This window comes from Cyrtonyx montezumae, unplaced genomic scaffold (assembly GCF_038088225.1).
Source record: "Cyrtonyx montezumae isolate F1298 unplaced genomic scaffold, pur_monq_1.0 scaffold_45, whole genome shotgun sequence".
NCBI classification, from domain to species: domain Eukaryota; kingdom Metazoa; phylum Chordata; class Aves; order Galliformes; family Odontophoridae; genus Cyrtonyx; species Cyrtonyx montezumae.
Window position 1 is genome coordinate 888,172 of NW_027072051.1, and position 133,784 is coordinate 1,021,955.

Below are 133,784 nucleotides of genomic sequence, written 5' to 3' on the forward strand. Positions count from 1 at the left end.
TAGGGACGGACACGGCCAGCAAACGCGGCTTTGGCCGGAGCTCCTGGTGGGGAACGGCTGCTGCCTTCCTGCATTCAACCTGCGGGGATCCGACCACCGTCTGTAAGGAGAGGAGGGTGTAACCCCGCTCGTGGTCCCGATTTGCACCCCCAGACGTGGAGGAAATATAGGCTTGTACTCACAGATGCCTTCAAAATGCATCCGAGGTCTCTGCTCTGCAATCTGGTGCCTCCCACCCCACCCCATCCCACCCCATCCCACCCCATCCCACCCCATCCCATCCCATCCCATCCCATCCCATCCCATCCCATCCCATCCCATCCCATCCCACCCCACCCCATCCTATCCCATCCCATCCCATCCCATCCCATCCCATCCCATCCCATCCCATCTCGCCCCCAAATCCCATCCCACATCGGCAGTGCGTTCTGGGTAACACTACAGCCATTCACCACCACCCGGGGCACAAATTCAGCCCCCCAAACCTCCCAGCCCTCAGCGGGGAAAGGCAGGAGAAACCCCAGGGACTTCTTAGGGGAATGTCGCCGCCCAACAGCGCGGTGTTGTTCCGTGCAATGCAAAAATCCCATGTCCCACTGCAGCAGCCCCGAGCTGCCCCCAGGGACGGGGGCTTGGACGCTGCTTTCTCCGCTGCTCAGACGCTTTGGGTAATGTTTGTGCTGCTCTGGGGCCGAGGGATCCCGGCTGGAGGAGCAGGGCTGGAGGTGCTTCCCCTGCTCTGATCAGGAATTTTCCAATAGGGATGTGTAGGTTTAGGCACACGGGAGGGGTTTGAGCCTCCTTTCCTACAGCACGGGGGAGCTGGCCGATGAACTGCTGTCCCGATTTCGTTTCTGGAAATAGCACAGAGACAAGAAACCTCTCAGCCTGAGGAGGGGGAAAGAAGGCGGTGGCAGCAGCTCTGGCTCAGTGCTCACGGATGTCAGCGTCACCTCCTGAGCTCCGGGCAGAGGAGAGCTCCTGAGCTGGGGGTGGCAATGGGGCGATGATGTGAGCAGGAGAAAATCCCTCGCTGCCAAAACCCAGAGCTGCCCAGCTGGGAAAGACATAAGGGACAGCTGGAAGCGAAATCAGGGGAATATTAAAATAGAAATACATATTTCTTAAGTGAGAAATGCAAACTTTGGGAGCAGCAGCCGTAAGGACATGGTCTTCCTGTCCCACTGGAGGTGGGACACCCACGCCAGGATGCCCCGACGCAAAGGGTCACCTCCGTGCGGCACCTCCTCTTTCCTCCTTCACCCCCTTTTATTTTTCCTCTCTGTCTCTGGGAATCTGTGGTTTCACCCCAATCTTTGCCCCAGAAGGATGTGTCATCGCTGCCCTGTGCCTCCGAGCACTCACACCCCTCGCTCCTCCCCTGGCAAGCACCGTCCTGCCCCGACATGGGCGGCTTCCCATGAAACGAGGGGCCCTTCCCATAGCTCCGGGTGTGTTTGAGGGGTGGCCGCAGAAGGCATAGGGTTTTTGCAGTCCTCTGACGGATGGCAGTGGAAATATTTAACCCGCTCCCGTGCTGCTGAGGCTGCTGGAAGGGGTGGGCAGGAATAGCTCTTGGACGGCAGCCGGGCTCGATAACACTCGCCGGGCTCCCGAGGGATTAAAATAGGTCCCACACGCGGAAGGGAGATAACAGTGAGAGGAGGGGAAGGGCCCGGGTTGGGGGTGGGGCAGAGCCGTCGAGCAACCGGACCTCTGCTCTACCCCAGTGCTGTGCCAAGGAGAGCGCCATGGGTTCGGGCACTTCGGGATTTGTTTTCCCTTCGACCGCGTGATGTCTCAGCACTTTCTCCTGCCAGCGTCAGGAAGAGCAAAAAAACCCAACACCCCACAAACGTCCTCTCAGCACCCAGTGATGGGGACCTGTGCACCTCAGCACAGGGAGGGATTTGGATGCCAGTTTGGGGGGGTTCAAATGGGGCTGGGCTGGCCCCAGCTGCCCACAGACTATTGCTGGCAGGGACGGGCTCCTTGTGTGCATCCCATGAACGTGGCACACTGAGGGCAAAGGGGAGAAGAAAAATAAACAAAAAACAAAAAGCCTCTGCAGTGTGAAAAAAAAGAAGAAGAAAAAAAGCTTGAAAATGTGGCCAACACATGACCTGCCCCCTCAAGATCCCAAACAAAAATGAAGAGACTTCATACTTGGAATCGTCTCCCAGGAATTCTCTCTAAGCTGTGTCACAGCTGCTGAGCATCTGCTGCACAGCCCCAAGTGCAGCCAGGGGCTGTGCAGAGCAGCGGGGGGCAAAGCAGGGAGCACCCCCAGCAGTGCCCGGCAGGGCTGTGTGTGTCACCCAGCGCACGGGGGCAGCGGTGCCCCCAGGGCAGGAGTTGCAGTGCTGCATCCTTGGAGGAGCTCCAGCCCTCCCCTTTGTTGTGTTGCACGTTTCTGCTTGGGCCATGTTGTCTCAGACCACCGGACCGTGCTGCTCGGGGCGTCACTCATCCTAATTAATGCCCCACAGAGATGTCAGCCCACCCAGCGTTGGCACCAGCCACGCTTCCAATTAACTTTCCTAATTAAGAGGCCTCTTTCCTTAAGCAGAAGTATTCCCTTGTGATTGAAGAGGCAGAGAAACGCTCTCCATCTCAGCAGTGGCAGCACGGAGCTGCTCTTCCTGGAGGGAAACTGAGGCAGGGACAGGAGCTCCCACACCCTGACTCACCTTGGAAGCACATTTCTTGGCTGGAGCTGAGCTCTGGGTGCAGCCCCGTTCCCCGGGGCTGGCTCCAACATGCCACTGCATCACACAAACCCTCCCTGCCAGCCCAGGTTTGGTCCTGTCCCATAAACCTCACCGTGCCACCTCCCAGCCCTCCATCTCCCTCCTGTGCACCCACAGTGAGTGTCCTCCCCCGGCCCTTCTGCAGCTCAGCCCATTTTCTCCTTCCAAACCCCACAGCAAGAACCTGGAAGACCTTGAGCATCCTGCTGGGAGCCCGGTGTTCACCACAAAATTCCACTTGGTGCCTTTTTAAGGCCTGGCCTGGTTTCTGCAGGGCAGCTCACACCACGTCCACCAGCAGCGATCTCTGCACGCCCTGCAGCAGCCAGCAGCCACATTTCCTCGGTCAATATTTGCAGCCTTTGCCAAAGCCCTGAGAAATTTGGCTTGTGCTGAAGGGAGAGCTCATCCCCGTTGGCGGACTCCCAGACTCGCAGCTCAGTTTTGGCACAATTTGGGTGGTTTGGGTTGGTTTTTTTTTTAGGGGTGCTGCTAAGATTAGGTATGCTGGGGCGTGAGGCTGGGGAGGGGAGAGCAAACTGCGGATTCGCTTAGGAAAAGGAGTGGTTTTAATCGCAGTGTCTGAGGGATTTGCATGCAGTTCAGCCTGGACCTGCCCGCCTTCGCTTCCGCGTTTCAGTCCCGTGATGAACCCGGCAGCTTTCCCGTCCTGCTCCCTGCCAGATGCTGCCTGCAGGGACCTCTGCCGTGGGACACCACTCGGTGAGGGGTGGGGATGCTTTTCCCACTCCACCACCGTGCAGAGCCAGTGCCAGTCGGGATAACTGGAGGAACCCGGGCTGCAGGTTGGCACCACTATCCGCGTGCACGGGGACCCAAACGGAGCTCGGTGTGCCCGGCCCCACATCGCCTCCGGCTTCGGGCTGAGCCCTATAGCGGGATAACAGCTCCCTGCAGAGGATGTGCGCGGAGTGATGCGCAGTGAGACGCAGCCGCAAACACCTCCCATAAATAGCGCAGTGTTTACGTGAACTCTCCATCCCTGATTTGTTTTTCTCCCTGCACAGGGAACGGATCTTTTAAACCCGTGTAAGCTCTCTTTGCCCTTCTGTTGGCACAGCCAAAGTGGCCGCGGCTGGCACGTCACCACGGCCCCCACACGGCCCCTGGATGCTTGACCCCAACCCCGTGCCCACTGCTCAGCTGTGGGGGTGAGGGAGAAGCCCACAGGCCGCTGCTGATGGTGATGCTGGGTTTGGGATGTCACCACTGATGTCCCCATCCCTGCTTGATGGCGTGCAGGTTTGGATGGAGAAGGTGCCGAGGGGGCAGATTCAGACTGTAGGACACCTCTCATTGCGTAGGGCAGAGCAGGAGGGGACAAATCCAGCCCCACTCCTACCAGAATTGGGAGAAAGGATGCAGAGGGGGTCAGGCAGGGCTGGAGGAGTCCCTTTGTCCCAACCCTGATGTCACAGCTGCTCCCGGATCTGTAGAGCTCGGATAAACCCATCCCACTCCTGGGGAGATGATGTGCAGGGTGAGTATTGTGGGTGACTGGCTCCCACCTGGGGGTGCAAAGAGCACCCATGGGTGCTACACAGTGGCCAGGGCTGAGGGCTGAGCTGCAGTGCTTTGATCTTGGTTGGTTCACTCTATCAGAGCACGACCCACTTCCCAGCCCAGGACAGAAACATGGGGTTTGAACATTTTACCCCAGACTTCTCCCTCTCTTAACCAGCCCCTGAGCCAGCCCCAGCCCCAGCATGGGGAGACCACTCCTCCACACACTTTGTTGGGGATAGGAACGATCCCCCCCCCGTTTCCCAAACCCCCCTAACCACTGCTCAGCATGGGGTGCAGCCCCGGCACCCACGATGCTGCTCCGAGGGGTCAGCCCCGTCCAACCCGGCGCTGATTTAGGGGAAGCCGCCCCATCCCGGGGGTGGTTTGAGCATCACCGCTTCCACTCCGCCGGCGGAGCCCGATCCGGGGCTGAGCACCGGCTGCTCCGTGTCCGCTCCTCCTTTCCCCTCTGCTCCTGTCCCTACAAATCTGAAGCCGGTTTGGGTGCTAAAAGCGAAACGCGAGGCTTTTAGAGCCCGGGACTGGCTGCGGAACGAGCAACCCAACCGACCCCGCCCGCCTCGCCCCCGCCCGGCTGCGCAGCCCCAAATCGGGTCGGTCGCTCTTTAAAGGGCCGCGGGAGCGCCGCACCATGTGATGCTCCGGCCCCGGCTGCGGGCTGCCTGCGGGAGCAGCGCGGTACCGGGGCCGAGCGGAACCGAGCCGGGCCGGGCAGTTCCCCCGCAGCCCTCCCGCAGCATGTCCCCCGCTCTGCCCGCCGGCTGAACGCTTCGGGCTCGGGGACGGCACAACCCCCTGGAGCAGGACAAGGTGAGGCGTCCTTCGGAGCTAAGGACAGCAGAACGGCGGCTCACCCTCCCCCCCGCTCCCCCCCACCCCGGCGCGGTGGGACACGGAGCCCCGCTCCCCGCGGTGCGTTGCGATGGACGGGCGTGCTGCGGGGGGACGGGGCAGGACGAGCCCCGGGGGGGGCCGGCACAAGCAGTGGGATTCTTTTTCCAGCCCCCCCTCCACCCCATTTCCCCTCCCAGGATCCGTCCCGGCTCGCAGTGCAGTTGGTGACCGCCTCCCTCTGCGTTTGCAGGTGACCGAGGGAGCGCGGAGGGGAGAGCAGCATCATGGCACAGCCCGTGTCGGCTTTCCAGGCTGCCTACATCTCCATCGAGGTGCTGATCGCCTTGGTGTCGGTGCCGGGGAACATCCTGGTCATCTGGGCTGTGAAGATGAACCAGGCGCTGCGGGATGCCACTTTCTGCTTCATCGTCTCGCTGGCGGTGGCCGATGTGGCTGTGGGGGCTCTGGTTATCCCTTTGGCCATCATCATCAATATCGGACCGCAAACGGAGTTCTACAGCTGCCTCATGGTGGCGTGTCCCGTCCTCATTCTCACCGAGAGCTCCATCCTGGCGCTCCTGGCCATCGCCGTGGATCGGTACCTGCGAGTGAAGATCCCGGTCAGGTAGGGCAACGTGTTGGGAGTGGGTCTGGAGTGGCCACTGGTGGGGGGGAGGGGGAGCAGAGATGCCCCGAACTCTTTCTAATGAGCAGCAGCACCAGCAGGAAGGTCTGACTGCAGCAGGAATCGGGCTGGGCTGGGCCAGGGGGGTCCCACAGCCTCTGGTTGCTTTGCTTGGGGGGAGTCACTGTGCTACGCTGTATTTGGAAGGAGACAACAGCTCAGACCTCAGCCCAGGGTCCCCGTGGTGGAGATGGGGGTACTGACATCCTCAGGGACCTGTGGGTAGAGGCACAGCACCTGGACTTGAGGGCACACGACAGAGTGCAGCTCCTGTGTCACATCTCAGCCCCACACTGCCCGTGGAGGTGCCCGGGTTGCAGGGACACCGAGCTCACACCCGGCTCCTGGCACCACGAGGATCTCTCTGTCAGACACGGGCTCCTCCCTGCTTACTGCGGGGGTCCATGACCCTTCCACATCACAGAGATCCCCCAGAAGGTACCAAACCCTCCTGTGCTGAGTGCTGCCCCGACTCCTGGGAGCAGAACCCTCCTTGGGGCTCTGTGTGCAGGGACGTGGGGTGGGAGGCACCAGGAGCACGTGGCTGCTCGGGAGTGCTCGGATCCTTTGGATCAGTCCTGGGCTCTGCTGCTTTGGATTTGATCACCCATCTTTGGCTGACTCAGGAAAGGAGTGGAAAGCAAAAGGAGGGCACAGGGTAAAAACAGTCCCTCCCCACCACGCATGGCTTTGCAGGCAGTTCCTCATTTCCTCCCAAGTGTGATTTATATTATTATTATTATATCTTTTTTCCAAGCCTGAGAAATCCCCATCCAACAGCCCTCCAGAGCCATTTGTGCTCTGTTGCTGCTCTCAGTGCTTTTTTGGTTCTTCTGCATCCTCTGTGTGCAGGGGACAGGTTCAGCTGTGGGAGGACTGCGGGTCTATACTTAGCAGCACTGCTGAGCTCGTGTCTCTGCTTCTCCCAACAAAGGCAGCCTCTCTCCTCCCTCGCTCCCTCTGAGCATCAGTTGGGCCTTTTGGGGTGATTTCTGCTCTGACCTGGGAGCTTTCCTGAGAGCAGAGCCCTCTGTGCTGTGCGTAGTTTGGGAGGGTTTTTCTCATGCAGTATTAACTTGGTCCATCCTGCTCTGTGCACAGTGAGATTTCGCTCTGGCTGTTCAGATCTCCTTTACCATTAACTTTGCACTCAGCAGTGCCAGCGTTCCCACTCTGTCATCCACCCCATCCCAAATTCCCAGCAGTTGGTGATGACTGTGTGTGATTTTGTGCCCCAGGCACATCAGAGACTGAAAATGGGAGAAAATGCCACTGAAGAATAATTTCTGAATCTAAAATACTCTGAATTTCCCCCAGCTTATTACTGGATGCTAGTAATAATAAGAAGAAAATGGTACTGGAACATTTTTCTGGTGCTGACATCTCCTCTCAGCCCATCACCTTTGCATCTGGGGCTCTGTGGTCGTGTCCCATGGATGGGACTGATGGGGAAAGCCGGACCAAGGGGACTCTGCAGTGGCAGCAGCAAAGAGGAGGTTGTGTGCACCCCCAACAGTGCTGTCAGTGCCCCGGGATGCCCTGCAGGTCCTGTGTTTGGGATCTCTGAAGGGACCACGAGGATTTCCATGTCCATGCCGTGTGCTGGCTACTGGGGGCTGAAGGCAATGGGACTGCTGGCTGGGAGTGGCTGCCTGAAGGAGAGGCAAAGCCAGAGCACCATTCAGATGGAGCAGAAGGTACCACACCCCCCAGTTCCCCAAGAGAGCTGCTCCATACAGCTGGAAGCCACCTAAAATAGGCTCAGTGCCTTTGTGCTGGTGGAAAAGCTCCCATCTCCCCCTCGCATCCTTCCTCCCCACCCGACAGCACCCCTGTGTGCAGTCTCCCCTCGCTGGGCACAGCAGGGTCCCCTCAGCCCAGACCCCACTTCCCCCTCCCTGATGTGCTTAGGGAAGATGAAACGAGTTCAAAGGGAGGGGAAGGAGCCAGGCAGGAGCGTCCGGCAGGAACCGGCCCCCAGCATCCCCGCGGCAGGATGCAGGAGGGACGGTGCTGGAGGGATGTTTTCATGGGGATGTGGTTCCTATAGCTCCCATCTCTGCTCCAAGCATGATTCGGGGACCATGGCTCTGCTCTGCAATGCTGGGTGGGATTTTGTGTTGTTTTTTTTTCCTGTTTTTGGAGGGGGTTTTGACAGAAACCTTGCCAGGGATGCTGGGACATAGCCTGGCCCTGTCCTGGGGCTTCCTTAGGATTTCTCCCCCATTTGTCTGCTTTGAAATGCAAACTAGGAGAAGAAAACCATGGGTGAAGCAGGGTCTGTGGGTGGCTCTGGGGACAGCGTTGGTGCTCTGTGCTGTTTCAGCAGTGCCCTGAGCCTGAGGAGATCCAACAGTGCAGGAGCATCCCTCAGCCCTGGACCACAGATCCCACTAGCGAGGAGGATTGCAGGTAACATCCTGGATGAAGGCAGCAGTGCGACGCTTCCTCAGCTTGCCTCTATGTTTTCAGGGCTCCAGTTGGGATTGCAGTGCTCTTTCCCCTTCTCTCTGAGTCTGCCAAGAGACACAGGCCTCGATCCAGCTGGGGTTGGGTCATGGGAAGGCTCATCGCCCTCGGGCAGCTGGGGTGCAGGGCTGAGGCTTCCTCCACTGAGGTTTCAGGGGATGACTTGGCAGGATGTTGGGGGCACCTCACTGCTGAGGGGGTCACTGGGGCAGGACCCTGCTTTGGACTGAATTCCCAGGAATAGCAGAATTGGAGCACCTGAGGAGTGTGGAATGTATTTCCACTGCTGCCAGCAGCAAATGCTGGGAATCTTCCATGGATATTTGGACCCTGAGAGGCAGCAGCACGGGCAGGATGGAGAAGGAGAGGTGTGGGATGTGGTTGGGATGTGCCCCAATCCCTGTGGTTCTTGGTCCCCTGGAGATGATCCCCACAGAAAGGGGGAAGCACCAAACCTCAGAAGCAATATTTCAGGCTGTCCTAAGGATTTCAATCCAGAACAAAAGATTGAAAGGAAAAAAATGAAATGCACGCTTCATCTGAGGGCAATTTGTCACTGGGATGATGTGACCCAAAGGGAAATTTCCCCAGGGAGGCAAGGGTGACCAGAGATGGCTCCCAGCAGCCTGGACTATGCAACAGACGATGCATAAGGACAATGGTGAGTGATCCTGTCCAGCCAAGCAAGTGCACAAGAGCTCATTGAGGCATCTTTCACCTCTGTGAGCTGATAAAAAGATGACATCCAGTCCAGGCTGCATTGCTAAGGAAGACAATCCCATTTCCGTAAACCAGAGGAGTTTTTGGGGACGGCCAGCTCTTTGCAGCCACCTCTTGCTCAGAGGGTTTTGTTCTGCTCTGGCTGCTTTCCACTGGGTTGGATGAGAGTGACCTGCAGGTAGATCAGAACTGAGAGCAAAGAGGAACAGCCAGCAATCACAGCCTGGGAGCGTTTGCTGGAGAACTGAGGCTGTTTCCAAGCTGTATGTTCCAGCACTCCCTGATCAGCTCAGCACGTGGATGCTAAATCTTGGTACTCACATCAAGCTGTGTTCAGAACCAGATAGGCTGCGTGGGTCCTGGACTAGGAGCCTGATCCTGATGCCACTGAAATGATCAGAGCCCTGGAACCAGGCAGTGATTTGCCAGTGGGTTATATCAGGCTTAGGTCCTGCAAATACCCGATGGAGCCACTTTTCAGCATGCCTCTGTGACCCACAGAGTAACAGTCAGCCGAGTGCATGCTAAGTCACAGTTTGGGGCTCTTCCCTTGGTGATAGGACGTCTGGATTAGGCTCTCCAGGAGTGCACAGCTGCAGCAGCAGTGCCATGAGACATCTGCTGGCAGCCAGAAAATCAGGTCACTTGAAAACACCACAGCCACTGCAGTGCTGGCTGGAGGGGAGTGAGCTGGGCTGGGAGCAGTGTTCCCAGATCCCTGGCTTTTGGGTTTGTGGGCCTCCCCTCCTTGGGAGGTGGTAAGGGTCCAACTGTGGGATGCTCTGTAATTGGCAGGGCAGAGGGAAAGGGGAGGGGGGGGGCGATGCTCTAGATTTTCTGAATTTAGGGGTTACTCCCAACATTTTTGGACTAAGAAGGCAAGAGGAGATGCATGGCTGCCCTGTGCACATGCACACAGGGTCTCCGTCTCATCCCAACCTCCCAGCAGGGCCAGATGCAATCCATGTGCTGGGTCAGCTGCCGGGGGATTGCTCTGCCCTGACCCCGTTTGCTGGAGTCAACATCTGTCCCCAGGCAGAGCCTCCATCTGCCTGCTGGGAGATGAATGATAACCAGCTCCTTGCTGGTGTTTTCCTCTTACGCTCCAAAATCATGCTCTGGGAAGATTTTCATTGGGATTTTTTATGAGTTCTAGTAACTTTGTGGTAGAGACACTGACACTTAAGAGTGCCTCGACATTAAATGTGAGGGCAGGTTCCCTGGAAGGGCAACAGTACTCTTGCAGCTAGAGAAGATGGTTTTCCCTTTCCTGGAGTGATTCAGTTGTTTCCAAAGGTGCTGGTTTGGTGGAGGTGATGCTGATGCACACTGGGGTCTGATACTTACCAAGGACCCCATAGAGGCAGTGAAAATAAGTTCAACACGGTACAGGAGGTTCTGCCAAAGCTGCTGATTCAGACTGCCCGGTCCCTGCCAGCCCAGCCCGGCCCTGCAGGCAGCATGTCAGGAGTGATTCAGGAGCAGCTCACCCTGGTGTGTGCCATCACTGCAGCCAGTTGGAACTGGAGATGCCTCCGGCCACAGAGGAAACCTTTGATGGGTTGTCCTGGGTCTTCCTTCACCCCTGAGCTGAAAGTTCATTGCAGCAGTGAGAGGTGTCGTTGTCACCTGGTCTTTATAGAAAGGCCAGCTTGACTGCGATGACCAGAAAGGGGATTTTGGCTGTGAGTTTGATGGAGATGAGTGAGGTAAAGCCACCAGATCCTGTTTTCAAGGCCTGATTGGCAGGGACCCTCAGACCAATGGCCACAGTTTGCAACCAGTGAGGTCAGAGCCAACCATCCCTCCTGTTCAGAACACCCCAAAGCATTCTGCCCTCAAATAGAAGGGGCTACTGGGCATGGGGAAGTGTACACAGCAGCCAGTGTGACCTACTTTCATGCTGAAATCTGCTTGGCAGTGTGAGAACGACTCACCCCAAGAAGTCACAGCCTTGGCATGGGTACGGGACCTGGGGAGACTGATTGGAGATGGAGGGAGTAGAGAAAGTTGGGGTTGTAGTGGGTCTGACGTTCTGGTGTGGAGGAGGCAGTGGGAAGGCCTTCAGCACACAGCAAAGAGTGGGACAAAGAGGAGGAGGATGCGTGGAGGAGGCAACCTGGTGAAGTGACCTGGGAGATGAGTTTCTTTGTGATGCACACAGGAGTCACTGCAGACTGGAACAAAACCAATGGGCTGAAAGAAAAGCTGAGATTGGAGGAAGGTCAAGGAAGAACCTGCAGGATCCTGCCCAAGGGGTGCAAGGGAGAGAGAGAGCAGAATGTCACAGGCCCAGCATAAAGCAGAATACGGAGTGTGGAGAAGACCATGAGAGGGAGAAACATCAGCCAGGTGGGACGGAGATGGCTTGAGTGGCTTGACCCCTTGGGGACAACACCATTCCCAGTGCCTGATTGAAGAATTTCCTGCCCCAAATCAGAAACTCCCTGAGTTCCTGGCAGGGAGATGCCGTTGCTGGCAGCATGGATGCCCAGCTGCTGGGACAGGCACGCGGCTCTCACGTGGCATGCCCAGCCACAAGAAAGAGCAATTGATGATCTCCAAGATGTGCACAAAACAGCCCCAGAGCCAGCAGGGAACCCTGCAGAATAGCAATAAGCTAATCATCTCTTGCTGTGCCAGGGCTCAGCCCCTCTCAGCCTGCCTGGGCACATAGATCACTGCCTTCCTGACACGCAGGTCTGGGGTTAAGGAGACAGCGTTGGTGATGCCATCAGCAGGTGTGAAATAATCCCACAGTGGTTCCTTCCAAAACACGGAGGCATCAGACACCTGTGGGCTAAGAACCATATTGGTGATGGAGTGAGATCTGAGGAGGAAGGGATGCAGAGCAGGATCAGGTGCTGGCAAGTTTGGTGGTGTCTGGGTTTGTCCTTCACTGCACAGAGCCCAGTGGGACCCAACAGCAATTCTTTGCACCCTTGTCCTGTCCCTCGCTGCATTTTCCATCCCTCCCCACCTCATCCCATCCATGCCTCTTTCATGGGCTCTGTGCCTGGCACCGAGCTGGGCATTGCTTCCAGCACTTGGTTGGTTTGGCTGGAATTTTGTTCTTACAATTAAAAACTGCTCCCAAAAAGGAAGGGCATTTGCCCCCAAGCCTCACCCTCTTGTCTTCCTCACCTGGAATGCATGAGGTACCCATGGGCACAGCACCTGGTCAGCTGTGATGCCTGGGCAGGCACATGGGGCAGGGAGGTGACATCTCCTTGTCCACCATCCTGGTGACAGTCACCAAAGGAGAGCTGTGCTGAGCACAGTGGGGCATCGCCTTCCCTGTGCCATTCCCATCCCCACAGCCAGAGTATGGGATGTTTTTTCTCAGCCTCTTTCAGACGAGGGAAGTGCCACCTCCTGGCACTGGGGATGTGTTCTCGTTCAGCTCAGTTCATCCTGCTTCACTTGGCACAGCAGAGCCCCCCTCTGCAACTCGGTTTCCCCATCTGCTCACAGAGGGAACAGTGCTCCAAACTCTCTGGAAGCACTGAGAAACGCTGCCTCAGACACAGCCATAATTAGCACAGGCTTTCAGACCGTATTATTCCTCTTTCTTTTTTGCCTTGCTATCAACGCTCCGTGAGTTAAACCCTACAACACACAGCTACAACATGTTTATTTCAGCATGAGTGGCTCCGTTTGCCTGTGACACGGAGCAGCCGAGGGCTGATGGCACAGCATGCATCCAGATGGAGGAGAACTGCCATACAGAACCAGGATTAACTGAGTGGAGATCAGCACCCACTCCCGTGATGCTCTCAGCCTGGGCGGTGCAGATGCTCCATGCCCACAGGGGCACCTCCAGTTTTGGTTGCAGCCACAGCAAAGCACCTCCAGCATCATGAGGACCCTCTCCTATGTCCCTTGTGCCCCAGGAAAGGGGACAGTGGGGCCCTCTGGGGCTCCATGGGAATCAATGCAGTTCTTGTGCATGGCCGGACTGGCTGCTGCCTGCCCAATGAGTCCTCCTTGCCCGTGCCCTACTGCAACCAGGCTGCATCTGCCCATTGCTCCCTGCCTGGATTTAATTGCCAGGGTAATTAAGAAGATGCACAGGGTGTAATTAATTGCTGCAGTTCCTGCTCTCAGGTCTCAGCTCTTTCCCTGCCATCCTGGTGGAAACCCTGAGCAGGTTCCTTCCAGGCTGCAAGGTCAGTCAGTTGTCTTCCAAGGGAATAAATCATCATTTAAACCTGAGGGAGGAAGCGGGAAATAAATAATAAACTTCAGGTTTGCTTTGCACTTGCACTTATTTGTTTTCTTGGTGAAAGATCAATTCTCTGCGGCGAGGGAACATTTGATTGCGGTGCTAACAGGAGCCTTCACTTCCAATTTGGCGCTGCATTTGGCTGATCAAGATATATAGATCTGCACTGGACAGATTCATCTGTACGTAAATAACTTTATGACTAAACACATACGTACTCCGTTCCTCACTTCTGTTCCCCTGATGTTGCAGAGAGGTGAGTAACACAGGTTTCACCCATGATCTGTGGCAAGTTGAGATTGGGCTGAGGTTGGAGGTGCGAAATGGCATCTCCGAGACAGTTCTCATTAATTGGAAGTACATATAGACAACTCATTAGCAGAAAGAGAAATTAATCTGCCTGCTTTCTGCATTTGAAATTGAGCTTTTAAGCAGGGAAAGGCAGCCCTGTGCAGAAGATGCTGGACGGGTTGTTTTGGGTTATCGTGTCCTCTGAGGCTGAGGAGCGGTAGATCTCATCAGCTCTCCTAATTCTCATTTAGAGGTTGGGTGGGGAAAACAACCTCCCCTGTCTGCTGAACCTCCAGCCAATGTTTCAGCCTTGGAGGTTTCAGTCTTGGAACTGGATGAAGTGTGTGAAGGGAAATGTTCCCTCTGCAGCGACAAATTGTGCCGCGAAGATCCCGGACAGCAATAACAAGTGGTAGCCTAAGAAACCGGAGTGGGGTTGTTGACTACAAAGCAGGAGTCAGGTCAGCAAGCAGAAGTGCAAAACCAAGAAATTAAAAGTGAGCTGATAGCAATCTCTTGTTCCATCTGTAATTTGGGATATCTCATCTTCTGAAGTGTCCTTCTGCAGCTGAGAGATAAAGACCCACCTCAGTTGTGCCTTGCTGCTGGACTAATGCCTCTCCCTGGGAGATGCTATCTCAGCTTTCTTGCCTCCCTGCCTTGAGCAGATGAACCAGCAGATCATCTTGAGACCCCTCTTATATCCACTCCTGCTGCTTCCTTTTAATAGCTCTTGGTGTTTTGCAGCCTCACCCCGTTGGATGTCAGTGCAGTGTTGGCAGCGGGTGATGCTGTGGGTTGGGGTATGAGCTGCAGAAGTTCTCGGAGCCCAATCGCACCAGGCTCACACACATTTTGTATGTCCCATCTAAAGCTCACATTTGTCAGAATTGCCACTTTTAGTGGCTTCTGGAGCTGCCTTATTTCTTTTCCCCCCTTCCTCCCTCTCCCTCTTCCAGAGTCCTCGTTTCAAAGGAGCTCTTTAGGATCAAGAAAAATATTATGCATGCAAAGAAAAACGGAAGTGCAGTGCAAACCTTCAATTGAAAAACCACTGCTTTTATCTTTGATTTACACTGAAAAGAGCCAGAGCTGCCTCTTATCCCTTCTCTCTTGTATTACATGAATGCCCCGACTCCTCTATGAATCATAGAATCATTAAGGTCAGAAAAGACCACTAAGATCACCAAGTCCAACCACCAACCCATGCCCACCATGTCTGCAAAGCACAGAGGTGCAGAGATCAGCTCCGTGCCCAGGCTGGGTAACGAGCACCCAGATAATTGCCACAGCAGGGACAGGGCTTGTGCATGAGATCCATGGGGGGGCCTGGGGTGCTGTCCCCAGGTGAAGAGCTGGCTGCATGCTGCGGGTTTGGGACAACTCCTGAAACCTTCTTGCTCTGCAGAAATCATTTTCTGCTGGAGACGGACATTTCTTCACATGTGACAAGGTCCCAGACCTCTTCCCCTCTCCAAAAAGACTTCTGCACATAAAATAACTCTTTTTGACAACAAAACTATTCAGATGCTAAAAGCATTTACTTTACTGCATGTGGGTAATGCTGAAAGCAAATCCATCATGCCCAACACAGCATGCCTTGTCTGATGGAACCATCCCTTCTAATTCAACCACTTCTCTTAGGGATTGGGCTGTTTCTCTGTGCCCTGATACCCAAAGCCTCGATGAAACAGAAGATTTTCAACTTCTTCTTCCCTTTTTAAAATAGCACTTCTCATGCTTTGCATTGCAGAGGAGCACTAAAATAATACTGCTGCCTGGGACTAAGAGCCAAAAGACAAGAATGTCACTTTTTTTTTTCCCCCCAGTTCTGGGATCCTGCAGCTCATTTCGTGGTTTTGGAGCAGTTGCCAGCAGTGTTAAATCATTTCCCTCCCACCTACCTCTGGGTCCTGGAAGGAAAAACCAGTGATCCAGGAAAACCCTGAGAGGGCTGCGACCACACATGGTGGAGCTGGGAGGGTGCTGGCCATGGCATTGGGTGGTCTCATGCCTCCTCCTGGGGCAGGGTTTAAATCATTTCCATCAGGCATCCCCGGGCCCCTCCTGAACCTCACATTTAGGATGAGAGGTTGAGCACCAGGTGAGCAGTCCTCACTGAGAATTGCAGCTTATACAGCCAGAATACTTGTACACATCAGGATCCAACCACAGGCTATAAACCAAGCCCAGTTTGACAGCCAGATGCAGCAGCATCTCCCCAGACTTACTCTGGGTCCCAGGGGCTGCGTGGTCCAGGTCCCACACAGCCTGCTTGCACAAAGCTTTCTTTCTGTCATCTCCTTTTCATTTACCAGAGCTCCAGCTTCATCTTCACCCGCCACCAAGCGAAGCACTCACCAAAGCCCTGGGGACGTCACATCTGCATGTGCAGGGACCCATCAATTTTGGATGGATTCGTTCTCGTAAACCTCATAATCACCCTCGCCTGTATCCATTAGAAGAATTACTGCTCCCTGCTTCGCTACGAGGCCATAACATCCTGTGCTTTGCAGGCACTCACTGCAGAGTAATTCCTCCAGAGAGAGCTGCCATTTTATGGTGGCAAAATCCAACTTTCTGCCTTCCTCGTGGCTTTAGGCCAGATTTGCATAAATAAACCTCACGACGAGGTGCCATCTCTTGCTGCAGAGGAGACCCAAAGTGTTTTGGGAGCAGTGTTTCTCAAAAATGAAGGTTGTTTGGATGATCTTAGTGGTCTTTTCCAGCCACAACGATTATCTGATCCTGTAGGGATAGAAAGGTGCCAGTAGAGCTGGTCCTAGGTGGGAAGGACACCATACAGTGACACGTCCCCCTGTGTTCTCTCTTGTCCTTCTGGCACTGTTCAGGTTTCCTCCCTCTGCTCCCATTTCTCATGGGGAAAACAACCAGAGGTGCTGGGAGGAGACAGTGCACAGGGCTCCTTGGGTCTTCCTGGTCATTTCTGGAGCACTAGGAAGTGTCTCTGTGGTAGGACGTCAGAAATCCTGTGCTTGTGGAGGCTGCTGGGCCATGTTGGTGCAGGACAGGGGCTCCATCACCAGCAAGCACCCGTGTCCTTTCTGCAGGACACACTTCTCTGGCTCACTTGAAAGAGTGCATGGGCTCTGTGGGCTGCATGTCTTCAGATGACATCAGACAAATAACAGATCTGGGATTTTAGTACTGGGACAATCTCCTGGGAGATGCTGGCTATCAATCTCCTCCCTTTGAAGTATTCGTAGGAACACGCTGTCACTAAGAGCCCTATCTAGCCACCAGCTTTGGCTAATGTCAGTTGGCACTGATCCCTTCCAAGGCCACCATCCACCCACCAGCTGTCACCAGCCCTCACTTCTTCTCAAGTGGAAAACCAGAGCTGATGTGATCAGGAGAGCAATAGTCTGAAATGGCGTCAATACCCCTCTGCCCACGAGGTGCTTTCTCACATCACCTCTATGGCTGTGTCATTGCCACCTGTCACCTCCATCCCAACTGTGAGAATTGCAAGGATGACTCAGGAGAGTGTGAAAGACCTTTGTGGTGGGAAGGAGAGCTGTCACCCAGCAGTTCCAGCCATGTCTGCAGACAACATGGGCTCTGCTGTTGGTTTACTGCAGTCTTTGGATGGGTTTGGGGAGTATGAAGGGCTGAGAGGTGGGTGTTTGACCCCAAGGAGCTACTGAACGCCCAGCCATCACAAAGCAGGGATGTGAACAGATGGGAAGCATATTAAGTTGAGGTGTTGGTCCAAAGTGACCTTTTCTTAGTTATTTTAATACACATTTAAGTACTTGCTAAGCTTGGACTTCAGGATTTTAATGTAATTGAGGCCCAGGAGAGTGCTTCCCAAAAGGAAATGGTCATGTCAAGATGTGGTAGGAGCTGAATCTAGACTGGAAATTACAAGTATATGGAAGAAAGGGCAGATAACACCCTCAGGGTGAGGGCCAGGGTGGTACTTCACAATTTCCTGAGGAAGGGGGACCCAGCTTCTCTCCCAGTACTTCATCCTTGGCCTAAGGAACCCCACTCCTTTCTCCAGGCCTTGGCAGAGGGTTTGGGGCGATGCCCATCTCCATGGGGAAGGGGCAGCACAGAGCCCTCCTGGGAGGGAAGAGAGGTTGAAACCTTGCAATTATGGTCAGGCTCAAAACCCCACAGATAAAGGACACAAACCCAAATGATGGGATGACAGAGGTGACAATTATCTTGGATGGTTTCATCGCAGCTGTTAATAAAAATAATAGCAGCAATATATTTGTAATGATGGTAGCAATCATTCCAGTGACAATGATCACAATATAATTATTTATTAATAGTGAGCCATTATCAGCACTTCCTAGTGCTTCTGCCTCCCAGACCCATCCCAAATTCTAGCTCTATCTCATTAATACAAAATGAGATGAGAAAGATGTTTGCTTGATGGCATAATCAAAGCAGAAACATGGGAGCAGCAAAGACTCTGCACCTCCTCCTCCCCCCCACCAAATACTCCTTGCCAGGGGGTCAAGCAATAGACAGGATCTTGTATTTCTCCTCAGTAGGGTTTGCAGCCTTCAGAGCAGCAGAGCCCCATGGCCAGACCCTGTGGGGTGTAAAAAGGAGGAGCTTGGAGTCCCTTGGTGGTTTTATCATTCCTCGTGTGGGGCTGATTGGGTGTGTGGGCACCTCAAGCCCCAGGGATGGATGTCACTGCCCTGGGCTTGTGGCTTGAAGGAACCAAGTCAACAAAAGCCTCAGTTCCCAATGGTTGCAGAGAGGTTTTGCTTTCAGTGGCCAGAGTTGTGCAGTGAGGAGCAATGGACATGCAGTGTGGCACAGAGATGAGTGTGCAGCAATGAGAAGGAAGGGATGAGCATTAATGAGGGCAAGGAGGTACAGCAAGGGTGGGTGTGCAGCGAGAAAGACGGATGGGTGTGCGTAGAGGAGGGATGGATGCTCATTAAGGAGGAACGGATGTGAGCTGAGAACGGATGAATAAGTGCACTGAGGAGGGATTGGGTGTGTGTTAAGCAGGGATGGATGTACAGCGAGGTTGCATGGATGTGCAGTGAGAAGGAGGGAGGGCTGTGCTCTGGCATGGGAAGTGGACAAGCAGCCGTCAGCATGCAGGGTGCTTGCTCTGCTGACTGTGTGTTACACCCTCTGCACCAAACAGACTTGTTCACGACCTCTGCAGCTGTCCTGATAGCCATCTGCAGCAGCACGCTCTGTTCTGGAGCAGTGTGGGGCTGTGACTGTTGGTGCTGGCCCCCAGCAGCCGTTCTCCATCCCCTCCAGTCTAGCTACAGGCATGAAACCTGTGTCCTCTGCTCCAGCTCATGGATAAAAACAGGGTCTCAGTGCTCTCTCTGTCCCCTGTGCTTCCCAAATCCAGGCAATGGAAGGGAAGAAGGGCTCTGTGCTCCATACTCGGGTGCCTGGGGACCATGGGACACCACTTGTATGACAACTGCCTGAACCACTGGTTGAGAAAAGACCCAGTCAGCCCTGGGAGCACAGGTGAAGGTAATTCACCTGTGCAACCAGAAGGGGTGGAGCCATGCTGCACCCCTCCTAGACCTCATTTAAGGGCTGACTGCCACTGAGGAAGGAGCTCTTGTTAGAGATCCTTTCTTTGTGGAGTTTTTCCCTGTGAGCCTTGATCCTTGGAGATGGGTGAGCCTTCGTTTTTCTTCTTTGTAACATCTTCTCATTGCTCTGGTCCTGTTGCCATTATGCCACTGCTTCAGGGTGGGGAACACCTCAAACTGTAGGAAAAGATAGCAGGAAGCCCTCAAAGTCATCTAGATTTGGGGTTTCCGTGGGGCTCTGTCACCCACCGCTCCCATCCCACAGAGCTGACTTTCTCCCACTATCCCTTGGCTCCCTGGTGCCCCAGATCTCCCTGCCCCATGGCTTTCTCAGGGTCTCCTGCCCTTTCTCCTCCTGACAAGGGATAAATCACTCTCTGGCTCTCAGAGGAAACAACAGCTTGCCTTGCCTCCACCTTCCCACGGTATCTGCCTGGGAATGGTTTCCCAAATTAGCGGGGTCTCATTCAGAAAAGCCATCAGGGTGAGTGGCTGTGGGTCCTCTGGGCTTCTGGGGATGGATGTTCCCCCTCTGTCCTGCACCTCTCCGTGCTTCCACCCTGCTCGTGGCAGGGGTCTGGAGAAGGGACCTTTGGAGGAGAAGGAGCGGGTTTGAGTTCCCAGCAAATTTACTAAGACAATCAGCAGGGAATTCTGAGCAGTAGGATGGGAATCCATGTTTCACAGCCACCTCCACGTGGTCTCCATGACCAGGTTAACACTGGGATCACTGCAAAACCCAGCAGGCACACAGAAAAATGTTCCTTGTTCAATCCTCTCTGGTTATAGGCGATAACACTTGGGCTGTGAACCTGTCTGGCCTCTAAGGAGATGCTTTTGTCTGAGAGCCAGGGGGAAAAATCAACCTGGCAGACTTTGTTCCTGCTTGGAGAGCACTGGGGAGCCAGGACTGTGTTGATTGGGAGGATGCAGAGCCCTGTCAGCATCCTCCTTCCATCCCTTGGCACCAGCCCATTAGGAAAAAGGGTTTTGTCAGTGGGGAGGGCACATTAGGAACTGTAACAAGCTGTGCCCAGGGGACCATTAGCACTGCTGGATGCTTCCTCCACCCAGCAGTCTCTGGGGAAGTTTTGTCAGTGATTTCCTCCCTGGCACAGGGGGAATTGGCAGAGGTGGGGTCCCAGCAGGGCTGGAGCAGAGAGACAGTATGTGGTTACTAATGCACTTCCTGGCTTCTCACCAATGCCAAGAGCTCCAGGATCACCTTCAGGAGGTGTCTGGGTTGGGGAAGGTGATGGGAGTCACTGACCCTGAAGGTGTCCAGAGAAGTGGAGATGTGGCACTGAGGGAGATGATCAGTGGAGATGGGCTGGGGTTTGTGTGGTTCTGGAGGCCTTTTTCAATCTTAATGATGCCATAGTGAGAGCAGCACCATGGGTATCTCAGAATGGGCCATCCCATGTGCAGAAATCTGAACCTTGAGGCGAATTCTCCCACTTGAGTTTCATTTTCCCTGTGGTCATTGTCTCTTGCACAGATACAAGAGCATGGTGACGCCCCGGCGGGCAGCAGTGGCCATTGCTTGCTGTTGGATCGTCTCCTTTCTGGTGGGGCTCACCCCAATGTTCGGTTGGAATAACCTGAACAAGATGAGGAGGACTCAGGATCTGAACACCAGCCACGCAGAGTTTGTCATCAAGTGCCAATTCGAGACGGTCATCAGCATGGAGTACATGGTGTACTTCAACTTCTTCGTCTGGGTCCTGCCGCCACTGCTGCTGATGCTGCTCATCTACCTGGAAGTCTTCAACCTCATCCGCAAGCAGCTCAACAAGAAGGTCTCCTCCAGCTCCAACGACCCCCAGAAGTATTATGGGAAGGAGCTGAAGATCGCCAAGTCCCTCGCGCTGGTTCTCTTTCTCTTTGCGCTCAGCTGGCTCCCTCTGCACATCCTCAACTGCATCACCTTGTTCTGCCCGTCCTGCGAGACCCCGCACATCCTCACCTACATCGCCATCTTCCTCACCCATGGCAACTCGGCCATGAACCCCATCGTTTATGCCTTCAGGATCAAGAAGTTCCGGACAGCCTTCCTGCAGATCTGGAACCAGTACTTCTGCTGCAAAACCAACAAAAACGGCAGCAGCACCGCAGCTGAGACAGTCAACTAGAAGCTGGGGGATCGCTGCTGGTCCTGATGCCAGGGAAGGGGGCTGAGGACCCAGGAGGGCTGGGTTTGCCATTCCCTGTGCAATCTGAACAGCCCAACCCCTGGGCTGCCCCAGGGGGTTATTTATTCACAAGCATCGTACTGTTTTGATATTGTAGCCCGCACTGTTCCTTTCTTTTTGACTTTTTTTTTTTTAATTTGGTTGTTAATATTGTTGTTCCGTTTTTATTTTTAAGTGTTGCCAAGTATTTAAGGAGATGTTGTACAGATAAAGACGTGGTTTATCTTAATGCAAATAAAGTAAAATAGTAAAAGCCATCCAGGAGGTCCTCCAGCACTGATGGGTTCCGATGGCTCCTTGGAGCTGTTCACGGTGCTGGGCACCCCATGCTCTGCTCACCACATCCTTCCCTCTGTGCAAGGCAGAATCCCATCTCTTCCACAATATGGGATCATTAAGATCACACCAGCTCCTGTTGCCTCATCTCTCTCCCACGTTGCTCCCTATTCCCTCTCCACACAATCAGACTCTTTTAACCCAAGATGTGTAGAGAAGGGATATTGCGTTGGGGCTGACACTGCCATGTGTCCAGCTCAGGTTTGGTCATGGGCAGGGTGGATGGGGATGAGTTCTGCAGTCACTACAGCAGCACTGCCAGCCCCAGCTCTGTGGCAGGATTTCTTCTAGTGATGGGAAGAGTTAATTAGAGCTAAATTGGAATTCCTCCCTTATCAGCATCCCTTATTCATCAAACTCCCTTTGGAAGCACATTTCCTATGGCCCTTCCCTGCCCTGGGAGGGTTGTGCCCCTCAGACGTCACCGATGGCAGTGAGTTCCCATGGGGCAGGGAGGAAAAGGTCCTGGACGGGTGAGATTTATGGGTGGCTCTTTAGCTGGCTATGGAGCACAACCCCGTGCTCATGGGTCCAGCATTGGCCCACCCCTGCACTGATAGGGAGCTCTGGTAACATGGATTGCTCTGAGAGGAAGAGGAGGACAGCAAAGGAGTTTGGGAGAAAGGATGAGAAGGGATGAAGGCTCCATCCCACATGTTTTGCAGAGGTCTCAATACGTTCAGGCTGGCTGGGAGCACTGTGGGCTCAGACCACAGTAAGCAAAATGGGTGAGGAGCAAAGGAGAGAGCCAGATCCTTGCCTTGGGTATCAGCTCTGTGGAGGGGCCCTGACTGCACCCCAATCCCCCTCCCCCATCCTCCTCCAATATGCAGAACCCCAAATCCTTTATCAATAGTGCCCAGGGATGCTGCAGCCCTGGGGCAGCACAGAGAGGACCCCCTGCCCATAGCTCCTTTGCACAGCAGCAGATTGGCTGCAGATTAGGGCTGCTGCTTACTCAGTACAGGTCAGATTCCCACTTGTGTCATATTTCTGCAAGAGATTGCTTTCCTGGAAATGATGCCTTTGCCTGAACCCTGCTAAGGTGCCCAGAAACCTAACAACTGGGATGTTCATAAATTAAAAGGCATTTGGATGATTGCTTTCAGTAAAAATTATATCCAGCAGATTTTTTTCCACTTGTGTGCCCTCTGAACCTTTCCCAGGAGAGTTGGGATGCTGTTACCCTCCCTGGTCCCCAGGGAAGGGTTGGGGGGGGTTACAAACACACTCCTTGACCTGCAGGGCCATATTACTAGTCAGAAAAGGGGCTCAGTATGCAGCACTGCACCAGCTTGGTGATGCCTCTTCTCTTCATCAGGGCTGTGCATACCCACTGATAACACTTTCCAGCACCTGTCTTTCACCTCTCAACACCACACGCTGAGATGATGACACTGTCTGAGGGCAGAACATCAGTGTCAGTGCCCACTGGGACTGCCTGGACCACAACCTGCACCCCGATGGCACCACTAGCCACCTCCATGAGCCGGCCTGACCCTTGGCTGGGATAAAAATTAAGCCGACGATGCCCTCTGATGGTGGAAAGTGTGGTCTGGTGTGAGCAGGGCCATGATGAGCACCTGGGCTTCAAACTGGGCCAGAGGAGGAGCCCTGCTGCAGGGCTGATGGAGCAGAGCTGGCTGCTTCTGGCCCACCTCGATGTCAGTTCATGGTTCTGGCCCCACGTGCCCGCTCCCTGTGCCCCAGTGGGCTGTGCTGATGGCAGAGTGCCCTGTGCTGCTGACCCCTGCTTAGTGGTGCATTCGCTCACCCTGATGGATCTGTCTGGGTTCTCTCTTAATTACCAACATCTGACCCGAGCTGTCTCACAAATGGAAGTAATGAGGCTGCTGTCCTGCACATGAGCTATGTGTAGCTAACAGGGCTGATTCCTCCTCTACATAATGCATGGGCACATCCTGCCCCTGTCCTGGTGAGAGAATGCTGCTGGCAAGGTAACAGCACATGGCTGAATCATGGCAGCCCTGGTGAGGATGAAGAAATCACACTTGGAGGAAGATACATGGACACAATTGTGTTTTGATGTCACTATTTCTCTTTTTCAGCTCCCTCCCCTCCACCTCAAGCCCCTGCCTCCCCAAGTTCATTGCAGGACACAGTGATCGCTGAGAACTGAAGCTCAGATGAGCTTGTTTTATTGCCACAGATAAAAACACACCCAGAGAGGGCCATGCCATGGCCAGGACAACACGCAGGACCCCAGGGGCACTGCTGGGGAGGGGACAGGCCTACAGGGAGCGGAGGCTGTGGCTGGGAGCATCACCATGTGCTGTGCTGCTGCAACATCCACCTGGGTGAAGAAACAGGATCCGAGTCCTGCAAGCTGCTGGTCAAGGGTGAGATGGGACACCACTGCCCAGCTGTGGCTCCAAGGGAAGAGAAGCCCAAACGCATTCCTCCACCCTCTTCTGCCCCACAGAGTTCAGCTGCAGACCCCTGCTCCTCTTCTCTGTCTCACACACCTTTATACCTGCCCCCAGCCCCAGTTTCTGTCCCCTATATGTGTATTCAACCCCATTTCTCCAGGCCCTGCCTGCTGTTCATCTGTCTCCCCATGCATGTCCTATTTTCTCCTGGCCCACCCTCCCTCCCCCTTGCAAAGGGGCAGATTTCTCATCTCACCCTGCTAGCACATCTCCAGGCCTTGGAAGAGGCAGTGCCCAAGCAGGGATCCATCAGCAGCTGACCAGGGTCAGTCTAGGACACCTACCTTGCTCCATCCCCAAAGGATCTACCCCTCCTCCCCCTCCCTCAACTCCAACCCAGACCTACCTTGCTCTTCATCTCAGCCTCCAACCCATTTTCACTTGGGCACTGTGGAAGAACATGGGAGAGGTGAAGCTCCTGCAATCCCCTCACCTCACTCCCCTATGACATCTAAACGTGCACCAGGGCATGACAAATCCTCTCAGTGTGCTCACACCTATGCACAGCATCCCTGCGCACTCACGCTCCAAGAGCTGACACACTGCCTTCTTCCAGACAGTTTGTCCCCATGACCCCATGTTCCAACCTTGGTGATGATCAGGTGTTTTGTGTCCCCAGCACGAGGACAAGCTCGTCACCAAGGGCTGGGCGCTCTGCTGAGGCAGGGAAATGGGAGCTGGAAAGCCTGAGCAGGGCCCTGAGACATAAATCATGGCACCCCCAGGTGCAAGTGAAGTGGTTTTGGCACATGTGACTTGGGGGTGACTTAGGACACAAGTGGTGGTGGACACAGTGAGGAGCAAGCGGCCGTTACTGCCTCTACCAGCACCTCTGCTCCTTTGCATCTACAGACTCTGGTTTCCTGCCCACTTTTTGGCCACAAATGTGATGCTGCAAGACTGTAAACCCAAAGAACCCAAAGCTCCAGCTCCACAGGATAACCCATTACCCTTCAGCTCCTCCTCCACCAAAACCCAACAGAAAAAAGGTACAAACTGCACCACTGAGACAGCAGAGACAGAGAAAGGCAGGCAGGAAGACCTGCTTCTCCCTCTCCTCAGTTAAACTTACTTTTCACATCAAGTTTGCAGTCTACTGAGGCTTCCCCCAAAGGGTTCACAGCTTTGCAGGTGTAGACCCCTGCATCAAAGGGGCTGGGCTTGCGGATTTCCAGGGAGCAGACACCCTGCTCAATCATCGCTATGTATTTCGGATCTTCCCGTATCTCCATCTTATTTTTCATCCAGATGATCTTGGGCTAAAAGGCAGAAGGATTTCATTTAGCTTTAAAGCAGGGAGAGACATTAGAAATCGAACTGTTCCCAAAATGTATCCACCTCCTCCTGCTTCGCCCTGATGCTGATGGCCACAATGGGATCCACTGTCAGATGTCATTTGTACCTAAAACACCCATTCTGGAGCCATAACCACCACCCACAGTTCCTCTCTCAGTGTGGAAGTAAACAGGACACAGCTTGAACTGAGACCCACCTCTCCGCCCCACGCAGAAACACCCTGACTTGCCCTGGTTTGTTTCAGAGGGCAGCTGCAGACCCTAACTCCATTCAGCCCCAACCCAACATGACCAGCCATCTCCCAACTCTTCCAGCCTTGCAGAGCCCAGCTGATGGCTGCCTGCACGCAGAGGTGATGCTGCCCTGGGAGGAGCACTGACCTGGGGGAAGCCCCGGACGGAGCAGAAGAGGTGTGTGCTGTAGCCCCGGGTGGTGGCTCGGTCTGTCAGGGGCTGGGTGAATTTGGGAGGCTCCATCATGTCCCGTTCAGGGATCTTCTGTGGTTGGTAAACAGTTTCTAGGAAATTAATGAAATTCAGGTCAGGCAGAGTTTGGGATCCTTGGTTGACCATCACACGGCCACAGAAATCCAGCTCCAAGCCTCCCAGAATACTTGTGCTCTCTCACATAAGCTAGAGAGCATCTAGAGTGACCTGAGGGCCCGGCTTCAGCTCACACCATCCCTGTCTATAAATCCCATATCATCCAACCATGCCCTGGGGCTGAAGCAGACAGCAGTCTGCAAGTTAACACCACGATGCTCATCTTGCTCTGCGCAGCAGGTCAGACCAGGTCCAGACAGCTCTCAGAACCTTCTACTCCATCCCCCCCCAAGGACTGACAGCCTCACCCTGCAGGGCTCACCCTGGGGACCAGCCCAGAGGCATCACCACCGACCCAACGCCAATGAAGCCCGAGTAGGGACAGGACCTCTTCTTTCCCACCCCCACCACCCCAAAACCATGTCCCCATCCCCACTTGTCTTCTTGATGTGGGCCACCCCAGAAGCAAGAGCTGCTGTCTCGCTCATCCCACAGGCATTCTCCGAAAACACACGGAAGGAGTAGGTATTGCCCATGATGAGGTCAGAGATGGTGCAGCTGGTGCGGGTGCAGCGCTCCAGCACTGTGAACCATTTCTGATGGGGGGAAAAAAATGAAAGAGCGGTTGGAGGTCATCCAAAGGAAGGGGAACCCATGGGTGCAGCCCCGGCACCGGGGTACATGAGGCACAGGAGTGGTAGGACTCACCCCACTCTTCTTGTCTGACTTCTGCACCGTGTAGCCCTTTATCTCGGAGTTCCCATTGTCTGCTGGGGGACTCCACTCCAGTGCCACGTTAAAGCCCCACACATCCACCAGCTTCAGGTTCTGGGGGGGACCAGGTCGCTCTGCAATCATAAACATGCACATGGCTGTGCCCTCATTTGCTCCCCCCAGATTCTACGCTCCGTCCATCCTTCTCATTTCATTTTTTAATGTATTTTCACCTCATTGCAGCACACGAGAGGTGACAATCTGCAATGGGCATGGGCTGGTACACATCCTACAGACCCCCCTGCGAATCCTTCACATAACAAAAGGAGGACCCCAGAGCCCTGTCCTTGCTTTGCTGCTGTCCCTGTCCCATACCACCCACCCAGACCAGGAGCTACACCCAAACAAAGGGCAGAAATGAGCCCTGGAGCCATCTCTCCCAACACAACCCCACGGGCCCCATCCGCAGCCATACCTATCACTTGAATGTCCAGGATGGCCTTGTCCTCTGCTCCATTTATCCTCACTGCAAGCTGGTACTTGCCCGAGTCGCTGCGCTGCGCCGTGCGGATGAAGAAGATTGTGTCCTTGTCTGTGTTGCGGATGTTGACTCGGCTGGTGTCCAGGGGCTGGTTGTCCTTGGTCCAGGTCACCTGGGGCTGTGGCTTTCCCTGGAGGAACCCATGTAGGTTGGTTAGAGCAATAGGAGGGGTGGGTTTAATCCACTGCAGATGCTAAACCCCAAATCACCCACGTACCTGGAAAGGGATCAGCAGGTTCACAGCCTCCCCAACGTGCCTGACGTACACCTGCCGCAGCTGACGAGGTAAGCGGATCCTCGGGAGATCTGGGAACCAGAAAGTTGAACAGGAAATCACAGCTCACAGCCTGACCACGTCTATGACAAACCCATCTCGTGCCTCCTGCTCTTGGCCATCAGGATATCTTCCCCAGAAACAACTCTTCCCTCTCATCTGGTGGTTTAAGTGGACATGGTGGTGATGGGTTGACAGTTGGACTGGATGATCTTAAGAATAGTTTAGAAAAGATCACATGATCTCCTGGACCATGCTTCCCATTGCCAGCACTCCAAAACGACTTCCTTGTCCAGCTGCTAGGTGACCAACCCAATGGCACCACCATGATGAGCCATCCATCCTTACATGGTGAGCAGTGTGGGTTAACCAGCAAAGCCCACGTGGCAGCAAACAATGGGCAGCAACTCCTGGCTGGAAACCATTTCTCTCCCAGCTCAGACTGCAGGCTTTCTGGGAACACACAACCCAACTTCAAGCAACAGCAAGGCTTGGGGAACCTCCCCCTTCACTATGGGCTCAGGGCTGTCAAAAGGACAAGATGGTGCACAGTTTCTCACAGCAGAGCTACAAAAGCTCAGGCTAGAAAATGAAGGCTGATGTCCCCAAGGGAACATAACAAAGATAAGCAAAAAAACCACTGGAGAATGCCTATGGAGTGCATGCCTCCTTCCTGGGGTGAAAATAGCAGCTGTGTAACCCAACCAGCACGGTGCCAGAGATCCTTCTGGGGAGGCTTTGGGTTGACGTGAGCCCCTCATAAAAGAGCTGTGTGTCTCTGCCTGGATTAAACATGCCAGAGCTCAGCTCTGGGGAGGGGGCTCGTGGAGGGCGACAGCCAGAATTAAACCAGGAGCAAGCGAAGCCTCAACAGCTGTGAGCAGAGAGGGCTGGGAGGTGCCCGACGGTCCCACGTGGCCCCACTGACAGCTGGGGAGGTCTCTGCTTCGTGCACACAGCTGTTCAATGCAGGAATCCATGTGCTGATGCTCTGCGTGGGCTCATTCATCCCAGCAGGGCAGAGAAACTGGATTTTCATGGGGAAGCATTAACTCATGGGTGTTTTCCTCAGCTCAGCCACACAGGGCTGGCTGGGGTAGTGGTCCAGGTGAAGTGTGTACGTGGCTGGGAAGGCATTTCCTTGCCCTAATTCCCTGCAACATGCTGAATCTTTGCCTGGTTTCTCTCTGCCTCCCAAACCCACTCATCCCACCTGTTCTTAAAATCCCTGCCACATGTTACACTGCTATTTAAAATCCCATGTGACGCTATAAATGTACCAAGAGGGGTACAAAATGCAATCCTGAATAAAATGAGAAGGCCAGAACATAACGGACAGGATGGGGATGAGTGAACTCAGGCATCCAATGCACACCAGCACCATTGGGATGGATTCAGGATGTCGGTGATGCACACAGAGGGCTCATTTGTTTCTCAGCAAATCCAAAGCACATGGAAGGCTCTGTCTCAGATGAAACACAAAAGTTAGCAAGTGCCATATGCCAATGAAGAGTTTCCGTGAACAAAAGAAAGGAAAAAAAGGAAAAGATATCATAGAGGAAGAGCAAATTGCACACGGATCTTCCAGCCCTTTGAGTTGAATTTTCAGCTGGCACGTATGGTTGGGAAAAGCTTGCAGCGATGACAGCAGAACAGGCGGCTTGGCCTGGAGCAGCTTGGTGCAGAGTGGGACTGCCAGTGAGAAACCTGAGCTGTGTGCCTGGCATCTCATCCCCATCCCCTGTGCCTCAGTTTCCCCAGTTCTGCAAGGAAAATGGGATCTGGAGGTGAACACGGCACCACTGGCAAACGCCTCTGTGATATCTCTGCTTCAGTCCCCAGAGGATTCAGGCAGAGCTGGTGTCTGGACACAACACACATTGAGCACATCTTCAGCCCTGTCCAGATGCTGCTAGCCTTCTCCAAGTCCTTTCCTATGAGAAGCTGACAGTTTCTGAAATAGCTCATTATTATTAATACTATTTTTAAGCTGATGGAAAAGATCTCTCTTCTTTGAGTCACGGGAAAACTTGTGCATTAATAATTCCTCAGAAAGATAAATAAGTATATTTCCTGTCAGCTAAATGAAAACCAGCCTTGCAATCATACATCAACCTCAGCACATTTGCTGCACCCCAGTAGGAATGCAAATCTTGCTAAGCATGGGAGCAAGCCATTCATTAGCGCATTCAGCATGATTAGAGTTCCCATGCTCCAGACAACCATCTCTCGACTTTCCTCAGCTAAATAAACAGAGCTGAATCCGGCCCTGCTGCCCAGCAGGTGTGTGGTGGCACAGTAGGGATGCAAGGAGAGGAGGTGTGAGGCTGTTGTCTACAAGATCAGTGCATAGGGATAGTGCATGGTACAAGCTCTTACCGGTGATCTCCCTGATGAGGATTGGCTGCTCCAAGGTAGCTGGGTCACTGGTGCCGCTGGCACTGATGGCCTTCACCCTCACGTGGACCTTCTCTCCCGAGGCAAGGTCCTTGATCTTGTAGCGGGTGGAGAGAAAAGGCTCCTTGTTCACAGCTGTCCAGTCCGTACCTGGAACAAACCCAGCAAAGCCCTACAGATGCAGCATGGGCAGATGAACGCACACCCCTGAGACAGAAGGATCAAACCGCAAGGGGTGAAACCCAGAGGCAGCAGATCGCTTCCTTGGAAAGGCACAAGCAGAAAGATTCATCTCATCAGAGTTGGGGCACCTGGCCTCCCCACCCTGCCAAGGAGTGTGGGTTACCAACTGGCAGGTGGTCAACCGTTGAGCAGGAGGCAGTTTGCAAGGCTTTAGGCCAACAAACATGGTCTTTGCTGACATTCCAGGTGCATTTCTGGAAGTAGCTAAGATCCTCTGACCACCCTGCCAGTCTATCTTCTCCTCTTGAATCCCTAGGATCCCTTGCTGTGGCTCACCGTGCTTCCCAGCACACCCTCAACATCGCGCAAGGCCTGCCCATCACCTGCCTCTGACATTACTGCACCTTCACTCCAATCTGACCATATTTTGGCCAACCAGGGTCTTGTATCAGCCCAAATACTGCAGTCTCAGAGCCCATGTGGCCATCACTGAGTGACTACGGCTCTTCTGCCACTCAGCCAAGCCCAAATTGAGCTAGGAGAGTATCCAAAAACGTGACCTTTGGTGGGCTGTTAGCCAGCTCCCCCCAGGAACACCTGCATCTTTCCTTCTCCCATGCAAGGACCTCCTCACATGTCCTGTCCAGTCATGATTACCTCCCCAGCCCCCAGCAAAATGGAAAGCTTCCCATGGCCAAACTTGTGGCTTTGCTTGTGCAGATCTACTACAAGCTGAAGAGCCAAAGACCACAGGTCAAATTCCCATGAACCATCTGGGTCTCCCAAACCACTCCAGCCTCACACAGCACCCAGCCCACCAGCCCCAGCCTCCCCTCGCTGTTCCCACACACACCTCATTCACTCTCACCCCAAGGCCAAGCAGGGCTTCACGAGAGTGCCCAAACCATGTCTCACCCACCTACTTCATTCCGCCAACAAGAAATGCAACTGGAGAACCGCAGCTAATTGCTGCCACCCACCAACCCATCTCCATCCTCTGCACTCATCCTCCTGGGATGCTTTTGCCTGGGCTTGGCGTGCCTGCTGATACATGCCAGCCTCTCACACTGCTCAGCAGGACCCTTTCCTTCCTCATCCACCCATCTTATTCCCATTCCCCTTTGAGCAGACACGGGAGAATTATGTCTTTCTCCTCCCGTGGTCTCGCATGCCCATCCCAGTCCCAGGTCCATGTAGAGCTGGTGGTCATCAGAGACCATTCTGTATGGGCATCTGCTCCCTCCTCCACCCTATAGCTGGGGGTAATGTTAAACCCCTGCAGTCCACCCCATTGCTGAAGAGACCCCAAATACCTGAAGCCAATGGGATGATCCTCTCCTTAATAGGAAAAAAAACACCTTATATGCCATTTAAATACAAGTATTCAGGGCAAAGAAAGGGAAACGAGGTACACAGAAACATGCTGCCAGATTCCACCCAGCTCCATCCCACGCTTCTGCAGCAACACACCCTCTTCCCACGCTTACGAGGCAGGAAAGCCCAAGCCTACTTCCATCTTTGCAGATCTCCACCACGTATCCATCCAGGCTCGATTTGCCCGTGTGCTCCGGCGCTTTCCAGATCAACGTAACAGAGTTTTCAGTCACTTCTTCCACAGCCAAGGACAAGGGGATGCTGGGCGGCTCTGCAACAAAGCCACAGGGTGAGGGCAGGCTGCGGGCTCTTGGGGAGCGACCACCCCACATCTGGGCTGCCCTCCAGCCCACGCACCCCCTATTCCCCCAGCCCTACTCCCCTTCCAAAATATCACCGTTGATTTCATCCCCCCGTCATCCTTGAAATGTTCCCCTCCCCACTTCACTACCCAGTCCCCTCCTCACCTTCCTTGGGTTTCTCAGGCTCAGGCTCGGGGGCTGGGGCTTCAGCTGGGGGGGATCCTCCCTCATGGGCTGGAGTTGCTTCATCTGTGGGGGCAGGAGGGTGCTCATCTGTGGGGGCTGCAGGCTGCTCTGCATCAGGGGGATGCTCAGGGGCTGGGGGTGTTTCAGCAGCTGGGGCATGCTCCTCCTTCGGGGCTGGGGCATGCTCCTCCTTCGGGGCTGGTTCTGGTGCTTTCTTTGCAGCTGGTGCTTTCTTTGTGGCTGGTGCTTTCTTTGCAGCAGCTGGAGCCGTCTTGCCGGTCATTGCTGCAAAGCTGAGGGGATGTTCTGGGGTCTCTGCTCCGGGATCTCTGCTCTCAGTGGGGGTCCCTGCTCCAAACCAAAGGTCTCTTGTCCAGACTTGAGATCTCTGCTCCGAAGCTGGGGCCCCTGCTCTGGACCAAGAGTCTCCACTCTGGATCTGGCGTCTTCACTCCAAAGGGACAGGCTGTGCTGGGAGGGGGGAACCAGGTCACTGAGCCAGGACAGGGGCTGGAGATTTTTATAGGCTTGGGCTGGCACTTGTCACCTCCCTGCAAACCAATCTGCCTGCGCAGGCGGGGGCCGCCAGGAATAGCCACCCGGGACCTGCACATTCAGCAGCACACCCCTACCCCCTCCTATGGGACTGCAACACATGGTCCTTCCCCCCCACTCCCCCCATGCCTGCACGGGACTGCACAGGCCAGGGCCAGGTCACCTTTCTTTGGAGGCAAAGCTCCTGTTCCCACACCAGCACTACCGTGGGTTTCCCACCCCATCACTGCCGCCTCCTTGGTTACCCGCTGTCCCCATATTCTGTGCTCACATCACACACCTCATGCCTTGTCCCACACAAGACCCTCCCATCTCCTGATCCTCCTGCTAAATCACACATTGCTTCCCTGACCCACCTGTCCTCCAGGTCCTTCTTTATTCCCTACCATACCTGAGACCACTCCGCTCCCCAGTTCAGTCCCAGAAACCCAGAAGAGCTGAGGCCAGAAGGCAGCACTTGAGATCATCCAGATCCACCCTTCAGCAAAACAGGGTCACCGAGGCAGGATGCTCATGAGCTTCCGCAGTTCTTTGTACCCAGGTCCTCTCCTTGCTCTGACCTGAACCCCTGACACTTTCCCAGTCCCACTCTCAGCCTCAGATCCCCTCTCTCCATGTGCTCCCCATCGACCCATGGCCTTGACACTGCAGTTTTCCTCATCACAATCCTCAGCACAGCCCCATGGACGCCCGCTCTGTGCGTACCCCAGCCCTGCTGACCCACATTTCTGGAGGACACTGAGTGCAGGCCAGCCTTGCATTGTGTTCTCCTTGCACACACAAAGCAAAAGCTCATCCGTGGGGTTCGGTCACGCCAGGACTAACATCCAGCCACCTTTCTGCCAACTTCAAATTCCAATTCACCCCAAGGTCCACACTAACCCACAGCCACGTTAGTCTATAGGATATAAACCCGCTCAACCCCTGCCTGTCCTTGTTTCCTTTGATGCCATATCACGCATGATACACTACTAAAAATGCCCCTGTAACCTATGGTCTAATTCCTTAGCCTTCCTCAAATTCGGGTCAAAAGTGTTTTCTCCTCTCCCCTGCTACTCCCCTCCAGGGATGCTGAATGGAGGAGCTCAGTGTTCCTGGGCATTGCTCCAAAGGTTCACAGCTCCTGGTCCCCAGGAAACACCTCCAGACACAAACATCAGGGTCAAGAGGGCACTCGAGGACAGCTGGAGCACAGAGCTATGTGCTCAGACAGGACCAGATGATCTGATGGGAGAGGTTTTCTGGGTGGAGCTGGGGGCACCCTGGAAGGGGACGGAGCAAAGCAAAACCCCGGGGGGCCAGGCTGGTGTTTAATGGGAGGGTAACAACCAAGAAAAGATCAACAGAGCTCTGAAGGATGTATCTCATGTGGAGGAGGACCCTGGGTGGGTAATGGATGAGGTGGGAAGGACAGGTGGCCAGGACAGTACTGTTGTTGGGTCCATTGGGTGCTACTTGGGTTCCAGGATTGGCCAGGCACAGGGATCAGCTTCTGGGGGTGGAAACAGGGACAGCGAGTACTGGTGGCTGCACAAAGGCATTGCCTGAGGTCCTCTACACAGCAGAGGGTGGCTGCCAGCCCCCAGGAAGACCTCCCACCTTCTGCCTGCTGTGCTCCTGTAAGGTGAGAAGAAAACTCATCACAGCCATCGGCCCTGCAAGTCGAAGGAGATCAGGTAACGTGAGCACAAATCCCCCCCAGCACCCCGTTCCCCTCACTGGCTCTAGAGTCTGCAGCCTGCAGCACAACACTCCAACCCCAGTCAGATTTCTTCACCCCCCGTTATTTCAGCAAGCACACTTGGCAGCCAGACAGAGCCAGGACACCCAGAGATAGTATCAGTATCTCAAGGAGGGCACGCTTCCTCCAAAACTACGTGATAACCCAAGCGTCCCTCATACATTTCACCAGCGAGAAGGAATGTCACTAATAACAGCTCCTCATTCAGCAGTGATATGGGGCTCCCAGCAGTTCCCCCCCTCCATGGGGGTCTTCAGCCCACACACAGTGGGTGCACACACCTGGACCACATGGTGGTCTTTCCCATCAGCTCACAGTTGACCATCTCCAGGCTCCCACAGGCAGCACCGACTCTGCTTGAAGTCTTCCTTTCTTTTCCCCCCAGAAGCGATTGTGATGTCCAATCTAAATGAGAAGACTTTCCAAACAGGAAGTTTCTTTTGGTTATGTGTCGAGAAAAGCAATTTTAAAAGCTCAGAGAAAAACATAAAAAAAAAAAAAATAGATCAATACCAAAACTCTAGATTGCAAGGAAATGAGCACTCTGATTTCTATTTCTATTTGTGTGAGTGCAGTTGTAAATTAAACATTTTCCCATGGAAAGGAACATCAGTGCAATTATTCCACGCGCAGTTCTTGATATGAACAAAATCTGAGTTTTTAGGACCTGCTCGGTGACGTTTCGATGTTGTTTTCTCTCTTGACTCACGGGATGACTCATAGGTTAAGAGCAAATGAATCAACATGGCTTATCACCCGGACTTATCTGGGCCACGTTACTGTAGTATATTGGCATCTTGTTAATTCTCACATCACCAGCGAGGCCACTGTACACTGAATATGCTCAAGTACAGAAACACTGTGCTCCCCCCCCCAGTGCAGGTTGCCAAGGCATTGTGGCTGGTTGCCCAAACCCAAAGGGTCCCCAGTGGGACCAGCCTTGGGAGATGGAGGTTTGGTCGCTCACCTCAACATCTTCAAGTGTGGATGAATGATGGGGAGGGAGAAACGGGGACAAAGAGTCCCTTCTTCAAGAAGGGTGGAGCAGGGGGTCCCAAAAAGTCTTGTGCTTTGTGGGAAGCTAAAGTTAGCATGCTGGTAGGGGGGAATAGGAGAAATCCAATGGGGTGGGAGATGGAAACAAAAGGAGAAACCCATGGGGGTGAGAGATGGGGACATAAGGAGATGCCCACGGGAGAGAGTGCTCCACCTCAGCATGAAAACTGAGTGCACTGAGTGGGCTGCGCTGTCCCCGCAGGCAGCTGGGACTTTAAAAATTCAGAAATAATTTAAATATCAATGCATTTTGCCCCAAACCCAAAGTATTTCAGGATTTAAATGAAATATGGGGGTTCACTTTCTCCAGTGAGAAATCCTCTCTTCTGTACAGAAGAAAGGCACAATTTGCGAATTGTTTCTGACCAACGTTTCCAGCCCACAGCTCCACTGATATCCCTTACCTATCTTCTAGGGAAAACTTAGGTCTGAATATTGAGAATTTCATTTATTCTTTACAGGATTGGGTCCTCCTCATGCCACAACCCCCAAAGACCCCAAACCCCAAAAGACACCCAAAGGGAGAGACCTGGAGTCACCCCCTTCTCCATACGGCCGCATCCCGTCCCGTCCATGCTGTACAGACTGGGAGTCCACGGAAAACACCACAACCAGCCCAGAGAAACACCCAGACCCCACAGATCTCAGCACAGAGGAGGTGTTCAAACCCCTTTGAAGCCCACCCCTTCCTTGCAGGGGTTACGTCAGACCTCTGGAAAACCACGGAGCTCACACGGAGACCACGCAGCCGCCAACCACCACCACCACCAGCTCAGGGTCGTGTCACATCTGTCGTCACTTCCAGGCTCCAGCAGCATTTCCAGGCTGCCTGTCACCACGATATTCATGGTGTGCTGAGTCAAGCACCGGGGCAGGTGGGCTGGGATGCAGACAAGCTTTCCGTCTGGTGCACCGCACGCAAGCAGATGCTTACCTCACCTCACAGCAATGAGCGCAGGCAGGGGACTCAGCAGGAGCATGAGAGCAACCCCTCTCCTGAAGCCCCCAGGGCAGGTGGTTGGTGGCTTTAAAATGTCCTTATCTGGTGCAGAACACGCAGCCAGGCAATCGAGGGATGCATCCAGCATGATTCAGGGCATCTCTGAGCTCCTATTGGGGTTTCCCATTGAGGTTGTGCATCCCAGCCTGGTGGGTGCTGTAGGATTGTCCCCACAGTCACACAGCATCAACACTCAGCATCCCCGTGGCTCAGTTTGGCTCCTGGGGATCATCCACCCTCAGCACCAGCTCACCAAAACATACAGCTGGAGCTGAAGCCTTCCCACTGCCATCAGGAGCTGCCAGATGCAGGGAGGGGGATGCCAACACCCAGCCCCATCAGCATCTTCAGGGTGCTATTTTTGGGCAGCAATGGGATGACTGTCCTCCAAGTTGGCAGGGAAACAGCAACAGAGAAACCCAAGTGGGGATGCCCAGACTCTGCCCAGTGCCTCACTTGGGAGCGGAGCCCAGCTCAGCTTTCCTGGAGGTGGCACCACGATGGGAACACTGTGTTGCAGTGCTATCACCAGTGCCACCACCGAAGCAGTCCCACTGCACATCACAGCTGCACAGGGCAGGAGCTCTGAGCCCCCAGGACAGCACGGGCTGGCAGAAGAACCTGTGGTCCTTGGCACTGCCTGAGTCACCCATCATACATCCAGAACACAGAAACCACGACAAAGCCAGGACATTGCTCTGCCCCCTTTGACTTTTCCTCCAACCCTGCCCCACCTCCTGGGCTGTCAGCAGGAGCTTACCCATGCTGTCCTCAGCCTGCTGGGGGTCACCTCCACCAAGGGCCAGGGACGGCAGCTGGGGATGCCAATAAGGCTCTGTCAACACCTGCCCTGCCTGGTCTCCCTCTGGGACAGGATGCAGACACCATGACTCAGAACCCTGCTTTGCTGAGCTCGGTGCCTGCAGCCCCAGGTAGCACCCAGGGAATCCTGGTTAGCCCAGCCCTGGTGTAAAACACACCCCCTCACCAGCTGCAGCCCAAAACACGCATTCACTTGGCCTTCAGCATCCCCTTACCTCCACCAGCTGCCAAACCCACCTCTGATAGCTCCAAGGCTTCTCCTCCACCCCTCCCACAGGACCAGCACTGCAGACTGCCCTCCCCAGCTCCTCCCTTCTCCCACCCACATCCCTCATTCATTTGCCTTAAACGTTTCCACCTTCAGCCCCCGTTGCAGGTGCCATGTGAGCTGTCCCTGCCCAGGATGCTGTGATGCTGAGAGAAGCAAACCTTGGACAAGGGGTAGCATATCCCGGACCCCACCCCAAAGTCTCCCTCTAGTCCAGGCACCTTTGTTCAGACCCCCCCTGCCATGTCCCCTGGAGTTTACAGGATGGGATGGGCTACCAGAAGTCGGACCGTGGCCATGTCCCTGTGACTTGTTCCAGATCCCAGTAACTGGGAAAACAAACCCACTTGGTGGCTGCCCCAGCAGTGGCCCAGCTGCACCCTTCCCCGCTGCCACCAGAGAGCATCATGGGGACGTTGAACCAAGCAGCCCTCACCCCGGGTCCCTGCGAAACGCTCCAGATGCACGAGGATTTGGGATTATGCCTCTCTTTTCACGGTCCTCAGTGTTCCCAGTGTCCCCACAGTTATGGCCCGGGTCTGCTTTGGATGCGTGAGCTTCAGCTGCCACGTGTGGAGCTCCCTCTCAGCCCTGAGTGCCACCAGGGCTGAGAAGCTGATTTAATTTCACAACCTGCAAAGCCCTCGAGGAGGTAAACGTGGCCAGGGCTTCAAAATCAGAGTGCCCTGCACAAACCTGCACCCACCCTGCCACCTGCATGGGCCAGCACACCCATGGTGCTCCTTTCCTCGTGCCCCTGTCACCTCCTGCTTGCAGGGTGCAGGGAACCCATGTCCTTTGCACCCCAGCACAGAGGGACGAGGGGGATAGAAGGAGCAGCCAGCAGCCCGACACCTGATCCTGGCTGCTCCGGTGTAAACTTAGCATGGCCTTTCAGAAAGTACTTGCTGTGGCAAAACACGCAGTAAATTACTGTCCTGGATGCCAACAATATTTCGAGATTAGCAAATCTTACAGAGCTCCTTGGGTACAAGCTTGAGCCGGGGTTGAGATTTGCAGCCCCACCAGCAGAACTGGGGGGGTTCTCACCACCCCACTGAGCTGCAAATGCTCCTCAGAGGGATAAGAGGAGAGGTCTGTGCCTGCACCGTGTGTGGGGCTGCAGGTTCTCCCCCCCCCCCCCCCCCATTGGCTGCCCCCATGCTGCCCCACATCCTCCAGGGACTGAGCCACCTCCATCCCCACCTCCATCCCCCCACAGTGCCCAGCACTGGGCAGCTGACACAATCACGGTGCTTTGGGGCAGCAAAGCCACCTGTGGGGTTGGATCCTGCTGCCACCACCTGCCCTCACCCCTGCCATGGATTTCTCCAGCTCAGCAGAGGGCTAATTCTGCCCCACATCCCTCTGCCCACAGGGTAAAGAGGAGGGAAAAGGGCAGAAAAAGAGGGTGCACCGAGGTGGGAAGTCAGCACAGGCATTGCATGCTGCAATTAACTCCTGAAATGCCAAGGCTGAACAACCCCGAGGTGGTGTTTGAACCCAAGGCAGCTCCTGGCTCGGTATGGGGCAGCTGGGGAAGGTCTCGTGCTACACCTGAGGTTGTGCAGCTCAGCCTTTTCCATCTATGGGTGCCTGCACACAGCCAGCAGTGCCAGCCCGGCCGTGGGGCTGTAAGCTGAGACCCCTCTGCACCTCCTGACCATCAAACTGCCCCAGAAAGGAGTGGATTCTCTGCACTGTATTTGCAGGGGGGGGCAGTTCAGCACCAGTCCTGAGCCCCTCTGCTGAACACCCCCTCCAAGGAATCCTGAGGGCAGATTAAAACACTTGGGTTCAAATTGATTTCCATGTGAGGAAAAGCAGCTTGGGTTTGCACCTTCCTCTGAAAGAAATGGTCCCTACAACTAAAGGATGAGGCTTTCTTTCAGGCAAGAATGTGCAGTTCTGGGCAAAGAAAAAGAAAGAAAAGAAGTAATGAAAATAAGAGGGAAGGTCCTGGAAGGAGCAATGCTCTCACACCTGCTCTTCCCAGAGAAGTTTCATTGCTCTGATGCTGCCATCCAGTGGGAGAAGCTCCCTGCAGAGGGACGTGGCCCTGGGGCTCCCAACCCCAATGGGGACATCCAGCATTGGCCCTGGGGGGGCCCTGAGCCCCCACTCCGTGCCTGGCCCCGGGTTGGCCGTGGGCAGGATGAGATGTGCTCCCACCCTGCAGGTGTGCTGAGCTCTGAAATGCAGCACCCGGCGAGGGGGTGGGCAAAGGGAGAGGGTGCAGCAGGGGAGGGCTTAAGGGGCACTCAGGGGCTCTCCAGCGTGCAGCCATCAGCGCCGGGGCCGCAAAGGAAGAGCAAAGCAAAATGAAACGGAGCACAGAGACCTCCGGGCTCCGCTCGGTGAAGAGGAGCGGCTCTGGCTGCTCACCCACCGGGGGCGGCAGCGCCCACCATGAATGCGGCCGTTTGTTGGCACGGTGGGCGGAGGGGATGCGGCAGAAAGGAGCTCTCAGTGGGAAGATTCCGAGTTCAGCAGCGCACGGTTGGTTGGACTGCGGCCGGGGCACAAAGGGACAGTGTTCCTCGGGAGCACGGGGAAGTTTGGGGCTGGGAACGCAGCACAGAAGCTGTCGGAGCAGAGGGAGGTCACGCTCGGCTTAAAGGGGGCAGAAAAGATTTGTGCATATGGAAAAAAAAGAAGAGAAAAGAAGAGAAAAGAAGAGAAAAGAAGAGAAAAGAAGAGAAAAGAAGAGAAAAGAAGAGAAAAGAAGAGAAAAGAGCAACTTCCCAACAAGGAATTCGGGGATTTCTTCTGGCTGAAATCAATGTTTGCTCTCCCAGGGTGGCTCCGTTTTCCAGGAAAGGAGGGATTTTCCTCTAAAATTGAAAGGGAAAACCCCTAAATTTTTATTGTCCCGCTGTGCCAACAGGAAATGTTTCCCAGGAGCAGAGCACCATCCCGCTGCCGTCTGCTCCGGGAAGCACAAGGGCTCAGCCCGCCCCCTCGAGAGCAGCCAGAAACTGCCCCGGACCCACAGCTCCCGACGGTCCCCGTGGGGAAAGAGACATTACCAGGGGAGAAAGGAGAGCACTTGGAGCACGAAAGCTGCGTCTGCAAACCGCCACGTCTGACAGCAAGGCTGAGGACTGCGCACAACTCATCACACCTCACGGCTGAGCCCACGGGGTCGGCCCAGGCGCCTCTAAAAGGAGGGGGCACAGCTCTGCTCACGGAGAAGTGCCGGTACGAATGGCAGCTCGGCCCGGCAGCGTTGTCACGCCAGGATAAACTGCTTCCCCAAACCTCGGTCCTCCGGGGGGGCGGCTCAGCCTCACCCCCTTCCTCAGCCCAAAGGAGCCCTGGGGAGGCGGAGCGACCGCTGCCCTGGGACATCTCTCCCATACCCGGCTCCTCCCGGGACCTTCGTGCCCAGTGATGCTCCCGGCCCCTCCCACACCCAGGTACACCCAGAACCACGTGCCCGGTGCCCCCGGTGTTCCCCGTTCCCCCCCGTTCCCGGTGCCGTCTCTCCAAGTCCCATCCGACGCCAGGTGCGGTCCGGCTCCTCCTCTTCTCTCTTCTCTTTTCTTTTCCTCTCCTCTCCGCCCCGTCCCGTCCCTCCTCCCCCGGGAAAGCGAAAGCGCGGCGGGCGGAAGCGGAGCTCCCCGCAGAGCCGCACCGGGGCCGCTCCACGTCGGGGTCACCATGGCCTCCTCCATCAGCAGCTTCTTCCGACGGAGCCTCCGGCGCCCGGGACGCAGAGGTGAGGGCTGGGAGCGGCCGACGGGACGGGACGGGACGGGACGGAGGGAGACGGGAGGAGCAGCGCGGTCACGTCGGCACCGGCACCGGTTCGGTCCGCTCCAGCCCTGCCCTGCCCGAGCCTCTTCCGTCGGGGCTCATCCCAAACCCAAGATCCCACCCGAAATCCTCGGGGTTGATCCATTATCCCGGAGCTCATCCCAAGTCTCGGGGGCTCACCCCAATTCCTAGGCTTTATCCCAGGGATAGCTACCCTTCGGGAGCTCAGCCCGACCCCTCCTGCTCTGCTCTATTCCCCCCAACCCCAACAAAATCCCATCCTGAACGAGTCTGCTTCATCCCCCGGGTATTTACACCCCCCATCCCTCCCCGGGGCTTTCCCCGACACGGGGGAGCTCCCACGTGGAGTCACACCCCCCCAAAGGCAGAACCTGGCACTGGGGCCGTGCCCCACGGCCCTGGTACCCACAGAGGGTATGGTACCACCGGAGGATGGTGCAGAAATTGGTCTTTTGGGGTCTGTGTGCATTTCTGAGATGCAGATTGAGGGTTTTCTCACGTGCATCAGCTCGAGCCAAAGCCACGCAGGGGGTTTTACAACTGGTTTTTTTCCAGCGTTCAGTAGAAAGTGAAGCAAAAGCCATTTCCCTTCTGTCGGGCACAGGTGGGTGGCAGCGCAGTGTGAGCTGGGCCAGCAGCACCAGCACCGTGCTGTGTACGCAGCAAGAGCCCTTTCTTGCAGTGCCCTCATTGCGGGCAGGGTGCAGTGTTTCAGCCTTTGCCCTCTCTGTGCCCGTGGGAGGGAGGGGTGAAAATCCACAGTGCCCGTGGGGCTCCACGTCCCCGCTGCAGCCCGGCTCGGCCGGGGCTGTTCCCTCCTGGCAGGCTCCCCAGTTCCTTCCAGCAAATCCTGTCTTGCAACATCAATCTGTGCTCGTCCCGGTGGGTTTGGGGAGTGTTGGGACCTCTGGGTTTCGCTCAGGTTATTGAGGGAGCAGCATGAGGAGGAGGAGCAGGGTGGGAATGTCTGCAGGCTGAAGGCTTCGGTGCCCACCAGAGCTGCTGGAGAGGTGCACGACAATGGCCATCGTGGGGCTGTGAAGTTGACAGTGCTCCCCAGCTGCTCTCCCAACCAGCTGAACAAGAAATAGGATGCAGTTCCAGGGAACTGCTTTGCTGTGGGAGCTGTGGTTTAAGGAAAAGCCTCTGGCATCTCATTTGCAGTCAGCAGTTTTCAGGACTGAGTGCATCTGGCAGGGAGACATGGGGATTCATCGTACGCATAGAGGCCTCGGAGGTGCTCAAACAAGTCCTGTGCTGGTTGTTTGCTGTTTCCTTGTCCCCCTAAGGAAATAAATCAAAGTGCACTAAAAGCATTCCCACGCGTTTCTGCTCTCCACCGCCCCATGTGCAGGCACTGCTCTGGGCACCCTCAATCCTCTCTGGGATGGGGTGAAGGAAGACTACGGGGGTCTGATGGTGCCTTGGTTTCCTCCAGAGCCCTCACCAAAGCTCTCTCTCCCTTTCCATTCCACATCCTGCACCCATGGGTCCCCAGCTTCTCACCGTCTCCCTCACATGGACCAGAACCCCTTATGTGCTGGGTCCAGTTCACACGTGGCCCTGTATCTCCTCCCTGCTCTCCTCCCAGCCTTATGTTTCACTGTTCTCTGCTGGTTTGGGTTTTGTCTTTTTTTGGCTGCAGAAGGCAAACAGGAGGGCCCTGCAGCAGACAGCATCCCATCACGTGCATCACCAGGAGAGAGGAGCTCTGTCCTCTACTCTGCTGGGCAGTTCTTCTTCGAGTACCTGGTGGTGGTGTCACTGAAGAAGATGTCAGATGGACGTTATGAACCCAAGATAGCATATCAGTTCCCAAAGGTATTCAGTCCCGCATCCTTTTGGGGAAAGATGAGTTTTCTGAGGTTAAGAGGAAAAGGGGGACATTGCTCCTTCCCCATCACCAGAGCCAGGGGAGTGCAGGAAGGCAGCCCATGCCCTGGAGCTGCAGCCCTGACCCCACAGCACTGGAGCTGCTCTGAGTGCTGTGCCCATCCCTCCCTCCCTGCAGTCCCAGCCCAGAGCCACAGCCCCCAGGAGAAGCCCACTGGTGCTCCTGGCTGTCCCCAGCCCGAACAGCCCAGTCTTGGAGCTTGCAGCCACCTGAGAGCTCCAGCAGCAAAACCATCTCTTGGGGTCCAGACGCATGGAGAGATTCCTATTTGAGGAGTGTTCCCTGCACTTTGTCCCACAACCCACGGCAGAAAGCGATCAAAAATTGGGACTTTGGCGAAATGCTTGAAGAGAGAGATGCAGCCACCCCATCCCACCCCATCCCTGGCTGCTGGTGCCATCCACCACCCCAATGGCATCATTTCATTGCAGCGTGAGAACCTCCTGAAGGGCCAGAGGGAGGAGGAGGAGCGGCTCCTGCAAGCCATCCCCCTCTTCTGCTTCCCCGATGGCAACAACTGGGCGCCTGTCACCACCTTCCCCAGGTACCTGTCCCACCGTGGTCCCACCTGGAGGGCTGTGGGGGCTGCCCTGTGCCCATGTGCCATATCTCCTTGCAGTGAAACTTTTTCCTTCGTCCTGACAAACGTGGATGGCAGCAGGAAGATCGGTTACTGCAGGCGGCTGCTGGTGAGCATCAGCGGTGGCTGTGCCGATGGGGACGTGGTGTGACAAGCATGGAGGGGTTTGGGGTTGGTTTTTTTTTCTGCTGGGATGTCAGTTGGGTGCAGGGTGGAGGAAAGCAGCTCAAAATGCAGCCAGCAGGTGGGATGTGGGAGGTGATGTCCCCGTAACAGTGCTGGATATAGGGATGCACATGGTGCCCATGCAGACCCCAAGGAGCTGGGTGCCCTCAGCCCCACTCTGTGCTCTGAGCAGTGGCTGCCCCTCTCTGCTCACAGATTTGGACCACATGGGGGTAAGATGGAGTTCTTCTTTGGGCCCAGTTCACATGCAGGTTACTTAAACACGGACAGAAAGCCACGAGGCTGCAGCCCACACTCAGTGACTTGCTGTTCCCACCACCCTGTCCTTCCCTCCCCACCTCTGCACCCAGGATGTTGGCACTGGGTGTCTGGAGGTCTGAAAGCTCAAAGAGAAAATGAGCGTGGAATCATCCAGGTGGGAAGGAAAGAGCAACCTGGGCACACACTGGAGGCAGGATTTAGCCCCAGGGATGGCAGGGATGGGGCAGGAGGTGTCAGAGAACTCATGTCTCATGGGGAGGAATGTTTGGGAATTTGCCAAAGGGCTTTGCACCAAAATGGTGAACACCTCCAGTATCTGAACTGCCTTCTCCAGGCCCCTGGTACCCTCTGCTCTTACAGCACACAGCATGTCCTTGGCTGAGGTCCCAGCTCTGAAAGTCCCCCAGCGAGCAGCTGGGATTCCAGAGAGGGTTCTCCTTGGGGTGAACGGGGCTGGAGATCACTGGGAAGAGCAGGGAGCTGATGTGACGGGGATGGGAAATGCTCAGTCCCTTCTCTCATCCTCTTGCAGCCCTCTGGCCGTGGTGTCCGCCTCCCTGAGGTCTTCTGCATCATCAGCTGCCTGGGCTGCTTTGGGCTCTTCTCCAAGGTGGGGCTCCACGTGGGTGCTGCTGGGCCATGCAGCCGCCCCACTGCCTGCCAGCATTTCACAGCCCCCTTCTGCCTCCCCCAGATCCTGGATGAGGTGGAGAAGAGGCGTCAGATCTCCATGGCAGTGATCTACCCCTTCATGCAGGGCCTGCGGGAATCTCCCTTTCCAGCTCCGGGAAAAACAGTCACCATTAAAAGCTTCATCCCCGAGTCGGGCACAGAGGTTGGTTCTGGGGACTCAGTGCTTTCTGTGCTGCTCCAGTATGGGGCTGTTTCCACGCGTGTGGGTCAGGGCAGTGGGGACCCAGGGGTCAGGAGTGCTGCCTCCCATGGATGAGAGCAGTGGTGAGGATGAGGATGGAGCCCACCGACGTGTGACCCCAGCACAAACCTCACCCAGCACTGCTCCCTACAGCACCACTGCTCAAACAGCCCCGGTGTCAGCACTGCTGTGCTGGGGCTGTGCGGGTTCGCACCTCTGCCTCAGGGCTGTGGTCCAGCAGTGCAGGCTGCAGCTCGCCCTCTGCCTCAGCTGAGCACCAAGGGCGTGCTGGAGGCACCCAGCTCCAACCTGCAGTGCTGCTTGCAAAGATCTGAGCAGGGCACGGTGCCCACCTCCCCCACGCACAGCACCTGGACAGGTCAGCACAAGCAGAGCTTCTTGTTCTGCTTTTCCTTTCTCTTGTGCTGAAGCTGCAGTGTAAAATCTGAAGGATCTGCCCTGGGGTCTGCAGTAGTGCTGAGCATCCCCAGGACGAGTCCCGCCGGGGTGGGGCTGAGAGCAGGATCCTCCCTCTCTAGTGCCATTAGGCAGCTGCCTGTCAAATTGCAAGAGATTTCTTCATCCAGGAAAGCTTTGTGCAAGGGCTTTGCACGTTGCCCAATGCTCTGGCTGAGGGCCAGGCTGCAGGAGCGTGGCTGGGGGTGATGGGGAAGCAGGGCACATGGGGACATTCTTCGGAAGAGATGGAATGTGAGGCTCCAGGCAGGGGCTGGAGCGAGGCAGGGAGATCCATGAGAAAGCAGGGAAAGGGCTGAAAACACATCCTGGGTGCTGCAGGGCTGGGAGCTGGACAGCATGCAGGATTTGTGCTGGAAGGGGCTGCGGGGCATGGCCGGACCCTGTGCTGCCCACTGGGAACGCAGCACTTTGGTGGCAGTGTCACAGCACAGAGCAGGCAAGGTGGAGAGAGGTGACAGTGCTGTCACACCTCACTGCAGGGAGCAGGCACCAACCAGGCGTAGGGGGCTCCTCCCCAGGGCAAAGCCAGCAGAAGGGGCTTCACCACCACCGAGCTTGATGTTTCACCTTTCCATCCCTGCAAGCACGAGCTGTGCCAGCCCTCCTGGGAAGACAGGCAGAACAAAGTCTGTGCTTTGCAGGGGGTCCTGATGCCGCTGCTGCAGACTCAAGGAAGGATGTTCAGGCCACGCTGTGGTCATTAACTGCTCCCAGATGATCTTCTGGTGGGCTCAGGTGGGCACAGGAGGGACGTTTTGCCCCTCACACCGACCTCAGTGGCTCTCACCCCGCAGTTCATCGAGCTCACACGGCCCGTGGATGCCCACCTGGAGCACGTGGAGTTCCCAGCGCTGCTCCAGCGCCTCAGCCCCAACCTCATCCTGCACATCTTCGCCTCCGCCGTGCTGGAGCGGCGGCTCATCTTCCTGGCCAAGGAGCTGAGGTGAGTCCTGAGCTGTTTATCATCCCCCAAAATCCCCATCAGACTCTTGAAGGAGCGCGGGTTGAGCTCCTCGCGCTCTCGCAGTGTCCTCTCGCAGTGCATCCACGCCGTGGCTGCTCTCCTCTACCCCTTCACGTGGGCTCACACCTACATCCCCGTGGTCCCCGAGTGTCTGCTCGACACCGTCTGCTGCCCCACGCCTTTCATGGTCGGCATTCAGATGCAGCACCTGGAGCAGGTGCTGGAGCAGCCCATGGAGGAGGTATTTTTTGCAGCCAGGAGGGGGGAGGGTGTCTGGCTGGGATCAGCTGTGACCCTGGGATTGTGCTGGGTGGGAAGCAGCGATGGGTGGGAGTGCAGTGGATGTCTTGGTGGCTGTGGTTGCTCAGCCCGTTGCTCTCTGCTCTCTTCCAGGCTCTGATAGTTGACCTGTGTGAAGGGAAGATCATCCGGGCGGTAGGTGTCCCGCACAGGGTGTGGGGCTGAGGGACAGCTCCTTCCCCACTTGTTCCCAGCTGCCTTTTGGTGGCAGGGCTGTGGTTTTGGAACTGGGAGCAGTGGGGTCACTGTCCCTGGAGGGGTTCAGAATGAGGGGCTGAGGGACGTGGGTGGCCATGGTGGGATGGGGTGGGGTTGGACTTGGGAGGTCTCAGAGATCTTTTCTGACTTTAATGATCTGATGATTCTGTCTTGGGGTCCCACAGAGGGATTCCTCCACCCACTGTGCTGCCCCCCCCCCCGCCCCCAGCAGCAGGCTCTGTGTGCGGGGCATCTCACTCCCAGCATCACTACACACCACAATTATGGGACCCCACAAAGCCCCTGAGCACTCCCCCTGAGCTTCATGGCCCCGTCTGCCTTCCAGGTGGGCGATGAGGACGAGATCCTGCCCATCAAGCTGCAGAACGAGATGCTGGCATCTCTGAACAGGCACAACAACAACAACAACGTACACAGTAAGTTCATCTCTTTACACGGGGTTAAAGTCTGCAGAGGGATGGCCAGCAGAATGGTTTTCCTGACGGGACCTGGAATAACAGAGTCCCATCTCCACCTCTGCTGCTGTGTCCCCTCCCAGCATCCGAGCAGGTGAACGCTCTTGTCTCTGAGGCCTTCGTGCAGTTCTTTGTCCGTCTGGTCGGGCACTACGCCTCACACATCAAGTGGAGTAAAAACGGCCCTGGCACCTTCCAGGAGAGAGCCTTCTGCAAAGCCATCACCTCCAAAACCAACCGCAGGTTCGTCAAGAAGTTTGTGAAGACCAACATGTTCTCCCTGTTTATTGAGGACGCAGAGAAGAGCAGGATCCCACAGGAAGGTAAATGGATCTGCTGGGGTGTGGGGCTGAGGGAGAAAATGCCCCATACCCAGAGAGAGGTGCAGCTCTGTGCTGAGGCAGCGAGTGGGACCTGAGCACCCGTTTACCCTCAGTGCGTTTCTGTTTCTCTCAGCAGTCAGAAACCACCCCGGGCTCGTTTTGTCACTTAGCTGGGGATGGGGCAGGCACGCTGGGAGCTGCTGTGCTGGAGATGCCTGTGTCCTGCCCAGGGTATGCAAGGGCAGAGCTGCAGCAGATGGAGGGCAGAATCCAAGCTGTTGTGCTGCTGCTCTGCGGTGCCTGTTTGGCTGTTGGTGTTCTTGGGGTCTCATGCTTTCTTTCTTCCTTGCTGCTCAGAGAGGAAAGGCAAAAACTGAACAGGAATGAATGTGTGGGTAAAAACCAATCTGAGCATAATCCGAGTTCACTTGAGGGAGGGAAGCAGCGTTGGGTGGAGAATCACCACAGTGGGATTTCACCCACACCCCCACTGGGTGCAGCCCTCTGTAACCCAGAGCATGTCACCCCCTGTGCCCCCACCTTTCAGTTCCATGCAGGAGCCGTGAAGCACAGATGTGACAGCTCTGGCACTTGCAGTGTTTGCTGACCACAAACCACCTTTCCTTGCCCGCAGCGTACTTCCAGCAGAAGATAACAGAGTACCACGAGCAGAAGAAGCACCGAAGGGACTCCTGAGTGCAGTCAGAGGGGACGAGCACCCAGCAGGGCTCCAAGGGCAGAGCACTCCGGATTCTGCTGGATCTGTCCTGCCTGAGACTCATGGAAAGCACCAAGCTCTGGTTTCTGCCCTTTCCCTTTTCCCTCGGGGCACTGTGGCACTGGAAAATTCTTTTGCACGGAGCTGCTGCCTGGCTGGGACAGGAACCACACACAGCTCAGTGCCTGGCCCCACACCAAGCCGTGCCCTGGGGCACCCCAGAACGTGTGTGTGCTGATGGAGGGCAGTGGAGGGTGACTGCACGACCAGTCATCGCTAAAGGAAAAAATGGACAAGCGATGAGTAGGAAACACTGTTAATTTCCAAGTAAAACAAACGTAGGTTTTGTGAAGAGGTAGCATCCTGTGGAATAGGTTTCTGAGGATCCTAGTGTCTGTTGCAGCTGATGTCTTTGTTGGTACTGTGTGGAGCTGCAATCCCAGCTCAGCTCTTTGGAGAAATGAACACGCTTCTTTCCCACGGGTTATTCACTCACACTGGAAGCAAACCATGGAGGTCACAGGGCTCCTCCTGCAGTGGGGAGAGCAGCGATGGGGAGGAGGAAGAGCAAGTTAAATCTCGTAGTAAATCTTGGCAACATCTCCTCCCTGCTCTTCTGATGCCAACTTCTCTCACCTTGCAGTTTGCTGCCTCCGAAGCGTGACATCCACAGCAGACTTCAAGTACAGCTCTCCCCCTTTTCTAATGCAACAAGGGTTGCTGCCCTGAATCAGGGCTGCCCAGATCCTCACCAGGCAAGGGACCTTCCCTGGGAAAAAAGGGACGAGCAGGGAGAGATGCTCACTCTTCCCAGCAGGAGGTGTGGAGAAAGGCAGAGCTCCGTCCTCCTCTCCAGGGCTGGGTGGCTGAGCTGCCCCATCCCAGCTCTGCACCACGGAGGTGGTCACCAAGATCTCTCTTCCTTTTTAACACATCTCCCGTGCTGTTGAAGGCCCCGGTGAGATGTTTTGAACAAGCACTGCCCAATGAGCCGTCGTCTGCGTGCAGATGTTCTGTCGGAGCTGCTGGAGCAGCAACAGAACTGAGATGGATGCAAAGGGCGTTTGGTGCAGCCATGCACAGACACAGGCAGCAGAAGAGCTGCTGGGCAGAGGATGAGGAGGGAGGAGCAGCGATGTGCTCCAGCCACGCTGGAAGGACGGTGACTTTCTGCTCCGTGTGTGTTCAGGGTGGGCTGGGGGGAAAAAGGGGTGTTTGGCACTGTAGATATCTCCTTTGCCTCCACAAGTCCCAAATCACGGGTAGTGAGATTACAAGCAGTCTGTGGGACATTAAAGGTTAAAGGTGAGTGATCTTTATCTGTGCTTATTTTTCTTTTTTTTTTTTTCATTCAAAACTTGTTCATCTGCCACCAGAAAAGGGGAAGGGGGAGCGGAAACGCAGGGTGCTAATGAGCAGCAATTATCCCTTCTGCAAAAACCACTCGCCTCCCTCTTTTCCTTCTCACTCGTTGCCGTTTTGAGAAGTCGTCGACCTCCTGAGCTGCAAAGCATGACATCTCATTGAGAAGAAAGGGAAGTGGTCCTTGCTCTGGCAGTGGTCACAAGGAGGGCTGGAAGCTGCAACTGCTTTCCTTCTGCCTGAGCAACACCCAAAGGAAGGTGACTGCACTGCTGCTGAGAAAATTAAACGGAGGTGATGTGCAGAAATGGATCCCTGTCTTTAGAAAGGTGCCTTTCAAAGGTAGCCAATGCTATGGAAGTCAGCAGGAGCGAGCTGGAGCAGGAGAGGAGGGTTTGTGGCTGGTGGACACAGAGCAGGGTGCAGTGCAGCCCCCAACCTGCTTCAGGCACTTTTCCTTTCAATATTGCGATGGGGAAAAGGATCCACTGCCATTAACTGGCACAGAGAGGCACTGCTGGGGAAGCTATGGGCTCTGAGCTAAGAGGGGGAGCAGGGGCTGGGGCTGTGCAGCAGGAGCAGCTTTCTGCCACTGCCCCACGATGCTGCAGCATGCTGGAAAGAGGAAGAAAAAAGCAGACAGTGCTGAAGAAAATATCCCCTTCCTTTCTTTGAAGTGCCTCCCACAGCAGCTGCTCGCAGGTGGGGGCACTGGGGGGAGCTCAGCTGCATCCAGTTGGGCTCAGGTCTCATTGCAGCCGCTCAGCAGAACACAGAGCATATTTTTAAGTCCTCCTTCCTGCTCGAGGTCTGTCTCACACTCGATCTAAATCTGCAACAGTAAATAAAGCGGTGCCAGGAAATGTTCCCCTGAACTGGAACGTGTGCGTTTCTTCTGATAACTGAGAGCACAGCTCCCAGCACGGCGTTGGCCCAGAGCTACAAACAGCCACCGGGCACGGGCTGGGAGGAGGCTCAGGAGTCACTCCTGATCCGTGCTCTGGTTCTGCTACGCAGCTGCCCTGCGTGGAAGGTTCATGTTATGGCATGTGTCACGCCGCCAGCAAACAGCCCTGCGTATCTGAGCCACCAGAGACTGTTTGAGTGCTTTCAGATAAGCGTGGAACAGTTACAAACACAGCTCCTATCTTAGCACGCTTGTCAGCTGCCTCAGACCTCGGGATGGTGCTGTGGCCTTCACCCCCAACCCCCTGGTGGGGATTAAACCTCTCTGTAGTGCTCCTTTCCGAAGTGAAAGCAGGCACAGCAGTGCTGGATGCATGCAGGGTAGGAAGACAACACGAACGTGAACCAAAACTGACACTCGGGTGGGACAGAAACAGAGCCTGAGTGATGTCAGCCTGTCCTGCTCCCACACTGAGCCCCTGCTGGAGCCAGGGAACCCCTTCATCACTCTGTATGAGATGCAGCAGTCCGACACCAACTGAAACGTTCAGCTTCCCTCGACAGCTCTGCAGGAAACCTCACTATCAGTTCTGAAGGATGTGAGGTCCAGGCCCAGAGGAGCTCCAGGAAGTGAAGGGGCCACTGTTGCAAAAGCTTTTTCCTCTACAGCATCTTCTGAATGCAACAGAGTGAAAAGGAGCATCACAAGATCAGGCTGAGAGTACAAACGCTGCTCCTCCTCCCCTCTCCTTTCAACTGCAGGCCTACAAGCACATATCTCAGGTCACCAACAACAGGACTGCAACGTGCAGTGCCAGGGCAAAGTTCACACATCCCATTGTTTATTGCAGGCATTTCTACAATGCCTACACCCAAAGCAGTGCTCTGCATGGCTTGGGTTACACGCAGTAACACTGCTTTGGGAACAGGATGCTTCCCTGCTACTGAAACCTGATCAGGACAGAGAGGTCTCTCTGGGTGCTGAACCCTGAGCTCACTCGAGCTTTTAGTTGATGTTTAAGTACTCCAACCCAACAGGACAGAGCAACACACACATCTGAAGACAACTGCTGCTCTCAGAATTCTTATTTATTAAGAGCAGAAAGGAAATTTTTGCTAAGTTCCATACATAAAAAAGTAAACAGTAAAATCTTCTCTTTTTAAAGTTCTTTCCACCGAAGAAAATTGAGAAATAAGTTGTCTTTTAGATAACGTTTATTTAAAAAAATAAAATTAATTGACAGAGATACCACACTATTCTGCATGCCAGTCTTCCTCTTGCAGAACCCTGTTCTAAGTTCTCCAGCCAAGAAACCACTTCCATCAGCAATGCTTAAGCAAATGAACCACATCAGTCTGAACTCAAACCTCGACAGCTGCTTCAGCCACACAATAGTGTGATATCTGTTGTTACCAGCTCGGGTCTTTAGTAAAGGAATTTCAAGTGGACACTAAATGAGTATTTCACTAAGAGATGATGAAACCTTAAACTTAAAAGCAAGTCGTATTGCAGCTGTAATTACACTACATTAGAAACTTCAGTTGTTGGGGATCCATTCACCATACAGATTATTTTGTAATCAAAGTAATTACAAAGAGAGCACTGCCCTCTGCATGCTTTCCTGGGCTCAGAACCAACAGAGTTGACTACATGTAGAGCTGACTAGGGTGCACTTGGAATTCACTCTCTCGGGCAGACTATTTAAGGAGTGTTACTGATAACAAAGGATAGAAGTGATACAACATTGATGATTATCCATTATTTTGTTCTTGTCTGCTTTTTGCCTTCGTCTCCTACACATCTTGACATCTGTTCATGTAGAAAACCAACTCTTCTCTTGTTTTTTCCTCCACGGTGGCTCCCTGTTTATTAATGGTGATTAGAATGAGCAGAAGAGGACTTGATTCGGAACACGTGGATGTGCAGGTGGGCAGCAATCTGGTTGCACACACTCACACAGTATCGAAGCAAATCAAAGAGAGAGAAGATCTGCCAAAGGAAAAGAAAAGTTACACGTGAGATCTCTGCTTCCACGGTATCAGTATGACACAACCCACATGAACTAGGGAAACAAAAAACATCGGGCTCTTTTCAAGAGCAAGGTCTCAAACTCTGCAGGGATACAGTGCAACTCCTGCACCACAAACGACACATTCCCTTGCTGCTAAGGCATCACCACAGATCTTAGAAACAAAGCTCTGCAGATCTGCTACCTCCCTACAACCACGAGCACTGAGAAAACCCTCTTCACCACAGTTTGCATAAAGGCCTACTTCAAATTCAACTCAGTGAAGCAGGTCCCCAGTGCCACCATCCTCAAGGGGAGTCAGCTAGGTTCAACCTATGCCAGCAGTATTCAGGAAGGAGCATCACGTGCTTGCCGTAGTTACTGACAAAGGGAGCCCACACTTACCAGGGCAATCCAGAGTACAATATATTCATCAATAAAGCTGTTAAAATACTGGTCCAGAAACAATAGTGCTGGGCCTATGAAAGCTGTGTCGTGCAGGTGCATTTCACTTTTGGTCATGTGTGCAACCTGCGGGTAAACAAAAAGAGGAGGAAGGTTAAGACACTGATATGCTGCAGACAAGACAGAGATTTCACACAAAGCCAGAAAAGCTGCAGGTAAAGCCACATTACAGCACAATGCATCAGGTGCCTGGTGACTGCAGCAATACTGCTTTAGTCACAGGAGCCTACAGCTAAACGAGATGCAAGCTTTGCAGAAAAGCTTCTCTTCCACTCACAACAAAATGCAGCTACAGAGAAAAACTCTAACACTGTCCAGCACACAAGTTTCTCTTTCTGCCAGATACAAGGTAAAAATGTATTCCCTTTTTTAAGTTGAGCTTGGAAACAAAAACTCACAACCACTACATTATCAAGACCAGAGGGCATTGTCACTTATCCCCCTCACTGGTTATCCTTGTGGACAGGAATTAATAGGTGAAGTAAGAGCAGGTCTCTTTGTGCTCAGGTGCATTCTTCACACTCCCCCCTACATGCACACTCACACCCTGCACAAAGGCTGCCCTACACTATGCCACATCCTCACTGGTTAACCTGCTCCCTAAGACAGCCCAGTAAATGATTTTAACTACTCTCCAATCTGTTCAGTTGAACTCCAGCACTCGTCCCAAACTCCCACAGCCCTGTCAGGTTCTCTCTTCCCCCAGCAAGCTTTCCTCTCCCCTGCACATGCATCAGGGCAGCGTTTCAGCCAGCTCTCCTCCAGTCCTGCTCACGTGCACAAACACACTGCAGAGATGTGGAAGGGATGAGAGACAGAACTCAGGCAATGGAAAGCTGTACTGGCTCTGACTGTGCACCTATGGCACCAGCATGACATTCAGTGCTGCAGTGGAAGGACTTGTGCCCCACTCCCTGCACCTCCAAACTTCTGAAGTGTGTTTATCACTCTGCTACACAAAACAGATGCAAGTCAGCTGATGGAAAAAAACAGAGCATACGAAGAGCTACAAGTCACACTGCAGTGTGTTCTGGTGTACTTACCACAAGTTTGTTCGTTATCTTAGCAGATACAAAACCAAAAGTAAGTATATACAAGCAGGGGTGCTTTTCAAAGAGCTGCACAGCAGATTTCTTGTAGATCATTGCAGCGAGTGCGATTACGGACCCAATATGAAGGAAAGGTGAAAGGACACTGGTTCCCTGCAGTGAGATAAAGTTAAAGCGTTAAGTTGACAGAACATGCAAAATAATCTCAGCAAGCCAAACACTCACACGGCGTGCAGGCGTGTGGTTTTTAAACTAAAAACACATTAAAAGCAAGTCTCTCTACACCAGCAATAACAGGAACAAGATGTGGTGAAACCCCAGCGAGTGCCAGGCCAAACCTTCCTCGTGCTGAACAACAACAGCAAGAGCTGCTCAGTTCTGACACTCATCACCCACGCAGGGCTGCCACTGGTGAGCACTGGGGGAGATTTCCCTCTGTGCCAGCTTAGAAAGCAATAAAGCAGCCTTTAAGAAGCAAGTCACTGTTACCAGCTTGGCATAGAGTGGCCTTCTGGAAAACTCCCCAGGCTCCAGAATAACTTCCCATTGTAGCAGAAGATACAGAAAACTGTGTTTTGTTTTGTTTTTTTTTTAACTGGAAATATGAATATTACAGATTGCTCAACGAGCAAAGCCATACTGATCTGCTTGATCAACTTCCCTCTGGAGGGGTTCCTGCACTGGATGCCTGTGAACTTACTTTAAATGTTACCTGTTACACACGATTAATTCAAAAGCAAACATCAAAGCACCACAGCCTGCTTTAAACACACTAATCTAAAACCTCTGACTCCTAAAGCTCCTGTTCTTACACAGCCTGTATTAACCTTACTTCCCCATGCCATCAAAGAACTGAATGGAAAATAGCACCACAATACTTCTTTCACGTGAAAACAAAAACCAAGGTCATGGCTGGAAAGCCACAGCATGCTGGAAAGGAATTAAACAGGCAATACTCACTGCTATAGTGGATCCATTTTTGCCAACTCCGCCTGTGAAGATTACACCAAAGTAGTTTGTACAGGAAAATACGGTTCCTGCGACAGTACAGAGAGCTGGGAATATTTTCACCTGAATATTCAGTATTGGGATCTTTAATGGAAAAGAGAAAAGAAGTTAAAGATGCAGGAGCACACTAAAGCCAGGTTTAACACTTCCAGTGCACTCAAGCACTCCACTTTCCAATGCTATACTTGTTGTGATCTTCTCCCCACCCCCTCTGCTACACAGAGACTTGAATTTCTATTTTTATTTATTTTTACAAAGCACATCAGGGTAACATGTATTTTTCCAATCATACTTCCATCAAGCTTCTCATGAAGTGAGGCTCATCTTCAGTTACGTGGAAGGGACTGCCAAAAGCAGCAGATAGAAACTGAAACCCACTAGCTGCATCACTCAGCCATCAAGTGGGAAGACAGAGGCATCTGTAATCTGCTCTGAAATTGGTTGCAGAGCACACAGCTGCAGCCCACGATCACAGTGGGCAAAGCAAGAGGCACTGGGGGTGATTAAATAAAGCCCAGTAAGAAGCTGAGTGCTGCCCTGTGGGCAAGGGAAGCAAACAGATCAGACAAGTCATCTCAGAGTCAAGCAAGCCTGGGAGCACAAGCAGTTGGGTTGCTAAGTGGAAAAAGTGAGTGCAGTCAGACCTGAAAAACAGTTTTTTCTTCACTTAACATCAGTGCTCTGAGCAGAACAGGAGAAACTAGAAATGGAGAGTTCAAATAAACCGCAGCAAATATATTATGGAAGCAGGTGCTGAGATAGAGCTACACAGCAATGCCTTCCAGCTCACTCTGCACCACCACTGAAACCTTCCCAGCTCTCTGCTGAGAAACTGCAGCACTCCACTGAACTAACGCTCGGCCCCCAGCAGCAAGGAGCCCAACCACATAGAGAAGCCCAGAAGAGCTCAGGTTGCTTCTGTTTTTCAATGGCACTCACTGCAGCTTTCAGTAGGCAGAGATCACTGGTTTCTCTATTGTGTTTAACAGCTTAATCTGTTGATCTTTTCAGGGCTGTACGTGGCTGTGTTAACTCCTCAGGCCTCGCTGGCAGGCAGCCCACAGATGAGCCCCCAGATCACTTCAATCACATTTCCCAGCTGGACAGCACAGCTTGGTGACACCCACTCACGTTTCCCCTTGCTCAGGGTGCACTGCTAATCAAAAAACATTCTCTGAAAGACAATAAAAGAATGGCTAGCAAACAGAAGGCAGGCTGCTATGGACTGAAGAGCTAATTGCAATCAGCCATCAATGTTACAAGGCACAGAGCCTGGGAAGGTCTCACCTCTGGTTAAGGATCTGTGCTGCCACAGTGAATGTGGTTTTTTATTAAGAGGAAAGCAATGGTGTATCTCATACAGGAATCTAGAGATTAAAGCTGAAGTTCCCCAAAGGAAGGGGGATTTTGCTGGGAAAAGAAGTCTCCAAACTGATTCAAAGAGAAAGGCCACAGTGTACTGAGAGCTTCTTCAGAGGAGGACACGTCCTGGTTAAGCAAGCATACCAGGGTCTGGCTGGGGAAAGCAAGCATGTTAATAGAAACAAGTGGCAACAGGCAAAGAGTGGATTAAAGAATGCTTGCTAGGGAATGAATTCAAGCAAATCGTTCAACAGAAGATGAACCTCAGGGCTGCAGGCTCCACGTGGATTCTTCCAGACACCATCACAGCTTGGTGAGTGCTTACAGCAGACCTGGGAAGCAGACAGGTGTGGGCAGCAGCCAGAGGGACCCACGCAACCTCAGTGGGCTCACTGTACTCACAGCTTTGCTCCAGCAGCTGGCAGACAGCACCTGGACACCATACAGAGCCCCACACTGACACAGCACAGGCGGTCCTGGCTCACAGAGCAGAGAAAGCCAATGAAAGCAACAATTGACAAAATACACACCTCTGCATTCAGCAAACTGGGACTGTTCTGCTTGTCGTGTTAACATCAGAAAGTGGAATGTTTGAGTACACAACCACACATCTCATTCCGTTAATTCCCCCCTCCCAAGCAAAAACAAATCCAAATACCAAGCCACCAATTTTGCCATCACAGAAAACACTAAATAGGGGCTTATTTTGTGCGTGGTATATTTTGCTCTGCAAATAGCAAACTGTTTATCTCTGTAAGAAACAGCAACCTTACAAGGAGATAAAGGAAAACTCCTTATTGTCAAGGGAAGCCTGATGGCATTTACTCTCTGGGGAGATCCCTCCATAATTCAACCACTGGACTCCAAAATATGGGAATTTGTCTCACCAAATGATGCTGCAACACAGCACTTCTCAAAGACTTTCAAGGTCTCGCTTGAAGAACCTTAATAACCCAAACTTCACCTTGCCCCAAACTGGGACAGAAATGATTATTTTTCTGTTTTTCTTTCAAAAAGGAGAAAAAAGGAAACCAAGAGAACAAACTGGGAAATCCCTGCTGCTAAGCTAAGCAATAGCTGCGTGGATGTTGGCAGCAGTAATGGCTTTGGAGAAGTCTGGCACCAGAAGCAGGACCTGCAGCCTCGTTGCTTTAGCAGAGAGAGCTCACCCCCGAGGATACTCTGATACACTTTGCAGCATCACTCAGGTGATTGCTGGGGGTGCTTCAGCTCAAACCAAAAGCACACACAGCAGAACAGAGGCAACCAAGGTGAGCTCCCCATGCCAGACATTCTCTCCAACATTTGAGGGCTCATTTCTCTGGTTTCAGGAAGCAGATTAGAGAAATCAATCAATCAATCAGTGATTCAGGGTGGCGTGATTTGGTAATTTTTGACCATCTCTTGGTTTTATGGCACATCAAGATTCATTCCCTTCTCCACCTTCAGAACAATGCTCTGAGTACACAAACATGATCAATACCCAGGGAGGAAAACCTTCCAGGGAATCAATCCTTTGGAAGTTACTTTTAGACATTTGTTTAATATATGTGTGTGTGTATTCTCATACATCTGAAGGCCCAGTGTGGCTTCATGAATGCTGATACAACAGAACACACGACATGAGTGACACAGCCCTGCAGCAGCAATGAGCTGGGTGGCCCTGAGAAGCTCACGCCTGCACCCAGCCCAGGTTCAGTCCGAGTGATCCTTTTAAAGGAGATGACAACGTTTTGCTTTTTGTGGCCATCATCTGAGCAGAAGCTGAGAAGCACACTCGGGCCAAACTATCTCCTGATGGTTCCCAGCTGATCTACAAAACTCTCCTCCGTACCATCAGTCCAATTCAGCACTCTCCTGCTCCTGATCTAGTTGTGCCATGAAATTCATTCAAGTTTTGGCCAGCTCGCTCAATGGAAGCTGGGCTTCAGTGAAGGTGCATTGCATTTAAGTTTGGGAAACACCTGGCAGCTTCCCACCTGCAAAATATGACAAAATACAAAATAAAGGCTGCTTGTTTCTTTTTAACTAACTCTGGTAAAACCAGGGTGTACAACTATTGCCATTTCATTGCTAATTACAAAGAAAGGGGAAGATCTCCCTCACAAATGGAGCAGTATGACTGCAGGCAGGTGGTTCTTCCAGGTGTCTATGAGATTATTTAAACAGGATAAGAATAAGAACACGAATTACCAGAGATTGCCAAAAAGGTGGTCCTCCAATCACTGCCAGTAAATGCATGATTATTATGAAGATTTGCACTTCAGTCACATCAATTCTGATTAAGTACAAAAAGCCAAAAAGAAAAGCAGAATTACTCAAAGCAATTTCAAGTCAGTTATCTGCAAGCTCGGCAGCTGCCCTCTATCATGCACAGTGTAAAGAAATTCAAGATCCTGAGGGGAACAGAAGAGGCATCAATACCTTAGAAAGCAAAAATATACTTCAGTTTTACTGTTAAAAGCCATGCTGTTTTACACTTCTTTTTAATTTCACAGTGCAATAAAAATCCATTCTGCCCTTCGTTATTTGAGCTGATCGTTGGCGGCTGCAGAAGTAAGAACTCAGTTTTAACCTTGCCCATAAAACAAGCAGATGGCAATATCTGAAAGGGACCCCTGGCCACTATGAATGCTCTCCCTGAGAAGCATCATGCTTGAAAACAAAGCACGGAGCCCTGAAGAGGGATGTGGACATAAGCTCCAGCCACGTTGGTGCAGAGAGGTCTGTGCTGCTTCTCGTAGCAGCAGAGCAACACTGCTGAGTTCAACAAGGAGGAATTCTAAGCATGGGAACGAGCTCTGACTTCTGAATGCAGTGTAAGCTACCAGCAGTCATAAAAGCTGTAAGCTGCCCTTAAAACACAGCACAGGCCATTAAACTGGAAGGAAAACACCCAGCAAATTGAAAAACTAAATAATGGCTTAGTCAATAAAGCTACTGAGAAAAGGTAACGTCCTGCGCAACAGTCTGCTTCGGTGATCAGGGAAGTTATTTGCAGAGGAGGTGGATAAGCAGTGTCTGCCTAAATACTCCAGAAATAGAGCTTTTCTTTTATGAGACAAAGTTCTTCTGCACACTGAGGTGCCTTTCCCCAGGAGAAAAACATCTTCGTTTGAATGGAAAAGGAGAGGTGGCATCTGCACAAGGAGAGAAAGTGGCATCTGCAATGAGAGCAGGAGGAGCCCTGGGCTGTGCAGCCCCGGGTGGAACCACTGCAGCACAGCCTGGTACCCACACACACCCGAGGAAACCACTCCAAAGCAAGAAGGGAATGAGGCAGTTCAAAGCCTCACTCTATTTTCTGCTTGGGTTTGGATGTTTAAATGCTACAGTGGACATCCTGAGAAAAACAAAGAACCAGCAGCAGAAGCTGTGCAGCTCGAGCACGGGGCTCCTTACAGCCTCCTCCTCACTGGGATATTTTCAGCAATCGCTTGGGGCCACACTTCCCCTTAACCTGACAGCTTTCAGCCTGCTGTTTCCTGATAAATTGAGTCACGTCAGCATTGCCCAAACAGTTTATGATGTGGAGATGTATGGCACAACACACAGCTGCTGCCCAGAGCCTACGGAATGAAGATGAAACCGTTTCCCTGAGACATGCCCACACTACAATAGATGGATGTGGAGTTACCGCAAAGTTCCTCAACAGACACAAAGCAGTCTCGTTCCAAAGATGGCCTTGTCAAATAAACCAAGGACTGTTTCATCTCCCACAAAACAAACAGAGGACCCCAAATCCAGTTTTTAAAGAAAGCTCACCGGGGACAGCCAGCCAAAGAACAAAGAGCAGACTGAAGACAAAGCTACAAAGAGCCCTGACCCGGTCTAACCATCTCAGAATGCCTCAACAGAACCTTCACTTGCAAGGCTGGGAAAAAACACCCAAAGCGACCCTGAGAAGCCACTGACCCCACAGCACACTGTGTTAAGAAAGAGCAACAAATAGGAGCTCTGCAGAACAGAGGACAGCAGGTGGGGTCTGGGTCAGACAGCTACTGCACGCCATCGCTGAGAGCTCAATAAAGATTAACTGGGAATACCTGAGGGCTTTAGAACACAAAGCCAGAGAAGCATGGAAGCTGTGAGTGCAAAAGGTGCTTTCCACACCGTGCTGCTGGTGTGCCTGACCCCACGTGGCAGCAGGAATGCACACACTGCAGCGAGTTTATTTTTAGTGATTAAAAACCTAGCTGATCTTCTAAATAATCTCTCTGTAAGCTAAAAGTGTGAGCACAACCCACTAGTAATTTTTAGGATATTATTTTTTCTCCTTAATGCGTTAAAAGCCTTGCTGCCAGCACACACCACTGCAAGGTTTGGCTGTGCTGCAGAAGCTCACACAGCCCAAATTTTGCCCCTTTGGCAGCAGCTCCAGGACAGGACTGTGATTACACCTGCTCATCAAAGGTGACCACCACTGGAAACAGCTGCTGGATGAGAAATAGCAGGAACACCAATTTCCTGTAGCTCATCCATTTCAGAGACAGAGCAACACTGAAATGAAATCCATACCATCGATCTCAAACTGCAAAATAAGCGTGCTGTGTGCCAGGAAAATCACCTGGAAGCAGCAGCAGCATCCTCGTTTATTAGCTAAGACTAAAAATACAGATGCCAGAAGGCATCCAAATGCAAGCATTTAGGATGCTTAAGGCTGTTCTGGAATTTGGCATGCCCGAAGTTAGCACGTGTGGTGGGAATTGACACAGGCAAACACTCCACATTCTGCTGCTGGAGGACAAGCAGCACAACTCTGACACCCACTGCACAAAGCAGTGCCACCAAGCAGCAATTTGTGAAGCGTGGCAAAGGCATCCCACCCAAGGGTGGGGCCCCACCCTTTCAAATCTATTCACTTCCCTTGCAGAATTTGAGTTGATTGCTCTCACACAAAGAGGCGTCTGCTTCTGAAGTTTCTGAACCTCTCCATACCACAGCTGGGTAAAAATCTTGATTGAACTCTTTCCTTCCAGTCATGACTTGCTATGCTGCCATTTCCTGAAACTAAGCATTGCTGAAAGTATTTCCAGCCTTCCACAGACTGCCAACAAAGTATTCAAGATCAGCTGAGCCTGCACAGCACACCCACCTGACTCAGCTCAGGGGATGCTGGCAACACTGCTGGATTCAAAGCAGAGCTAGCACCTTGTAGCATCCTGAAAGAAGAGATTGAGCTGCAATACTGCATGGAAAATACAGAGATAAAGGAATGAGATAATACTCATCAGCACAGCTTTGATTAAGAGTACCCAAGTCTGTGAAACATGAAAATATTACGTAGAAGTCTGCTGTGGTTCTGAGAAGGTTATTACAAAGCCATCCTTATATCCCCAAAGAATCCAAGGAAAATTCATGGCTAATAATCCAGGAAAAACAAGAAATCTCAAGAACAAACTCACATCCTATTAATGGCACCATCTCATCAGAGGGAGGAGGGAGCAGGGCACCTTGGAACACATTAGAAAAGCTGAAATAAGAAGGGTGGCAAAGCAGTGATTTGAGAACCCAGAGAGGCAGAAAGTGAAGTCACTTCATGAAGCTACAAACACAATTATGAGACTGGAAGATGATGATGAAGCCCTGCAGATCAAGAGAGGCATTTCCAAGCAGTGACCAGCAGCTTTGTGCTGACAAGCAGCATACAGCTCCCTGCACGAGCTCAACAACTCTTTTTTTCCCCCTGGTGAGGTGGCATGTAAAGAAATACCTCCCTACAGCTTCTTACAGTGCACTGACAGAGCTGCTTCCAGGGCCACTGCTATCCCCTGGGCAAAGGCAGAGCCAGGACAGAACAAGCAATGTTCACAGCAAGCTTTTCCTCTTCAGGGCAGCCCTGCTTTGTTTTCAAGCAAAAACACAATGCTTTCAAAGAAAAAAAAAACATTTATTAGATTGGATTTTTACTGCTCTTTCTCACTTAGCATTTTCCCCTGCTATTACAGCTCGTGTGAAATACCCTCAGAAAGATGTGCTTCCTATCCCAGTTACTCTGTGCATGACAAAGGTGCTGGTGCAGCTCAGTCCATGCTGGGAGCACTAAGGCTTTACCGTGTAGTTCCAGATCATGGGCCCCAGGGTTCCCGTGAGGAGCTGCATGAATACTGTACAGAGCACCGACTCTGTTACATCAAATCTACGTGCGAGGGAGAGAAACATTTCAGAACAGTTGTTTATTTCTTTTTAAGCACTTTGGTTTCAGTGAAGCCATCGGAGCGCATTTGCTTTGGCGGTGTAAAATAACACGATGCAGAAAACCACGGCTCCACGTTGCAAAAGTGACTGCTGAGAACAGTTCAAGGGTGAGAGGAAGGGCATTAGCAACCACAAGAAGTGACAGGATTAAGGAATTTACAGCGTTGTCACCCGTGTGGGATTTGCACACAGACTTCATACAGTTCACCATTCCACTCAACGCCTGAGAAAACACAGTCATTACTGGATAAGAAAAGGTTAAACTCCCTGCTCCAAGTCACAACAAATAAGAACAGCCCAGGACCTCTCATCTCCCCATCCCATCCTCACACCCAAACAGCACTTCAATGTTAACAGGGCCAGTAAGTGACGTGCCCTGCAGTCAGAAAGGAGCAGAGCAGCACACCTCACTGCCCAGCGCCATGCCCAAATTCCCATCTGATAACCATCTGCTGTTTCACCATCACAGACAGTGCTTAGGAAGACCCACAGTTCTTTTTTCAGGGGATACAGGAAGAGAAAGTTGCACACAACACATAACTTCAGCATTTTTGAACAGCTACACTTTCCTTTTCTTCCCATGTTGCTCAGTATTTGCAATTTAGATATGGCTTTTTTTTTTCCCTAAACATTATCCAGGAAAGCTCAACAAAGAGGCCACTGACCTTGGCATGTGCTTAACTCTGCTCAGATGCTGGCAGCGAGAAGTCTTTTGTGTGCTGGCTGCTCTGCTAGGTTTCCTCGTCAAGCTGATAAGAGTCCCGAGCCAATTAGCACGCAACTGATTAGTCATACATCAAGAATATACACTTGTCAGTGCTAATTTATGGAGCGTGTTGAATGGGCAGTTTTTGGAAGGCCCTGTTTGATGAAACAAGCCATCAGGCTTTACAAGTGTCACCCTGAATCAAGTTTCAGAGTTCAGGAACAGCTGCAGTCACTTCTCATCCAGAATGGTGAGCTAAAAGATTTCAAAGTTCAGAGATTTCCTCAGAAGTGAACCAACCAAGAACAGGAAACAGACACTTACACTGTCAGCACTGACAGAGCCCTTCTGCTGTGCACAGCCATGGGGAGGATCTGTGCACCCTCCTCCTCCACGTACAGAACTCCCTGTGACAGCCCTGGGCAGCACAGAAAGGCAGACAGTCCCATTAGAAAATGAAACCTACAAGGCTGGGAAACTCACAGGGTTACGTTTGTTACTTAAAATTCTGCATAGCAGCACTAATGCTCTAAGAAACGATTCCTCCATCTGTCACACCCCTGTCTACCAAGTGTGCACGTGGGATGACTCAGGCTGGGCAACGACCTACAAATCTGGGCATGAGACAAAGGAGTGTTTTCTTAAGGGAAGCACTGCAGCAAAAACGAATGTTCACTGTCACAGCATGAAAGAAGAAGGCTGTAAAGACACAAGCTGGGACTCAAATCTTTGTTTTAAGGGCTATCACAGAGCTTAGTCTTAACCCATCCCAATTTTCACTTGGGTGCAGTGAAATATATAACAAATCACACAGAAGATATTAAGTGAATTACTTCCAGCTCGGAAAATCCTCCTTGGTGAATATAAGATGTGAGCCCAAAGCTTATCCACCACCCCTTGGGTCACTTAGCATGTTACAGAACAGTTTTCCTTTTGCTAATTAGGATAGACTAAAACTCACACAGCTCAAACCTCACAGTGAAGGACGTGGTCATCATGTTCCCGAAATACAGCCCCAATTTCTGCTTTCTCCTCAGCAGTCCATGCAGGAGAGCTCAGAAGGAGAACCAGCTGGGACATCTTCCCTCCCCAGAGCACCCTGCTACCAAGAGGGCTCTTGTGTAGAGTTACTGCAGTGTCCCTGAAGAAGAATGTTCTCCCAGATTCTCTGCCATTCATCACTGGTTAAACTGCCTGAATTCTTCTGCTTACTCTGGGGATTATCACAGAAATGTTACTTCACTGTTTCAAGCTTTTCACTCGTAGGAAGGCTGGTAAGAACTGTTCCTTCCTCTCAGTGTTTACTGATATGCCTTTATAAAACATCCTTAGAAACCCATTTCTATTGTTTATATTTACACAACTAATTTCTACTAGTGCCAACTTTCCATATTTCAGTTCAGAAGGGTTAGGGTAAACCACTGAAAAACTCACAGAAGTGATGGAAACCATAATGCAGCAAAGTCCTCGTGTCTCTGGATGGGCTCCAGGGACCTCAGCACTACCCATCAAACTCAGCACTGGGAACTGTACAAGGACTCCCTTCTGTTCTGTGCTGTCTGTGCTGCCCCCAGTGTCTCTGCTCTGGTTTGTGTCCCTTACAACAGCACTTGCATTGCAGTGCAGAATCCAGCTCTGCTCTAACAGTGTCTAAGAGCTCCAGCTTCACTTCTAACTGCCCTGGATTTGAGACAGCTCCTGCAGTCAGGCTGCCTGCATGCTGACCTTGCAAGGTTAAACACGGTACTGAGTCTGCAAAACAGCTTCTCCTAAAACAGCTTCCTAAAAACAGAGCATTAGCTGCAGTACAGGATCCAAGCAGAATGAGACTGGGTCTAGAAGAACTAGAGCACTAACCACAACAGCACAGCTAAAAGCAAGCAAATTCTGTTCAGGTTTTGTGCCCCATGCCTCTGAATGTCCCTCATTTCTGCAGGATGTTTCCAGTACACCAGACCTGTTTCCACACAGACACGTGGAAGTCCAGTTGGACATAAGTTTGATTTCTGTCACAAGAGATGCAGTTTCCCAAACCAGAGATGCCCCACTTCTGGCACAGCTGCACTCATCCAGCACTGACCTGGGAACAGAGCACATCCTGTATTGCAGCACACCTAGTCCACAACCCAGAAAAGAGTTACTGATGGAAAAACAGGACAGGAAAACAAAGCAGCCATTTGGACTGCTAGAACATTATGTTATCCTGCAATTCCAAGCCACCCTTCTGCTCCTTCAGGAGTGCAGCACATCCCTGCTCGCCCATGAGCCCATTCCCAGGGGAGATGCTTGCTTCTGAGCACAGCTGCTACACAGCACTGCCACGCTGCTCCCTGCTGCCATCACACTGTTGATGCTGTGATGAATAGTACTGTAACCGACCCAACTTTTGAGAGGGATCCAGCTCCCTCACTGTGGATGTTTACACAATACTGACCTCTAGCGACTCTTTCACCAATTCAAACTGCTCTGAGAAGTGCATCAGTGCCAAGCTCGAACAAAATAATTAATATTAAAGAATAAACATGGAGACAGATCACTGAAAGCTCAGTCTCAACAAGCCCAGAGTGTCCAGGGAGGCTCTGATGCTGTCAGGGGGAAAAACAACAGCAGCTGGCGTGTCTGGTAATTCAGTTCCTGGACTCTACCTGCAATAAAAACTGTCGCAGTTTAGCAGAAGCAATCTAATTTTCCCCTCCTTCAGGGTGAATGCTGCTGCTCTGCAGATGGACTTTATCAGCAAGCCAAGTTGATTAGAGGGGGACACCTGCCTAGATCAGCCAAATCAACCCTGGCCATCAATGGGGTGACAGATGTCACAGTCATCGCCCTCACATCCCAGGAGCTGAAGTTTCCTGTCTAACTGCACAGCTGTTTCAAGCTGGGGGCTGTGGGGAATAGCTATATCATTCTTTTGACCTCAGATGCAATATATCTGCAGGGTTTTCCTATTTTGTCATTCAACGCTTTACTTTTTTTTCATTCTATCTTATTTAAAAAAGGAAAAAAAGAATTGCAAAATACAAAATTCCACCCTTTGATAATGACTAGTTACTTATTAAGAGAAGTATTAATCTGTCTGTAGCACCCTGTTGCTGTTCTGAGCCACTTAACAGTTCGCCCACTGAGCTGATCTCTGTAATTAAATACAACTTCTAAATTGCACCTGAGGATACACAGACAGGAACAAAACCCTCCCCATCCCTTTCCACAGCTGCCTCTGATTTCACTTATTTGGGAGCAAGAATAACCTAGCCCACATGGACCTGCAGATCTGAAAAGGCAAATGCAATACTGACTTCTTTTCAGCTTCACATTTAGCAAAATGGGAGTGTCAGGAAAAAAGTAATTTCTAACAGTGAGAATCAGTTCACAGAATAAACAGGCTCAGTTTTTTTTTGCCATAGAAACAAACATCAGCTTGTGGCAATCCATTAACCTTATGACACCAGGCAAACGAAGAGACAGATGTGTTTACAACACAATGCATTCTGTTATCTGAATTGCCTTCTCTATATTAGCTCCATACTGATGGATCAAGTTCTCATAAGGCCACAGAAAACCACAGCATCTGCTGCAGCACGAAGCTCCTCACCAAAGCTAAAACAGCAGTTACAGTGAACACCAGTACACATCTGCCTAGAGCACAGGGACAAGCCAGGTAGCTTTGAAACTTTCACCTGCAAAGTCAAGCACATGCCAAGGTTTTGTTTTTTTTTTTTAACTCTGACAAGAGGAAAGCTGCCACTATAAGGGCCCCACAGTGCTCAAAGGGAGCTACAAAGCATTTGGTACTGAGAGCTTCAGTAAAGCATGACAGAAAAAAGCCTAAAAAACAGACCAAGTTGTGAGCCAGGAATCTTATCAGTACTCCACCCATATGAACTGTGACTGAGCAGAGGTCTGCTTTAGCAGTACCTGAATACCTACAGGTCAGTAACAACAGACAGTAAATGAACAGTGCAAGCTGCAGTCACAATGTCAATTCATACACTGCCTTTTAGAGTTATGCTGCACAGTGAAGACTAACTGCACATCATCAGAAGTAACACCAAGAGGTGGATAAGGCAGATGACCTCCACCTGACAAAAAGCTTTAACATCGCAGAGGTGAAAAGCCTTGTGTTCTTCCCCTTATTTATTTCCATTTAAATCAAATCATAAGCTCCTAGGGTCACAAAGGGATATTCTACCACCCTTAGGACAAGCTAAATGACATCCAGTACTACCCGGGGATCCAACAGGTAACAGCTACCACAAGCTCTAGGCACATATATACAAACAAGCAATTTACTGCTACTCTGATGCTAAGAGCTACAATCACAAAGAGGAATGAGATGGGAAAGGCATCAAACGTTGGGTTTTCCTCTCAGCAGAGGTACTTACATGCCAAAGCGCAGTGTTCCAGAGACGTACGTCTGCCAGTGTGCGCAGTAAAACATGAATGTTCCAGCAAAACAACAAAAGAACATCCAGTCAGGGCTCGTCCCCAGCTGCACAGCAATACAAGTTCCCAAAACCACAAAGACTGCAGGAGAAAATCAGTCAGAGTGAAAATATAGAGTATGCGTGTAAAGATCCTTACCAGCAGCAAATCTAACACAGGACCCAGACAGGAGAGTGTAAAGGCATCCTCAGAGCTTTGTTTTATAGATATTTATAAGAGATAAACATTTCCATTAAAAAAAAGGTGTACTGTGATTCCTCCCAGTTAGCAGAACGTCTCAATTTTAATGGTTTCAGTCTCCTCCGTTTTTACTGAACTCAGCAGGATTAGACACTAACAGATCAGAGCAATTTCAGCCTGAGAACAGTTTCCTCATTTAACCAAGCCTAGCTGAACATGCCTTCTCCCATTTTCTTAAGCTTCATTATACCACTAAGGAAATCCAAGCTCTGCCATTCAATACACATAAGGCATCGACACATTCTTTCTATTGTAATGCACAACTCTGATAAAAGGATTCATGACAATATAAAGAATAACAGCTTCAGAATATGAATAAGAGCAACTAATCATCTCCTGCAGTGGGGGTGAACTCCAGGCTGACCAGCAGCAGCCAAACTCAGCCTTCCACTGTCACTCTGCTCAGGCTCCAAACGTGCCCTGCAATTGCTCTGTATAAATCAGAGCTAAGTGAACACAGGAGAGCACTTCCAGTTTGTTACAGTTCAGTTTTCAGAACTAACACTCAGAAAGCATGCACAGAACTGCTGGATTTAGTGACATGCTGCATTGGTTCAGAGTAATACAAGAGGAGACATTCAGCAGATCAATGCTGCTGTCTACAGAAAGGAAGCTGAGCAAAAACTAAACTGCCCACAAATCAGCAAAGGAACATTTCCTGTATTTCAGATTTGATCTTTGAAATACTAACTTCATCCTCATACTTCAGTTTAAAAATATGACAATACCTGTGGAAAGTGAATCACAGCCATGATCAAAAAGCTCTCCCAGTGGAGTACTGCTGTTTGTCCTCCTTGCTTGCTTCCCATCTATGGCATCCAGGGACTGGTAGATGAAAAGGCCACAAGCACAAGCAATGTATGCCCAGGGAGGTGCCTAAGGAAGAAATCATCAGTGAGGGTAAAAGATGCTTTAAACCTTAAGGATTTAGTTTAACTTCAGGCTGTCTTAAACTCATGTTATAGCTTTGCATGTTCATATATCTATAAAGCCACATGAAATATTAACAAAAACAATTACAAGCCAAGTTTAATTGGTGCAGTGCATTTCGTAAGCAGGAAGCCACATCTGAAAAAAGAAACAGCACTGCATATGCAAAGCAGGACACAGTTACAGCATTTCTGGCTTCGATTTCCTGCAGGGGGATTTGAAAGCTGGCTGAGCACTGCAGGAACCTGAACGCTTTTCTACACCCCAAAATGTGGAACTGCCTCCCAGACCCTGAGCTCAGCTTCACAGGATCTCAGTGAGCTGTGCCACGTACAGCAACGCTGCTCAGCACCAGCACTGCCAGGCTGCAGTGCTACCTGAGAACAGCACAGTGCTCCGTGTAACAGCAGCTCTGCCAAATCTGCACTAATAACCCTGAGTAGTCATATCCTGCATAGCAGTTTTTATGCCTATAGAAATACAGAAGGCATCAAGTCACCTGGCTTCCTCTGGCCTGCACAGCCTTGACTCATCTGCAGCACATCCAGTTGTTCTCTCCACCCGTTGCATTGCTCTAAAGCTGCCACCTGCTCTGCTTTTAGCACTGTGTCCATTCAAACTGGCACAAGGACAAGAGGGCCACGGGGGACTGTGTCATCCAGAAGCAGAAGGCCACACTTGGACATGCTTCTATTGCTCATGTATAGATTTTATACACAATATTTAAGTTACTGTTTGTGGTCATGCAATCTTCTCCGTAAGCATTAATAAAAATTAGACTGCTGGCTCTTCATTCTTAAACACTAGTAGTTCCTACACTGGTAATTAAGGTACTCAAGTTTTTTTCTTCTATTTTGTATCTGATTAAGATTTTTCCACAGCCACCCACCACCCCCCATCACCCAAGGTTCTGTTTGCTTTTGTAAGACACAAACTCAGCCCTTTGACTGCCCAGTGCTTTGCCAGCTGGACTCTCCTCCCTTATACACAGGGTACAACTACCAGCAGAGCTGCAAGGGCAAGCTACATTCCTATGACTCCTCCTGTTGACAAAAGGTGTTGCCAACTTGCTTTCGAAAAGAACAGAATAAAGACAGAGCTGTAAGGAAGAGCCAATTTACAACTCAAAGCAACACTGCTTTCAGAAGAAAACGTTTCTAGAATCCCAAAGTCCTACTTCTACCCCAGACAGCTGCTTGACACTTCAAAGCAGAAGCCTGCAGCTCCACCACGGAGCTGGCATCCCCTTGTCATGCCAGCACAGGGCTGCAGTGCCAGATGGCAATGAGATCAGGCTGAACAATGCCTCAGCAGAAAGCCCCTTTTCAGCTGAAGTGAGAAGGCAAACCCACTAAGCACAAAGTCAGTCCCAAATTGGGAAACACATAACCATGATACAACCAACCACAGCTGCAGGATTTCATAGCTTGCTTAGCATGAACTTCAGAAGTTTAATTATCAACTACAGTTCAACTAAGCTCTAAATGAAGCTCAGGTTCAGGGCCCTGTACTGTTATCAGAGTAAGTGTCAAGTTATAGTCACATAGCAGGGTTGCTGTTTGAACTAGGAAGGAGCTGGGACACACAGCATCAACCTACACAGGTTTTGTTGCATTCATGAAGCCATTAACTTGAAATGCCTGATAAAGACTTCTGCATCCTTGAAACTAGGAAGGTGAGACAGTTCAGCTGAGAACAGGTCATGAGCATTTAGTACATCCAGCACAAAGCACACAGCCCCTGGCTCTTATCCAGCCTTCTCACATCACAGACTGCTCAACTGGCACGCTGCTCCAGAGGACTATTTTGAGTTCCCACAGCACATAATACGTTGTGTCTCTGGTCCTTACCTGAGCTGCCCCGTAACACAGCCTGCCAGGACCACAGAGGATGCAGAAAGGTACTTAATTCAGCACAGGGGATTAGTTACATTAGCCAAGCAGCCTGCTCTGATCTCCTGAGCAGCATTTTGTCAGTGCTCAGATCCTGGTTTGATCTAGCATTGCTCACTGTTTTGCAACTCTAGCTGGGTTTGCAGCACTCAATTAACTAATCACATCACCCTGCTCTTCTTGTTGTGTAGTAATTCTAGCTCAGACAGCCGAAGGTGACTAACCCAGTCACAATCAGGGAAAGCAAACAGGCAAAAGCTCTGCAAGCAGGACATGCAGATCTATTTTCTAGTTGTCTGCACATGAATCATAGAATGGTTTGGGTTGAAAGGGACATTTAAGATAATCTAGTTCAAACCTCCTGCAATAGGCAGGGACAGCTCCCTCTAGACCAGAGTGGACTCAAGCATATCCTTGTGAGGCCACAGCATCATGCAGCAGGTCCATCACAGCTGCTGCCCCCAACAGCTCTTTTGGTACTGGACATCATTTCACACAGCGCATACTGGCCCACAGCAATCCTTCCACCAGCCCTCAACAGAACACGTGCTCCCCAAAACCCACACTGCTCTTTTTACATACAAGCCCTCACTGAGGCACCAGCATCACAACCACTTGTAGAAAACAGGCAAAACCTATGAAAACCATAAACACAGGAGCCCACCAGGGAACAGTGCCAACTGCTATCGGATCACAGCAACCACACAGACAGCTGGGGGCCCAGAACTTACCTGCTCTGTAGCTGTTGGGCAGTAATATACTAATAGCAGGGTTGTAAATATATTTATTAACAGTCCGATGATGGTGATCAGATTTGGGGCAATCCAGGCTGGAACTCTTCCAACTAACCATTCCCAGTAACCTTGCATTAGAGGTTCAAGCAGCGATCGTCCTGCACTCTGATATTTGTGTTCTTCTAACCGTTTCAGCTGGTGCTTTGACAAGGGAGGTGTAGGCAACTGAACTAGTTTGCTTAACACACAGGCAGCAGCAGCACCGTGAGCACAGCCCGCAGGGGACTCCAGGTGTGACTCCCCACATCGCCTCCTCAGGTTCCGATGCCCACTCATGGATTGGGTGGTGTCAGAGCTTGGATTTGGAAGGTAACAGCTGTCACGGAGAATCATTAAGATCCTGCAACACAAAGGGATGAGACATGCTCAAGGTGAAGGATGCAGGTAGGTTTTAAATGTACCAGAAGTCTCTGATGCTCCGTGGAGCATTTCGTTCACCAGCAGCAAGCCAAAAAGACCACATAAGAGTTTTCCCTCAGAAAAGATGGATATTTGGAGAACTGTTGAGGGAAAGAGAGGAAGCAACATTCTCAACGTAGTTATAAAGGAGCAAGCTGCATTGTTTACCTTTCCTGATGCTTACAGAAGAAAATACCCTGCAGCCACCTGCCTAAATTTCAGCAGCAGCAGAAACAAACAGCACATTGCTGACTGATGTTACAGAACAAGGCACAGTCAGGCCCCTCACAGCTCCCTCTCAGGGGAGACAGTGCACATAACCCACGTACCCTGATCGGATTATCAATCAGTGGCAGCACAAATAAATTTCAGCAGGTTTGAAGCAGCTTCGCCTCTTTGGTGAGGAGCATCAACTCTTTCAGGCAGGTATAAGCACTTTTCAGATTGTCTCATATTTCAGCTCCACTAGGACTTTTCCCTAAGGGTAACCCAATCCAGGTGAAAGCTCATTGCCTTTTCAGGCAGAGCTACAAGGCCCTATCAAAGAGAGCTATGAGAAGACATGGGGACAGGAGCAGCATCTCCAGCACGAGGACCTTTGTGGTGTCCCAGCTCTCCTGAAGACAAGCAGCCAGCAACACACAGCCTCCATACAGACTAACAGCAGCAGTAGAGAGGAGACTGAAAAGGAAAGTTTGCTTTTCAGATAAGAGTCAGCCCACGTAAACAAACAGAACTAGCCATTAAGTGAGAATCAGCTGTAAATCAAAGGTCAGCTGCAGTATAAGAGCAAGAACTCCTCATTCCAGCCCCCCCACCCCGTTCAATTAAGGCCATTTCCGACAGCGCAAAGCTCTCCGAGTGGGAACGGAGCGGAAAGCAAGCGGGAACGGGGGAGCAGGCGGACAGACGGAGCAACGCGCAGCGCGGCCCGGCCCCTCCGCGGCCCCGAGCGCTCCGCGCACGGCGCTCCACGACCCCCACAGACCCCGGGGGGGGTTGGGAGGACACGTCTAGGCCCAGCCCAGCACACCGTGCCGGCCTCACGTACGGCAGCCCAGCCTGTGAGCCCCTGGCGCCCACCCCGAGCCCCTCCCCGCGCCCACACCGCACCCACGTCCCGCAGGACCCCGGGACAGCGCGCGGACCGCGCGCGGCCTCGCAACACACGGCCCTCACCTCAACCTCCGCGGGCGGCGGTGCTTTACGCCGCTTTTGCGACAGCCGGAAATGAGGCGAGGGTAGGGGGCGGAGCCGCGCGGTGGAGGGGTGGGGCCACGGGTGGGGGCGGGGCCGGGCGCGCGGGGCCGGGGCGGGAGCGGCCGAGGTAAAGGCGCGGGGGGACGCGGGGGCGCGCACGGCGGGTGGGGTGGGGGGGGTACGCGCACTGAGTCCGGCGGGTCCCGGCCCGCTCCCTCCTCCCCTTCCCCTAAAGGCGCTTTCTCACCGCTCTCCTCCTGTCAAAGGACTCTCGCTGCCCCCCCCAGTACGTACGCACTCCTGGTACACTGGGAGTTAGCGATGGCTTCTGGGGGTCTGCGTGGAGAAGACGCTCAACATGAGCCCCTCGCCATCACCGAGCAGTGGGAGCAGCACGGCTGAGCCGCTCCCTGCTTTCTCCCTTTGCTCCTCTGAGGGTTAGCAACCTTTAACCCGTGTTATCAGCTTGACCCTGACAGCCCCGCAGAGCAGCACATCCGTGTCCCGCTGTCGTTCGTCCCCGTGCAACCTTTGCAGAGCACAGACTGCAGCTCGCTTTCTCTTTCTGCCCTCAGCACAGAGTTTTCCTGGAGAGAAAAAGCAGTGCCCATTGGTGTGGCTGTGACCCCAGCGGGGCTGGGAGCACTGGCTGACACGGCCTTTCCTCGCCCGGCTGTCGGCATTGATTCAGACTTCTCCCATTTCCACCTGCGTTTTCCACCGCCTTTTCAGCGTTATCACGACTGTTAACTCTTTGCTGTTCGTGGTCTCGATCATCTTTTGTTTTCCTTACTTCTGTAGTTTCTGTTCCGTGTGCTCTGAGCGCTGCTGCGCATTTCCTGCACCTCCAGAAAAAGCTCTGTGTTTTTAATGCACTTCCTCGACTTGCTCTCGATAGCGATGTGACAATACCCATCACAGGCAGAGCTGCTCTGAGGGTTAACCCATTCCCCCTTTAGCACACAGACATGTCTGCAAAACAGGATGCAAGCTTTAGAAAACGATACTGAAGAGAGAGGATGGCCGTGGCCCTGATAGCATCAGTTGGCAAAGGGCCTCAATAGAAAAAAAGCATGATGTTGATTGTTTTTTCCTCGTCGCTATTGAAAACAATAGGACAGGATGAGGCGCTAATCATAATTAATTGCAGGGCTGGCCAGCAGGTCTGCCCTTCGAGGCATCCTGCAGCTGCACGGTGAGCTCAGCAGAGCTCCCACGTTGCAACCGGAGCTGCATCACTGCCCTGTGCAGCTGAGCACACGCAAACGGTGATGGTTTGTGTGCAGGGCATTGCTGTGGGGTGGAACACATCTCCGGGTACCCGCAGTACTCAGTTGGAAACAGTTTAATGGCACTGCAACCGTCGCATTCAGCTTCTTTTCTTGAGAGCTGCTCCTTTCAAGTTAAAGCCTTCTGTAGACAAGTTACACAAATCCAAAAGTGTTAAACTTGTTTTCCTGGATTGCTGCTGTCCTTCCACACACACACTTCACTTCTTAAGCCACAAGAATAGATGAGAAGGTTTAGAGTGACCCCACATCTTGAGAGTTTCCCTTTATATCTCAACGATTCAGGGAAAAATGAAGGAAAGGGGGATCTTCACCAGAAGGATGACTCTTGATTCCTCTTGAGGAATTCATTCAACACTCCTATTCTCAGGTACGTGGCGTGTTGTTTGTTTGTTTGCTTGTTTGTTTGTTTGCTAGTTTTCAGGCAAAAATCTGTTAGCTCAGAAATAATGTTGACCCAAGGCTGGCATTTAAATGTTCAAGGCAAATGAAAAGCCAGATATCAGACTGACTGCTCCAAGGTGTGAATTGCACACATTCGACACCTACCATCTTTCTTACAAACTGCTGAACCTTGTAAGGATGTAATGAATTTTTTCAAGGGCTATCAGCCATGGGTGGCTGTTGCTCTGTCCCAGGAGCATGCCTTGTTTGAGCCACTAATGCTGTAGGCTTCAAGGAAGCACAAGGCAGTGACGAGTTCCTTGTAAATGAGCAATGCTCGTTATGCAGCATTAGCTGATGAATCTGCTGAGCACCTCTCAGTGCTCCACTTATTCCTATGTTCTTGTAGTGCTATTTTCCTTTCCTTTTTGTTTTGGATGCCCTTGGATCTGCATTCTCTATTATTCTTCTCCTTTTCCCTGTCTCATATTCCATTCACAGGTCCAGAATTGGATGGCATGTGAGTACATAGTTAGCAGTTTAACTCCACTGTAAATGGACCTTTCCCTCCCACCTGTAAAACTGCAGCATTGTTCTTCCACCCAGAGTCTGCAGTCCTTGAGTTCAAAGGTTGTGGCTGGTAGCAGTCAGCTCATGCTCATGGGTATCTGCAGTCTTATTTCAGTGATGCTTATAACAGATGTTGAGTCACACAGCATGACAGGCAATAAATGAGTGCACGTATTAAAGTAATTTTAGGTTATTTTCTCGATGTCTGCCCAGCTGATTGTTAATGGAAATGAGAGGCTCTACAGGAGCCACTATCAGTTAAATTGTCACTATCAGGACACATTCTTTGTCACAGCCTCGTTAATTCTAACATGGTATTAAGACTTGATTATCTTGAAGATCTTTTCCAGCCTAGGTGATTCTGTGATTCTCCGACGCAAGGCTGAGAAGAAAATAGAGTCAGTTATTCACAGTGACCTATCCAACCTTCTTCTGGCAGCAACAAATGATGAGACACACAGCAAAGTGACACTGCTGCTGTCTTTTCTCACGATCTTCTACAAATTTCAGATTAACATTTCCAGATGTTATTCCTGCATGGCCTCTGAGATGAGAAAAGCCATCCCTGGCAGCAACTGCAGTCCGCTCAAAGGGGCAGTTTGCCTCAGAAAAGCCAAACGTTGGTAGCAAACCCTTCTGTTCAATTCTCCACAGTGCTCAGAGTTGGAAGTCAGCACTGCAATGTGGTGGTTTCAGCAAGGCCTCTCTTTCTTGCCCGTGGCTTTGGTTGTCTGGTCAGCTGCAACGTTTGTGTTTTCATACATCACTGCAATCGTCCTCCACCACGTTGACCCTCTGGTGCCCTACATCAGGTTGGTAACGTTCACACAATCTACATTCCCAACTGCAGAGCATCAGGGCTGTACGTGTGCCCCTAATTTTGAACTTTCAGATTTCCAGGCTCTTTATTTTCCAATTTGAATGTGCCTTATTCACCTCTTGTGTGGAATCAAGACCAGAATAAAAGGAATATCTGTATCAGAAATGTGCATTCCTCTTTCTAATGATAGCATTTTTCTTGTGGTTTCTTTGTAGACTGAAAAGGAAACTTGAGTTGCAAGTATTTTTATTATTGATTTCTCTCTTCCAGTGATACAGGGACAATACCTCCTGAGAGATGCTTATTTGGGATCATGTTAAATGTTTCATCTTTCCTGGGTGAGTAGGGAAAGCTGTCCTTGGAGAATTGCACGTAGTAGGAAAGATGGAGGGAGGGAGAGAGGGTAGGAAGGAAAGGAAAGGAAGGAAAGGAAGACAGAAAAGTGGTAAAATAAATAGCAATGCAGAATTAAGGAAGTTACAGAGAAGCACCACCTTATGTTTTTCAAGAGAAAGGGACCAAAAAAGCCTAGGAAGTTGGTTGTGTCAGCTGTAACTTCCACATTCCCACATTTCCCACATTCCTTTTTATATTTGAAATGGATGCCCCCATCACTCAGCACATTCTCAACTAACAAAAGAAGAAAAAAAAGTTCACTGCATTTGAGTTCTTCGTTCACAGGTATGGCCACCATGTATGTCCGTTACAAACAAGTCTATGCTCTGAATCCAGACAAATCCAGGATTGTCAAGCTCAATAAGATTGGCCTTATGCTTGGACTGATGAGCTGCTTTGGACTTTGCATTATTGCAAATTTCCAGGTTTGTGTCCAGAGTTGTGTGTTTGCTTACTGTGATAACTGATAAGATGGGATGAGGGGGGCATTAAAAGCAAAACTTTTGAGGGAAAAAGCCATTAATTTTTTTAAATCAAATTCTCTACAGAAAGCTGTTAAAAATAAGTTTGAATTTGGAGTTTCTTATTTCATATTTTCTTTGCCCACTGGGATTAGTGAGCAGCCAGTCACAAAATTCCAAACCATCAAAAAAGAAAGAGAAGTTCTGCAGGAAGTAGATTCGTCTTGCACCTCCATACAGGAGATCTGAAAGCCCTGCCCCCAGAGGATAAGACCACAGCTATATCGTATTTTGATACAGAATAGTATATTCATTGATTTTCTGAAACGTGATATTCTCACCTATTGCACCATCAGATGCATTAGGTTTTTCATCACTGGTTTCATGTGAGACAGCTTCGTGTTAATTCCCAGCTGGACTCTTCAAGGCTCTGTAGCAGTGCCTGTTGCCACTAGAGGTTGCAGTGGCTCGAGCGCCAGGGAAAACTAGCTCTTGGGAAGCTCCACCTTTCTCTCAGTTCCTTTCCCCATAGCACAGCTCTTCCATTGCTTTAGCAGTCTGTCTCAGAAAGCACGCTGATTTTTGTTTGGCTGGGATATTTTGGAGGCTTTTATCTTTTTTTTAGAACATAAGCTGTGCACTCAGCGTCGCTGTGCTATGAATTCAGCACTTAGGTTTCATATGTACTCTAATAAAGTGCACATAGCAATTGTGAGGAAAGGATTAGGGTTACATGAGACATAGCTGAGCTGTAACTTGGCTGCAAGGACTTCCCCAGAGCAGCAATACAGAGGACTGCCAGGTGCTGGCTCCCAGCTAACTCTGAGGGCTTTCAGAAAATCTCAGTGCTGACACATTCCAGAACTCTTTCATTTGGGACATGAGAGGATAACAGAGTGGGTGGAGCACCAAAAGCTTACAGAACGAAAATATTCCCCGAGTTTAAAATTAAACCATGTTCTGTACAAACTGTCCTTTCTCTCCGTAGAAATGCATTCTGTACTACATCCACGTGGTCGGAGCCTGCCTGACATTCGGAGTAGGGGCCATTTACATGCTGGTTCAGACCATCCTCTCCTACCTGATGCAGCCAGAAGTTCACAGCAAAGACATCTTTTGGATCCGGCTGACCGTGTTGCTCTGGTGTGGCTCAAGCATTGCAAGCAATATCCTTGTGCTGTAACGTGCCTCCGCAGAGCAGAACGGCTTTCTCAAACAATTGTATTCGCAGCTACGTTAGTTCAGCCTACAGAAGGTCTGCCATCTTTACAGCTTGTGTCCAGTTTTCAGGGTAAGCAAGTCACAAGCTTAACAAAAAAGTTACAGTTCTATGGTTGAGTACTACTAGAACAGAGAGGTACAAAATGTAGCATAAAAGAAAACATTGCTGACCCAACTGCCAGCAGCTCAGTGCGCTGATACAGCTCCCAAAGCAAGTCTGAAGGGTCTGGCACTCAACATAGAAACAAATGTGGAGTGCACTGCCAAGGTTGAGTCAGAAGAGACATCTGACCTGTGATCTCCTCCCTTGCCTGTCCTAGAAGTTAAAATACAAGAAGTTTCTGGCAGGCTTTCCTGACAGCCTTCCTTTGGCTCTGGAACTCATCATTCCCTTTGAGTTCCAGGTGCTGGAAGCAGCTGTGGGTTTTACAGAACTCCAGGCAAATTCATTCAGAAACAGAGCATTTTTCCTATCCAGAGTTTGTCTGACAATTAGGAAACTGAACCACAGCAGCTCTTCTGTTCACTCCTAAACATTGTGTTTTGAAAATTGTGACTCAGTTGCATCAAAAAGGATTACAACACTAAAGCATTAGAATTTACATTCCAAAGATGTGAGTCCAAAAATCATTGCCTAAACTCTGTTCCTGCCGCGGTTGAATCAAAGGCACCTATTTAATCCCTGCTGATTTTATTTTTTCTTGAGCTGACAGCCAAAACCAACATTAAACCATAGACCACCTCAGTGATCACCGAGCTCCCATTCCTGCTACTGCAAAATGACATAATTTGGCACAGGCTGATTATTGGTGACAAAGTGAGGAGGAGGCTTGAAGCCATGAAGCATTTCTCCTTGGTGGCCGTACCAAACCAGTTACTCTGAGTGAACTGAGAGGGAAACTGGAATGTCAATAACCTCCTCTTCGGCACTGCAGACCTGTTCCACCCTCTAACGTGTGTCAGGAGCTCAAGGTGCTTGAGAAGCCGAAAAGCAATCAGAGAAAGAGGTGCAGACACAACCAGGGAACCACCACTCAAAAAAATAAACACTTGGAAGTGTTAAGCATGGTTTGCATCCATCACAGCCTAAGTGCTTCCACACAGATGTTAAATTTGATCAAGGAGGAACAACGAGGTGCAGTATGCAGAGAACAAAGATGACTGATGCAGCTTAGAATTAAGCTTTTCTCATTGGAACAACCTTCAAGTCAAAGGGAACGATGTGGAGCTGTTCCATCTCCATTACCATTCGTTGTACTGAGACCTTGCAGGGAACACACATCTCCTTACAGACTCCGTCTGAAACACCACAGCACCAAGGCTGGAATTTCCAAGTTGCTCTTTCCTTGTCTTGAATCTTCCTTAACATATTTCTGCAGTGTTTGTTTCCTCAGTTGTCTTATACAGTGGCCTGTATGGAACAGATCTAGTGCAAAAGTTGCATTGGAATCCCCAGGAAAAAGTGAGTAAGAAGAAAAAACAACAAAAACGTGTTTTCAACAGACTTCTATTGAGTTCAGCACTTTGTTTTTAGGTACTCCAGATATTCTGAGGGTTTTTTGTTCTGAACAGAGTAGTTGTGATTGCAGGGCGCTATGTATTCTAACCAACTTTGTACCATTACAAGGTCACTAAGTCTTTCTCACACCGATTTTGTTTTCTCCCCTTCTCCCTGCCTGTTATACAGGGCTACACGGCACACATCGTCAGTACTGCCTCCGAGTGGTCATTAGCATTCTCCTTCCTCAGCTTTTTCCTCACCTATATTCGTGACTTTCAGGTAAGATCCACATTAATGTTAAGTGCTCTGTTTCTCCAGACTTCCAATGGTCTGACACGATGCAAGGTGGGGCCTTTCCCTGCCTCTAAGCTGGACAGCACGTATCAGTCATCGAGGCTGGAAGAACTGTGGCATGAACAGCATCGAGCGGTCCTTTCTTCCTCAGTAGGGCTCGCTCCTACTGTGTTGGCAGGCAGATCTCAGCATTGGTCTAGCTGCAACCAGCTTCAATTGCACGATGTGTCACAGTCATGGGAGGTTTGCTGTGGGATCGCAAGGCGAATGATAGAGTCAGTCCAGGAGGACAGCACGGGAGTGGGTTAATAGTTCTGGAGCTGATCTGTGTTTTGGTCTTTCATCCAACAGTCCATGCTGAGCAAGTGATGAGTGCTAAGTTGGGATATCTTTCTTTTTTTTTTCCTCCACAGAAAATTTCCCTGCGTGCAGTTGTCAGCTTGCATGGGCAAACCCTCTATAACACACCGCAGAGCTCTGTGACTGACGAGCAGAGGCTGCTGATAGCAGGGAGCATCTAATGAAGGCAAAAAGAACATGTTCTCCACACAACTCAGGAATTTAATAGCAATAACAGTTCGTTCTTCTAAGCACTTATTTTATATATAAAAGAAAAATGAAGTGATTGTATTCTACTTGACACAAAGGGCTTCGCTATTAACCCACGCAGCAATGCAAATGTTATCAGTATTGAACACAAGCCTGTAACATTTCTACACATGCTAATGTCATGTAAGAATTAAATGAAGGTTATTAGAAGACTCATGTGTCCTCATCATTTCCCTTACACCCAACAGTGGCAGCACAGAACTCACCTCTCTTTGCCCATTGTCCTGCTCGTCCTCAGGCCGAGCGCTTCCATCCCACCAGCTCTCCCCTGCACTCCACACCAGAGCTGAAGGACACGAAAGCCACCTCCACTGAGCCACCCACTCAGCTCAGCTCCCTGAACACATTCTTCCTTCCCTCCCCCTGGCACTGGTATGGGCCGATGGAGAGGTGTGTTTAAGAGTTTACATGCAAAGCATCCCTGCTGCACAAGCTGAGGAAGATTTGGAGTATGCAGTTCCAGCTCACAGAGGAACAAGCACAGCATGACGTGTCTGTGTAGCCCTGACATCCCTAATGATCCCCTGAGACCTCTCCCGCTGGTATCTCCCCTTTCATGGTGGGGCAGTTAAAGGACCAGGGCTGGAATTTGAACTGGGGGAAGTCACAGCAGCTGCCCAGAGCAACATCCTCCTTCCAGACTAAAACTGGAGTTGGACTTCATCAGCACTTGCAGCAAACTGAGTGCAGAGTTCAGGCAGTTCATGGTGTGAAAACAACACTGCAGCCAAAATGTGCTACATGCACTGTTTGGTCTCTCAGCAAGTGTTGATGAATGCCAATGGGTGCCAATCTTCCTGCATGGAGAAATTCAATTCCACAGCTTTGCTTCATACGCACTTCAGATCTAAAAAAACGTATTAAACATCAGCTGGAAAATGAGAAGTACCAATGGAGTCTTGCATGTCTTTATGCCTTTGTATGCTTTTCTAGGCATCCAAACTCAGTCTCTGTTCTGATTTCCTTCCCCACGTTGGTCTCTGGCAGTGAGCTGGGTGAACCTTTGGAGTGTTCCAGCACTTCTTACACCTTTGTGCCTCATTTCTGGAGCAGCATCTTGTCCTGTTCCACCTTCCAGCACTGCTTCTCAAACTGCTCCGTTGCTGCTCTGAGCCTGTCATGTCCACCAGAGCAGGGAATTCAGCTCTGCCAAATTCCTCCCCTGCATCACTTCCCACTGACAACCTTGCTGTTGGAAATCAGCCACAACTTGTCCACCTCACATACGCTGTAGGGAACTCAGAGTCACTTCCACACCATCCAAAACAGCTTGAAAGGTGAATGTGCACAGGTGGCACATCTTCCAGGCCTCTCGCACTAAGCAGCCTCTGGCAGCTGTGTGTCCTACAGAAGTGCAGGTGCTGTGGTGAGCTGACCTCTAGTTGAGCAGGAACAACTTTGTGCAGGGACAGTTCTCCCATCCACACACCTCAAGCCACCACATTAGGCTGATGTCAGCTGGGCCAGTACTGTCTTTGCCTCCCAATCTGCTGTGTCCAGTACTCATTGCCACCCTCATTCTTTCAGCCCACCAATTCCTAAAAGACTCCCACAGTCTCTTCATGAATGCTTGCTTGAATGTAAGTTTTAATTCATAGCCTAAATCTATGGTTTTCATATTGCTGTGTACTTCATACAGCAAGCACGTTGCCTGACAAGACCCGAGGGAATGGCACCAAGGCTCAGGCTGGACATCAGGAGAAGGTTCTTCACCAGAGAGTGGTCAGGCATGGAGCTGGCTTCTCAGGGCAGTGGTCACAGCACCAAGCTGCAGGAGTTCAAGAAGGATCTAGACAATGCTTTCAGACACGTGGTCTGATTTTTGGGCAGTCCTGTGTGGATTCAGCAGTTGGACTCCATGATCCTTATGGGTCCCTTCCAACTCAGGATATTCAATGCTTCTGCCATGTAAAGCTGTGTGTGGGGCTGCCTGCCAGCAGCTCACACAGCTGGGGCACAGCCAGTGCACCCAGGACTCTTGTTCCTATTTCAGACATCATAGACACTAAGGGATGAACAAAGCAGAAAAACCCAGCCTGTGCTACGATGCACAAGGAGCAGTTCCAACAACCTGCAAGGTCCTGCACTGTTGAGTCCCTTTGCTGCTGTGCAGTTGGCACAAATTTCCCATATCAGCACACCAAAAGGGTTGTCTTGGCTCTCAGTGATCCTCTCAGCTTCCAAGAGAGCTCTCCAAGAGAGACATCTGCTCTTGCACAGATGGCTTGGCTTCGCCCTTCTGAACCACATTTTCCATTACTCAATCACAGGGAACCAACTTCTCCACTTTTTTCTAACAAATCCATCCAGTCACATTTCTTCAAACCCCTGCAACGAGGATTCTTCTCTGAATTTCCACTCTTTTATCATAATCTCTACAGAAAACAGAGGAGTAAGGATTAGTTAGGGGAAAAGAGGTTCTGGAAGACAGGTAATGCATCATAGAAGCCTGGAGGAGTTAAGAGAGCAAATTAACAGAGCTTGATCCGTTTTGACGTAGATCATCAGAAGATAAACATGTTTGGTCAGACGACAGGACGGACAGAAGATGTTTGTTGGGAAGAGCACAACTGGTGAGCACAGCACCACACACAAGGCTGCTTCTCTTTCCTGATTGCTGTTAAATCACGCTGGCTAGGATGGAGGCAGCTTTCTTCACAGCAGTTTGTAGAGTGCAGCATAATGGGTTTTTAACAATGTCGGTAACACACCAGCACTGCGGCTGCTGCTGAACAGCACTTGCAGAGCATCCAGGTTTCCTGTTTTCTCTCCACCCAGCAGGAACGTGGGAGCAGATGGAACCAGGACAGCTGACCCCGAACTACCGAAGCAATGCTCCATACACAATGTGTTTGCTGATTCTACATTCATCTTCCCAAGCAACCATTATGAACCAGGAAGCAGCCAAACATCCAACTGCTGGTGACACACATTACATTCTTTATTTTGCCCTGCCTGCAAGCACAAGTTCCACTTCACCTATTAATCTGTATTTATCCCAATCCACAGGTCTTCTTGCCTTCTGCATTCTCCCCATACTATAGGGAAGGTGAATGAGCAAGCAGTTTTGCAGATGCTTGGCTGTTGGCCTGTGCCAACACAACACACCCAATACATAGTGAATAGTCCCACTCTTCCCACAGAACACTCCAAGGCAGGCTTAGCCAAACTTAGACTGCTTCCACGCTTTCTGGAACAAAACGAGACACCTGTTTTCCTCATTGATGTCATTCCCTGACCAAAAATCCCACCTCCCATAATTTAGACTCTGTGCTTTGCACATTTACCAAAAAAGTTTATGTAACTTGCTCTCTCTCTCTTGCAGAGCACGTTCCACAGGGATCTGTTGAATATAGCTAAAACTGGACAAGAAAAAGCAACATCAAGTTCTGTTAGCAGTACATTCGCAGCAATAAAGACTTCGAAGAACTGCAGGAAGGCCTCACAAAATTCAGTGATGTGACAAAATTTAATGTGGCACAGAGACACGAGTTAGCGATGGGACCTGGTCAGGCTGACAGTTGGACGCAATGATCTTCCAAGTCTCTTCCAAACTAATGCATTCTGTGACGTGGACAACAGAGGGGAGCAGAAGGTCTCCATACAACACATCACATAGGATGTGCAGGAAAACATATTGAAGGACTGTAAAAAACACAATGGCAAAGACAGCTCTAGTGCTCTTTCAATCCTACAGTGTAAAATGTAGGTAGCATCAAACAACGGAGACAGATTCAAATAAAAGCTGAACAATTTAACCAAAGAGACATTCATCAGGAATCATTAAAGATACCACTCACAAAGTAATGTATCTTTTTTTTTTTTTTTTGCTTAAATAAGGAATGATTCAGCTTAACTCATTGAAAAAAAAAACCTACAACAGAACCTACCCTACCCACTCACTAAATAATTCTACAACCAAACTTCAACATTGCACATCTGACAACAGCCTTATAAAGGCTTACAATGATAACAGCAGGAAACATGTATCTGAATAAGTTTACTGGTACACTTCAGCAGCTGTTAGTACCAGTTCCACTCCGTTCCGTACAAATACGAGCATTATTACTGCCTGAAAACTGATCCCCAGACCATTAAATAGCATTTATTAAACACTGACCATGGACCTTTTATGACAAGTGACAGCTCTCAGTAATTCACAAAAGTTGCCATGCAATATAAAATATTAGGAAAACAAAGAAATATAGTTACAGAGGGGGGGTGCTATTTGCACTCCATCTCTAACAGATGAGCTATGGACTTCCAAACTGGGAAAATTTAATTTCTAGGACTAATAGAGAAATCCCTTTAATGCAAAATACAGAGGATACGCTAAAAATAATAAAAACACCTCTCTTCTGTATTCTCTGATATGAATACATATCCCAGAAGCAAAATCTGATAGTACAAGTCTTTTATTTCTAGTCTTTCATAGGAAATTTATTTTTCTAAACATATTACTGTGAATTTCCGTAAGGTCCTCTGTTTTCCAGAAATATTCACCTTCACTCAAATACAACATTTCTTCTTCAAGTCACCAAGATGAAGACAAATACAGTTCAGACCACCACTCCCTTCAGTATTTCAGATTTGACGCGTTTTTTTTACGTATTTCTTCAAGTGCTGCTTCACGCTCTCTCAAGAGCTGTTTGAGTCGTTTTATCTTTTCATCCCGGATCGTTTCATCCAGGTCTGGTGGAGTCAAAGGGAAAGCATCGTCCCTGAAAGAACCCTCAAAAACTGAAGTGTGATCTTCACAGGACACTAACACTGGAATATCCAAGTCTGTAACATCACTACTCTGTGAACACGGCCCTTGCTCATCGTCTTCTGAGGATGTAACAAAGTCTGTGGAAATACTTTGCTGCAGTAAGCCTGGTGGAGAAGAAACACTTCTGTTAAGAGTGACAGAACTTGGGCCTCTATCTTCTGTACTTGAGCTCATGGCTGACTTGACCAATATTTTCCTTCTCTTTCCACCATCTTTCAGTGGAGATTTTGTTTTTCTTTTCTTAGATAAATCCTCTTGTAGATCCAAAACAATCTGCATGGTCAAGAAACACACAAAACACACTTCTGTTAAACTGAGGACCATTCTATGTTACATGATCACAGTTACTAGGCACACATTACAGGAGTTACTTAGAATCACTTTACCAGGCAGAATAACTGCTCAACGTAGGGCTCTCAACACAAGGCAGTCAAAACCTGAAAAAACTGTTGACTGGGTAGAGTATAACCGTACAAGAGAATGTAGAACTCTATGGCCAAACAGTACCACTTTCTATGGATAGAATCACTATCATGCATTAAAATGGAAGTCTTTACATTGAAGGAACCTTTCCAGAAGCACTCCAGAACGTTCCTATCCAATGACAAAGGATTAAGTCTATAAGGACACTGTAACTCTCAACAGCTGACAAGTACATGAGAAAATTTCTTTAAACAACACTGTACATGAGAAAGTACATGGATTCCTACTTTGGGAAGTTGGACACGTCTAGTTATGTGAATGTCTGAAAGTGCCTTGAAATAATAGCACTTGCTGATTTGGAATACACAGATAAAGCTGCCCAACAAAATTCTTGGTTACTCTGCATATATCCATTCCACTACTGGATATACCCAATTGTTTGCAGAAAGCTAAATACAAATCAGGATCACAGATCATAGCTCCTGTTCCCATAAATGCCGTCACCTTCATCAAAGCACTTGTTTTTCAGGTTTCTTCCAGCTGAATCCAGAAAAGAAAATAGAAGAGAGTACTCAAGTCATACTGCAATCACTCAGCTCTGCAGCAGTACAGAAACAAGTCTGAGGATCAGCTCCCACAGCAATCTAACCATTACTGACTTCCCCTGACAAATCCAGAGGTGGGATGGCCCAGGCAAAAAGCACAGTCTATCTATCGACTACACTTATACTGCCTTCTGAATGTGCTGCAGTACACATATTTCAGCGTGGAAAAAATTCAAGATACCTTTTCCCCTTTAATACATTCCTGATGTTGGTCTGTTATTGACACATCTAATGAGGAGGAAGGGCAAGAATCATTTTTCCTTTTCAAGCTGTTGCTGGAGCACACCCTTTCATCTGGTTTCTCACAGGAGATCGTTAATGGTATTTTCTTCAGGTAGACTCTCTCCTCTTTATAGAGACCAAATTTTTTCCTTAATTCCAAATACTGTTTCCAATGTGGCTTCTCTTGGTCTTTGATCTGATCAACCTTTCCTAGTGAATGCATCTTTTTACACTGAACCTGCAATACAGAAACAGCAAGAGACCCATGAATCTTTCCATGTACGTAAAAGCCTTAGTTTACTAAAAACCCTAAGGACAAACTGTTATTTTCCACAAGTTGCATTTAACACATGTAAGCCAATTTTGAGGAATTACAGACAGATTATCATAGATCTGACATTCTTATTAGTTACTTAGAACACCAGGCACATTGTACAACATCCACTAAACGTGAAGTCCAACTAGTAAACTACAGAATTAAAAAGCAACGGGAGCATCACCTATCCTAATGGTCAGAAGTATCCAAGAAAGATGACAAAAGATCAGACACTGTTCTTTACATGATATCACTACTTTCAGACTGCTGAAATCACTTCATATTTTCATTGCGGTTGATACCAATGAAGCACTATTAACCTCCACTCATACCTAATCCTCACTGTAACCTGAACTGTTTTTTCTCATATGCAAAGCCAAGCTCATGTCATATCTGGCATCCATAGGCTTGCAAAGTTAAGGACTAAAAGCCAACAACTGAAATGCTACTCTTCACAGACAGCCCTCATGAAAAAGTCTACTTGAATGATTTTTTAAGTGAGGAAGAGATCCTACAGTCTACTGCAATGAATAAATGCCTGAAAAGTGCACAGGTATGCTTATCCGACATTTCTCTTTGGCCTGGTCAACAGAAGCAAGTATACACTTGCTTTCAAGTGATTCCTCATCTGCAGGCAAACTCGTTCTGTCCTTGCAAGCAATTGAAATCTTGACTTGCAGTCCTTTGTGGGTACAGAGTTTGTGTAATTTGCAGCTGAAGCCTTTTGAGATATTTCTTACGCTATCATTTCAAAAGACTATGTAGGCAATCAGAAGGGGGACAGCGCTGCTGCCATTAAAGATCTTGAGCTTTATCTGCCTGACATCAAGCCACAAGACAAAGGAGGTGGATCCCAGTGTATCACAGCATGAAAGAAAGGAAATGTAGCTCTTGCCTTTGGCCCTATCAGCTAGTAGAAATTGGAGGAGGAGCATCAGTTTGTCTCAGAATGACTCTGCTTGCCCACCCTGTCTTCCTTTCACATCACTCCAAGCTTCCCTACTTCACAGGCAATGGCCATGCTGTGAGAATGTGGCATCAATGTTAGAAAGCAGAGAGCCACCAGAGCTCAAATGCTGAACGTCTTACCCGTATTCTCATGTGCTACAACTAATCTTGCGAAGAAACAGAGACATCTTCTCCCTGTCCTTTTTGGTTTTTTATGCTCTTTCCCATTTGTATAGTGCAATTTTACTGGAAAAAAATCTTCTCAGCTTTAACTAAAAAAAAAAAAATTTTAATCACTTTTTAGCTCAGTATTTCTGGTGACAGGTTACCAGGTAAGAACAGTCTGTCAAGTAGTGAGAAAGCTACCTCATTCAAACAGAACCAGGAGCATATAACAATTTAGCAGAGACTGAGACTGTCACATTTATTGGAGTTACCTTTTGCCAGTCTTCACTGAAAGCATGCTCTTGTTTAGACTGAGGTAAAACAGCTCTTGCTGCTTTGGGGGAATGAATCATTTCCTTGCCCTCTTGGCACGTATTCTCCTGCACCCCTAATGCCATAACTGGGGTTACTCCACTTGAGATGCTCTTGGAGACGGGGAAATTCTTTCCCTGGTTTAGAGTGGAATTCTGCTCCTCAACACTTGGCATCACCAGAGCTGCAGGTGCAGATTTTAAGTCATTTCTTAAACTGCCAGGTGAAGAAACTCTAGAGTTCGTACATGTTTTGGGATCTTTCTGAGGTAACACCATTCCTTTGCTTTTGGACAAGACCAGATTCACCACTTTACTGCTTATTTTAGTGACTTCAGTAGAATCAATTAGCTTGGATGTCTCCTTTCTAAGTGAAGCATCATAAGAAGAAGATGCTTGCATGTCAGCTTGGGCTGACAGAACATCAGAGCCTCTCCTGGTCAATAAATAGACTTTTCCATTGTACATGACCAGAGCATTATTCTTAATGGGAGTGATTTTTGTTTGGCTTACACCAGGACCATTAGAGCAGAGTGGCAAAATATTTGTAGAGTTAACTTCCACATTCTTCATATCTGACAAAGTTTTCAAGATCTTGGAAGCCATGTTATTCGATGACTTCACAGGAATAAGGCAAGGTGCTGGCAACTGCGGACTTTCTTGCACAATCCATTTCATCGGAGAATGCTGGCACTGCTGACCATCAGACGTACATGTCTCAGGAGAAGAGCTACATGCCTTATCTGAAGCTGTCCTTAGTAACGTTTTTGAAACATCTGGGGCAGGTTTGGGGCCATCAGCTTGCGAACACTTTGGAAGTGCTGTTTTCACTGCATTCACGGGTGACACATAAATCACGGTTGGCATTTTTTTACTGTCAGCTCCATCAGACACATTCGTTGCTGCAGCAGCAAGTATTTTCTGCTGGATTGAAGTTGGTAAAAAAGAAGCTGGGACAGATTTCACTTCTGCATCTGCTGGTATCTGGAGGTGGTGGCCAGAGGGCAGTACTGGAGGCTTCAGAGAAACAGGATTATCTTTTGAGTTTACTGACATGTGTGCAGTGTAACTCTGCTCAGATGAACTTGATACGGCAGCATTCTGCAAAGACTGTCTATCAACCGAAACACAACTACTCTGGATGTCAGCAGCTGACTCTGTCATTAAGCTTTCTTTATCAGAACCTGCTCTAACACTTTCCTGTTTGTCTAACGTCCTTGCAAGAACAATCTTTCCAGAATTAGGAGACTGAAAAACAGGTATATTAACAGATGAAGATGCAGCAGTACTGGCAAGCTGTGTCTTAAAAGCAAGATGAACTGGACTAGAAATATTCACTTTAGGATTATTTGACATGGCTGAAGGCTGAACTATTGGCGCAAAGTTTCCCGAAGATCTAGAAATTGGGAGCAATTTCAGAAGGTTTTTTCCATCTGGTCCCGTCGTCTGAACTACTCGGTACATACAGCCTGCAATGCTTAACAAAACAAAGAAAGGAGACAAGAAAGAAAAAAAAAAAGAAAGAAAGTATAAGTGAACACAGCAAAGATATTTTAATTCACGTCCATCAGTGAATTGTACACCCAGTGCTGCTACACCTTAGAAACAGACTAACTACCAAAAAACTTCAGATCTGATTTTCAACAACTTCAGGGGGCAAAAATCATGCTGATCATACCATACATTTTGCATTAGCATTTCAGAATACCACAGACTGAACATAACACCCAACAATTACACCACAGAGAAGCAAGAAAGAACAACCTTTTCAAATAAAGCTGAGTCTAAAGACACAAGAAAACATCGTAAACTCTCCTCCTCCTCTGCTCACTGGGCCTTTCCTTTTACAATGGAGGAAAAAAAAAAGCTCTCTCCAGTTTCCACAGAAAAGCTTTGTTTTTGCTCCTTGCTACTATTAACATCCCTACAAGTCACTGAGAAGTATGAATTTCAGGAAATCTTCAGGTAAATATATGCAGATTGATTACATGGCATAAGATGGAAGCAGAAATTACTTTAAACACACTGATGGAAAAAATCAAGATGCAAAATACATTCACTTTCTGAAATCAGATGCACGGTGACTGACTAGTTTGCCTACCACTCACCTGCTCGTTCATTCTTTGGGCAGATGTGTACTACAAAGTCAGTCATCTTCAAAGAAATTAAAGAAAATGAATGCATGGAAGTTCTGTATGATTTATGGAAACAGATGTCTAAGAAGACAAGGGCTTCAAAAACTAGAAGGAATACAGAGAATCAGAACCACTCAAGTCTGAAGAGAAGATGCAGATGGCAAGACAAAAAGTCAAAACAGCAGATGGACAGAACCATGTCAGTTTGAAAGTTAATCGTGACTGCTTCCAATGCCAAGAGGGCAATGACATAAGATCCATTGCAAGACAGAGAGACTCTCCCAGTCCAAGTGAGTTTGCCTGAATATGGGAATCTTCCCCAGAGAAATCCTGGACTCTCAGTGGAACAACCTACTGCCCAAAGCACTGGCAACAGGACACAGCTGGCTGAGGCCAACAGGGACAAAATAGTTTCTCTTGCTAGAGTAGAAAAGATCCAATGAGCAGCAAGTAGGTTTCATAGGGTTGACATCAGAACCAGGATAAAAAGGCAAAGCTGCCAACTCTGCTGTCAGTCACCAAAAGTATTCCAGCGCTGTCCTACTGACTTTCATCACCAATAAATTAACTGGAAACAAGGCCATGAGCTATTTTCCCAAACTCAGTCCAGATGACAACCGTACCATGTTCTGTTTGCTGTCAAATAGTTTTTCAGTCTCTGGCAAAGTCATACAGCTGGGGCTTCCGAGTCAGCTCCTAATAAGAGTGATTAGGAGAGAACATTCACACATGAAACCACTGCATGTGCTCAGACACTGTCCTTTCCCAGCAAAGGAGAGACCATAAGGGTGCCCTTGACTCTCTGAGTAGGTCAGCTCCTGGTAGTCAGAGATCATATTTCCCTTGATGGCCAATATAAAGAACTATGCTACTGTCTGTATAAAGGCTTTAGACATGCAGAGTTTTCTTTGCTGTAACCTTACAATTAGCTCCCATGTCCAATACTTTGGTAAACACCTCATTTCTACGCATATGGTGTGGAAAAAGTATGGACTTATGTAATTTATCAGTGCAGTGGTCAGGGAATTCTTTGTTTTAAAAACAACAGTGTCCTGAAAATGACAGCACTGGCAATACAATATGTAGCTCTTAGTGGATGCCACTATCAGAGTGCTTAGAGATAAAACAGAGACGGATGTTTTGGAAGAAAAGTCAGCTGATAGAAACTAGCACTCAAGTGTGGTAATCTTACATAAATATTTTTGCTTAAACTAAGAGCAACGTTTGAATGTAACTAAAGCAGAAAAGAAAAAAAAAATCTATTTTTCAAACCACTTTTGAACCTCTGAACTCTACTGATAATGCAGAACCATGCAGTTCAGCACTGAGCTCCTGGACAGCATTTTGCAATTGTATCCCCTACACGTTCTGAGTGCCTCTAATAACCCCGTGATCCACACTCTCAACCCTTCTTTCTTCCTGTGTTTATGCAATAACATTTTGAAGGAAAATCAAGCAGGGAATTTTTCAGCCAGTTTCACAGACACAGAACTGCTGAACCTCTACCATTTTTACTGTGTAAACAGGCACTTACCTCCACTCAAACTACCTAGCACTGCAAGCAGGCATCCAAGGGCAGAAGAAACCTGCTGAGAGGCATGATCTTTCACCTGTCATAGCAAGGGCACAGCTCTAACATTTGGAAAGCAGGAGCATAAGCAGTAGGCAAAGAAAGATGAAGCAAGAACAATGAGATGTGATAGAGGACTCATTTGTATAATCATCACTTTCAGGAGCAACACCAGTTCCCAGTGCTTAACTTCACACTTGTTTCCAATCTGCATCACTACCCTCCCTTCCTACACCCCCTTCTGGTGGGCTTACACAACTGTTCTCTGGGCCAGGCTCCAAACAACAGACTTTAACCTTAGGAACAAACCTCCCCATTCTTTTGCTTGAAACAAAGAACAGGTACTTACAGGATTGCAGAATTACAAAAAGCTAAAAGGTAGAGAAAATGGAAAGGAAACATTCATATGATATATTGAGAACCCTTATTCACACGTATTATTGTTATTTACTCAAACATCTACAGATATGAAGGAAAGATGCTGCTGTCAGCAATTTTAGTCACTTCTGCTGTTTTGGATGCAAGCTGAAAATGCTTCATGGCATACACATCACAATGGACAAATAAATAACCAAGACTGATGTTTCATATATTATCAAAATAAGATAAAGCATTTCCAACATTTTTAGGCACTGTTTAGTAATGAAGAGGAGATCTAGAAAGTATTTGTCTTCTCTCTTTAAGCATTTTATTCTCAGAAGAATATATTTTAAGATTTCCTTGAGCACAGTGAAAAATCTTTCCACCTATTTCCTCCTTTAAGGATGCCAGATTTATTTTGTTCAAGAAGTGGCTCATTTATTTTCCTTTAATATGTTTTTTAATTTAATTTATTTTCGTTATATACATATAACAGGGGAAACATTCTGAATTGTTCATGGGGACTTTTTTCCCCACAATAATACAAGTAGAATTTTCCTTCTCCTCTTCATACTCCTCTGCTTCCCAACCCCACAAATATAAACCTCAAATGTCACACACTGACACAGAAATACCTCTGCTGTTGCATGCCATGATACTTCAGTGTTACATTCACTGCATGACACTGAATATTAAGGCAGAAATTTTAAACAATAAACTCCTGGAACTACAAACAGCAGTAGAAGATAGAAATCTTCTCTAACATCACCAAGGAAACTATCCATCAAATTCAGGTAGTCAACTTTCTTCTATATACCAAAGAAAACAAAAACCTGTGACAAGCACAGAGGTAAGTGACACCTAGGTGCCATTTTCTTCAGCAAAAACAACCATTACTTTGCTACAAAAACAGTCCGCATCACAATACTCAAAGCTTCCTGCACAGCTACAGGAACGGAGCATTAAGTAACCAAAGAAAGAAGAGAGAAGAGAAGGAAACAGGCTTTTCCGACTGCCAGTCCTCCCAGGTAATGCTTTAGAGGCAACTTTCCTCTCTTAAATACAAATAAATCAACCAGGGACCACAAGTGCTACAAACCTCAGAAAACCAACTTCATTTATTTTAACGGCCACAGTCAAATCCTGGAAGTGGCCAACTAAGACTAAGTATAAACTGGAGGCATAAGCCTAGGAACCAATTAAAGATAAGTGACTATAATCTGCATTTCCTTTATAAAGCCACATCCTGTTCATGTGTTAATATTATAAAATAATTCTGTTGTTACTACTGAACAAAATCTAAGAATTGATTCTGAGTCCCTACACAAAGCCAAAATCCCTGCGAGATCCTTTCCCAACAACCTGATATTTTCCCACAGTCTATAAACTTCCACCAATGGCAGAAGAAACATTCTCTGCTTGTAAATAGTTCTGCACAGAAACACCTTCTCCCGCTCCAGAACAGTTCCTGCAGCAGGAACAATTCAGAGCAATTACTCCCAGTGCCAATTGACAGGAACCCACGGTTCTGTGAGCACGCACCACGGAGCCAACACAGCCACGAGCAGAAAACCCTCGCCTCGATGAAGCCGCTTCCCATCGACAACAAAACATGCAGCCACCAGGAAGAGGCACTCCCAGCATCGCCCAGCACCTCTCCTCTTTCCCCCCTTCAAACCACCAGGGCACGCATCACACCGTCGCCGCGTCGAGGCACCGGGTGGGCGGAGCTGTGAGAGCATCCACTGACGGACGGACAGCCCTCCCTCTCCCCGCCTCACCCCGGAGCCTCCCCAGCCCAGCGCCCCGTAGTGGCCGCTCGGCACCGGGTGTTGTGGCCTCTTCCCTCGCTGGGCCGGGCCCCGGAGCCGGCGGGAGGAGGGCGGCGGGACCGTACCTGGCGGGTGGCTCCCTGCTCGGCCGTACCGGGCCCTGCCGAGCCGCCCGGGAGCTCGGCGACGGAGACGGCGGCGGCGTCGTTGCCCGCCCCCCTCCGCCCTCCGCCGGGAGGGGGTGAGCGCCGGGCCGGCCCACACCGCGCCGCCCGGGCCCGGTACTCACAACTGCGCTGCGCTGCCCGGCCGCTCCTCTCGGCTCCGCGGCGGCCCCACCGGGCGGCGGGACATTGCGGAGTGGGCCTCAGCCGCGGGGGCGAGCGCAGAACCGGTTGCGAACAACGGCCGCGGCGGGAGGGGCGCGGTGGGCCGTCACTTCCGGTAAAACAGCCGCCGCTCGGTGGCCACTTCTGTTTCGGACACTTCCGAGAGAGAGAGGAAATGGAACGCGGCGCCGCCCCGCGGCCGCGGCGGGAATAGCGGGCGGCGGCGGCACTTCCGGCGGCGGCCGGAAGCGGTTGGCGGCGTCGGGGACGGAGAGCATTTTGTGGGACCGGAAGCGGCGGCGGAAGGAGGCGCTCCTGGCGCCCCCTCGCGGCCAAATCGCGTCGTTACAGCGGCCCCTGTCGGGCCCGGGGCGCACTGCGCCGCTCCGTTCCTCACGCGGAGCGGGAGCGCCTCAATCACAGCATCACCGACCGATGGAGATCACCGCATCCAGCACGCGGAGCCACGAAAACCCAAACCGAGGCTGAGCTGTGCATCTTTCCTCCATCCATCTGGGGAAAATCCCGTTAGGATGAACTCCTCGCCGTGTTGGGAGGAGCAGCTCAGTAGAGCTGTGCTCTTCTACCCGCGTTGTTAGGTTCACCTCATCCATGAAGCTGATTTCCTACTCCAACAAAAATAGTCCAAATAGGTTCAAAAATGTTGTTATCCACTTGAAGTTGTAGTGGGAATAATCCCCACATTTGGACATATTTTAAGGGAATGACACATTCTAACTCAAAGAAAGGGCAGAGCTCACAGTATCTCCCCAAACTGTGAACTTATACTGAAAATCCCTACATCTCTGTCTACGCAGGACAGCCAAATCCTGCTTTTAACACTGAACACATGAATACACATTTATTCTTAAACTGACACACATTTGTCATGTTGGGAAGAGTGCTATTTATCATTAAAATGATTTATGAAGATGCATGAACACTGAGTGGATTTGATCAGCAACACAGAAACATGTCCATTACCTACAGCTGCAACAAATGACTACTAAGCCACCAATAACCAGAAAAATTCATTCAAAATAACCACAGTAACAAATACATGGAAGATGCAAAGCTTTTGTTGGAGGTTGGCTCGCAAACAGCAGCAGCACACGTAGGGCAAAGCATGGAGTGAAGCTCCTCCTGCTCAGATGGCCTTTGCTCTCCCCTTCTGCCATTCCTCAGTTCCCAGAGGGTAATCCCCGACAAGACCTAGGTTTGCTCTGTCATCCTGGCTGCTTTTGTCTTTGTTAAGTTTTCCTCAGAGTGGTCCCGCTTCAGCTTCATTTCCATTGGGTCATCTGCATCATCTGTGGCAATAAGGAAAGAAGAATAAAAGTTTTCAGCCTTTCAGACCTCAGTGCAGCAGTAGCCAGTGTTGAGATCAGCAGTTGAAGCTACCAAGTATGCCAGAAAAACCTATGGAACGATGCCAGAAGCAGGTACTTAGGTTCTCAAGCTTTGGCATTCCACATCTCCAGAGCAATAGCAACAACGTTCACTCCAGTCATGAAGGGTTGGTGGGTACCAATGTGCAACCTCCTGGATATATCAGTAGGCACAGGATTGGAGTAATTAATTCCATATGACCCAGAGAGAACTGGGGGCCCTGCCCCTGGAGGGGTTCAGAACCATGGATGGCACTGAGGGATGTGGTCAGTGGGCATGGTGGGCTGCATTGGACTTGGGGATCTTAGAGGTCTTCTCCAACTTTCATGACTCCATGATTATAAAAAATGATGCTCTAGTTGGCCAGAGCCACAGGCAGGGCTGCAGAGCCTTCTACTCCTGGAGACACAGATAGCGGAGCTGGGGGATGGGGTGTGTATTTGTGCAGTCCTGCAGAAAGCACAGAGGTCTTTATTACCTCTGGTGAGCTGGGCTGTTCTGTACTGCTCCTCTCGGACCTGCTTCATCAGCTGCAGGTTGTGACTGCTGGCTTCCTTGTGGTCCACCATTGGGAAGGGGTAATCCCGACCTGGTACAACAGAGACTTGGCAGGATGAAGCAAGGATGTTTCTCTGAGTTTACACCAAAGCAAATTCTTTATGGAGCCATGTATGGAAGGTGTGGCAGATAGAATTTGTCCCAATTTACAAAAAAAATAAAAAAGTTTTTTCAGTCAACATCAATGCACTGCCTGCAGATGTTAAGATTGAATGTATAGTGTTGCAGTCAGCTATTCAACTCAAAAATTTGATTGTGTCTCCTTATTGAACTTTTATAAGATCCCTCTTACCACAGAAAATTACCCCTCGCTTCACAATCATGCCTTATTCATGTCATCCCTTTTTGGTAGCATGTACATTTGTGAACAACTGTTTTCAAAAGTGAAATGTACTAAGACTAAAGCTTTATAAAAAATGTCTGATGAGCACTTTGAGAACTTGCCAAGAATTGCAACCACTGCCACCAAACCAGACCGACATGTTGGCAGAAAGTGAGCTGCTGGGTGAACCCATCACCAAAAGATAAATGCACGACTCACGTTGGAAGTGTGGCACTTCCATTTCACACCTGTAATTATTTTGATAATTATCAGTAGCAAAATCCCGAGCAAGGTATTGGGGCTACCTATGATACATCCTGCTTGCTTCTGCTCCTCTTCAGAGGCTGTCCAGGGCTCATAGATATATTTAGAGGGAAAGTTCTTTAGAATAGGTAAGTACTTCCTGCAACACAAGAAGAATAAAATGTTTTTATTATGATCCTGCAGAAAAATTCCCATATGTTCAGAATGTAATCCAAGCTATGCCACATTTGTTCTTGGTGGTTTTGCTGATACTGCAATCCACGGGAGAATTCTGATTCAAAGTTTTTTTCTGTTTCAAAACCTCCATGCAGTAATGTCCTCCACCAGTTAACTTCATACCAATGAATAATGGGATTGATTGAAACCTACTTCAGTTTTGACTTCATCCAAATTATTTTCACTGTAAACTTTTTCACTGACAAGTACAGCTTAGGACAGAACCCACTTTTACACTCTTTGAAAGATTGCTGGAGAAAATCATCCTAATTTCAGCAAAGCCAGGTGTGTGTTCCCGGGATGGAAAGACTCCAGATAATCACTGACATGTTAATAAGGCTCAGTACGTGCCTGGGAGAGATGGACTCCTCAAGGAGCTCATTAACTTCTACAGTTGGCACCATGGAGGGGAGCACAGTCTGTTCTCCCAGCAATTGGACATTGCTGGAGACTGCAGGTGCTCACAAGTCAGTGCAGTTCCATGCTCAGTCATCACCTACATAAGCACAGCCCTTGGGGGTTTCCTTGCCAGTTTCCTTCCATGCTAAATAAATCACAGGGACTGTGATTCATGCAGATTGAGTCCCCCAGCTCCTGCTGTCAGAGAAGGGAAGCAGCACTGAGCAGATGGCACTGTGCTGTGCATGGCCCTACCGGATGTACTGCCCCTCAGGGTCTGTGCGCCTCCCAAAACGGACGGGGCAGAAGATCCGTGTGTACTGGTGGAAGAAGGCACTGGCTGACAGCCACATCCAGTTCCCTGCATTGATGCTGTAGTCAGCATCTAAAAGCAGCTCTTCAAACACCTGCATTTTGGGGACAGGAAGAGAAAAACACCCCTGAAACGGCTGCTAACATGGTAAAAACACAACTGCCCAACAATCACCACCAACCAGCAAAGCAACCACCAACAACTGTCACTAACCAACCAACAACCATCAACCAATCAACTACCAACAACCAGTCAGCAACCACTAACCAACCAACAACCAACCAATCACTCACCAACAACCAACTAACCATCACCACCCAACCACGACCAACCAACGAACCATCTACTACTACCAACCACCAAACAACCAAGAAATACAGGCGGGTGGATGGAGGCTGAAGCTGGTCAGGATACTCTGCACACATGGAACGCTCTCCAGCTACAGTTTGCCAGAAGGAAGCTCAAGCAGGACCTGGTGCCAGAGAAACCCAAAGCCGAAAGGTCTGCTGCAGACCGGGCAGGTCTCCAATATTATCACCATCAGCCAAGATCAGACCTTTGGGATGGGAATGGCTTCTCACCACTGCACCCTGCACAGCATGGCCCAGACTCAAGGAAAAGACAATGAGATTCTTATAAACAATGAGATTTTTAGCAAGGTTCAGTAATAAAGCATTGTTAGAATCATAGAATCATTAAGGTTGGAAAAGACCATCAAGATCATCCAGTCCTACCACCAACCCAACACCACCTTCCCCATTCCACAGTACCCATCCATGCCCACTCCATTGTGCAGGTCTTCCTCAAGACCAGCCAGAAGAAAAAAAATCACACAGCAAGAAGAGAAAACCCAAAAGCAGAAGTGAACCTTCATGCCCTCCTCCCAGCTGATCCAAAGGTCCCCACGGGTCAGGAAGCAGGCAGCAGCGTGCCGGGCCAGGTGGTGGATCCAGCCCTCCTGCCGTAGCTGGGTCATGATCGCGTCAATCCATGGGAACCCGGTCTGAGCCTGAAGCAGAAAGCCACATCAGCCATCCCGAATGCTCCAAGCCAGAATGCAGCCATCACAGAAGTGCATCTTGTTACCGTTTTCCATTTGTGGAGCCTCTCAGCGTCCTCATACCAACGGATCTGGAGGCAGATGGGGTTCCCGGCCATTTTGGTGAAGTTTGGTGTTGCTGATGCCACTGTATAGAAGAACTCCCGCCACAGCAGCTGCCCTTGGAGCGATACGGGGGGCAGGGAGTGGTGCTTGGCCTGCAAAGACACAGAGGTCAATGCTTCTGTTCACTCATTCCATCACAGTTAAACCCCAGCCTCAGAAGTGTTATATTTGCTTGACTACAGTCAAATTTCCCCTTACCTGAGCATAAATGTTTGACAACCTATAAAAGAAACTGCGGACTGACAGGCAGCCCATGCTGAAATAGGGGCTCAGGCCAGTGGTGCTTGGAAGCAGTGAATTCGGGACTGTTTTTGGTTTGGTGAAACTTGCCACCCAGCCCTGAAAGGAGAACAGATATCAAGGTTCAGGCAGAGCAAGGTGAAAAACATCCAGCCAACTGTCAGAACTGTTGGCAGTTGGCTTCTGGCTGCCCAACATCACGCAGGGGGAATGCTCCTCCCACCATGAACAACAAAATCCCGAGGTGGGGCCGCTTGGAGGGCAAATCCTCAGCAAGAACTGGAGGCCACAGCCAACTGGTTTCTTGTGGTCCAGCCCCAACCACACAACATTGGATGGCACCAATCTCAGCCCACCCATACACCTCCATATCACTGGGATGGACCTGGTTGGCCAGGTGCTGCTCCAGGCGCTGCAGCCCTTCACTCTCCCCTCCTCTCCATGGGGAGATGCTCTCAGGGGGGATCTTCAGATCCGTGGGCAAAGGGATCCCATAGTGCTCAGCCAGGCCCAGCTCGGGGGGGCTACACCTCCTAATTCAAAAGAGAGGGAACCAGAGCCAGGAGCGATGCAATTTAACATCTAAAAGAGCTCTGTTATCATCTGACCCTGCTTGTTTGGACAGAGAAAGGCCCTGCAGGTCCCCGGGCTGGGTCTCACTTACTGGAAGTCCTCGGCTGTGAGGTTTCGGACAGGCACCTCTGGGTCCCCGAGCAGAGACAGAATGTGAAGGAACCTCTTGTATGTCAGTGGGGGAGTCCCACCATTCAGCTCCAAAATCCTACACGTAAAATAAAATCATTGCTCGCCGTAACATGAATGAAGGAGGAAACTGGAGCTGTGGGTGCACGGGGAGGTGAAGCCCCAGTTTGTGGAGCAACCACCACTGGGAACAGATTGCTTGAATTCAAGAGGGAACAACACATCCATCCATGCATTTATGCTAATTAAGGGCTTTAAGAATTAAGGCTGTTTTAATGATTATTTCCCTGTCATTATTAACTTCAATATCTGTGGTCTTTCAGCTGTGAATAACTGCTTGGACCCATGTTAATATGGGGTTGGAAAAGACCATCACCTCATCCTACCCTCAGACCATTCCCAATTCTTAGCAAACTTCTCCTACTGTTTAAGAGCAGTAAGTGGAAGGGCTTAAAGTGAATTAAATGCCCTAAAGGGGGGAAAGTTAACTAATTCCTCCGGATCTAATTAGAACCCAGCACCCCAAAACCTGTGCAACCACTGAAGTTTCTTCTCCCAGCTCACAGTTCTCCAGCAGTCAGTGCCACTATATCTCAGAGAGCCCCATCTTCACAAAAGGGACTCATCAGAGGGGCCAAGATCCTCAACCTTTCCTCTGTGGTGTTTGCTAAACGTAAACCAAACCTTTCTGGAGATGCCTCAGTGTTCCTTAGGGTAACCACGTACCGTTGGGTATTGTAGAGGCTGTGGCCCATCAGCGAGAGCACCTCGAAGCCCAGCTCTTCTCCCAGACCCCGAATGTTGGCCTCCATCTCTTTGTAGAAGGGCTCCATCTCCGCGTCCAGAGTCACCTGCGTGATGTTCCACTTCTGGACGTGATCTCTAACAACCTCCACGTACTCCCCTTGAATGACCAGCAAGCAGGAACCCAGCTGGCACAAACTATTCCTCAAATCCTCCAAGGACTGCAGCAGGAAATGCCACCGCAGGGCCCCGATGTGCATGACGGACGTCATGAAGGCTCTGTCCAGGATGTAGACAGGGTAGACGACCTCGGAGGACTGCAGAGCAGCCAGCAGTGCTGGGTTGTCATGCAGACGGAGGCCCTTCCGGAAGAGGTGGATGGTGCGGTGTGGCATTCCGCCCCAGAGCTGTGGGAAGGAGGACAAGAGAAGGCTCCGGAGAGACGTGCAGAGCAGGGAGTCTGCGAGGGCTGTCCTGAGTGATGCAGCCCCATCTTCAGGGTCGGATATTAGGAGAAATTCCTCCTCTGAAAGGGTGTGCAAGGGAGCGGTGGGGTCTCTGTCGGTGGAGGGGTTCGAGTGGGGATGTGACACTGAGGGGTGTGGGCAGTGGGCACGGTGGGATGGGCTGGCATTGGACTGGGTGATCTTAGAGGTCTTTTCTGACCTTAATGACTCGATGAGTGGGGCTCGAGCTCAGGGTGAGTGCTGAGTGGTGCCACGGTGGGGTGGGGAGGAACAGGGACAGGGGCACGGTGCACTGTGGGTGGCATCAGCTCAGCACCAAAGAGCTGCACCATTGGGTGCTCCAATGCCATTGGAGGAAGCAGACAGGCAGACGTCCTGGGGTGACGGGGCAGGAGGAGTATGATGTCTGCCAGCTCTTTGCATCAGGATTTCTCCAGTTCCTGTTTTAATTCCCCACAAACCAGAGACGTGATGGCGCCCAGCATCCAGAACAACCAACCCAGGCAACAAACAGTTTGGGAGGTGTGCTACAATGCAAAGCCACCCTCGGCACCACGGGTCAGCAAATCCACGTGCGTGAGCAGCGATTACTGCTCTTATATTGCCCTCTCATGGTCAGAAAAGCAAAACCAGCAATCAGACACAGAACTAATTACTACAGAATACCCCGAGTTGGCCAACGGGTGCAGTTATCACTTGAGCACTCCCAGATGATAACTCGGGCTGAGCAGTAATCATGCTAATTAATGACGTGTTGTTTTCAAGATTCAGAGCCAAATTTGGTTGTCACACTGTGCTTAGGAGCTCCCCTCGTAATGGTGCTTCCTCGTTTCACAAGTGCCTCCGCTGCTCCGAAAGTAACGCCTCCTGCTTATCTTCACGGAAAACCCGACAGCCACAAAGAGCACAATCACACGCAGTGATAGTGCAACTTCCCAGCTACAAAACTCCTTTTTGTGTGTGTGCGCTATACGCACGGGTACACATAGAGATGAAAAGGTGGGGTCCGAGGAGCCGGGGCTGTGGTCACACCACGGAGCCAACGCACAGCTCTCCCCTCCACTGCCCCCTCTGCACTGAGAGCTACACACACGCAGCCCTACGGCTGCACCTCGGCGCTGTGCACGGAACGGTCACTGCCGCCCGGTGGTACTCGAAGGGACAACATCTCGGGAGTGACACAACGCTGCCCCGGGGCCCCGCGTTACCTCCCCGCTCCGGAGCCGCGGTGGTCAACTCCCTCCTGGTCCTCGAGCCCCGTTGCCCCCGTTTCCCCGCTGGGCCCTGGGGCGACACGCAGCGTTACTCGACTTCAGGCCAAGGGGCCGCTTATGCAACGCACTGCGGGGGGGGCACCGGGGAACGACAGGGCTGTGCCCGCCCCGCGGAGCTCCCATGGAGGCGGGGAGTGGGGTGGGACATCGGGAGGGGCGGGGCGGGGCGGGGCGGGGCGGGGAGGAGCGCAGTGGGGCCCGCCCCATCCCATCCCAGCCCAGCCCAGCCCAGCCCGTCCCGTCCCGTCCCGTCCCGTCCCGTCCCGTCCCGGTTCCCGCCGGCGCGCCCCGCGCAGACCCAGGCCTGTGGGCGGGCTCTCTCTAAGCCACGCCCATATTCCGCAATTTTTCCCTCCGCGCGGGGGCGTGGCTTGTTTCCCGCCAGCCGATCTCCACCAATAGTCGCGCGCCGTCCCCTCCGAATTCGAAATGCCGCCGCTGAGGGGGAGGAGCTAGGCGGCGCCCAATCAGCTCTCGTATCTTCCGTAAGGGGCGGGGCTAATCGATAGCGTCTCCTCCCGTTGCTAGGCGACAGCGGAAGTCCCGCCCCTCGGCTGCGCGGTGAGGTGGGCGGGGCCGGGGGTGTGAGGGGGGTGCTGGGAAGGGCGGGGGGGCTGCGGGGGGAGCTGGGAGTGCGCAGAGGGGTTTGGTTGGGGGCGAAAAGGTGGGAGGGGGCGGCCCTCGTTTGTCGGAGGGTTATTGGGTGTAGCGGAGGGGGGACTGCGGGGTGGTGAGGCCTATGGGGGCAGCTGGGGTTATGTCATGGGCAGCAGTGTGGGGGGGTCGGGCAGAGGGATGGGCCCTGGTGTGGGCTGGGCTGAAGGAAAGGCCTCGGGGGGGGGGGGCGAAGTCAAGAGCCCTTCTGTGGGGAGAGTGGGAAGGCGTGGGGGGCCCTGCGCTGAGGCGGCAAAAGGAGCCCCAGAACGAGGTGCTCCTTAAGGCCTCTCCCAACGCAAACCTTCCTATGGCTCCTTAAGGCAGCTGAGGAGGAGCCCCGTGCCCCGCAGCGCCATGCAGAGAGCATCACGGCTGAGCAGGGAGCTCACCATGCTGAGCACGGAGCCACCGCCGGGCATCAGCTGCTGGCAGAGCGGAGCACGGCTGGACGAGCTGCGGGCACGTACGTGGGTGGGGTGGGGGCTGGGAGGAGCTCTGCTCACAGGCAGCAGGCAGCACTGCGGTGGGATGATGGGGGGGTCAGTGCGGCTGGATGTGGGCAGCTCTGACCGTAAGGGTTCTGTGATGTGAGCAGTGCTGCAGAGCTGTGGGTGGGGACTGCTGGATGGATCCCTGCGCTTTTTGAGTGGAGCGTTTGTGCTCTAATATCGTTTCGTTTCTTTCTGTCAAAGAAATTATAGGAGCTGCAGACACTCCGTATGAGAAAGGGATATTCAACCTGGAGATAGTTGTCCCTGAGAGGTAAGTGAGCAGTGACACCCAGCTGCTTCTCCCACATACTCAGTTATAACATTTGATATGAGGTCTTTCCTTCAACCTCCCCGTGCAGAACGTTGTTATCTTCAGCTGAGAGCTTTCACTTATGTTGTGTTCACTTCTTTGTGGGAGGTGCAGGGAAGTGCTGGCCGAGAGCAGCTGGAAGCAGAGCACCACTTCCTCCAAACGTTACAGGGAGAGGATGTCACTCATTAACCCCTGGAAGGAGGGATTAATGGCACTGCTTGGGTGGTGGAGGTACAAATCTTCACATTTATCCCTTACAGGTACCCATTTGAGCCCCCAAAGATTCGATTTCTGACCCCTATCTATCATCCTAACATCGACTCTGCTGGAAGGATTTGTCTGGATGTTCTTAAGTTACCACCAAAGGTAAGATAGAGCTGCTTGGGTGCCGTAAGTGAGCCTGAGGAGGATAATGAGCTCCTTATCTTTTTCTTGTAAAAGCCTGATTGAATGTCTGTTTGCTACTGACTTATTTACGCAGGAGCGCAGCGGTAGAGTTTTTGTGTGGCCTCTCCTTTGTTTAGAGATTAGAACATGACCTTCTCTGCTCTGTATAAGCTTCCAAGGCTTTAAGGATTGCCCTCTGAAAATGGGCCGCCCATTGAGGCACAGTGTGCAGCCCCACGCTCCCATCAGCTTCCTCAGAGAGCAAACCGGGTGTTATCTGTGGGGCACTGAGTGCTCCAAGCCCTGAGCTTTCTCCAGGCACCCTGGGGGTTTCTTTCCTCTCAGCTGCTTCTCTTGCCCTCCCTGCAGGGTGCCTGGAGGCCCTCCCTGAACATCTCCACGCTGCTGACCTCCATACAGCTGCTGATGGCAGAGCCCAACCCCGACGACCCCCTCATGGCAGACATTGTACGTGGGCTCTGGGGGCAGTGGGGGTGGGGTGGAGCAGTGCCTTTGCTCAAGCAAACTGAAACAAGCAGCAAGATCGTGCACATCACACAAAGCACACGTGGCAGTTCGGGTCTGGCACCGGGAGTCGCTCTGCCAGGACTCTGAGGGGAGTTAACGAACAGCCAAAGCTCAGTCTCAGCTTCCCAGTGTTAATATTAGGGCAAATCTTTCTCATTATGTTTAGTCCTCAGAGTACAAGTACAACAAGCAACTGTTCTTGCTGAATGCCAAGGAGTGGACTGAGAAGTACGCAAACCAACAGAAGAGGGTAAGAAATGAGCTCTCCTTTTTCAGCTGAGTGCTGCTGTGTGAATGGGCCTTGTCTGAATTTGCCTTCCGTGACCACAGCTTAGAGGGGGACAGGCTGTGTGGAGGAGCAGTGATGGCTCCTTCCATGACAATGAGGTGTTCAGATGCAGTGCTTCCTCAGGAGCTTGTAGGACGAGCAGGACTGACAGATCCTGACATTCTCAGCCCTCCTTCTGCCTCAGCTCTGCTCTGCAGTTCTGCTGTGGCTGTGCTCCATGCTCAGCTTCTCCTGCACGTGTGCTCCAGAGTGGACTGTTCCTCCAACTGCTGGTGGAGTGCAGCCTTTCTGCCACCACACTCCATTCTTTCCTGCCTCTGTTCTACATCCTGACCCACCTCACAGCTGAGATGTGTAGAATTATATTGCATTTAAGCAGATGAAAACCTGTTCCATAGAATCAATTATGTTTGGGCCATCTCCATCACCTGAGTGCTTTCCACCCCAGACCTGATTTGGACAGCATCCTTTGCAGGAAGGGGAAGGCTTTCTATGCACACACAGATGGGAATGAGCACAGCAGTGCTAATGACTTACGAAACTAAATTATTCACAGCTGTTGCTTTTTTATTTCTTTGGAGGCTTTGGAGGAGAAAACAAACCAGAGTGAGACAAAACCCAATGAATCTGTCACGCAAAAAAGAAAAGGGAGCACTATCAGCAAGGAGGAGAAGAAATCTCGCCTGGACTCCTGAGAGCTTTGCTCTGGATGTGGCTGTCAGCTTTGCTCTCACTGTGTCCTTTTTCCTTTGCACGGGTATAAGTCAATATTTTAATATGCAACAATAGCAGGCTTTATTTTCTCTGTTCCCTAGGAGTTGTTTGGTTGGTTTGTTTGAGAAGTTATTTAAATAAAATATAAAGTTTAATTTACTTATATCGTTTTTTCTTGGGTTTGCTTGATGTTCTCCAAATATCCTGGAGCAAAGGCTCAAAAGGCTTCCAGAGAGCTAACCTGCAGCTTACAAATTAGTAAAGAATTGAACCTGTGCCCTGTCCCTGCTCCAGGACAGCCAGCTCATCCTCATCCACCCACTGGAGCAGACACAGGACTCAACAAGGCTACTGCTCTATACAGCTGGGCTGGGATATGCAAGAAAACTGAGCATCCTTGCCTGCTGCTGTTTCCAAAGCATTTGGCTCATCTCTGCTGTGCTGCCTGGAGAGCTGCTCCCAGCGTCCTGCTCAGTCAAAGTTGTAGTAAAGGCAAAAGGCAAAGAACATGGCAAAGATCTGAAACAGAAGGAGAGGAGGAGCAGGTTAGCTCCCTGCCACAGCAGCACCTTGCTGGAGCGTGAGGCTGAAGGGCCTCTGTGCCCTGAGCTGCGTAGGGGAAACCACTGAGCAATGCTTCTCCTCTCCAGACCTTCAGGAGCAAAGCAGAGCTCAGCCCTTCAACCCACCTCACCCGCAGGGGGTGGGAGGTTGGCTTTACATCCCCGAGACAGACCTCTGTTGTAACAAATGGAGGTCAGCCCAAGCCCATCTGTGGTCTCAGCACACGCAAAGCACCGTCCCTTCCCCCCAGCAGCAAAGAGAGCACCCGAATGAGGTGGCCACTGCCTGCCTTGTTCCCTCCAGCTCTGCTCAGTACCTCGATGCCCAGCACGGCCAAGCTGCACGTCCCAGGGACAGAGATGTAGTCCTGCAAGGTCCTGCCGAAGGTGGGGAAGCAGCCCTGGGCAGGAGGGGAGGCGATGGGGGCATCCCTCGTGCTTCACAGGGCTGTAGGGAGCTCAGACAGACCAAGGGCCGGGGGAGGTTGGGAGGAGTTGGGGGCACCGTGGTGGGGCAGTGTGAGCTGGGGATTTGGGGAATCGCTGCTGCACAGAACCGCAGCACAGCAGTGCCCCGGGCTCCAGTTTGCACGCCCATGCTTGAGGCAGGGGGTGCTCTTACTCCATAGGAAGGAGTCTGAGAAGTGCAGAGTGCATGGCGGGGCCGTGGCAGCACAGGGGGGGTGTCTGTGTAGCCCTACCTGCTCGTGGATGTAGCCAGGGCTCCTCTCCTGGCACTGCTCCCAGCCCAGCAGCTCTCCTGCCTGCAGGACCCCCTCCCGGGCACAGCACGCCCGTGGCCATGGCGTCCCTGGGTGCAGCTCCTGGAAGCGGGAGCCGTTCCCAAAGTCTTCAGGCCCTAAAACGCCACAACAGGAGAACTGAAATGGAAAGGAAACACCATCAACACGCTGCCAGAATGCAGGGACTTCGCTCAGGGGTGCTCTAGAGGAAGGGGGAAGAGCCCAGCATGTGTCCTGGGGTCCATAAGACCCTTCCCCGCTGGTCACAGTCACCCTGAGCAGCACCCACGGGTGCTCCACACCCCACTCACTGTCACCATGAGGGTATTCCAAGCCACAGAGAAGACCTCAGCACCTTCATCCCCGCAGTAGTTCCTCCGCAGCTCTGACAGGAAGAGCTCTGGGCGGATCTGTGGGATCAGTGCCCCCACTGAGCACAGGTACCACATATGGGGACAGGGACACTGCACACCCACCCACACCCACCCAGTGCCCTCAGCTTGAAGGGACAGTACCTGCTTCCAGTGTGCCAGGAAGAGCACAGCCCCAACGAGCTGTGTGACAAAGACAAGGCTCACGAGGACAAAGAACTGGAAGGCAGCAGGACAGAAAGGTCAGAAGTCATCCTCAGCTCACGTCCAGATTGCTCCTGCTGCTCCTCCCATCCTCTGCCACCACCCCTACCCATGCACACACAGGGACAGGGAGACAGAAGGCTGACAGTGCCAGGATAGGGATTCTGGCTCCTCTAGGGATATCCCACAGCTCCCTACATCCCACAGCATCCTGCATCCCACAGCTCCCAACATCTCAGCTCCCCCTCACTCACCAGCAGCAGCAGCGGCCGGCTCCGGCGCAGGGCCCCACAGCACCCCAGGAAACCCAGCAGTGAGAGGGCAATGCCCACGGCCAGCAGCAGGTAGGCACCCACACTCAGCACAGGCTTGGCAGCCACGATGTCCTGGAAACCAGCCGGGTCCGCAGCCACCCAGACCCCCACGCCCACCAAGCAGATCCCCCCGGCCTGTGGGACACACCACGGTCACAGGGCACCTCGTGGGGACAGTGCCGGGGTCCCCTCCCTCAGATGGGTGCCACCCTTAGCATCACATCCCAGCTCTGCACGGATGGCACCGCTCAATTTGATGGCTCTGGGCACAGCACCCTGCACCCCTCCATCCCCAGTGGGACTCACAAACACCAGCACGTTGAAGATGAACATCAGGTACTTCATGCAGCTCAGGACACCCATGGGGACACCGGGGCTCTGCGGGCAGCGGCGTTTGTCCCTGCAGAGGGGAGAGCTCAGCTCCAGCCCCCGGCTCCAGGGAGATGTGCTGCTGCTCAGAACACGGCCACAGAGGGGATGGGGAGACCAGAACTGCGATGGGAAGCCGCTGCTGGCACATCTCCCTGTGCTCCTGGATCAGGTGTGGGGTGTGACAGATTGCTCTGTCCATGGGGCAGCAGCTGCAGTGAGCTGGGGTGCACACGTGGAGGGAATTCTGCCGTTCCCCAGAGCCCGATGGGCCCCTGAGCCCCATTGGGCTGCAGCGGGTGATGCCCAGACCCCCAAAACCTAAAAACATCCTCTGTCCCCCGAAGCTCTCCCACGCTGTGCCCCCAGATCGCCATCACTCACCCCACGGGGACACTCTGCGCACCTCCAACCACCGCTGGGACCGTCTGCACCGATTTAGTGCCGGGAAGGTTGGAAAATCCCCCTTGTCCCAGCCCAGCGCCCGAGGAACCCCTTCCCGCGGTGGGGCATGAATCATTGATGGGAACCGGATCCGGCAGCGGGAGACTCCGGGCCCGGGGTAATTAAAGCAGTCTTTGATGGACAGAAAGACGAGCCGGCGGCCACAGGCCAAGGGCAACCTGGGCATCAGTTGTTGCCCACGCACGGCAGGGAAAACCTCGGTGCCTTTTGGAGTTGGCCCCACGGCACTTCAAGAAGGCAGGGGATGGACGGACAGCGGGACAGGGGGCAGGTGGACGAGGCCCGGCCCCCGCGGGCCCCCCCAGGCCGTGCTGCTGTGCTAACAGAGCAGCGCTGCCACCACCAGGGCCGCACGAGCTCACACTCCACGCCGCGGGTGTCCGGCGGTGCCCTCCGTGGGGTGCAGAGCCCGCCCCGCCCGCAGGGGGCGGCCGAGCGCGCGGCCAACGAGACGGCGCCTCCGCGCTAGAGCGCCCCCCCCGGGCTGGGCGGACCAATCCCAGCGGGAGGCGGTGTCGGGGCGGAGAGAGACAGGCAGCAGCTTTAGCCAATCACAGCTCGAGAGCTACGCGTCTCCCGGGCGGAGCTTAGCGGCCGGAAGCGGCCCGTTCCCTTAGCGTCGCTTCCGGTGCCGCCGCCGCCGCCCCGCGCGGGATGTAGCGCCGGTGAGTGCGGGCGGTCACGTGGGGCGGCTCCGTCGCACTGTCGGTCCGGGCCTCGCGGCGTTGACTCCGCTCTTCCCCCCTCCCTCCCCCCCCAGCGCGGCGGCACAAGGACGCGGACGGACCCCGGCAGCAGCACCGCCGCCATGGCGTCCCGGAAAGCCGCCGCCGCCGCCGCCTCCGCCGCCGCGCAGGGCAACGGGCTGGCAGCCGCCGGCCGGGACAGGGCGCACCTGGAGCTGGCGGAGCTGGGGCCGCTGCTGGAGGAGAAAGGCGAGCAGGGAGCAACCGGCACCGCCAGCGTAAGGCGCCCGCCCCGGCACCGGGGGTCGGTGCTTCGGGATTGGGTTTTGCCCGTTATCCCACGGGCGGGGATGGGCCGGGGGAGGCTCGGGTTGGGCGCTGGGGGAAGTGTCACCGAAATAGCGGTGATCACAGCTGCACCGGGAGGCGGTGCGGTCACCGTCCCCGGGGGTGTTCGGAGCCGCGGAGATGTGGCACCGAGGGGCGCGGTTGGTGGGGAGGGGTTGGGGTCGGACGTGGGGGTCTGGGAGGGCTTCTCCAACCTTAACGGTTCCGCGGTTGTCTGGTGATCAAACGGCGATCTGTTCCGTGCCCCGAGGGCTCGGCCCAAAGTCGTGTCTTAGCTCTTATGTTGTCGGCTGAGTTCTGCTGCCCCCTTGCACGGTGTGCTCAGCCCCTCTGGGCTCCCAAAACTGCAGAGGATGGGGGCACCGAGCTGGGCCAGGCCGTGTGCCCCAGGGGTGCTGTCACAGAGGCAGGCACCCGGCTCCAGGACAGCCCTGCTGGGCCCAGGGGCTCCTCCAGCTTTGGTTGTAAGGATGAAAGTCCCTCGTGGTAATCCCGCCTTTAAACTGGGATCAATCTGGGATTAGCCTGCCTGAGATGGTTGAGGTGGGAGCAAGTTGTGTAAGCAGTGGTGACTGGTGGGTCCTGTCCGACCCCTTGCTCCGGGTGCTCTCAGGAGGGACTCGCTGCTCCCTGCGTGCCCGTGCTCCCCCCGTGGGCAGGAATGGTTCCCTCCTGGTGTTTCTCCCTGTAGGCTGAGGACCCGCCGTGCCCAGTGGCCCGTGAGGAAGAGGAGGAGGTGGTCCGTGTGCTGACTCTGCCTCTGCAGGCTCATCATGCTATGGAGAAGATGGAAGAGTTCGTGTACAAGGTATGGGAGCTTCCTGGGATCCCGGTGGGCAGCTGGAGGCTGTGCCCAGCCCTGCTGGGTCCCGTGAACAGCCCCAGCATCATTGTCTGGGCCTGGGAGCTCCGATGCCGTTGCTGGTTTTGCTGGGTGCCTCTACTCAGTGCTGGTGCTCGTGGTTGCTGTGTTTGATGAGACCCAGCACGGTGCTGTGCACAGCCAGGCTGCTTTCTGCCTAAAATGGGAAGGAGTTCCCCAGTGCTGGGAGCAGTCCCTCAGTGCTCTGAAGGGTTAAGTGCTGCGAATTGTTTGCAGCTCCTTAGGGGATGTGGAAGTGCTCTGCAGGATGTAGGTGGCGTAAGGGGCTCCACGGGGTGTCTGATGTTGTGAAAGTCAAAGTTCCTCTCCCAGAGGAGAGTCTCAGGGCCTTTTCAGCCCTGGCTGTAGGCAAGACCTGCTGGTTTTGTTCTGTGTGCAGCTTGAGCTCCCAGGACGAGTGAGCTTTGGGCTGCCAGCCCCCACAGCCACCAACACGAGTTGGTGCCTTGCAGGTGTGGGAAGGGCGCTGGCGTGTGATCCCCTACGACGTGCTGCCTGACTGGCTGAAGGACAACGATTACCTCCTGCACGGGCACCGCCCTCCGATGCCGTCCTTCCGAGCCTGCTTCAAGAGCATCTTCCGAATACACACCGAGACAGGCAACATCTGGACTCACTTGCTAGGTGACCGGGGAGCTGTGGGGCTTCTGTAGGGCTGCAGGTGTGCTCTGCTCTCGTGGTTAGGGCAGGGGGCTGCCTCTGAAGGACAGGTTTGCTCCAAGGGACTTTCCTGATGTCCTCTCTATGCCCACCGACTTCCTTTTAGGATCGTGTGCCCCTGCCTGGTCCTGTGCATGTAGGCAGCTGAGTTGCTGGTGTCTGGGAGCTCCTGGGCCTCTGGGTGAAGGGAGAGCAGGACAGTTCCTTGCAGCAGTGCTGAGAGCTGAGCTCAGTGGCGTTGTTCACACTTTTCAAGAGCTGATGGCCCCGTTGGGTGGCCACAGGGTGCAAGAAAGGCTTGGCCAGACATGCTGCAGAGTCCTGGTCCATGTGGGGACTTCAGGAGCTGGCTGTGCAGTGGCCAGACTGCTGCTGCTGCACAGTGGATCTCCTTGAGCACTGCAGGTGAGCTGCTCTTGGGATGGAGAAATGCATCCTGGGCAAATCAGAGTGTCTCGTAAAACTATTCCTTGAAGCCCAGGATGAGCACAGGCTCTGCCATGCCCGTGATTCTCCTGGCTTTTTGTTGTACTAGAGAGGCATCGTGTTTGTAAGGGAGAGACCCCCCCAAGCATCCATCTGTGCCACCCATGCTGGCCTCTTCCCCTGCGTCCCTTATCACGTTCTCTGCCTGTCTCAGGGCTCAGTCCATCTGCTGGACATGCTGGGTCCCCCTGCCTCTGCCTGACCCTCCATCTGCTGTGTTTTCTGCAGGTTTTGTGTTGTTCCTCTGCTTGGGGATCCTGACCATGCTGCGGCCCAACATGTATTTCATGGCTCCTCTCCAGGAGAAGGTTGTGTTCGGGATGTTCTTCCTCGGAGCAGTGCTGTGCCTCAGCTTCTCCTGGCTTTTCCACACTGTCTACTGTCACTCAGAGAAGGTCTCACGGACTTTTTCAAAGTGAGTCAGCACCAGGGTGGTTTTGTGGTCTCGGGAGTTCTTACAGCACTTCCTCTCCAAGTGCTGCATTCACCAAGGTTTTATTCTTAGGGGGAGGGAGTGTTCACTGGATGCAGTGTGGGCTCAGAAGGAGCAGGGTCTGGGATGGCTCTGCCCCATGCCAGAGCACCTTGCATCTGGCAGCTCTGATGTGCTCAGGGACTGGGGCCCCGTGGGAACCTGCATCTCACTGGGCAGCCCTGGCTCTTCCAGTTTACTGGATGCTTTCAAAAACTCTGGGTTGGATCCAATTTGAACCGAAACCAAATTGAAAAGCAAAACAAACAGGATTCCCAGCAAAGTGGAAACACTGGGCAGTGGCCAGTGCTCGTCTCTGAGGTCTGTGTTGCTCTTTAAGGTCACATCAGCCTTCATGGCACAGGGAGAGCAGCAGCAAGGCTTTCAAATGAGCTCTTGCTCACAGAAGTCTATCAAAGGCATTTACTTGGGTGCTGCTTGCTGGGAAATCCTGCCAATCTCCTTTGCACAAACACTAGATCCCATGGGCTCTTGTCTCTGGAACAAACTGTGCTGCCTAAAGAGCAGGAATGTCCTTGTGTACTGGGGAGGGTTCCTGCAAGGCTGCTGTGGCAGTGGGGTAATGCAGCTGAGTGCGTTTTGGTAGTGAAATTGTTCCTGGATCAATAGATCGAAAGCACTTTGCAGGGGAGAACAATCAAATCCATACGCACAAGGACTAATGCCCACCACTTGTCACGGTGGTTTTGAGTGTACAGCATCTCTGTGCCGTTCCTGCCTGTCCAGCAAGCTGCTGTTCACTGCACTCCTGCCAGCTCTGTTTGCATCCTCGGAAGCCCCAGCTCCTTCTTCCTGTCTCACATTGCACTGGTGAGACTTGAATGCCTGTTGTGTGGTGCAGTTTCACCCGTGGGGTCCCAGCAGTGCTGTGGCAGTGGTGACTCTGTTTGATGCAGACAGGCTGCGTGGCACCGAGTGCCAAGAGAAAGCAGGAGGGGGTGCACTTCGGGGCTCACCTCTGTCTGTCTCTCTTTGCACCCTGGCTGCAGGTTGGATTATTCAGGAATTGCACTGCTGATCATGGGGAGCTTCGTCCCCTGGCTCTATTATTCGTTCTACTGCTCCCCACAGCCAAGACTCATCTACCTCTCCATTGTCTGCGTCTTGGGCATCTCTGCCATCATTGTTGCTCAGTGGGACCGCTTTGCCACCCCCAAGCACCGGCAGACAAGAGCAGGTAGGAGCACTCCTTCCCCCTCTGATCCAGCAGTGTCACTGAGCACGGAGGAACAGCTCTGCTCTCCTGCAGCAGAACACTCCTTCCAGCAGCATCCTCACTACACAGCAGGGTCTGGCCCCACGTCACTGCTGTGCCAAGAAGGGGGCAGGGCTGAGTGCCAGCCCCACATTACCCATGCAGCTCTGGTGTGGGTGTGCTGGCACACTGCTAATTAGCACCTTCCCCCTGAGCTCCAAGCTGCTTCAACAAACTCCAGCAGCGTTGCTCCTGGGCGGGCCGGCAGGGCTGTGCTCCTCGTGTGTGCTCCCTCTAGCTGATCTCTCCTCTCCACCACAGGTGTCTTTCTGGGGCTGGGGCTGAGCGGTGTGGTGCCCACCATGCACTTCACCATCGCAGAGGGGTTTGTGAAGGCCACCACCGTTGGGCAGATGGGCTGGTTCTTCCTCATGGCTGTGATGTACATCACGGGCGCGGGGCTGTACGCTGCCCGCATCCCTGAGCGCTTCTTCCCGGGCAAGTTTGACATCTGGGTGAGTGTTGTGTGAGGGGCGAGCAGAATACTTTGTGCTGTGAGCAGGCTGAGGAGGGGGAACTGATGGTGGGGATCTCTGAGATAGGGAGAACGTGGCTGGGCTGCGAGTAACACTGCCAGGGAGCAGCGAGGGAGAAAATGCAGTGGTCGAGCGGTGTGAGGAGCTGTTCCCAGCACTGCTCTGCCTGCTTCCATCGGGCTCAAAGGGCTTTCTCTCTTCCCTGCAGTTCCAGTCACATCAGATCTTCCACGTGCTCGTGGTGGCTGCGGCCTTCGTCCACTTCTACGGTGTGTCCAACCTGCAGGAGTTTCGCTACGGACTCGAAGGGGGGTGCACAGACGACTCTCTCCTCTGAGAGCGCCTGGTTTTAGTAACAAGCTTCCTAAGTGCTTTTTAAACTCTCTTTGCTAAAATCAAAGGAAGACTCAAAACTGTTTGGGGTTGTTGTTGGATTTTTTTTGTAATTCTTTAGCAAAGTTCTGTCGACCAAATCCTTACCCCCTTCCCCATGCACTTTGCTGGGGCTGAGGGGAGGCGAGGCCGGCCCCGGCAGCCTGCCCTTAAGGTCTCCCCTCCTGCAAACAGTGTTCTAGCTGCACTGTGGTCCTCTGACCTGTCCAGGCATGCCCATTTCTGAAAGCAGAGGGTGCGGGTGCTCCGCTCCCCGCACTGCTGAGCACTCCCTTCCCTAGCAGTCACGTGGCAGCAGGCCCAGGGCTGGAGGTTTTGTGGACCCCTCTGAGCAGAGCTGCCTTCCTGGGGGCAGCTCTGGGACCCCGGTGCTGCTGCCCAGGGCACAGGCACAGATTCACATAACTTAAGTTTTAATTGTCTTTTTTTTTTTTTTTCCTTGACAAAGTAATGTAAACATAAATGAGAGATATTTAATATTTAATACTAAGCTTTAAGAAGACTTGCTGCCACCGCAGTGTACTCGGCTCCCTTGCTGTCTGTGGTAGTGAAGGAAGGACAGTGTTGTAGGGGAATGTAGAGCTGCTGTAGCTGATTGAAATAAAGAGGTCAATAGTTCAGTGTCGTGCTGGTGGTGTCAGTCTCATTTTTTGGGGTGATGATGGAGAAGTTGCTCCTGAGGAGAGCACCCAAGGGAGTGTGGCAGGAACAGCCCTGAGCTGCCTGCAAGCTGTGCACTCCTTCCTGCCCCACTGTGAGTCAGGACAGTGCTGACAGCCAAATCAAAACAGGAAGCTCTTGGGTGTTGTGGAGATGACAGGGCAGGAAACCCTTCCCTGGAGGCACAGCATGCTGTGGGGCTGCCTTTCCTCCTCTCAACAGCAAGGGGAGGAGAGCTGTCAGCTCACCCTGCAGGGCTCCCAGCCATCCAGCAAAGACACTGTAACCTGGTTAGTGTGGGCAGTGAAAGGCAGCACCTCGCATCAAGGTTTGCCCTTGTGCAGAGAGGTGTGCGAGTGACCACACAGCACAGACAGCCACGGGGGATTAGAGGGGAAGGGCTGAGCTGAATAAAGCTCTTCTTGAGCAGCTGAAGCCTGTAACCTCACAGCGGGGTGAGGAAGGAGGAGGTGGGGGGTGTGTAGTGGCCCTTTTGGGGGCTGTTCGGATGTGGCCTGGCTTTGGGCACTGCCAAATGCAAGGTGTAGATGGCTTGGCTCCTGGGCAGCACAGCCCCAGCCCCAGCCAAGTCACCTCCTGGCCCCACACAGCCCGGAGGCCACATCTGTGCTCCCCTGAATCAGTCTGCCAGTTTCCTCAAACAGCACAGAGATCAAGCTGCTTTCTGGGCAGAAGAAAAGCTCCGAACTGTCCTGGATAATAGTAAACAAGTCTTTGAATGCTATTGCCTGCCAGCACTTCCTGATACAACATACCTATTAGCTAGCACAACAGAGAACCCCACTGGATATCTTTTTATTGAACTGCTGGCAGGAGGGAACATGCCTTCACAACTGAAGTGCTACCTTCTGAGCACGAGGGAACTCAATGCACAGTGAAAAGCCAAGAGACTCCTGGAAGCATGTATGAGGTGCAGTGTGCCTCATCCTCCAACCACACAGAGCTCTCTGCTTTCTGTCCTGGGCCCTGCAGCCATCCCACTGCCCAGCTCCAGCAGGGGAAGCTGCCTATGGCATTTCTGCTCGAGTCTGTTGTGAAAGCCATAGCAGCCAAGCCAATGTCAAGGTCTCAGCACAGCCATGGAATCAGCATGCTGCCACCTCCTGCAAGAAGGGCCTTAACCCCCTGTGCATGTAGGGGACAGATGGAGGTATGCTGCAGCCTGGAGATCCACCAAAGAACTTGGTTTGCATGACAGCAGTGTGGTAAACAAAGAACAGATGAACATGGATTGCTGGAAGTAGCTTTCACTGACTTGTACATTCCAGTATTATTCACTTCTGGGATGTAAAACTGCACGTAGATTAACACTTTCCCTAAACCCAAAAGGGAAGAGGGGGAATTCCAATTGCATTCACTGTGGATGGTCAATGCCCATCCCAGAGAAGGCTTCACAGACATTCACTTCAGCCCATGGCCAAAGGATTACAAGACTCCATTTGGTCCTTCTCTTAAATCTCCATGTATTCTATCAGACACGTATTAACATTACAGCAATGGAATCTGTTACGAATAAATAGATCTGCCATCTTCTAAAAGTTCTGTGCAGCTTTCCACTGACAAGTGCTGAAGGTCCTCTCGGCATGGTTTGGGTAAGAGACTACCACTGGTGTAAAGACATACCGTATCCTGATCCTCCAGCCTTTCAAATTACAGCTCAGCTACAGTACGAACTAACAGAATGAGGATGATCACTGGTATTGTCTGTAGTCACCAAACGGAGAGGGCTGCAGCTGGGAGGGGTCATCTGTGAACTGAGGGCCTGTGGAAAAGGGAGAAGGAAAAAGGTCAAAAACACGAAAAGAAAAGGCATTCTTCCTACTGAAGCATGAAACACAGTGTTCTTCTTTGAACAAATCCCTTCTGAAATCAGTGAAGCCAATAACGACTTCACGTTTGATTTTTTTCATTCTAAGAAAATCAGGAGCTTTACACCTGTTTCAATAAGGAACAATTCTTATTTAAATCTCTTTTACTGCAAGAGAACAAATCAGAACAATGGGAGGGAAACATTTTCAGCCACCGAAAGGCACTGGAAACCTATGCCTTACTGCCCTGCAGCTGAACCTGAGCACTCTGTAAAGGTTCATCCTTGGTACCTTGCCCCACAATAAAGCAAGGCAGTGAAATGGAACGAGTCGTCGTGGATCAGCTTCCCAACTCCTCTTACTGACATTCTGCTGAGGGAAGCAATATGCTGCTTACGTGCCAAGCTTCAAGAGAATCCACTGTGACAGACAGATGATACCTTTCACTAAAGCAGGTTCATTTTAAAAAGCTCTTGTATTACAGAATCGTTGTAGAAATTGTACTAATTCAGACAGAACAAAGAACGTCAGTGAACAAACCTGAGAGAGGAATCCTACCAGGAATTAGTGGCTTGCCACTAATCCTTTCAACACAAGTGTTTTTGTCTGTATTCCTCCCAAAACGAGGTGGGGCAACAGAGGTATTAATTATTTCAAGCAGGCAAGTATTTACATAAATGGTTACAGACTCACTGACATCTCAGCTTGTGTTGCACTTAGAAAACAAAAGGGATCTGGTTTCTGGAAATCCAATCATTACCACTACCCCTCTTTGAAATCTCCTGTCTGTATCTGCTTGATCTTTACCACCTCACTAAAATCAGCTGCATGCAGCCCACAGCTCAGCCTGGCAGCACTGCTCCCAGCCTCACAGCACTGTTCTGATAACACCACCCACATCTGCACATTTTGCTCAGATGAATCCCAAGTCTCTCTGAAGCCCCATGTTCCCCTGTGCCTGGAACAACACCCCCCCCCCCAATTCCTATACCTTTACACTGCTGAGTGATAGCCAATCTTGCCACTTCATTTAGGTGTAGATGTCTCTAGACCTGTCATCCCACAAAGAGAAAATTTAAAAGCTCTTGTGTGCAGCAGTGTGCAGCTCTTCTCTGACTGCTTACAGACTTGGAAGCTGTCAAGTGGTGGAGCAGATTTACTCCACAACAGGACTGGGTGCATCAGCAGAGGCTGCACAACAGAAGCCTCGTGCTGCTGCAGTGAAGGCTCCTTACCATTCTGAAACTGTGCAGAAGCAAATCTTGTTAAGAGAATACCAGCTCCTTCAATTAAAGCCAGGAGAATCCCTCCCATTGCAGCAGAGCCAACCATGGCAACGGGTCCATCTAAAAAGACAAGGACAAAACGACACTTGTTTCTTTTTTTGTTGCATTACTTTGCATGTTACAGCTCTCTTTCTATACTTATAACCTCTCCTACGAGCAGACTCAGTCATAATTTTGCATTCATTAAGCCTCATTAGTATCACTAATAAAGGAATAATTACTAGGCAACTCTTCCTCGGGGAAACAAAGGAACAGTGGTAACGTTTGAGAACATAATTATTACTTTCATAAGCACAGGACACAAATCTAAGATTATCTTTCAGTTCTTCTTACAAAATGAATTCCAGTTTGGGAATCACAGAATTCAGCTTCACTGCAGTGCCCATCAGAATACAAAGCTTTCTCCACGAGTTCCCTCCCCAGAGCTCCCCTTCTTACTCCTGGCAGCTAAGATGGCTCCAGTCAGGGCTCCGCTTGTGATTGAATTCCACGGATCTTCTTTCCCCCTCATTCTGACCATGCTGCAGTCAATCATGGAGAACAGACCTCCCCACACTGCAAAGCTACCTGCACGTTGGGACAAAGAACAGAACCAGTTCAGAGAAAGCAGACGAGCCAACCTTACTGCAGCCACACCACCAAGACACGCTCGCTTTCACACGTGTTCAAGCCCAGCAAGAACCAAACACAGATTAAAACCAAGTCACATACACATTATGCATGCACACGTATTTCATATACAACCTCACTAATTCACATTTCATGACAAAAAGATTGCCAAACGATGATTACAATGGCAGTGTGAGTGAGCAGTGGGTTACCTCCCAGCTGTGGAGCTCTTGTCTTAACAGCAGCCAGACTTCCCCGCAGTCGGTGGTTTACTCCCTACAATCAGGACAGAATGAATGAAGTCTTTCCACCACAACGTGCCAGGGGCACCACATATTTCTAAGCACCATGATGAGGAGCTTACAGAAATTGCATTTTTACAGCTCCTTTACAACTTAGGACAGTTTTGTAATACACCTGTGAACTGCAGAAATGAGGTACGACCATCAGACATTACCTTAAAGAATTTAAGTGCCTTTGTGAGTGTGCTGGGAACTGATCGAGAGCTGCACGCTCTAATACTGCATTATTCTGGGAGATTAAAAGAACATACACTCAAGCTTTGTTTTAGCTTCAAGCATTTGGAAGCACGGATAGGTTTACTTTAAAAGTTTCAAGCAAAATTAACAACGTGGTAAAGCACATAATCCTGCTTGTGCTAAGTGTGCAGGATCCGACTGGCTTGGGAAAAAGTTATTAATTTTATTCACAAAACTCAAACTGATGGCTTATTAAGGAACTTCAGGCAATGAAACTGTCACATATGAACACCAAAAACCCACTCTCCACAAAAAACCCTTTCATCCCTTGTAAGCCCCTTCTGTAAAAGCCAGAGGAATGTTTTCAAGCCTATGTTCAAGGAGAAGCAGGGTATTACTTTTATCAAAATCTGCACCACGTTTGAAGTTGAGATTTTGCAGCTGAAGAAAGCAAAAACAACTGATTTTCGTTACCTAAATTTCAACTTCCACATTCCATTTGTGCTTTTCAACATAACCCCACTTTCAAACAAATTGTGTTATTAAAAACATTAAGATTTAATCAAAGGGTCAATTACAGAAAGCAAAGCTCCCTAATATAATTCTGAAGGAGAAAGATTCCTCCTTTGAGCCTTCTCACTTGTCAAAGAAAGGCAGAGGGGCAGTCCTCTGCCCTGCTCTGCACTGCCTGCCACACTGAAGGCTGAAGGGCAGCCAGCAGCAGGCACCCCATGCTGCCTTCAGCAGCAACAGGGAAAGCAGAGCTTTCACCCAGGGAGAGGAGAGACCTAGCTGCATGCTGCTTAGTGACACACAGCCCACTGCACTGTGAAAGCACTCCTAATGCACTGCTCAAATGGCTTTACTTACCACTGGGGAATTCCTGAAGCCCTTGATGGCCTGGAAAATGCCACCTCCTATTGCTCCCATGGTGAAGGCACCTCCACAGTCATCCACTATCCTCCAGGGACTGTAAAGGAACACAAAGATGGAAATGCATGTTCCATCATGTCACGCTGTGAGCTGTGGGGCAGACCCACCACTCACACCTCTGGTGGGAATCCACCATCCAAACGAGTGGCACAGAGCCCACAAGAGGTGCGAGGAAGCAAGCCTGCCCACCACACTGCTCACTGCAGCAGTAAGCACTGCATGCACAGTGCTCACACGTGACACAGAGGGGTATTTCCATCACGGAAAACCTCCACAGGAATCCAGCTGACAATCAGCTCTGCCCTAATTATGTATTATAACTTTAATTTAACTCGTTCTCATGATCTACACAAAACTTGACTGGCAAATTCAAACAACACAGCTAGCACAAAACACTGCTTTCCTGAGTTGCTCATACTTTTCCTTACTTCTGGTTATTGAGAGACTTCAAAGTCACCTGCTGTTAAACTGAAAAGGCTTTTTCTGATGTACCCAGGGTCTTTGAAGTTCACTAAAACAAAACACAGCAACGCCTGTGCAGAGCTGCCAAAGGGCAACCTCGTGGAGCATCAAATGCTTCCAAACAAGCAGCACCTTCCTCCCAGCAAACGCTTTCAACTGCAGAGACGAGCTTTCATGTGGGGCTCACATCCCCTTCAACACTGCTGCCAAGCATGAGAGCTTTGTAATTCCCCTGCTCCTGCGAGCACCAGCCTGCAATTAGCCGTGCTCCTGCTGCTGGGAATTCTGCAGCGTATGCACAAACCACGCTCTTTTGTTTCTTTCATCTTACATCAAAACCTGACAGTAAAAGCCAAGCACTCAGGTGGCTACGACTGCTGCATGGGCAGCGAGCAGCAACCCCAGCACGACACAGAGCTGCAAGCCCAGGGCTCGCAGACCCTGCACTAAGAGCATCAGTGTGCTCTTGTGATCTCACTCAGTTCCTGCTCCTTTTCTGCTGAACGCTCGCCACACTGCACGTTTTGCCATGAGTTTTTAACCTGCAGAAAACTCGTTCTCAGTCCCTCGAGCAGCAGTGGGAGGATGGACTGCTGCCCACTGTGCATCACCCTGCTTTTTCACTGCCTGTCACAGCTCCCACCTCCCATTCCTAACCACCCCCCTCTAGTTTTTGATGAAATCAGGTGATGCAGCCCCATTTCACGCTTTATTATCACCCCTCTAAGCCGCTGTCAGAGCTGAGCTGAGCTCCCTGCCCACAGCAGGGGGGTTGAAACTAGACGATCAGAGGTCCTTATCCACCCAGGCCACTCCATGACCCTGCACGCTGCCTCCTGCTCGCTCCTCGCCGTGCTTTTCACTGCACCTCCTGCGCTGCCATGAACAAAACACTCCGTCACAGCCCTCAGCCTCCGTCAGCTCGATAAGAGCGGCCTCGTTCAATGGCTCGTCACAGACCCAGGCCACAAGAAGGGGCCCTCCCTTCCCCACGGCGTCAGAGCGTTCCCACAGCCCAGAGCCCAACGGGGACGGGGACCGCAGCCGAGCACGCCTCACAGGAGGGCCCACAGCGCGGGAAAGCGCTGTGAGGAGAGCAGGGGGCGGAGGGGCGGCCGCGGCCCCACACGGCTCACGGCGGCGGGCCGCAGTGACGCAGCCCGGAAGCGGCGGCCATGACAGCGGCGTCGCCAAGGTCACCTCCCGCCCCCTCCGCCTCCGCCCCCATCCCGCTCCCGGAGCCGCCGTGTCCCCTCAGGCGGTGCCCGCCCCGCTCGCACGCGCTCCGGAGCCCGCCACGGCACTCCGTGCTCACCACGGCTCCCGCGCGTACTCCTCCATCTTCGCACGCGCCGCCGACCGCGTCCGCCCTGCCGCCCCGCGATTGGCCGCCGCCCCCCAGCGCTGACCAACCGGGGAGGAGGGCGGGACGGCTGATGTCGGAGTGGCGCATGCGCTGTGCCCTTTGGCCACGCCCCCGGGGGCGGAGCTGAGTGGGTGGGTCCTAGTGCCCGGCGCGTGGCGGTGCCGTCGCCTGCCCTGGGCGGTGGGCGCCTGTGTCTCTCAGGGTGGGCTGAGAGCGGCGGGGAAGTGGGTTCCCGGCTGCGTGTCACAGCACTCAGTCTCCCCACGCAGCCCTCTCGTGTAAGGGTTCCCTCAGCTGCGCGTGGGTTGTGCCCCAGGTGCCACGGGGCGCTCGATCGCGCTGATAAATCGTGGGCTGAAGCGGTGGGACGGCTGATGGGCTCCAGCGGCTGCAGCTTGATGTGAAGGGGTCCTTGCAACCGCGGCTCCGCGGGCGGAGTGCCACGTTTGTCCCCATCGAAGGGCGCGGGGAAGCGGTGCTGCAGCGCTGGGTGCCGCCAGGAGGTGGTGGTGCGGCTCCGGGAGAGGGAACGGCTGGAAAATGTCAGAAGCGCAAAACCACGAGGATTTGAAGGGACCTCCCGGCCCCAACGCGGGTTCCCTATGGCAAGCTGCGCAGGAACCTGGCTCTGGTCAGCCTGCGGTCCACCACTGATCTGCCAGGACCCCAGGTCCTTTTCTGCAGAGCGCCTTTCCAGCGGCTCAGCCCCCATCCTGTACAGCTGTACAGGGGGAGATTTGGTGTGGGGCTGCGGTTGGGCTTGGGAGGGCTCCTGCTTGAGAGGCTGGGAAGACCTGCAGCATGGAGATGCTGCTTGCTTTACAAAGGACGTGCTGTGAAATGCAAAGGTCGGGGGCTCAACCTTCCCCCCTCCAGGCGATGAAGGAAGGGGCAGATAAAACAGTTTGGGGGAATCCGTCAGTTTCTCCTTTGTGCTCCACCAGCTGATAGGAGAAAAGGCAGAAATGCAGCTGGGAGTGGGCTTGGGGAGTTCTGCCAGAGACCCTCAGGTGCGACTTCACCTCACTCCGTGTTGGATCCTCATCCCTAAGACGTGGCTGGTAACACTGCTGTGTCCCAGAGGAGACAGCTGGTATTGCCACCGAGGTGATCCGTTGCCATGGGAATGGGAATCCCGATAAGAGCAGAGGATGCAGAGCCATCAGATTTGCAGGTGATGGAGCTCCGTGCTGTGCTGCACTGTGCCATGCTGTGTATTTCATGCTGTGCAGAGCTTCTAGGGGCCAGCACTAAGTCAGTGGTGGCTGCAGCACGAGGACCCCGTGCATTTGCACAGCCCCAGCTGCTGCTGGCACATGAAGAGCAGCCACTGCGACCATCTCCAGAGTTCTTCCTCTTATTCTGCAGTGAAACCTAGATATTTTTTCCAGTGTTTTCTTCTGGCACTGAGAGCAATGTGGAACATGGTGGTTTCAGAGCTACGCCAGCATCCAAAAGGATGCATAACAGCCAAGATAAATCACAGTGAAAACACGTGCTGTAAGCTGGGACCAGCTGGAGCGACCCCTGATCCTCTCCCTGCCTTCCTGTGGTCAGTGTGGATGGGAAGCACAGGGCACCAGGGAGATAGGAGTGATGGGGTGATGTGGGACGAAATGCAGTAGCACGGTGTTTAAGAGAACGCACTTGGAAACTGAAAACAACAGTTCCTTCCCCAATCTGGAAGGAATCTCAGCTGTGTGTCTGAATCATAGGAAGGCTATGAGCAGGAGCTGAGTGCTGCAGTGCTGGAGATAAGCAAAATCCTAGAACACAAACAGCCCGTGCTTCCCGTGCAGATGGGGAATGTCTGGTCTGCAGCACGAGGCGCCCAGGGGCTCACCTGGAGCAGCCCGTGTCTGTGCACGGGGTGAGATCTGAGCTACCAGACAGCAGGGAGGGTAATCGGGCTGGTGTGGAAGATCTTAGAGCTCATTCCAGTGGGGGAGGCCAGAATGCTGCTTGCATGGGCTGGGAGAGGGACCTGAGGCAGTAAGCAGGCAGTAAATACCAGGGGGGGGATGATAAGGAGTGAAGAAAAAGGGTGAAGCCATCAGCATATCAAATGGGCACAAAATGTTGTGCATGGGGTAAAGCTGCTTTGAAAGTTGGAGAGAAAGAGCACATCCACCACGTCCCCCTGGGAGAACTTGCAGATGCCAGTAAGCTTCGGGATTAGGTTGATGGAAAGTAGGTGCCTCCAAGCAAAGCCCAGGCTTAGGGCACTGCCTGAACCAGAAGCAGAAGACAGTCAGAAATTCAGCCTGTGAAGGAGGAGGGATGTCTGTAGGGCTGGGCAAGGGGGAATGGGAGAGCTGCGATGAAGAACAGCTGCAGAAACCCCTGCAGAGGATGGGGAATGTGCAGAAGCACTGACCAAGCACCCCATGGCCAGCACGGGGCTCAGACCCACGGAGCAGAGCCGGGTGGGCACGCAGTGCTGGTGCCTCCCAGGCTTTGCACCTCCTCCGTGCAGACAGCAGTCCACACCAGCACCTCTGCCAGCCCCTCCCTGACGGGCTGACCCCGCAGACACTGGGGAGCACTGGGATGAGGATGGAAGAAGCTCGGGGATGGGCACGCTGCTGCAGATTTCAGCCTGGAGCTGTCAGGAACACAGCACCAAGCTGCCCTCCTGGAAATGGGGGGCTTGGGGCAAAACTGACCCTGTTACCCACACCCTGGGGCCGGGATGCCCCCCCCAGCCCCCGGCTCCGCAGCCTGCCAGCTGCTGTGCATTTTTGCATGTTTTTCTCACTCCGTTGGCCCATTGCCTTTAAAAGGCTAAATGCTCCGAACTAAATTTGGTCATGCAGCTCTGCATGGTTCCCTGGAATGTCCTCGGGTTTCAGGCTGCCCCGACAGCACCACTCCCCGCCTCCCCCCGGGCTCCATTGGCTGCGCCCTGGTATTGGCCAACCCTTGGGCCGAGGGATGTCCCCTCTCCATCAGCACCGTACCCCGGGCTGCAGAGCTGAGATTTAACACTTCAGCACCTGCTGCCGCTGCGGGAAGCAGTGTGAGAGCCTCGGCTCTGGTTTTTTTCTCCTGCTTTGGGTACCACAACAACCGCAACCGTGTCTCGCCAAAGGGCCAAGATGTCCAAAGTCGCCAAATATCGGCGACAGGTGAGTGAAGATCCCGACATAGACAGCTTGCTGTCGACTCTGTCTCCGGAGGAGATGGAGGAGCTGGAGAAGGAGCTGGATGTGGTGGATTCCGACGGGAGCATCCCTGCAGAGCAGAGTGAGAAGAAGCAAGCAGACAGCACCCTGGCCAGCACGCAGAACCACGACGCCGTGCTCAACCACCACGAGAAGGAGCCCAGGAAACGTCTGCAGAGGGAGCAGGCGGTGGATGTAAGTCCCATCTCCCCACGCCGGGCTGCTCCTGGGGCAGCTCTGTGCGTGAGAGCTGTTTGAAGGGACTCGTTGAGGAGTGGTGGGCAGACCAGGGGATGGGGCAGGGAGCTGGCAGCCAACGAGGGCTCTTGTGAGCTATCCAAAAGCCAAAGCTGCTGTCAGGGGGATTCTCATTGCCTCTGAGCAGGGCTGGGGGCTTCAACAATCTCTGTTCCCTGTGGAATAATGGAAGGGAGAAGTTTGCTGCTTGGTGCACATCGCTCCAGGAAGCAGGATTTGCCCTAAGCCGCTTCTCTCGTGTTTATCATCCAGTTACAACTCGTTCTTTTATTTGGGTTTGGGTCCGTTTCTCTCCTTCTCTGCATCGGGTAAATCCTCTAAGATCTTGCTCAGGGCGAGAGAACATCGTGCCAGCCCTCATCCCATGCATCTGTGCGTCGCCTCAGTGGCTGCCAGTCCCACTTCCCTGCAGCGTTTATTAACCTCTGCTCTAAGAATATTTGGTATGTGCTCGGTGCGTGGGAGGCTGGGAAGCATTTGGTTTCCCTCGCTTTCCACGGCAGGCTGAGCCAGAATGCTGAACTGAACTGCAGCAATGCTCCTGCAGGACAGGGCTAGGATCCCTGCTTGGGCTGAGGCATGCACGGCTCCGAGCTGCTCTGCTTCCAGCAGTGCCTGGGCAGAAAGGTGAAGGGAAAACCTCAGCTCCTCCTGGAGCAGCGTTTTGGAAGCAGTGCTCCGTTTCTCGTGTCGTGTTCTGTTGAAGGACCACATCCAGGAAACGCTCTCACCGAAAGGTTTTAACAAGAAATGAAATAACGGAGAGCCTTTGGTGGCTGAGAGCGAAAATCTGTGCAGAAAGGAACGAGCAGAAGATTGGTTTCACTCTCAACTCCTTCTCAGCATCATGGAGAGAGTACAGAGGTATCATAAGTATTTGTACAGAGCACTTTGCATCTTAAAAACGTGGTAACTGTTTCCTGGGACACTTTTTTTTTCCTGGGACACATTTCTTGCACACTGAGAAGAATCTGTCCTTCGTTAGGGGAGCGCTCACTGAAGTGCGGACTGCGTTGGGACACTGAAGTTAAAGTGCAGGAAACTGGTCCTACAGAACCCACTGGGCAATGAAACATTATGATTTTTATGATTCTGAAGTTAGCCTAAATCTGCCAGTGGTAAGTCCCTTGTAAGGAGCTCGGCCGTTGCCTACTCAGTAAAATGAGGTGGATCTTTCATCCTTGAGTGTGTTGAAATACAAGGGTGTGACGGGGAAGCAGTGGCACACTGCGGGCTGTGCAGCCCGGAGATGCACTCCACGATCCCTGTGGTCCCCTGCTCTGTTCTGCCACGGAGCTCCTGTCCTGACATGGGTCCGGGGAGCAGCCAGAATGCAAACAGGGAGAGATGAGAGGTCCAGGTTTCATTTGGAGTCCTACACAAGGGGTTAAGCATCTCTCCCAGGCTGTGAGGACACCGCAGCCATCGCTTCTATATGTGGTGCTCAGCGTGGGCTGGGGGAGCAATTCCCACCACACAATTCCCCTCCCTGGCTGCCAGAGCTCTGCCTGCAAGGCCTTCCCTTGGCTGAAAGCTGCAGACCACGGAGGGTCCGATCCCCCCATCCCCTCCTCCCCACACTGTGGATGTGCAGAGCTTTGCCGAAGTGGGAAGCAGTGCATTTCAAGGGGAAGGGTTTGTGTCCTGCCAGTCTCCCAGCTCTGCTTGTGGTCTTTTCTCAGACTCAAACCTGCTTCAGGCATCTCAACTCCCTCCTAAAAGCTGTGTGTGTGTTGGTGGGGGGTGGGAGGGGGAGGGCAGATCTGGGGTTGTCGTGACTCCACAACAACACACTGTCTTTCTCTGCGATGAAAAGGGCAAACTTGGGTAACTAGGAGGCAGTTTATAAACAGCCCAAAATAGATGTGAGCTTTGCCCTGACTTCTCTGCGCTGCACAGCCAAATGCATAGCTGGGCGATGCATTAATTAATTAATCTTCATTTCCTATTGCCAGCGAGTGCTTGGGGCTGTGCAGCTCCTCGGATGCACCCCTGCTGCAGGCCTGCACCTCCAGGGAGGGCGGATTGATAATGCTCATCACTGAGTAAATGAGATCTCTAATTGCTGCAGCAGGCAAAGACACAGCAAGAGGAGTCCAGGCTGGGAACACGGAGCTGTTCTGAAGCAGTGGCACTGAGCGGTGTGATTAACTGAGCTGTGGTTACCTGGAATCTTTGCAGCGTGCCCCTTCAAAACTCCATGGGATGGTCCTCCAAGACCCTCTCTGTTTCTCCTCCCTGGTTGCTGGGGTGTGCAGGTGGAGCTTAACTCAGCACTGAGAACAAATGGTGCCACAGCAGAGGAAGGTGGTATCCATGCAGGTGAGGTCCCCACTGGGGAGTCCTTCTGTGACACCGTGGGGGACCACGTTGGCATTTCAGTTTCATGTTTGTGGCCAAATGTTGTGGGGTTTTTTTTTCATGGAAATATCTGGAAGAAAAACAAGCTCTGAATGTACACAGCCGGGACAGACTGGAGGGGAACCACAACAGAGGGAAAAACACCAGCTGTATCATTCCTGAAGCATCTTACTGCTCTGTGACTAACAGCTGGATTCAAGCTCTGTTTATCAGCCCATCCTGTTGGTACAGTGGGGCTGCTCCTTCCCCCCCCAAGGACCACCGCCTGCCATGGCCTTCCCAGAGCTGCCAGTGGTGCCAGGGGCACCGTGCGCCTGCAAGGAGCCCCTCTAAGGGCACGAGTGGGAAAAGCTCAGTGTTTCTGCTCAGCCTGAAGCAACGCCAGGGAGCAGGAGGGTTGTGTATTTACATAAAGCACCACAGGGATGCAGACGAACCCGCGGAGATGTTCAGAGCGTTGGGCTTATATGGGCCGAGCTGCCACAGGCAGGGAGCTTTATTGTCTGTTTATGTTTTGCTGATAAGGAGATACAGGGAGCAGGAAAAGGGCTCGAATCGGTGACGTCTCGCTCTTGTTAGCAGCATGGTGCCATCGTTTGTGTGCCACGGTGGTCTCTGTGGCTCAGAGCAGGGACAAATCAGCCGTGCCACTTCCCCAGGCTTTGCCATGGTGGGAACAGCAGCTGGGTGCCACCAGCAGCCAACAAAGCATTTCATGTGCAGCTCCTGGCAGGGAGGAGGAGTCCATGGGCAGCAGCACAACGTGGCACGGCGCTCCATCCCTTCCTGCCCATCGCTCTCCTCAGTGCTCCTTCAGTCTGCTGCAAACGAGACATCCAAAGGAGGGCTTGGAGATGCACACAGTGCCCCTCGCAGCCCCAGCTGGGGAGAGGATGAGCAGAAGAGAGGCCTCAGTTTGGGAGCATCCCATTGGTTCTGAGCTGGGAAACAACGCGTGGAAGAAGAAAACCTGGACTTCTAAAACCAGCTTTTGTCAGAGAAGGAAACTTCCCATTTGCAAAGTACCCAGCAGCTCTGAGGGCTCCTTGGGAAATGGCTGCGAGTCACTGCAGGCGAGCTGGGGCTGTTCTATTAAGGGAAACGCCATTGGGACTTTTGTTATCTGCTTTAATTCACCAATGAAGGCAAAGCAAGGCAAAAGTCAAGGCCAGGAGCTGGCCGGTCCCTGGAGGACAGCGTTGGCCTGGGAAGGGCGAGGATGTGTCCAGCACTGGGGTCAGGAAGGCTGGAGCAGAAGGGAAAGGGACAACGAGGCACCACGTTAAAGTGACAGCAATGGCAGAGGGGGGATGGGGCAGGAAGATGTTCACATCACGCAGAGCTTCAGCATGCAGAGCACAGCTTGGGGAGAACAACCCTCCCACATGGGCAAAATGATCTGTGTTTGGACAGCAGGGGACATCCCTGTGTTCTGGGAGCTCCTCCAGCTCTCTCACCCCTTCTCCCATGGCCGAGCTGCACGACGGCTGCATGCAGGCAGGATGCGTGCTGCTCCCTGCTCCAAAATCCCCTCTGCCATTGGGATTTGCATGGTTCCCATGGGCTGCAGAGCTGTCCTGTTGCCTGCAGGGGTGTTGTTGTCACGGCAGGGGCTGTGGGAAAGGGATGGTCTCCAGGTGCTCGGCGCAGCCCCTTGCTCACCCACAGCCCCGTGGCAGCTCAGCACGGGGCTCAGTGCTCAGCCTGGTCCTGTCTGCTCACACCGGGCTGTGAGTGCTTGGATTCCAGGCAAGAAGTTCCCGGCCTGCTTTGCCTTTTAAGGAAGCATCTGAGTGGGTTTGAGGGTTGCAAATGCTAACAAGCAATGGCAATGCTCATTTTAGTCTATTTAGAGGAAACGGGAAGGCATTTCAGTTCATCAAAACACTGGTGATTAATCAGCCCAGTACCAGGCTGTTTTCATTAGGCTTATTTTTAAAGGTCTGACACGCAGGGTAAAAATATTCCCCTAATAATGGCACGGAGGGGTGCTGAGTGCCTGTTTCTGGGTGCCCAAGGTAAATATGGCTGAAGATGGCCACGGAGGGGCTGTGGGGATGGCCCCAGCCATGCTGCAGGAGGCAAAGAGAGGAGGAGGAGGGGACAAATGTTTCCCCCCTCCCCCTTCCCCTTCTCCTTCCACCTCCCCTTCCCCTCCCTTTCTTTCTCCTTCCCTTCACTTTCTATTTCACCTTCCCCTTTCCCTGCAGTGGTCGCTGCTGCCTTCCCTCTCTGCACTGGACATGTGGCAGCAGATCAGGACAGAGCTGCTTTAATGATAAGAGCACTAACGATGTGATAACAAGATAAGGCTTTGCCTTGCAGGGCTGATTATTTCACTCTCATTTTGTCTTATTTGGAGAAATCCGTTGCCTCCTCTAAGGATGGGAGGTTTTGCAGCAACTTCTCCTCAGAGTTTTCCTCCTGTTCTTCAAGATCTGCTTGTTGTTGGCCAAAACCTTTACTCTGTTTTGTCCTGGGCAGTCGGGGAGCCCCCAGCCCTCATCACTGAGCTGCACAACGCAAGCTGGAAAGGAGAAGGCTTTTTGAAGCTCTGGGTGTGGGGTTGGGGCTGCTGGCTGCAGCTTGAGTAATGGAAGAGAGGGGGCTGGAGAGCTTGAGGGGCTGTACAAGAAACCTCCACCCCAGAACATCCCCCAAAGCCTTTGAAAGGCTCTGCTGGGCTCAGTGTGTGAGGCAGCAGGGCCCTGTGCCATGCACCTCCTGCCACAGACCCCGATGCCTCTTTGTCAGTCTTTTGGGATGGCACAGTGCACCCCTGCCCCATCCCCACCCAGGAGCAGGCACACAGCTCAGAGCTGGAGGTCTTGGCAACCCCAATTCCCCTTCCACCCTCACTGCTGGGGGTGGGGACGTGGCTCTGTGGGTCTGGCACGTGCCTCTGTGCCGCCTGCCCAGGGTCCGTGCTGGGGAGCCAAGAAATCTCTTAGCTAAATAAACAGTTTCATCCCAGATGGCATCTGTGTGCACGCCAGGTACATGCTGTCCCTGTGGCTGGACTGCTGGTGGCCCAGCCAGTTCTTCCCACCAAGCAGCGGTCCCAGAGGGCCAGCACAGGGCTGGGATGGGGCTGCTGTGGGGCCCTGGATGCAAACTGGGGGTTCAAGGCACAGTGCTGACCCTCACGTGCTCCCCAGGCATGGAGAGGGGAGAAGGAAGATAAAATCGCTGGAGTTACCTGCAGGCATTGCAGTAAGATGTTGCCCTGCACTGCAGGCTGGGCCCCACTGACACCTCCGTGTTCCTCTGTTGTTAGGAAGGCAGGCTGGACGAGAAGAAGGAAGTCAAGAACGGAGAAGAAAAGGGTAAAGAAGCTCCTGCCAAAGATCTGGCCAGAAAACGTGATACAGGAGTGGGGAAAGACTCTAAGAAGGAAGAAAGTGCTCAGAAGACAGAGCCAAAAACTAAAGAGGAGTCTGAGAGCAAAACCAAGGACAAGAAAGCCATCAACGACAAGGTCAAGGCCATGGAAAAAAAGCTGATGGGCAAAGACAAGAAGGAGGAAGAGAAGGGTTCGGCTGCTAAAAAGGATGCGGAGAAGGACAAAAAGGAAGAGAAGGGCTCAGCGTTAAAGAAGGATGTGGGGAAGGAGAAAAAGGAGGAGGAGAAGGGCTCAGCACTGAAGAAGGATGCAGGGAAGGAGAAAAAGGAGGAGGAGAAGGGCTCAGCAGCAAAGAAAGAGACGGAGAAAGACAAAAAGGAAGAAGAAAAGAGGTCAGCACTGAAGAAGACCACAGAGAAGGACAAAAAGGAGGGAGAGAAGAGCTCAGAACCGAAGAAAGAGGCAGAAAAAGACAGCAAAGGAGAAGAGAAGAAAGAAAAAGATAAAAAAGAGGAGGAGAAGGGCTCAGCTTCGAAAAAATCCAAAGCAGATGAGAAGGAGAAACCCCAGCCTGAGGCAGAGGAGGAGGGGAAGGAGGAGGCCAAGGCAGCGTCCGAGAGCAGCCCCACCCCCACCCCCAGCAGCGCCCCGGAGCAGCCCAAGGAGGACGAGGCCTCGAGCATCTTCGACGAGCTCATCGAGAAGGTGAAGAACAACGACGCCGAGGTCACCGAGGTGAACGTCAACAACTCGGACTGCATCAACAACGAGACCCTGGTGCGCTTCACCGAGGCGCTGGAGTTCAACACGGTGGTGAAGCTGTTCGCGTTGGCCAACACCCGCGCCGACGACCACGTGGCCTTCGCCATCGCCATCATGCTGAAGTCCAACAAGGTGCTGACCAGCATCAACCTGGACTCCAACCACATCACGGGGAAAGGCATCCTGGCCATTTTCCGGGCGCTGCTGCAGAACGACACGCTGACGGAGCTGCGCTTCCACAACCAGCGGCACATCTGCGGCGGCAAGACGGAGATGGAGATCGCCAAGCTGCTGAAGGAGAACACCACGCTGCTCAAGCTGGGCTACCACTTCGAGCTGGCCGGGCCCCGCATGACCGTCACCAACCTGCTGAGCCGCAACATGGACAGGCAGAGGCAGAAGCGTCTCCAGGAGCAGAAACTGGCCCAGGAGCGCGGCGAGAAGAAGGATCTGCTGGAGGTGCCCAAGGTCGGAGCCCCAAAGGGGTCCCCCAAAGGGTCCCCGCAGCCGTCCCCCAAAGCGTCCCCCAAAAACTCTCCCAAGAAGGGGGGAGCGCCCGCGGCGCCGCCCCCTCCCCCTCCTCCGCTCGCCCCACCGCTCATCAACGAGAACCTGAGGAACTCGCTGTCCCCGGCCACGCAGAGGAAGATGGGGGACCGGGCGCCCATGCAGGAGAAGAGCTCACGAGATCAGCTCCTGGCTGCCATCCGCTCCAGCAACCTCAAACAGCTCAAGAAGGTGAGTACGGGGCTGCGGCGGGGACGACTCCTGGCAGCACTGGTGTGCTGGGTGAGGTCACTCGGGTAGCGCAGCGGGGGGGCTGGGGACACAGTGTGGGGTCTGTGGCCCCAGTGCAGAGCACAGGGTGGGGACAGACCCATCCCTTTGCAGAGCACTCAGAGTGGGGAGATCCATCCCCTGGCACAGTCCTCAGAAGGGCACGTGGTGTCAAGAGATCCATCCCCTGCGTGGGGTCAGGGGATCCATCCCTTAAAGGGACACGGGGTTGGGAGATCCCTCCCAGCACAAAGCCTCCCTTTCCACTTTGTACCCCTAGCTGCACTGCTCTGGGGTATGGGGACAAGCAGAGCCTGGTCAGGAAGGAACAGTGACCCCAGAGCTCTGAGCATCCCCAGCAGCACAGGCTGGGTCCCAAACCCACATCAGCCCCCACCACCGACCAGTTCCTGGTAACGGGGCATCTCCTCCTGCAGGTGGAACTACCAAAGCTGCTGCAGTAGGGAGCGAGATGCTCGCCTGCCTCGTGACTCTCACCGTGACGAGCCCCTGGGGACCCTGCAGTGACCGACGCCGAGGAGCAGCGATCTCTCTGGGACTGATGGAGGAAGGGCC

General features: G+C 51.9%; 12 protein-coding genes across 21 annotated transcripts in view; 6 read left to right on the forward strand and 6 right to left on the reverse strand.

Moving 5' to 3' along the window:
- Positions 1–4,771: 4,771 nt before the first annotated feature.
- ADORA1 (adenosine A1 receptor) lies at positions 4,772–21,523 on the forward strand. The gene is made up of 3 exons (XM_065747525.1): positions 4,772–5,108; positions 5,383–5,757; positions 20,579–21,523. The coding sequence occupies exons 2-3, from the start codon at positions 5,417–5,419 to the stop codon at positions 21,210–21,212; spliced, it is 975 nt and encodes a 324-aa protein (XP_065603597.1). The 5' UTR covers positions 4,772–5,108; positions 5,383–5,416; the 3' UTR covers positions 21,213–21,523.
- A 2,219-nt stretch (positions 21,524–23,742) lies between these two features.
- Positions 23,743–32,335, reverse strand: MYBPH (myosin binding protein H). The gene is made up of 11 exons (XM_065747520.1): positions 31,847–32,335; positions 31,516–31,650; positions 29,805–29,972; positions 27,369–27,457; positions 27,086–27,281; positions 26,605–26,744; positions 26,333–26,492; positions 25,735–25,871; positions 25,131–25,317; positions 24,405–24,446; positions 23,743–23,922 (listed from the first exon to the last, which is right to left on the reverse strand). The coding sequence occupies exons 1-10, from the start codon at positions 32,148–32,150 to the stop codon at positions 24,436–24,438; spliced, it is 1,527 nt and encodes a 508-aa protein (XP_065603592.1). The 5' UTR covers positions 32,151–32,335; the 3' UTR covers positions 23,743–23,922; positions 24,405–24,435.
- A 5,727-nt stretch (positions 32,336–38,062) lies between these two features.
- UBE2T (ubiquitin conjugating enzyme E2 T) lies at positions 38,063–106,359 on the forward strand. Its single transcript, XM_065747519.1, has 7 exons — positions 38,063–38,068; positions 103,839–103,951; positions 104,181–104,250; positions 104,553–104,658; positions 105,049–105,147; positions 105,374–105,457; positions 106,078–106,359. The coding sequence occupies exons 2-7, from the start codon at positions 103,843–103,845 to the stop codon at positions 106,189–106,191; spliced, it is 582 nt and encodes a 193-aa protein (XP_065603591.1). The 5' UTR covers positions 38,063–38,068; positions 103,839–103,842; the 3' UTR covers positions 106,192–106,359.
- On the forward strand, positions 40,856–48,350 carry DENND2D (DENN domain containing 2D). Of its 2 annotated transcripts, XM_065747510.1 has the most exons (12): positions 40,856–41,030; positions 42,735–42,910; positions 43,415–43,527; positions 43,603–43,672; positions 44,543–44,620; positions 44,705–44,845; positions 46,159–46,307; positions 46,392–46,569; positions 46,722–46,763; positions 47,173–47,263; positions 47,386–47,625; positions 48,260–48,350. In XM_065747510.1, the coding sequence occupies exons 1-12, from the start codon at positions 40,973–40,975 to the stop codon at positions 48,319–48,321; spliced, it is 1,398 nt and encodes a 465-aa protein (XP_065603582.1). In that variant the 5' UTR covers positions 40,856–40,972; the 3' UTR covers positions 48,322–48,350. The 2 variants fall into 2 exon arrangements, with proteins under 2 accessions (XP_065603582.1, XP_065603580.1); XM_065747508.1 differs by lacking the exon at positions 40,856–41,030 and having other exon boundaries at positions 42,146–42,910.
- Positions 51,809–73,320, reverse strand: CEPT1 (choline/ethanolamine phosphotransferase 1). 5 transcript variants are annotated; one of them, XM_065747511.1, is made up of 9 exons: positions 73,286–73,320; positions 71,645–72,047; positions 68,820–68,967; positions 67,791–67,932; positions 58,698–58,782; positions 55,095–55,226; positions 54,129–54,287; positions 53,026–53,151; positions 51,809–52,601 (listed from the first exon to the last, which is right to left on the reverse strand). In XM_065747511.1, exons 2-9 carry the CDS (start codon positions 72,038–72,040, stop codon positions 52,482–52,484), a joined length of 1,308 nt encoding a protein of 435 aa, XP_065603583.1. In that variant the 5' UTR covers positions 72,041–72,047; positions 73,286–73,320; the 3' UTR covers positions 51,809–52,481. The 5 variants fall into 5 exon arrangements, with proteins under 5 accessions (XP_065603583.1, XP_065603585.1, XP_065603584.1 ...); XM_065747513.1 differs by lacking the exon at positions 58,698–58,782 and adding an exon at positions 62,559–62,643; XM_065747512.1 differs by lacking the exon at positions 73,286–73,320 and adding an exon at positions 72,436–72,484.
- DRAM2 (DNA damage regulated autophagy modulator 2) lies at positions 73,392–81,012 on the forward strand. The gene is made up of 9 exons (XM_065747477.1): positions 73,392–73,433; positions 74,881–74,965; positions 76,204–76,361; positions 76,640–76,707; positions 77,051–77,190; positions 78,215–78,392; positions 79,827–79,909; positions 80,135–80,227; positions 80,656–81,012. The coding sequence occupies exons 3-9, from the start codon at positions 76,231–76,233 to the stop codon at positions 80,761–80,763; spliced, it is 801 nt and encodes a 266-aa protein (XP_065603549.1). The 5' UTR covers positions 73,392–73,433; positions 74,881–74,965; positions 76,204–76,230; the 3' UTR covers positions 80,764–81,012.
- Positions 84,378–94,827, reverse strand: LRIF1 (ligand dependent nuclear receptor interacting factor 1). Of its 2 annotated transcripts, none has more exons than XM_065747560.1 (4): positions 94,739–94,827; positions 88,574–90,089; positions 86,832–87,110; positions 84,378–85,895 (listed from the first exon to the last, which is right to left on the reverse strand). In XM_065747560.1, exons 1-4 carry the CDS (start codon positions 94,801–94,803, stop codon positions 85,428–85,430), a joined length of 2,328 nt encoding a protein of 775 aa, XP_065603632.1. In that variant the 5' UTR covers positions 94,804–94,827; the 3' UTR covers positions 84,378–85,427. The 2 variants fall into 2 exon arrangements, with proteins under 2 accessions (XP_065603632.1, XP_065603631.1); XM_065747559.1 differs by lacking the exon at positions 94,739–94,827 and adding an exon at positions 94,376–94,429.
- On the reverse strand, positions 95,749–102,856 carry LOC136055656 (cryptochrome-1-like). 4 transcript variants are annotated; one of them, XM_065747504.1, is made up of 11 exons: positions 102,766–102,856; positions 101,073–101,497; positions 100,309–100,425; positions 100,030–100,177; positions 99,603–99,743; positions 99,326–99,496; positions 99,108–99,248; positions 98,182–98,333; positions 97,353–97,450; positions 96,646–96,756; positions 95,749–96,088 (listed from the first exon to the last, which is right to left on the reverse strand). In XM_065747504.1, the coding sequence occupies exons 2-11, from the start codon at positions 101,483–101,485 to the stop codon at positions 95,991–95,993; spliced, it is 1,590 nt and encodes a 529-aa protein (XP_065603576.1). In that variant the 5' UTR covers positions 101,486–101,497; positions 102,766–102,856; the 3' UTR covers positions 95,749–95,990. The 4 variants fall into 4 exon arrangements, with proteins under 4 accessions (XP_065603576.1, XP_065603579.1, XP_065603577.1 ...); XM_065747507.1 differs by lacking the exon at positions 102,766–102,856 and having other exon boundaries at positions 101,073–101,629; XM_065747505.1 differs by lacking the exons at positions 99,603–99,743; positions 102,766–102,856 and having other exon boundaries at positions 101,073–101,576.
- LOC136055663 (tetraspanin-18-like) lies at positions 106,348–109,193 on the reverse strand. The gene is made up of 8 exons (XM_065747518.1): positions 109,159–109,193; positions 108,712–108,805; positions 108,346–108,477; positions 108,032–108,106; positions 107,828–107,926; positions 107,475–107,654; positions 107,091–107,174; positions 106,348–106,729 (listed from the first exon to the last, which is right to left on the reverse strand). The coding sequence occupies exons 2-8, from the start codon at positions 108,766–108,768 to the stop codon at positions 106,682–106,684; spliced, it is 675 nt and encodes a 224-aa protein (XP_065603590.1). The 5' UTR covers positions 108,769–108,805; positions 109,159–109,193; the 3' UTR covers positions 106,348–106,681.
- An 809-nt stretch (positions 109,194–110,002) lies between these two features.
- ADIPOR1 (adiponectin receptor 1) lies at positions 110,003–115,544 on the forward strand. The gene is made up of 7 exons (XM_065747516.1): positions 110,003–110,203; positions 110,965–111,081; positions 111,609–111,780; positions 112,531–112,717; positions 113,785–113,972; positions 114,312–114,505; positions 114,735–115,544. Exons 1-7 carry the CDS (start codon positions 110,048–110,050, stop codon positions 114,861–114,863), a joined length of 1,143 nt encoding a protein of 380 aa, XP_065603588.1. The 5' UTR covers positions 110,003–110,047; the 3' UTR covers positions 114,864–115,544.
- Positions 115,545–116,938: 1,394 nt separating this feature from the next.
- TIMM17A (translocase of inner mitochondrial membrane 17A) lies at positions 116,939–122,581 on the reverse strand. Its single transcript, XM_065747557.1, has 6 exons — positions 122,493–122,581; positions 120,653–120,752; positions 119,516–119,579; positions 119,133–119,261; positions 118,644–118,754; positions 116,939–117,362 (listed from the first exon to the last, which is right to left on the reverse strand). Exons 1-6 carry the CDS (start codon positions 122,516–122,518, stop codon positions 117,292–117,294), a joined length of 501 nt encoding a protein of 166 aa, XP_065603629.1. The 5' UTR covers positions 122,519–122,581; the 3' UTR covers positions 116,939–117,291.
- A 2,891-nt stretch (positions 122,582–125,472) lies between these two features.
- The window catches only part of LMOD1 (leiomodin 1), an 8,383-nt gene continuing 71 nt past the window's right edge, over positions 125,473–133,784 (forward strand). The window contains exons 1-3 of the mRNA XM_065747568.1: positions 125,473–125,902; positions 131,604–133,169; positions 133,646–133,784. The exon at positions 133,646–133,784 is cut by the window's right edge and continues 71 nt beyond it. Coding sequence (XP_065603640.1) covers positions 125,642–125,902; positions 131,604–133,169; positions 133,646–133,672 — 1,854 coding nt within the window. The 5' untranslated portion in view covers positions 125,473–125,641 and the 3' untranslated portion in view covers positions 133,673–133,784. The remainder of the gene's footprint in view (positions 125,903–131,603; positions 133,170–133,645) is intronic.

Excerpts from the sequence above, each read along its gene's own strand:
- LOC136055656 (XM_065747504.1), bottom strand. The coding sequence starts at position 101,485 with ATGCCACACCGCACCATCCACCTCTTCCGGAAGGGCCTCCGTCTGCAT. Across the intron at positions 99,744-100,029 it reads AGCAGCACCTGGCCAACCAG|GGCTGGGTGGCAAGTTTCAC; the intron begins GTCCATCCCAGT and ends TTCTCCTTTCAG. Across the intron at positions 99,249-99,325 it reads GGCTCCACAAATGGAAAACG|GCTCAGACCGGGTTCCCATG; the intron begins GTAACAAGATGC and ends TTTCTGCTTCAG.
- DRAM2 (XM_065747477.1), top strand. The coding sequence starts at position 76,231 with ATGTGGTGGTTTCAGCAAGGCCTCTCTTTCTTGCCCGTGGCTTTGGTT. Across the intron at positions 76,362-76,639 it reads CCTCTGGTGCCCTACATCAG|TGATACAGGGACAATACCTC; the intron begins GTTGGTAACGTT and ends TCTCTCTTCCAG. Across the intron at positions 76,708-77,050 it reads AAATGTTTCATCTTTCCTGG|GTATGGCCACCATGTATGTC; the intron begins GTGAGTAGGGAA and ends CTTCGTTCACAG.
- DENND2D (XM_065747508.1), top strand. The coding sequence starts at position 42,506 with ATGGTGCCTTGGTTTCCTCCAGAGCCCTCACCAAAGCTCTCTCTCCCT. Across the intron at positions 46,308-46,391 it reads TTCCTGGCCAAGGAGCTGAG|TGTCCTCTCGCAGTGCATCC; the intron begins GTGAGTCCTGAG and ends GCGCTCTCGCAG. Across the intron at positions 46,764-47,172 it reads AAGGGAAGATCATCCGGGCG|GTGGGCGATGAGGACGAGAT; the intron begins GTAGGTGTCCCG and ends TCTGCCTTCCAG.
- CEPT1 (XM_065747511.1), bottom strand. The coding sequence starts at position 72,040 with ATGATTCTCCGTGACAGCTGTTACCTTCCAAATCCAAGCTCTGACACC. Across the intron at positions 68,968-71,644 it reads GCCCAACAGCTACAGAGCAG|GCACCTCCCTGGGCATACAT; the intron begins GTAAGTTCTGGG and ends TTTCTTCCTTAG. Across the intron at positions 67,933-68,819 it reads CTGTGATTCACTTTCCACAG|TCTTTGTGGTTTTGGGAACT; the intron begins GTATTGTCATAT and ends TTTCTCCTGCAG.
- ADIPOR1 (XM_065747516.1), top strand. The coding sequence starts at position 110,048 with ATGGCGTCCCGGAAAGCCGCCGCCGCCGCCGCCTCCGCCGCCGCGCAG. Across the intron at positions 111,082-111,608 it reads TGGAAGAGTTCGTGTACAAG|GTGTGGGAAGGGCGCTGGCG; the intron begins GTATGGGAGCTT and ends GGTGCCTTGCAG. Across the intron at positions 114,506-114,734 it reads CGGGCAAGTTTGACATCTGG|TTCCAGTCACATCAGATCTT; the intron begins GTGAGTGTTGTG and ends TCTTCCCTGCAG.
- UBE2T (XM_065747519.1), top strand. The coding sequence starts at position 103,843 with ATGCAGAGAGCATCACGGCTGAGCAGGGAGCTCACCATGCTGAGCACG. Across the intron at positions 104,251-104,552 it reads GAGATAGTTGTCCCTGAGAG|GTACCCATTTGAGCCCCCAA; the intron begins GTAAGTGAGCAG and ends TATCCCTTACAG. Across the intron at positions 105,148-105,373 it reads ACCCCCTCATGGCAGACATT|TCCTCAGAGTACAAGTACAA; the intron begins GTACGTGGGCTC and ends CATTATGTTTAG.
- TIMM17A (XM_065747557.1), bottom strand. The coding sequence starts at position 122,518 with ATGGAGGAGTACGCGCGGGAGCCGTG. Across the intron at positions 118,755-119,132 it reads AGCCATCTTAGCTGCCAGGA|ATGGACCCGTTGCCATGGTT; the intron begins GTAAGAAGGGGA and ends TTGTCTTTTTAG. Across the intron at positions 117,363-118,643 it reads TTCTGCACAGTTTCAGAATG|GCCCTCAGTTCACAGATGAC; the intron begins GTAAGGAGCCTT and ends CCTTTTCCACAG.
- ADORA1 (XM_065747525.1), top strand. The coding sequence starts at position 5,417 with ATGGCACAGCCCGTGTCGGCTTTCCAGGCTGCCTACATCTCCATCGAG. Across the intron at positions 5,758-20,578 it reads CGAGTGAAGATCCCGGTCAG|ATACAAGAGCATGGTGACGC; the intron begins GTAGGGCAACGT and ends TCTCTTGCACAG.
- MYBPH (XM_065747520.1), bottom strand. The coding sequence starts at position 32,150 with ATGACCGGCAAGACGGCTCCAGCTGCTGCAAAGAAAGCACCAGCCACA. Across the intron at positions 29,973-31,515 it reads GGAGATCTGCAAAGATGGAA|GTACGGACTGGACAGCTGTG; the intron begins GTAGGCTTGGGC and ends GGTTTGTTCCAG. Across the intron at positions 27,282-27,368 it reads ACCTGCTGATCCCTTTCCAG|GGAAAGCCACAGCCCCAGGT; the intron begins GTACGTGGGTGA and ends GGGTTCCTCCAG.
- LRIF1 (XM_065747560.1), bottom strand. The coding sequence starts at position 94,803 with ATGTCCCGCCGCCCGGTGGGGCCGCCGCGGAGCCGAGAGGAGCGGCCG. Across the intron at positions 87,111-88,573 it reads TCAGTGAAGACTGGCAAAAG|GTTCAGTGTAAAAAGATGCA; the intron begins GTAACTCCAATA and ends TCTGTATTGCAG. Across the intron at positions 85,896-86,831 it reads AATGTATTAAAGGGGAAAAG|ATTGTTTTGGATCTACAAGA; the intron begins GTATCTTGAATT and ends TTGACCATGCAG.
- LOC136055663 (XM_065747518.1), bottom strand. The coding sequence starts at position 108,768 with ATGGGTGTCCTGAGCTGCATGAAGTACCTGATGTTCATCTTCAACGTG. Across the intron at positions 108,478-108,711 it reads TCTTCAACGTGCTGGTGTTT|GACATCGTGGCTGCCAAGCC; the intron begins GTGAGTCCCACT and ends GCTGGTTTCCAG. Across the intron at positions 107,927-108,031 it reads TCCTGGCACACTGGAAGCAG|ATCCGCCCAGAGCTCTTCCT; the intron begins GTACTGTCCCTT and ends CTGATCCCACAG.